General features: G+C 39.8%; 5 protein-coding genes and 1 long non-coding RNA gene across 8 annotated transcripts; 4 read left to right on the plus strand and 2 right to left on the minus strand.

Annotated features, from left to right (window-relative positions):
• The first annotated feature begins 1,672 nt into the window (after positions 1 to 1,672).
• On the plus strand, positions 1,673 to 22,764 carry LOC115434552 (zinc finger protein 436). Its single transcript, XM_030156589.1, has 5 exons — positions 1,673 to 1,796; positions 3,635 to 3,779; positions 16,537 to 17,172; positions 18,551 to 18,875; positions 19,748 to 22,764. The coding sequence occupies exons 1-5, from the start codon at positions 1,673 to 1,675 to the stop codon at positions 20,288 to 20,290; spliced, it is 1,773 nt and encodes a 590-aa protein (XP_030012449.1). The 3' UTR covers positions 20,291 to 22,764.
• Positions 22,765 to 26,814: 4,050 nt separating this feature from the next.
• prkn (parkin RBR E3 ubiquitin protein ligase) lies at positions 26,815 to 34,494 on the minus strand. Of its 3 annotated transcripts, none has more exons than XM_030156195.1 (12): positions 34,369 to 34,494; positions 33,179 to 33,342; positions 32,880 to 33,080; positions 32,792 to 32,849; positions 32,410 to 32,525; positions 32,189 to 32,272; positions 31,910 to 32,025; positions 30,601 to 30,737; positions 30,377 to 30,438; positions 29,721 to 29,951; positions 27,925 to 28,042; positions 26,815 to 27,024 (listed from the first exon to the last, which is right to left on the minus strand). In XM_030156195.1, exons 1-12 carry the CDS (start codon positions 34,373 to 34,375, stop codon positions 26,921 to 26,923), a joined length of 1,398 nt encoding a protein of 465 aa, XP_030012055.1. In that variant the 5' UTR covers positions 34,376 to 34,494; the 3' UTR covers positions 26,815 to 26,920. The 3 variants fall into 3 exon arrangements, with proteins under 3 accessions (XP_030012055.1, XP_030012056.1, XP_030012054.1); XM_030156196.1 differs by having other exon boundaries at positions 32,792 to 32,845; positions 32,876 to 33,080; XM_030156194.1 differs by having other exon boundaries at positions 32,792 to 33,080.
• On the plus strand, positions 33,392 to 38,084 carry LOC115434316 (uncharacterized). The gene is made up of 6 exons (XM_030156203.1): positions 33,392 to 33,410; positions 34,607 to 34,731; positions 35,502 to 35,652; positions 35,963 to 36,333; positions 36,454 to 36,682; positions 36,782 to 38,084. Exons 2-6 carry the CDS (start codon positions 34,684 to 34,686, stop codon positions 36,901 to 36,903), a joined length of 921 nt encoding a protein of 306 aa, XP_030012063.1. The 5' UTR covers positions 33,392 to 33,410; positions 34,607 to 34,683; the 3' UTR covers positions 36,904 to 38,084.
• Positions 38,085 to 44,695: 6,611 nt separating this feature from the next.
• On the plus strand, positions 44,696 to 59,492 carry qkib (QKI, KH domain containing, RNA binding b). The gene is given in 10 exon segments (XM_030156198.1): positions 44,696 to 45,184; positions 47,469 to 47,611; positions 47,695 to 47,811; positions 53,668 to 53,811; positions 55,964 to 56,051; positions 56,535 to 56,551; positions 56,553 to 56,708; positions 56,710 to 56,778; positions 56,780 to 56,897; positions 56,900 to 59,492. Coding segments are annotated over 10 exon segments (1,047 nt in total). The 5' UTR covers positions 44,696 to 45,042; the 3' UTR covers positions 56,953 to 59,492.
• Positions 59,493 to 65,988: 6,496 nt separating this feature from the next.
• Positions 65,989 to 100,652, plus strand: LOC115434305 (TBC1 domain family member 12-like). The gene is given in 14 exon segments (XM_030156183.1): positions 65,989 to 67,611; positions 67,614 to 67,635; positions 80,981 to 81,116; positions 90,779 to 90,900; positions 93,311 to 93,393; positions 93,511 to 93,628; positions 93,702 to 93,808; positions 95,376 to 95,459; positions 95,562 to 95,656; positions 95,958 to 96,029; positions 97,926 to 98,054; positions 98,155 to 98,264; positions 98,989 to 99,247; positions 100,556 to 100,652. Coding segments are annotated over 14 exon segments (2,274 nt in total). The 5' UTR covers positions 65,989 to 66,746; the 3' UTR covers positions 100,628 to 100,652.
• Positions 84,783 to 90,876, minus strand: LOC115434322 (uncharacterized). Its single transcript, XR_003937503.1, has 3 exons — positions 90,777 to 90,876; positions 85,522 to 85,537; positions 84,783 to 84,793 (listed from the first exon to the last, which is right to left on the minus strand). It is a non-coding gene; the product is annotated as an uncharacterized LOC115434322 (long non-coding RNA).
• Positions 100,653 to 144,179: the final 43,527 nt, after the last annotated feature.

Here is a 144,179-nt window from a genome sequence, read left to right on the forward strand (position 1 = left end):
ACAGTACAAAGAAATAAACAATAGATAAAAGAATAATTATGATACAGTCTACTCTCGTTAAACCGCCCGCCGTTATACCGCCATTTCCGCTTATCGCCATCCGCCAGCCCAGTTCCATGCACAAACAACACTTATACCATTGATTTCCCGACCGTTATACCGCCAGCTTCGCGGCGCGGCACCTCCGAGGTGCGGCTCCCAGTGTTGTCTTTTCCGTGGAAACCGGGTCGAAATGGCTCTTTGAGTGTTAAAGGTTGCTGATCCCTGCCTTACAACATAACAGAATCAAGATTTATTTAGAAACGCAATTAGAACGGGTTAACGGAGGCAGCATAGACATCATATAGTAAAGACATGCACATTATGGACGCAACCCGTTGTAACGCCATTTTCGCTATACCGCCAATTTGGCCGTGAACGGAAGTTGGCGGTATAACGAGAGTAGACTGTATATAGAAATGAAGATGTAAAATGGAGAGTAAAACTTATGGTGGGTAAGCTACTCTGAAAAGGTGAGTCTTGAGCCTGGATTCAAATTGGATTTGAAATGAGACTAATTCTCCGTAAACACTGATAAGAATGAACCTTTAAATGTCACTGGTGTCACAGAATCCAGATCCGTCCCAGACTGAATCCACATCAGCCTGGAACACTTGAACCTGGTTCCCATGATGCCCTGGTGGATCTGGTCTAAATCTAGGTCTAGGTCAGTGTTTTTCAACCTTGGGGTCAGGACCCCATGTGGGGTCGCCTGGAATTCAAATGGGGTCGACTGAAACTTCTAGTAATTGATAAGAATAAAAAACTTACTAATAAAAAAATTGATGTTGAACTGAGAGAGACAATCCCAATCCATAAAAGACATGACAAACTGAGTGTGAAACTGCAGCACTGTGGTTCTGTTTATCTGTCAAATGTTCATTGTGGTCAGTTTCAGATGCTGCAGCTCTTTCATAATTCATAGTTTGAGTTCTTGTTTGTTCAGTATTAATTGTCCTCCTTGTAAATCACAGCTGGACTGACTGGACAGATCCTGACCAAGGAAAATCACATTCTCCCTTTGTGCAGTAATCTAGAATAGAATAGTCTTTATTGTCATTGTAACATGAAACATGTACAACGAAATTAAAAAGTGTCCACCAGTCAGTGCATAATAAAAACAACTACAACAACACAGACACAAACATCACAATAGTAAATAAATAATTATAAAAATAAAAACAAACAAACACTCACAGCCATTCATTCAATCATCGAATCATTGCACGATCTCCATTACTGTATATATGTATCTACACCTGGATTTACTGCCTCTGTCCATAATAATATTCATTATATAGACTGAATGTCATCTAAAATTAACATTATTTGCAACATAGTATAGCAAACTCTTACATGATGAAAAACAAATACATTTTAGCAACAAAAAAAAAAAGTCTCCGTTTTGAATGTCTGGGGTCGCCAGAAATTTGTGATGTTAAAATGGGGTCACGAGCCAAAAAAGGTTGGGAACCACTGGTCTAGGTCCAGACTCTAAACCTGAATCAGATGTTGGGTCTAGAGCTGACTGCTCAGTTTTCAACACCTACTTTGTATTTTATTTTATTTATATTATTTTCAGATCCAGAACACTTTTTTATCCACTTTTTTAGGGGCTGTTCAGTTTGCAGACATGGGTCACAGCCAAAGGACAGAACATTGGACACATTCCACGTTTCACATAGATCGGTCAACGTACAGGACAAAACAGCAGCAGCTGAACGATCCAGTCATCCAGTGCAACAGTTTCACCATCAGTGACAAAGTGCAACAGTAGCAATAAATAGATCCAATAGATTTTAGAACCTAAAAAACAGCACATGTAAATGACCAGTGAACACCTCACACTAACCACTGTCACTGACAATTAAAAGCCTGATGACAAAAGGAATAAAAGGATGAGCATATCTGTATCTGTAGCATATATTTAACCTTCATTAAACCAGAAAAAGTCTAAAACTAAACTCTAGCAACATTCAGATGATAAATACCTGTGACCTTTGACCTGCAGGTCAGTTCACACAGCTGTGTTTGTGTGTTTACTTCAGGGTCTATAGGAAAACACAACATCTGGTCAGTGACTTCACTGTGTTTGGACAGTGGTGGTGACGTTTGATCCCTGGACTCACATCACCTCTGGGTTCTGCAACAACAACATGTCAGAGTTTTTATTTTAGTTTGATTTGTTTCATCGCATTTGTTCATTTATGGTACTTATTATTGATCAAAATGTCTGTTTATCTGAAAAATTCAATCATTTATGACAAACTTACATCAATAATCATCAATACATGTCATTCTTTCAGGAATCAGCACAAACTGTCAATTTTCTGTTCTGCAGAGAGACACACCGTCCTCTGCTGGACAAAAGGTGCAGCTTCAGCTCTGGGGTTGGATTTTAAGAAAATATGGACAAAATGAACAAATGACTCAAAACATTTTATTTTGCAGAATTTTTGATTGGTTTTATTAACGTCATAATAGGTTATTAAGGTAACTGAAGTGAAAATTAAAGTGTTGTTATTTATTTTCATAATAATGAACTAATAATTAAAAAAAAAAACAACAACAACAAAAAAAAGTAATTAATAATGGTTATGTGTAAATCTGGACCAGTCCCAGTATTTTATGGATACTTTAAAATAGGTTGAACCGAAATCTCATGAAGGTTTAGAGAAAAAAGACCAGTGGATTTAAGTTTTCACATCAGAATAAAATGAAAAAGATAAACAACAGTAAAATAAAAAAAGAAGCTAAAAACGGGGACATTTAATAAATAACAAATAAAAACGTTGAGACATTCAGAATAATTTTTAATCATTAAAGCAGACACTAATTTACAGCTTCTTAATGTCTTTCATGTTTTATTTCTAGTTTTGAGACTGATGCACATTAGGCCCATTATTACTGAGAAAAAACCCAGGGTTACTTCAACTTAATTTTATTCAGTGTTATTAATGTTTGTGTGTTTTAAGTGTCAATAACCTGATGAAGAAATATTGTACAAAATAAATGAAGTTCAAATGAAGAAAGAAGTGTAATTAATAGCATTAGTATTAAAATGGTCAAATAGGACTCACCTCTAATTTATTCTATATCACTATTTTTATGTAAAAGTCCTTTTTCTCAGTACATTCCACGCAGTGATTTAAAAACTCGACAAAATTTTTATCAAAATAATGAATAGAAAATTATTAACATATTATCCTAATTATTTCTCATTCATTTTAGTTATTTTTTTTTAAACAAAAACAAAACAAAAAAAAAAAACAAACATTTATTTATCTGTTAAAAGCCTAAAAGCCCCCCCCCCCCAAAAAAAAACAAACAAACAAAAAAAACAACAAAAAAAAAACCGTGTATTTGCGTTAATTTAAAGCTTCACGACACTTAACGGCAATTGACGGCACAGTTCTCCAGTTGTCAGTCCATCGTCCAATCAAATTCGATACGCCGAGCACGCTGCGCAGGCGCTCACCCAATCACACGGCGCACGGGTCTGTTGCCGCCGCCGCTGACGCCTACGTTCCGCTTCCTTCCCCATTCACTTTACTGGACATTCTGCCGCTCCTTCGCGCTTTTTCCGCTTGAACAGCAAAGGTCGCGGCAGGCGGCGTCGCGCTCCGACTGAACGTGACGGATCTGCGGCGGACACACACCGCGGACACACTCCAGGACCACGGCCCGGACCGGGACCAGAACCGGGACGTGCAAAAAGGCTCTCCGCCCCGGACTCTACCGTAAGTGTTCCCCGGGAACAGCGGGAAACCGTCAATTTGTCAGTTATTAAAAAAAGCTGTAACATCTCGCGGGGCGGCGGCGCGGCGCGGAGGCGTCGAACACGGTGTGAGTTGGAGACGTTAATGTCCGGTTGGACCGAGATCCAGATGAGCACAGAGGTCACGGACCGGGACTCAGACCGGAACACACACCTAGGCCAAGCCGGGACAGAACCGGTGCCGCCACAGAACCAGGTCTAACAGAGTCCGCGACGCTGCCGCGGACACAGAAGCCAAACTGCAGGCGGCGGCCGAACATTTACCGCCTCCTCCTGTTTGGATTGATCATTGATTATCGATCAGGGCTGCAGGTTCTTTAAAGACCTAATCATGAATAAATGTTGAGCGGTGATGGAAACACGTGGATTTGAGTCCGTTTGGGAAGATCCAGAACCTGCCCAGGTCCATCTGGTTATTGAACCTTTTCCTGCTTTAACAGACGGGTCACATCATTAATTTAGTCCTTAACTGAATTCAGATCTTATTTCGTTCACTTTATCCTTTTATTAAAAGAATTAAAATGTGAAATCATTTAATAAAAAAATAGGAATTTGTGTTCTATCAAATAAGTCTACGGCTGCTTTCGTGTCCCCTGGGAGTTTGGACAACTCCCTTCTCATTTAAAAAAAATGTATTTTCATAATATTACACAATCTAGTGCATTAGGGCCTAACTGCACATTCGTCTGTATGGATGTAAATCCTGCACACAATGTGTATGCAGTAAACATGTAAGTGTATGACAATGAGCTCGAATAAAAACATTTGAAAGAGATAATATTATACATTCTTTTATGCAGAATTCTACCTTTTTTCCACCTTCAAACGTTATTTATCCTCCTGACATTATTATGTGGATCCTTACAATCATCATCATTTGATTTTTAGTTAAAAACCAAATATTGATTATTGATTAATTATATCAATACAGTACAATGATAATAATATTAGTATTTATGATTAGTAATGATTTTACTATTATTATTTATTCAGCAGTTTCTCATTGGTCCAACTCGACATTTAAATATAATGACAGATGAACCTGACGAAGATGTCAGTTCTAGAGCTTCGTTAACACTGATCAGTGATGACAAATTACAGCTGTCAATCACATGTCTAGCCCCTCCCTGTCAGGAGCAGGTTCCTCCTGGACTTATTCTCCTCTAATCAGACGTGTCAGTGTCACACAAACCTTGTTCATTTTCCAACTGAACCTCTTGTCTCATTCAGAACATTTGGCTTCTCTTTGTTGACCCACTGATCTGGACTCATCTGTCCATTCGAAGTGCTCCAGTTGTTAAAGTATAATACCACTGACGGCCACTAGATGCTGCTCCCGTGGACACTCTCTGTAAAATATGGCATCAGTATTGTTTCTCCAGGGTTCATTCTATGTTTATAAGGACCTTCTAATACACAACCTGGTCTTTAAACGTTTCCTCCATCAATCTGGTCTCAGGTCCAATAGAACCTTTGACATCTGACAAGTTAGGGTTTGATTGACAGATGTGATTGACAGTTCACCACTGCCAAGTCAAACACGTTTTTGAACCAGCTCAGCTGTAGTTACTAATTTAGTTTTTTTCCAAGTAAGTAAATAAACATTCAGCATTAGTTCACCCATCACCCCTTATGCTCCTTTAGCCCCGCCCAATTTGTCCAAATATGGTCACTTTCAGCTCTAAAAAGCCAACATGGTGACATACAAGCTACAAACCTTTGGCTTAAAAAAACAAAAAAACAAAAAACAAAAACCCAATAGGACGTCACCATTGTGTCTGTGGTTTTAATCAGTCTGTGATTAAAATACTCACATCTCATAATAACAGCTGTGTCATTGATCATCTTCACATGTTAACATGTCCAACGTTTACAGCAGAAATAAAAATGTAAAGACTCGAATAAACCGTAATGGTCTCTAGAGTGAATTTCCCCTTTATTGACAACTGTACACAGTAAATTTAATGACAATTTTACCTCATTAGATCATTTTAAGACTCAATGAGTCAGTTTCTATAACCATATAAATCCAATAACTGTTATCTGATGCGTTTACAGGCGCTACACATTATATATATATATACATATACATATACATATACATATATGTATACATATATAGTAATGAACATAGTGATGGTACAATCAAACTTCCTGTTATTTTCTTCTACATCACTTTTTTTTCTCTATGATTTAATAATAATCTTATATTATATAAAGGAAGTGGACACTGTGTGTGCGTGTGTGTGTGCGTGTGTGTGTGTGTGTGTGTGTCTTGGGCATCACACTAAATCCGTACAGAGCTGACTGCTGCAGTTTGGCATACGCATGTAATTTTGGTCAAGGAACCAACTAGTGAAAATGGCACGTTGATAGCACCAATATTTTGGGAGATATTAGTAATTTTGAATACAATAGCCGTACAATCATGTTGCTGTGCCCAGAATTATGTGAACACTTTTGCGGTGACTGCTGGACAAATACAGTACAGCATGCTTGAATACACAACAGATATCCATGCCGGGGGACCGGGATGTTACCCGTCAGGGTTGGGATGCGGATTTTAAAAACACCCCCCCCTTTTCGCACCCCACCCTCAGTATTGACAATGATAAAGTCCAGGATCTAGAACCTGTGGTTCCCCACGGGTCAACGCACTAGTAACAATAGTAGTAGTAGTAATAATAATAATAATAATAATAATAATAATAATAAATTGTATTTATAAAGCCATTTTCATTCAGAAGAATCTCAAAGTGCTACAGTGAAAAGAGAGTCTTCAGAACATGATATCATGACTTGTGTGAATATACATGCCACTTTTAACTGGCGTTAATTGCCGTGTTATCTGTATACATTATAAGCTTTCCACGTGTATGTTCACACCGTGTCAAATACCACACACTGAGGCTTAGGGTTATGTGAACCAGAGATCTTGGCGTAAATTGACACGCAATCAAATGGCGTTGAATAACACACGAAAGGGTGAAAATGCATACGTATAGCACGCCAAGGTCTTCCATGGTTCAAAGTTTGGTTCTGGGTGGGAGAAGGAGGTTGGTGCTGTGGGGCTGGAGGACTCAGGTGGATGTATGTGGGGTGAGGAGGTCCTTGAGGTTGTTGGGGGTGTTTCCATGGATGCATTTGTAGGTGATGAGAGCCGTCGTATGAGACTGATCTCATGAAATGGCATTGTATGTCACACCAGTTCTTATGGCATTTGGCGTGCTATACGAACACAGTTTCGTCCTTTTGCGTGTTATACAACGCCATTTGATCGCGTGTCAATTAATGCCAAGATGTCCGGTTCACATATACCTAACCTCTAACCCTAACCCTCAGTGCGTGGTATTTGACGCTGCGTGAAATCTTATGATGCATACAGATAACACACCAATTATTGCCAATTAAAACTGTATATTTACACTAGTCATGATATCATGTTGGTCTTATAGTCAATTCTGAAAGTGATTGGGAGCAGGTGGAGGTTATGGAGGATTGGAATGTTGTGTTCCAGTTTATGGACTCTCATAAGGACTCTGGGAGCTCTGTTTTGGATGGATTGTAGTTTTTGGAGCCTTTTCCTGGGGATCTCATAGAGAAGGACGTTACAGTAGTCAAGTCTTAATAAGACAAAGGCGTGGACGAGTTTCTCTGCATCCGAGGCACTGAGGGAAGGATGGAGTTTGGAGATGATTTTAAGATCTACAAATCATGTTTTAAACAGATGTTTGATGTGTAATCAAACATCATAGTTTTGTTTAATAGTTTTTCTGTACATTCAGACATAATAGAACTAAATAAATCAGATTAACAGGTCTGTATACATGCATGAAGACATCGCAGTATTGGGGACAAGTCTAATTGTGTTAATCTGATTTCTCAATCAGATTACCGCTGTTATTTGATAAAACAGATCAGATTATATTGTTTACATGATCAATAATAATCTGATACTGATCAGAGTATTAGTGTGGATGGAAACCTGGTCAGTGTCATGTATCATTAAGGGTGTGGCCACTGTGATTGACAGGTGAGTTCAGTCAGAGGATTGTGTCTAGAAGTTTACTGTGGATTCATTCCAGTAATCAGAGGAATTTAGCTGAATTAGCTGATGTTAGCATTAACGCGTATTGACATGTATGGTCTGTCTGCTTGCAGCTAATCATGTAGCTCAGGTATCTGTTGTTAGTGTATTTGTACATTTACATTCATACATTTACATTTGTACGTTCATACTGGTATGAACACAGTTGTATGTGTTAACATTTATTAAGGATCTGAAATGACTTGATGGGGTTTAATATGACACTGGTAGTGGATATGGGCGGGGCTGATTGTGACACTGTTGGTGGATGTGGGCGGGGTTTGCTATGACACTGTTAGTGGGCGTGGTTTATCATGATGCTGTTAATGGTTGTGGGTGGGTTTTATTATGACCCTTGTAGAGGATGTGGGTGGGGTTTATTATGACACCATTAATAGTAGACGTGGGTGGGGTTTATTATGATGCTGATAGTTGATGTGGGCGGAAAAAAAAAAAGAATGAATTGTGAATAAAACATGTAAAAAGGAGATGTCTTTATTTGTGCTGTTGTCTCACAATTTAGGTATATTACCCACTAGTGTTCTTTTTTTTATATACAACTACTTCACTGGAAACTCTACGGAACAGAATTATGGTCATTTAAGGAGATGATTTCACACAATTTATCTCATAATTATGAGAAAATATTGTCTAATGAAATAATGATCACTTGTGCAAAAACAAGGACATTAATGGAAGAAGCACTGAAGTACAATGAAATGGGTTGTATCTTATTTAACCAATGTATTAAATGTGTCGAGCATTAATTACCCATGAACAATGTACATTTATGGTTATTATTCATTTAGTTTTTGTTATTTGGATGTAAGGTTTTCCAGGATATGCTATCATAATCTGATCATGTGTCATGTGACTCCAGATCCATAGACATATTATTACTACACTGGACAAATGAGACACAGGTCATTTTATTGTATAGTATAGTACAATTTAGTGCTTCTAATATATATTAAGATTTTTTTCTGTACACTCCTGATCAAAATTTTAAGACCAGTTGAAATATTTCATGAATTTACATTTTTCACTGTTGGATCTAAAGAAGTTTCTACGTAGAGTTTCAAAATGCAAAAAGAAGAAATAGGAGAGAGACAAAAAAATTTTTGAATAAGCAATTTATTCCAAAGAACTATCAAACTGAAATAGTCTGTTCATCAGCCATTCAAAAGTCCACAGCCTTTAAAAGCCCAGATCTGCACAAAAATGTGGATTCAATATCATTTTCTGTCAGGTATTCACACTGTCATGACCTCCTGTTGGCAAAGGCAAAAAAGCTTTGTCTCTTTGAACGTGGACAGATTGTTGAGCTGCATAAGCAAGGCCTCTGGCAACGCACCATCGCTGCTGGGGTTGGACGCAGTAAGACAGTCATGTTGAATTCCTTCGAAGATCCTGAAGGTTATGGAACAAAAAAGTCAAGTGATAGAACCAAAAAAATTTCACCGGTGCTGAGCTGCAGGATCCAATTAGCTGTCTGTCAAGACACAGGACGACCCCCAACCCAAATTAAGGCTGTGACCGGTGCCGACTGCAGCCCAAAAACCATCAGACAACATCTGCCAGAGAAGGGCTTTAAGAACAAAAAATGTCTTCAAAGGCCTTGAAAACCAAAAAACTGCCCGTTTGGTCTTCGCAAGAGAGCACCAAACATGGGACATCGAAAGGTGGAAGAAAGTTTTATTCTATGAAATTTTTTTTTTTACCTTGATGGTTCTGATGGTTTCCATGGTTACTGGTATGACAAGGCGATTCCACTGGAGATGTTTTCTAAGCGACACAGTGGAGGGGGCGTGGCCATCATGATCAAACAGCTAAGGCTGGTTCTGTGCAGATGTTGCAGGGGTCATGGGTCATGACTGAGGGCCATGGTCTGTGTGGGAATGACTGGGTTTAAAAAGAGGACAGCACTGCAGTCCACACTGTCCAATGTCTGACAGAGGACTGAGAATGAGGAAGTACACCGCTCTGTTGGACCATCCTGCATGTTCCCCTGATCTAAATCAAATTGAGAACATTTGGGGATAGATGGCAAGGGAAGTTTACAAAAATGGACATCAGTTCCAGAGAGTGGATTCAACATGACTGTCTTACTGTGTCCAACCTCAGCAGTGATGGTGCGTTGCCAGAGACCTTGCTTATGTAGCTCAACAATCTAACCATGTTCAAAGAGAGAAAGCTTTTTTGCCTTTGCCATCAGGAGGTCATGACAGTGTTAATTCCTGACACAAAATGACATTGAATTCACATTTTTGTGCAGATTTGGGCTTTTAAAGACTGTGGTCTTAAACTTTTGATGGGCTGATGAACAGCCTATTTCCGTTTAATTGTTGTTTCCAATAAATTGCTTACTTAAAATTTTTTTTGTCTCACTCCCATTTCTTCTTTGACATTTTGAAACTGTACTTAAAACCTTCTTAAGATCCAATTGTGCAAAATGTAAATTCTTGCAATTTTTCAACTAGTCTTAAAATTTTGATAAGGAGCATATTTATTTTTAATTATATAATTTTAATCAAATGAAATTTTATTTATATAGCGCCAAATCATAACTAAAGTTATCTCATGACACTTTTCATATCGAATTGGTCGAAACCAGACTCTAATCTCTGTGATTCCTTTTAGACTGAACCTCTGTTATATTCATGAGGATCAGGACGTTGTAAATATGACTTATTGGGTGTAATTTGTCTACTTAAATCTTTCTTTTCATTTCAGTTCAACACTTGTTTTTGTTTTATTTTGTAGACGTGGCCGTGGTTTCGTTTCTTTTATTTTGAAAGTCACGCCGTGCTTCCGGTTGTCTCTCCATTTAATCCTTTCCCAGAATGCTTTGTGTCCGCCTCCCCTGCTTCCTGTTTATTGTCACCGTCTCCGCCGGTAAATTTTAACGTTTTGGCCGCAGAGCCTCCGCTCAAAGCTCGGTGAGTAACATAATTCACAGAATACGGACAGTTTTACCGGATGAACGGGCCCGGTTCCGTCCAGCCGCCGTTAAACCGCAGGACGGAGCGGCTCCATCCACCGCTTCCTCATCAGCCGCCGGACTCCGCTCCGAAACCGGACAGTTGTACCGACCTCCGCTCCGGTGCGGACAGACGGAACCGGGAGATCGGTTTAATGGACGAAACCGAGCGGAAGGCGGTTCTGGAAGATTCGGCTTCAGAACAACGAAACAATTCAGTCGGAACCGTCCGTACGGTCCCGTCGGTGCTGATGTCCCGCCGAATTCCGATCAGAAACCGAACACTTCTACCGAAGCCCGCATCGGTCCGCAGAGGAACACAGTTTAACGTGTTTACAGACGGGAAATGAGCTACCGGAGGATTCGGCTGGAAAACAAACGGAGCTTTAACCGTGAAATCTGTGACATGTCACCGGACTGATGGATGTCCGACCGCCGCTTCCTCCTCAGCCCGCAGCCGCCGGAGCCCGTTCGGAAGGCGGACATTTGTACAAAGCACCGCTTCGCTCCCCACCGACACAAACACAAACACATTTCAGAACATTATATGAAAGTAAATAACCTTCTGGAAAATTCGGCTTGAAAACAGTAGGAAAATACAGACGCCTTCTGTCTCAGATGTCCTCTGTAATTATGGATGTCGTCCCGAACTCCGCTTATAAACCGGACACTATAACGGACTGCAGCTTCAGTCCGTTTTATCACCTAATCACCTACATTTTCATACATGTATTAAATGAGAATGCGTTTCTGGAAGGTTCTGTTCTAAAACGACCCGAAAACACGAAGGCAGTCCGTGTCGGATGTCAGGCAGAGGGATGATGCCCCGCCGCCCTCCGCGCCTGATTTTACTGGAAATAACCGGAGAAATCCTCAATAAACGCGTCCTTTCTGTTAATATTCGTCATTAATCCCAGTCTGTTTGTTTGACTCGACTCATCCCGGCCTTAAATGTCAGATATCCGCCGGATGAGCCGGTGCAGTCGGTGTGTGAGGCCCTGAAAGCCGGAACGACCGTAAAAAGCGGTGATTTTTCAACGGAGTTCGGTTCGACATGGTTTGGACCAAACAGAGCTGAATTAAACACACAAACAACAACTAACGAAGACTTAAATGAATATTTACTGATGTCACCGCCGGTCAGAGGTCATCAGGCTCCTCTGACCTTATATGGGTGTGTCGTTAATGATCGTGACGTCACACACGGTTTATGATCAATAATCAGTCACTGATTCACAGATGCCACAGTTTAGTGAGGTATAGACGTGTTTGACACTTTTAGTTTCATTTAGTCTGATTTCAACTCATCACTTGTATTGTGTTAATATGAATGATTATTGACTGATGATCAATAGATATGTTATTGATTATCTTATTGGTGCTTTAACATTCAGATTAGTCAGAATGAGGAAAGTTTTTATTGGAAAAGTAGCTTCTGGATTAAATCCTGATCAATAATCTTTCACTATGATGGACAGCTGCATCAGTCCATCGTGTTAATGTGTGTCATTGGTTCAGTTTAATTAATATGACTGATTATTGACTGATTATTGTTGCATTGTTGAATCCTGTTGGTCTGAGCAGGTTCAGTATTTGTTGAATCACATTCATCTGAAACATTTGATGTCGTTTGTAGTTTTAGTGAGTTTCTTATTGATCAGAATGGGTTCAGTTTTCCTCAGTTTCCATCAGATTGATTAATGTCATATCAGTCGTTAATTATCCCCATAAATGCCACATCATGAGTAAAAATTCAGAAAACCAGACAAATTGAAAAAAGGAGACACATAGTCTTGTTTTTTACTGATTTATTTTTTAATTTTTGGTGATCTGCTCGTGTGATTTTCAACATTTCATGAACATAAATGTTGAACATTCATAATGTCAGAATAAACCTGAACCTCAGGATGGTTTAGTATCTTATAGAAACCGTTCATCTCTTTTGTTTAACTGTCAGATTTAATCTTCAGGATAAAAACTGATTAATAATCAATCAGTTGAATTAAATTGATGCTGAATGAGTCGACATCGTCATAAAGAATCAGTGAACAGAGGCTGAAATGATCACCTTTTAGATTATTATTACCGTTTATCTGTGTTTTTCATCTAAGTGCTGATGTTCAGTTTTGGCTTTTTGAATGAGTATTTTACCATTTACAGATTAATTATTTTAACTCTGATCTGACAGAGCAGGTCTAATGACGTATATTAACTATTGATTATTTAAACATCACCATAAGGCCAGATCCAGCCAAAGTGAACATCAGTGTCAAAAATGAAAGTTTCTCCTATCATTTCTCAAATAGGCTCAAATTTTAGCAAAAGAACTATATTTTATGGAACTGTTTACAAAATTTCAATATCACTTGTAGAAAAAAAGATATAATCAATATAAAATTAAACCTAAAAAGGACTCATATATGTAAATGCACTATAAACTTTAATAATAATATTTGTTCAGACTCAAATATGTAAATGCAGTATTAACTTTAATAATAATATTTGCTCTTGTATCAGTGATATTTTCAGTCGGTGAATCTGTTGAACTAATTCTTCAACAGTACATGAATATACAAAGGTTCTGTCCAATCTAAGTATTAGTCAAATATGCTCTGCTATTATCTGTATACATCACTTCAGTTGTAATATGTCTGTTCAATAGAAGTTTAGGATCATATTTGTTGTGTTTTAGTTCCAGTCAGTCTTTTATTCTGATACTGAACAGAGGTCCACACTGCTGTCCCCATCTCACAACATATCTGTGTTCATAAAAACTGATCATTTAAACATTTTTATCCAATATTGATCACAATTGTAGTTTAACATCAGAGCTAAAGCACGATGTTTCATTTAGGATCTATTTATGATGGGAACAGCATGTTGGGTACATTTGAGTAAAGCGACAAAAAGGATGTTCATTTTGAGTCCCCGTATCACGCAGCAGTAATTTAAGTATTTTTACCCCAAAATTTTATTTCTGTAAATTGTAACGTGTCATGTTAGAGTACTTACTCAGACCTATTCATTCATGTATTAAATATGGAGATAAGTTATTTAGTTTAAACACAGAGACTACTGAACAGGAAATGTGTCACCGCTTGATCTGGCTCCATTATTTATCAAGAAACAGCTCAATAATCAATGACTCTATCTGGATTTATTATTTAGAGCGACAGAGGTGTAGTATCAAGATGTTCAGATAAAATACAATAATAGCAGTAATTAGGCATCAGATGAATGTGATTTAAATACTGACGGGTTTGTTTTTTGCGCCACCAGATAGATGGATAGATAGATAGGGGTCGAGTCATGTGGTTATGTAGGGAGTGCCCAACTACATTTTATACAGTAATTCAAAAAGTATTTAAGATAGAGACATGAATAATACATAATTTCAAAGGTATTAACTTGTACTTGAAGCTCATAAAAAGAAACAAAAGATGTAGTGTCATCTTTTGCCTAAAAAATTTGAAAAACTGCATGATTATATAGGGAGCAAAAATGAACATCTAACTTTGCCTTTTTTTCCTGAATGTTTTTAAAAGTGCAGTTGCAAGTGTCTCCTAACTATGACAATTTGCTGAGATGTTCTTTAAGGTGTCTATTTTGATAAACCATGGATGCATTTTTTTATTTTTTAAATATAACTATGACTTATGGCAAGAGTTTTGAAGAATGGAATGGTTATGTAGGGAATTAAGAATTTCGGTTATGTAGGGAAAGAAAAGACAGGTATACAGTTTCAATAGTTTATTCAAGCACTTGGTAACAAATGTATACATTTTTATACATATTTATGACTAGATATACAAATGATAGATAGATAGATAGATAGATAGATAGATAGATAGATAGATAGATAGATAGATAGATAGATAGATAGATAGATAGATAGATAGATCCCTAAGGAAATTCAAGTGGTGGTTTATTTCATTCTGTCCCTAATATTCACAGTTTATAATATTTAATTTGCTGATGTCATGAGTCATATTTTCGGCTACAGTTCAGAGTCGTTCACGTTCATAAAATTTTCTTATGTGCCTCTTGGGCCTGTGTTTCTTTTGGACCATATTCACAATGATCCAGTTCTGTGACTGTTGAAATGGTTGAACTCGTAGGTTTAGTCGTCATTTGTCAGTGTTTGTTTGTCGTGTTTCATCCTGTTCTGATTTATTATTCATCATCAGGTTTCACTGATCCGACTTTTTCAGTTCTGATACCGATACCAATCCAAGTACTAATCCGATACCAGTGTTTAGTTCATGATTCGCATCAAAAAGTCAGAAATAAATGTGTACATATAGATTTACTGAGTTATTTATTCTGAATTAATAATCAGACACCGTGAATCAAAGGATCAGAACCATGATCCAGATGTTTTGTTCAGTCTTTGATACCAATACTGTGTCGGATCAGTATGTCACTGGACCCGTTTACAGCCACACTAATACTATGACCAGTATCTGATTATTATTGATCATATAAACAGTATAATCTGATCTGTTTTTATCAGATAACAGCAGTAATCGGATTATGATAAATCAGATTAACACACTTGGATTTGTCCCCAGTACTCAGATGTCTTCATCCATGTACACAGGTTAATTTGATTTTATTTAGTTCTTTTACATCTGAACATGTGGGAAAAGTATTAAATCACAGAAAACAGAAGTAACGTAGAAGAAAAAAACAGAAAGTTAGATTCTACCGTCACTATGTACGTACAAACTCTGAAATAAATCCAATAATGGACTGAAATTTCTAAACCAGGGTTTATGGATTATCGTTTTTCTGAAGTGCATGTAAACGCATCATATCTGAATTAGGGCTGTATATTGGCAAGAATCTGGCGATGCGATACAAATCACAAAACTAGGACCACGATACGATATATCGCGATATATCATGGTACTGTTAACAAGGCAATATGTTTTTGTTTCTTCTTGTAGGAGAATATTTCCTGGAAAAATTTAATTATACCAGAAATATGCAGAGGATATGAACAGGATTTACTATTATATCACCAAGCTTTCCTCTGTAAAAATGATTTTTTTAAAATAAGTAATAATAAATAAATAAATAAATAAATAAACTTATGTTTGATAGACATTACAGTTTAAGATCCTGCTCAAATGTTCATATTCTATTAGTCGTGAAAAGAATGTAAAGTGCACAGTCCCTGAGTCGTCCAACATCAAACCATTATTCCCAACAAAGGAACTAACATCTGCCGCTCTGACAGTAAAAAGTGCTTTTAGAATGATTGAAATTACCATTATTTAACAAAACAGTGTTATCAGTTTTAAAAAAAACTACATGCATGGCCTGCAATATCACATTACTACTTTTTGAATATATAAACAAGAGCAAAATACCCATGTGAATGTAGAAATTAAAGAGCTCGCAGGATTCCCCAAAAAATGATAAAAAACAAAAAACAAGAACCTCTGCCATATCTCCATTTGAATAAATACCTAAAAATATTGATATAGTACTTTTTAATATTGATACAGTATCGTGAAATGAAATATCGCAATATATTGCAGAACCAATATTTTCTTACACCCCTAATGTGAATATTGGATGTTTATGGTCGTGGAAACAGACTCATTGACTGATGTGGTTGTAACTGATGGTCTCCTTCGTCCTCAGGGCTGTAGCTGCTCCTCTTCCCCCTTCACCAGTTCGCTTCATTTGGGCCCGGTCCAGGATGGAGGACTCGGAGGTGGAGCTGGCGGTGACGGAGCCGGACGCTCTGGGTGCAGACTTCATTACGGTGGAGTTGGACACGCAGCCCATCGAGTACGTGGTGAAGTGGGCCGAGGTGGGGTCGAAGTTCACCATCTCCTGTGTGAAGAAGGACTCGGACGACCCAGCGGACCTGACTGCCGAGCAACTGAAGATCGAGACCGACGAGGCGTTCTTCGCCCCCTACGAGGAGGTGTACCCCTGCGAGGTGACGGAGCAGAGCGTCGAGATCAAGACAGACTCCGATGAGGAGGACGAGGAGGAGCGCGACGACGAGCACGAGGTGCTGCTGGAGGCGGGTGGCGGACATCTGGAAGGAGACGCCGACTCAGACCAGAACGACGACTATGAGCCCGACGAGCGACAGTACCGCTGTAGCTACTGCGGGAAGTGCTACAGCCACGCCTCCAGCCTGTACCGCCACCAGCAGACGCACACCGGCAAAGGGGCGGCGCCACCCGCCAAACGGGCGCTGGAGCCTACGCACCAGGAGGCCCGCTACACCTGCCCACACTGTGGCATGAGCTTCAAGGGCAGCAGGTCAGTAGGGGGTCACAGGTCAGTAGGGGTCAAAGGTCAAAGACCACACAAACTAACCCTCACTTCATTAGCTCTTAATCTGTCAACTACTTCCACAACCAACCAGTCAAATTAGATTAGAAACAAAAAAATGGACAAACTGGAGATAAAAACAACGTCCAAACATACTCTGTTACAGAAGGAAATGGAAAAATAATATGAACCACATATCACTGATCATAGATGTTAAAGTGCATTTAGTCTGTTCACATTTTCTCCACATGACGTAATGTTTCCTCCTGAAAATAAGAGTGAAGGCCCATTGATGCTCACTGTCCGTTTGTGAATGGGTTTGTGTGGTCCAAACGGTGTCAGTGTCACTGCCCTTATTCTTCCATGTGTCCATTACATTGGAAGGAGTATCTGGCATCAGTCCACCAGAGGGCGCTGCTCTGAATTTACACATTGGACAAATACCACGAAGAAGAGCAGAGTTTTCTGAAAGAAGAAGAAAGTCAATAATAACCAACATGGTGATGGCAGGAACTTCATCTTTAAAACGCAGAGAACCTCACGTGTAAAACACCTGTAGAACACAGAAGCTCACCTGTAGATGCATCTCCATCCAGGTAGTGCTGTCTCTGCAGCTGGTGAATACACGATGAATATGTTTGTCTCTTTGGATGTTTCTTTATTTGATTTATGTTTGAGTGTATAAAGTCTTCTCTTATTGACTGTCTGCAGGATTTCAGAGTCTGAACTGTTAGAGTCGGATCCAATTAGACACTGAGTATGTTTACGTGACACTAAAAAACTGAGTTATTGTGTTAGTCTAAAACTGGATGGGAAAAGTCCATGTAAAGGTTTTAGTTTTCCTGCAAGTAAACAGACCAGTGGGACCGGAACTGAACCTGATGTTTTGACCCGGAATCCAACATCAGGCATCTGATCTGCACTAACAGTTGAGCAGACACAAAGTCCCATATGTTCAGATTTGAACCGTTGTCCATGATGGTTCCAGTTTAACCTCTGGGTTTGTGATTAACTCACTATTGACATTGTGTCGGTGATGGCGCACAAGCTGAAAGAGTGAATATCCCCACCTGTCATAGCAGAGGAGACAGGGTTTAACTGTAAACCCATTACATCTACATGTAGACTGGGACGAAGACAGCAGAACAGTTCAAGGGTTTAGTGGAGTTACGGTCATAGATCGTCTAATTGGCCTTTTGGTTAAAACATCTCAAATGGTAAAGTTGGTTTTGATGCTTATGTTTGAAACCTGAAAACAAACCAGACTATTTTATTTAATGGTGTTTGAGCTTCTCTGCACCAAATATGGTGATTCTGTTCTGGTTCTGGAGGGGGATGTTCTTCACTTTAACTGTTTGTTTGTTAGGATGCTGGGCAGTCACCTGAGGCTTCATGGGAAGAGGCGGATCCACCCCTGTAACATCTGTGGGAAGGAGTTCAACCACAGTTCCAGCCTGTCCCGCCACCGCCTTATCCACAAGAAGGGAAAAGGAATCCCCAAGGATGCTGCCCTCGGACCCAACATGGCCACCCTACGCCACTCACTGAAGACCAGCACCAAGAACAAGAAGACCAAGAGGCAGCAGACGACCACCATCGTCCAGACCCAGACCCACAGCGGGGACAAGTTCTACGCCTGTCCACAGTGTGACATGAGCTTCAGGACGTCCACGCAGCTGTCCAAACACCAGGTGAGACCACAGGATACCAGGTCCAGACCCCAGCTGAGGTGGAGCAGGTCCTGGTTAAGGGTCAGTGTTTCAGGACCACATATCTATAATGAGGTCATAAGTGGGTGGAGTGAAGATGGAAGCCCCTCCTCCTGGTCTATAGATGAACCTTCTAAAGCAGTGTTTTTCAACCTTGGGGTCGGGACCTCACATGGCGTCGCCTGGAATTCAAATGGGGTCGCCTGAAATTTCTAGTAATTGATAGAAATAAAAACTTACTAATAAAAAAATATGTAGTGAGTTGACAGAGACGATCACAATCCATAAAAGACATGACAAACCATGAAGCTGAAACTGAAGCACTGTGGTTCTGTTTATCTGTCAAATGTTCATTGTGGTCAGTTTCAGATGCTGCAGCTCTTTCATAATTCATAGTTTCAGTTCTTGTTTGTTCAGTATTAATTGTCCTCCTTGTAAATCACAGCTGGACTGACTGTACATATCCTGACCAAGGAAAATCCAATTCTCCTTTTGTGCAGTAATCTACACCTGGATTTATTGCCTCCGTCCAGAATAATACACATTATATAGACTAAATGTAGTCTAAAATTAATGTTTATTTAAAACATAGTATAGCAATCTATTACATGATCAAAAACAAATTAATTTTAGCAAAAAAAAAAAAGTCTCAGTTTTGAATGTATGGGCTCACAAGAAATTTGTGATGTTAAAATGGGGTCACGAGCTAAAAAAGGTTGGGAACCACTGTTCTAAAGGTCTTAAATGATGCTGAGGAAACACCTCATGTTGACTCTAGAAACAGGAGACTGTGAAGCTCTGAGTGAAATGCATGGTGGGAGTTGTAATCTAACGGTTGTGTGTATATCCATCAGGTGACCCATGTGAAGGAGCTGCTGGACAACTACACGCCAGGTAAAGAGAATCTGGGAGAGACGTCATCAGACCTGAAGATCCGCCTGAAGCTCTGCTCCAGAGACAAACCCAACTTCTACACCCTCTGTAAGAAGAACCGCCGCCGCCGTGCTGGCCGGGGCGCCAAGCGAGGCCCTGCCTCCTCGGAGGACGAGGAAGGGGGCGGGGCGGGAGGAGGGGCCGGTCGTCACGGCTGCGGCCAGTGCGGGAAGCGTTTCAGCCATGCCTCCAGCCTGGCACGGCACCAGCAGACCCACCGGGTGGATGGTGGGCGCATGAAGCTGCAGCAGCACCACCAGAAGACCGGACTCCAGGGCACCGCCAAGACCAAGACCTACACCTGCGCCGCCTGTAACAAGACCTTCATGCACTCGTCGAGCTTCTCTCGCCATAAGAAGGCGCACATGGAGGAGGAGCACCGCCGGGCCGCCACTGCCGCCGCCAAGCACTGCAAGAGACCGGTGTTAGATGAGACTGCGCCGTTGGAGTCCGATTCTGAGTGATGCTACCCAGACCGGCACCGGCTCAGACCGGATCTGGACCGGTCCTGGAGCTGCTCTGGGTTGGTTCTGAACCAGTGCCGACTGGTTCTGGACTGGTTTGGGACCAGTTCTCTCATAAGAGTTCTAATTGAAAAGGATCTGGAGTCGTTGGGGACAGATTCTGGATTTGTTGTCCCAGTTTGGGGAACTGGACTCTTCCTCTGGTGTAGATAGCAGCAGGACATCCATATGTGGTCGTATGGGGCGTGTCCACATACGGTCATATCCATATATGGTCATTACTGACCGTTAGCTCTTAAGGATGGGATTAGATTTAAAGTGTTAGACCCGCCCCTTGCCTCTGGCCCTGCCCCCTGTCTGTTTGCTTTCATTCTGCCCTCTCTACACTCCATTTCCCATCAGCCACCTGGGGAGGCCACTCCTGGCTGCCACTACAACTCCCATCAGCCCCGGGTCTTAGCATTCTGGGAAACTGAGTCTGACCATAAAACGAACTCATTCAGTTCAGGTTGAAGTTTATTAACGATAAAAATACATAAGATACGTTTGTTCAAGAGGAATCAGAGACGCACACATCTGATACAGACCATGTTTCTGTTTATTTGTTTTTGTTGTTATTTATTTCCCCCCTTTTGTTTTTTTGGAAACAAAGAAATAAGTCATTGTAAAAAAAAGAATAATAACTGAACTGTTTTAAAGTGTTTCATCACATGTTGTTTAAATGAGCACAAATTGGTTTCACAGCAGAGTAAAATAAGAGCTCAGAACCAGAAAGAATCACATTTTAATCTTTGGCGTGTCTGTGTTAGCCCCGCCCCTTCACCACACCCTCTTTCCGGTGTCTTTGTTTGATTCTTTGAACATTTGATCGAGTACCAGATAAGATGGTAAAAATACAGAAAACACAATAGTTTGAGCAGGAGTTAAAGATGCAGTGATGGTTTTTATATCTTAAATTCAATCACACATTAATGAACCAACGTGGATCAGATCAACAGGTGGAATTCATGTTCACGTCAGGTGAATATGTGATACGTGATATGTGGGTTGGGGTCAAAGGTCGATGTTTTAACTATTAGCTCCTGGATTCTGTGACATCACAATTGGCCTGATTATTAATGTGGTTACTGATCGTCCATAGGCATCTTTCTCCCCTTGTAGATTCGATTGGCTGCAGTTCTGAGGCCCAGCATTCTGATTGGTTCACTGTGTTTTCATATTTAATGTTCATTGTTTCTGTTTTTTTTTTTTTTTTTTTTTTCAAAGGTTAAAATGTGAAATCCCAGCAGACGAGCTGATTGGTCAGAGCCGTTTCCTCCACTCTTAACATTTGCATGAAGACTATAACTTGCAGCTCGTCAGCCATGTTTGTAGTTCTGTGGCATTTCCTGTTTCAGCGGCGGAGCGGCTGCGTCCCGGAGGTCAAAGGGCAAACTGCACTACTTATTTATGGATTTGGACAATGTTGTAATATATGGATATAAATGGTATTTAATGTGATTCACGAGAAAAAAAAAAACAACAAAAAACTAAGAGAGTGGCCTCGCTGCACTCGTTATTGTAGCACTACCACCGCCACCTTCATCATTTAGCACTATCATCATCAGATGCAAACAGGAAGAGAAGCAGATTTCACAGTAAAAGCCTCAGCGTATGAGAGGATTAATCAGCTGATGAACGACGATAAACATCTAAACCTAAAGAGTTGCTCTGATTGGCTGAAGCTAATGTCTGAGTCAGAGTTGAAATGACCACCAGATAACTCACAGCGATGCATCACAACTCAATAGAACATCCAGTAATAACCATAACATCCAATTATAACGAGTTATGACAAACATCGAACTCTCGCTGGGGACAAATTAGGTACAAACGGCAAACGTTACAGCTTTGCAGCAGAATCACTGACGTCTTCATCAGCCGATGGGGACACTTTTATCCACTAAAGTCTGACGTTTGTCCCACTCTGAAGTCTATTTTGGACCAGACTCGACTAAACACAAACTAAAGGGTCGTTCTGATTGGCTGATGTTAAAGTGGGCGTTTCCCCTCAGAGGTAGGAGGTGCCTCCAGCCGCCGCCGTTCTTCGGTTCACACGAGATTTTGTCCAAAGACCTGAGACTGAAACAGATGGATCGGATTTAGCCAATTCTGACCTGTGGACGTCGGCCACGCCTGCTCCTCCTCCTGCTCCTGCTCCTCCTGTTCTGTTGGGTTCTTTCTGTTTCAGCCCATTTCTGCTGCCATCTGCATTAGATCCTTGTGTTGCTCCTCCTCCTCGTCATGCTCCTCCCATTCTGTTGGGTTCTTTCAGTTTCAGCCCCTTTCTGCTGCCGTTTGCATTAGATCCTTGTTGTGTTGCTTTGTTTTCCAGCTGCAGGTAGAAGGTTGTACGTCATTGTATCGTGTTTGCCAATAGAATAAACCCAGTTGACATGTTTTGTCTTGCATTTTGTAATAAACCTTTGAAAGAAGTTGTGTTTTTCTGTGTTTTCAGTCAGTAAAAGATGGAATGAAAATGACATGAAGGTGTAAAAAAAACAAACAAAAAAAAAACAGATTCAGGTTTAATTTCAGAGCTGATGTATGTTCATTTTCACCAGATTTTCTTTATCTTTGTGGGTGTTCTTTACTCCAGGGTCTCGTGATCCTCTGAGTCTGTCTACTGCCATGAACCTCCTTCAGATTCACCAGAACCATCAGAGTCCAACAGGATCCGACAACAGGCCAGAACCACCAGAACCTTCAGACTCAGAGCTTCAGATTTAGCTGTTTTCAACTGGAATGATGCCCTCTGGTGGACAAGAGCAGCACGTACAGCCCATCCACCTACCTCTGAGTTTATCAGACTAAGGTTCACACTGAAGGTAAATCTGAACAAAACTGTTGTAAACTGATGTATGTGAACAATTACCACTAAAAGCATGAACATACAGGTCATGATTTGTGGTTTAATAACGTTCATGAAGTGAGAAGAGAAAAGGTTTTTTAGAAACGGTTGGAAATAAAAAGACCTGACAGTCGAACCCAGGGGTTTTCAGGGGCCACTTTCACTCCAATATGATCTGAAATGTAATAATAACAGTAAAAAAAGTCAAAGTACGTCAGGAAAATACTTAGATCTACAAACTATCCTTCAAAATCTGAATAACATGAACAACCTGAAATTTCACAATATTCAACCTCAGTTTATCATTTCCACAAATACATTCGACAGTTAGCTCAATATGATCTGAAATGGGCTGAATCAGTAAAATTATAACAGCGAAAAAAAAAAAAAACATTATGAAAATATTTACATCTACAAACTATCCTTTAAAAATGTGAATAACATGAACAAACTGAAATTTAATGAGAAAAACCAGTGTAATTTTACCAGTATTCTGCCTCAGTTTATCATTTACGCATGTACATTATAACGTACAGATCACAGTGGATCTACAAATACACAAAACATTTAATAACAGAATATTGGTAAAAAAAAAATAAAAAAATACACTTATTTCTCTCAAGACATTTCAGATCTTGTGATATTTGTTCATGTTATGCACATTTTTTGTGGAAAAATAGTAAATAGAAAGGAAAAGTTAACATTTTCGTGTAATTTACTTTTTTACACTAAAAAAAAAAAAAAATGAAAATTTGTGGTTTTTGAATTCATTTTTCATTATTTATGGGTTATTCTGATAATATTTTACTGGTTCTGACCAGCTTTAGATCATATTGGTCTGTAGGTGGAACCTGAACTAAAATAATTTGGATATCTTTGACTGTTTTGATCTTCATTGTAATTTTCATATTTCACAAATGTATCCAGTATTTTTTGACATCTGTGGTTTAACCTGTTCCTTCCACATAGTTACTGTTGATTTCCTCCTATTTATCAAGTCTGTTCTAACCCTTATGTGACTCATATCTGATTATTTACAACCAAATCAGACCCATGACACTTTCACATCTGCTCCTAATTATGATTCAGATCTGACGTTTGGCCAGTTTTTCTTAAAATTTATGGTAAATGAGCCAAAAATTAACAAAACTTTCTTAATTTATGACCATTCTGTTAATTTTTCTTCACTTTACTGATAATTTAGTTAATTTTTGGCTTTTTTTTTTTATACATACATATTACATGATGAGTGATATGGGGAAAAAATGAACAAAATCATCACAAATTTTACGAAAAAAATAGGGAAAAAAATTAACAATTTTCCTAATATATGGTATTTTGTTCATTTTTAGCTAGTTTATAAATACGAAATTTGAAAACTGAGCAAAATCTTCTGAAAATGCATAATTTTGTTAATTTTTTGCAAAATTTTTCTTACTTTTTGAGAATTTGGGACATTTTTGCTTGTTTTTGTAAATGTAGTTTCATCATTTTATCTGACTTTTACGTCATTGAAAATGTCATAGTTCTGTCCTGGAGGCGAGACCAGATCCATATTTCCTGTATAAACATAGTGCGAAGGTTGTGACGTCATTTCAGGACATGGATCGTTCATATGAGTCTGATGGCATCATGTTTACATTAGAATGTGAAAAAAAAAAAAAAAAAAAATCAGATTTTCAGCAAAACATCAGATTTGATCATTCAGACCTGCAGTGAACATGACCTCCTCAGTCTGTAGAATCTGTTCATTATCACCTGAAATCTGATGCTGCGTTTCTCTCCGTCACTATTTTTAAATCGCAGAATTATTTACAGATAATTAATGTAATTATTTATTCATGGTTGATTTCACCTTCATTTTTATTCATCTGTTGGCACTTAGAGGCTCTGCTAACATCCACAGACTGTTCATATTCTATCATTCATCATATACTAATACCAGTACGACTAATAATAATAATAGTAATAATAAACGTATAAGAGCTTTATGTGACTTTTCTGAAGGTGAGTAGTCTTTCATTTGGCTTTAATTAATTAAAGCTGTTTGACCTGAGGTGTGAAGACAGAACATCCATGAACATAAACAGGTTTTATGTCCAAGTGGAAAATGGAACATCTGGAGGTTATATAATTAATAAAATTAAATCAAGTAAGAGCGTGTATATAAAATAACATGGTTTATCATTTCAATTTTTTCTTCAGATTATTTTGGGAAATGTCACGTTGAAAATTCAGACTAAAAAACTCATTTCATTAACGTTTAAGCATCTGTTGTAAAAGTTGATCACATTTAATCTGAACAGAATGAAAGGGTTAAGAATCCAGATGGATCTACAGGAATCCAGATAGATCTATATGAATCCAGATAGATCTACAGGAATCCAGATAGATCCAGGCCCGATTGGAAAGTTGTCTGACTCGTTTCGAGGTCGTCTCACCTCCAACAGCAGATACAAGACTTGATATAAGAAAACAATTATGAATTCTTCCAGTTTTGGAATTTATTCATATTCAATCCAAGCCGGGGTCTTTTCGTAACCCTAACCACCACAACAAAACCACCGCTGGATCCTCCAATGTCAATGAAGTGAGTCCGTTCATAATAAACCCAACAGGACCTACTGTATGTTCATGACTAAACTGGATTCACTCTGAGACCGGGTCGGTTTGAGCCTGGTCTGATGTGGATGTAACAGAATCAGACACAACAAAACCTAAAATCTGTTTTTATTTACAGTTTACACCAGGGGTCTCAAACATGAGGCCTGGGGGCCAAAGGCGGCCCGCTAAAGGTTCCACTGCGGCCTGTGGGATGAACTGAATTGCAAAAATTCCACAGTCCAGGCTGTGGAACTCATTTTAGTTGCGGTTCCACATACAGACCGATCTGATCTACAGTCAAATAATAACAGCAGAAGAACCAACAAAAAAGAATGACTCCATATTTTCTTCTCTGTTTGATGTGAAAAAAATATCACATTATGCCTAAAAAAAAAGACAATTTCAAATTTTTGTCTTTGTTTTAATGAAAAAAATAACATTAAATTATGAAAATATTTACATTTACAAACTATCCTGTAACAATAAAATGTGAATAACCTGAACAAATATGAACAACCTGAAATGTCTAAAGAAAATTAAGAATAATTTTAACAGTTTTCTGCCTGTTCCTCAGTGTTTAGTGTCTTTGGAGTTTGGTTCCATAATGCACATGTAGAAATGAAAGTTGAGGCATAATATTATTAAAATTGCACTTATTTTTCTTAAGAAATTTCAGTTTTTTCAGGTTATTCACATCTATTTTGTTTGGATAGTTTATTAAAGTAAGTATTTTCATAATTTAATGTTTGGGGTTTTTTTGCACTAAAACAAAGGCAAAAATTTGAAGTTGTCATTATTTATAGATTATTATGTTATTATTTTACTGGTCCGGCCCACTGGAGATCAAATGGGGCTGAATGTGGAACCTGAAAGAAAATGAATTTGAGAGCCCTGATTTACAGCATCCCAGAGTTTTTGGAATTGGGGTTTAACAGTAAGTAAAGACATGTTATGTTTCTATGATTTAGCAGCTGATGAATAATGATGTGACTGTGAGATGATGAACATTTAAAGCACATCAGAGTCCATCCACCATTTAATGCCACATTTTATTGATAGTTGATTGATTGTATGATTCAGTGATATCCTGTAGGGACGCAGTGATAGGAGGGTTAAAGGTCACATGGATCCTGTGTTCATCCGAACCAGTGGTTTCCCATACAGTCCCTGTTCCAGGGGATTCCACAGAGCCAACACCACTGAGCCCTGCAGACCGGACAGTGCATGTGCATACAGCCGCCTGCAGGGGGAGACAGAGGCCAGTCAGCACAGGTAGGCATTAGGGGTCTGTATTGGCAAGAATCTGGTGATACCATACGAATCACAATACTAGGATCATGATACGATATATCATGATACTGTTAAAAAGGCAATTTTTTTGTTTGTTTCTTTTTTTGTAATGATTATTATTCTGAAGAATTTAATTACTCCAGAAATCTGCACAAATACTAAACATACTTTTATTTGATCAGAACAGGATCTAATGCTACATCACAAAATTTTCATGTGTTAAAACTTAAATTATGTTTTATGGACATTACAGTTTAAGATCCTGTTCACATGTTCATATTCTATTAATTCATAACTAACATCATAGCATTATTTTTGTGCAATCCCAACAAAGGAACTAACAGTATTTAATAAAAGAGTGTTAAATAATAATAAATAAAATATAAACAAAAAAGAAAAACAAAACTGAACCTCCACAATATCTGCATTTGAATAAATACCTGAAAAATATCGATACAGTACTTTTTAATATCGATACAGTATTGTGAAATGAAATATCACGACATATAGCAGAACCGATATTTTCTTACAGCCCTACTAATGACCAACATCAGCTTCACATGTGGATGTTATTTAGTTTCATAACGATTTTCTTTTGTAAAGTGAAGTTATTTTTATATTTTACTCCGGTTCGTCCTGTTGTGGTTGTTGCTGTACATGCTAACTCTGTCTATATTTATAGGAACTAACAACACAACATGTGAGTGTTTGGCTCTCGGTAGTAACTCGGTGGCGGCTGGTGAAAACCAGTGGGCGGAGTCTGTAACCAAGGCAGGTCCTGGATCTGTCGGACCTGCCCCGTGATCTGGACCTCAGTGGTTTTCACTGATCTAGAATCAGCTCCAGTTACCGTCTTTCTCCACAGGAGCCGAACACTGAGGGCAGCGTTTGGTGGAGTTCTGGATGAGGAGCAGGGAGGCGTGGTCCCACCTCCCCCTGAGCGACGCCCCCCGGTCCACCACGAACCCCTGGCAGACAGAGGACACCGATGTCAAACTCCGCAGTAACGACTCCCTTCGTCTGATTTAAGAGATGAACTTCAGGGTCAGAATCTACGGAAGTAAATCTGTCTCATCAGATTTTAAATTATCAAAGCCCATGAATTTCTAGCACTGATTTTTTTTTGCACTGAAATTAAGTATCTGAATTTTTTGTCTCTGAATTCAACTATGTTCATAAATTTAGAATAAAAAATTGTAAAAAATTCAGATGAAAAAAATTCAGATCACACATCCGGGACACCAAGGATAAATAATTGATTCTATCTCAAGTCGAACTGACAGCCAGCCAATCAAGTTATGTTAGGTTGGTCATGTGATGCCGATGCAGAAAGACGGTCAACACTGATGTGTGATCTGAATTTTTTGCATCTGAATTTTTTAAATTCTAAATTTATGAACATAGTTGAATTCAGAGACAAAAAGTTCAGAAACTTAATTTCAGTGCAAAAGTGATGATGATCTGATGAGACAGATTTACTTCCATAAGATTCACACTGATCATCTGGAACAATCACCACACAGATGACCTCTGACCCTGAATATGAAGCTTGTCGAGCGTCGTAATTCCATTCAGACAACGACCAGACACAAACACGTGAAACCACTTTAAGTCAGAAATCAGATTATAATCAGCTCCGAGGTCACAGAGATGAGGCATCACTTTAACGTTCACTGATGTTTCCTGTACGTCGCCAGAGAAACCAGAAAATTTGGACTTCATGGAACGTACCATGTCGTAACCACCACACGGGGGTCGTCATCTACCCACCAATTAAAAATGTTTGTTCTGTTTAACAGAATTTGAGAAATATTTTTTTAAAATTAAATTTTCCTGGGGGGGCAGTAGATAAAAGACAGCACAGAAACTGAACACAAAGCATCATGGGACAATGAGTCCGTTAACATCCACACTAATACTCTGATCGGCATCTGATTATTATTGATCATGTAAACAATTTAATCTGATCTGTTTTAACAGAAAACAGCAGTCATCTTATTATGACAAATCAGATTAACACACCTGGATTTATCCTCAATACTCTGATGTCTTCATACACGTAAACAGGTTAATCTGATTTATTTAGTTCTTTTACATCTGAACATGTGGGGAAAAAAGAAAACATAGAAAACAGAGGTGGCGTAGAGGAAAATAACAGGAAACTACATTCTGCAGTCACTATATATGTACGAACTCTGACAGAAATCCACTCATAGACTGAAATGTCTAAACCCGGGTTTACAACAGGGTAGAGCTGCAAATGATTAATCGATTAGGTGCTTGAAGCGAATGCAAAAATTCACAATTCGATTAATTGACTCAAATTGATTGAAGGGAAATATTCTATTGCAGTTTTCCTGAATCAAAGCTTCTTTGTGCGTCACAATAAGCGTCCGTGTGAAACACAACAGTGGAACCAATGTTTAACAGCAGAGAAATGAAGGAAACAAAGCTTTGATTCAGGAGAACTGTGGTTGAATGATTTTTTTGATCACTTTGAGTCGATTAATCGGTTGCAGGTCTACAACAGGGAAACAACGCTGGTACGGATCACATGACCTTACCATCAACAGTAACTATGTACACGAACAGACACACACCAAACAGCTGTTACCTGGTTTATTTTCTGATGCTCACAGTGCTCACCTGTGTAGTCCCACCTGTAGGTGGAGCCTGTATGGTGAGACACGCCCCCTCATGGTACTCCTCCCTACAGTCTCTGCAGAAGACAAATCCACAGCCCGCCTGTAGGTCGCACTCCACCCTCCTGTTGTCGTCAGGTGGTAGAAGCCCCGCCCCACAGCCAGGTGACGGACACATCACTCCTCCAATCATCAACAGACACTCCTCTGCGGCGTACTGCAAGTACCGCCCATACTGACATACAAACACAACAGCGTCCATAACAAATAAAAACATGTTCATTAAGTAAAAGACAGTATCATCAGCATAGAGTGGTTATAATCAACGGATGTAAATGAAGTTACGGCAGAGTTTACACATGTTTAGGAGTATTATTTCATTTTTTACTGTGGTTTTAACTAGTTTAGGTTAGTTGAGTTCACTAATGACTTTTATTTAGATGAGCTGAGTTTAATTTTAATGTTTTTATTATTCATGTTTTATAAGGTTTATGAAAGAATGAATGACATTAAACGAACAACCGTTACCTATGAAAGGTACATCTACTGCTACTACTATCACTACTACTACTACTACTACTACTACTACTATCACTACAACTACTGCTATGATCACTACTACTACTACTAATCAGGGTGTGAACATCAGAGTAAACTCACCTGTTCATCTCCCAGAATCCTAAAGTGATGGAGCTCCTTAATGAGCGAATCCTCACATCCAGCTGAGGACAGATGGACAGAGAGACGGACAGACAGATGGACAGAGAGACGGACAGACAGATGGACAGACAGACGGACAGACAGCGTTACATTGAACGTTCCCTGTCTGATCCAAGTGGGTAAACTTCAGATCACCTGTGGACAGGTAAGGGCTGAACATGTACCTGGACAGGGCAGAGAGTATCCGACCACGGCGTCATGGACAAACTGACGCTCGTTGAGTCGAGTCTGGCAGTAACGACGGAAACAGTCCAGACAGATCACATGACGCTCCGGACACTGGAACACTACGACCACGTCCCTGAGACACAGACACACAAAAACCTGCTTTTTCAGACTCTCTGCACTACATTACCCATGAGCCTCAGCTGCAGTTGCCATAGAGATGAAGAAAGAATCGAAAACTTCATACGCAGTGTAGCATCAGCTTCGTGAACATTCAGTAATGATCAACACTTTGAACTGGACTCCATGGAACCAGCAGCTGAGGCTCATGGGTAGGGATGGGAATCGATAAGAATTTAATGATTCTGATTCCATTATAGATTTTGCTTATCGATCCGATTCCCTATCGATTCTCATTGGGTGAAGGAATAAAAGAGTACAAACAGGTGTGTTTGCATTAACTGTCTTTTGTATTTCCATCTCTGCACAGAAAATAGAACATATACAAAATGTACAAATAAAGATGACGCCAGGCCCAGTTTGGGGCGGGGGGTGCAGTGAAAGTAAAACTAAAGACTCTTTACTAATTCCTCTATTTCTGCATTTCCACTACGTGGAACTGGTTCGACTCTGCCCGTCTCCCATTGTTGTGCACCTCATTTCCTTTCCCATACCTTCGGAAACTTGTATTTTAGGGGGTACGACGTTTGTTGCCCGCACCGGAACCGGAACTGGGCCCAGATGACGGCCTGGTGTTCACTCTGCCGCTAGATTCACAAGTGCCGCTAAGTAGCGAATCAAATGAATCCCATGCTGTGGACTAATGTTTGAGCAGATTGGAGGGATTCCACCCTTTAGAAGAAATGGAAGGTTTGACAGTGTTCAACTGGACCTGGTGTGGTCTGTTTGGACCTGGTGTGGTCTGTTTAGACCTGGTGTGGTCTGTTTAGACCATTTCTGCCTCAACACAATGTTGGCTACGTTCTGACCAAAATGATGTAGCGTACGTGTGACGTCATCACGCATGCACAACGAAGGCTGAATCGATAAGCAGAATCGTTCAGCAGGCAGACAAACGATTCCAAGGAATCGAGCTACTGGGATCCAGTTCTCAAAAAGAACCGGTTCTTGATTCCCATCCCTACTCATGGGTATTGTAGTATCTACTGTATGCAGACTGTTACTCCTGTGTATTGACTTGTGTTGTATCTTCAGTATGTTTTGTTTAAGTCTGTGTCAAATGTGACATCTCAGTCCACGTCATATTGTATGTGTGGTTGTGTGTCTGGTTTTGTGTCTTTGCGTTACATGACGTCGGTGCAGGCGATGCAGGGCACGTTTCTGGTGTTGGTCATAACGAGGTCGAGGGCCACAGAGAGGTCGTCATCTGCCGTTGGATGGGACGCACACTTCATGTAGAACTCCTGAAAAACACAACAAGTACACAATAAACACACACAGTACAACTGTTTTGTTTCTTTTAATCAAACGACATTTCTCCGGTACGTAGTTTTGCAGTTCTTCAGTTTATTATTGTGTAAAGTATTTTGTACTTTTCATTTCTCCAGTAACATCAGACAGACTTACCGCTTCGTTGCCATGACAACCATCGGACTGACATACACCATGGATACGACCTGGTAGAAGAACATCATCCCAACAGGACGGCCCCTGACAAAGACGCCACGGTTACCCATCATCGTTATCATCATCATCATCATCATCAGTGTGTACAGCCCTAACACTGTCCAAACAGCGCCCCCTGTGGCCTCAGGTGGTACTACAGGATGATAACAGTGTGTTCTTACCCTGCTGAGTGTGAGCGTCGTCTGTTTACAGCGTCTGCAGCGAACTCGCAGTTTACCAGCTCGAATTGACCTGCAGCTCTTACAGTACACGAAGAAACTACTGTGTGTCTGCTCACCTGTACAAGTACACACAGGTAAATACAAGTACACACAGGTAAACACGAGGTAATATGATGGCATTTGGGTAACTAAATACATTTTAGTTTAATACTTTTACATTTCAGAGGCTAGAGTACACTTTATATTTCTACTGTGAAAAATGAGCATTTCTACTTTTCCTGCATTTTCTACACACATAATTATATTTGTACTGCAATAAAAAAAAACTGTGATAAGGAAAATATAACATGAAATGTGAGGAGTGTTTAGTTTTTTCACTGACCTCTGTGACCTGAAGCCTGGGCCTGAAGCCTGGGTGTCGCCTCCTCTGTGGCTCCTCCCCCTCCCCCTCCCCCTCCCCCTCCCCCTCCTCCCTCCAGGATCACAGCCAGTCCAGATGAGGTGGACAGGAGGCGTGAGGAGCTGAGGTCTAGCCTGGTCAGACTACTCTGCTCCTGCTCGGCTCCTCGGTCCAGACGCTCCTGCAGGAGGAGGAGGCGAGACGAAGAGGAGGCGGAGTCTGATGAGGGGAGGACAACATGGACGGTGCTCTGCTCTGGGAGGTCACACCCCTGGGAGACAGATGAGGTCCGATCAGGGTCTTCATCATCAGAGACTCACCTGATTCATCTCCTAAACCGACAGGGGGTGTGGTCCTGTGACCTCTGACCTGCAGTGTGGCAGAGCTCTGCAGCTCCCTACCAGCGAACAGCACCCGGAGCTGGTCTGGTCGGACTCCCTGTTGACTCCCCACAACCTCCTTCAGCTCAGCAACGCTGGCCTCCTCCTGCAGCTCCACGGCAACACCGGGGCCAAGGTTGAACCGAACAAATACTGAGGAGGAGACACTTCATTGAGATTTAACACGGATTGACATCATTTACTCTACGTTCACACTGCAGGTTGTTGTGCCTAATTCTACTCCCTGCCAAAAACTGCTCCCCCTTCCTAAGTCAGCCATGAAGAGGACAATATTGCAGTTATGTTTTTTTCTGTTTAATATTAAAGAATGTGCCAACTGTAAGGTATATAAAACTTTCAAAAGTTTAATCTTAGGCACACAACACACAAAATATATAACAATAAAAACAGATACTAATGAAAACCATATCTTCCGCAGCTGGGGATGCAGTTTTTGGCAGGGAGCAGAATTTGGCACCGGGTACTGCCGAAAACTGCATCCTCCATCGGAATGAACTTGTGAAGTTAAAGGCGTGAAATGTCTTTAGTAGCTCACATTTGGAGCTATTCTGGTGTGGCAGGGTGAATTTGGTGCACATTGTCCTCTTCATGGCTGACTTGGGAAGGGGGAGCTGTTTTCGGCAGCTGCTGGCGGTGCAGTTTTTGGCAGGGAGTAGAATTCGGCACAACTCGGGTCTTCATGCTCAGTTCAGATGTTTTGCTGAAATCAAATTTTTCTCTTTTTTTTTTGGTGGTTCTAATGTAAATGTGATGCCATCAGACTCCTGTGTGAACACTCTACGTCCTGAAGTGACGTCACATGCATCACACACTTAAAGAACCCACATGGATGCACTAGTGACTGTTGGACCTGCTCAGTTTCCTGTTCACTGTACGAGTTAAATCTGTTTTGTTGACGTCAGTGTGCCTTTAGTTCTCAAACCACGGTGCTTCTGGGTTCTGCTGGGTGTTCGGGGTTAAAGGTCAACTGACAGATTGGAGACATGACCCGAGTCCGAGTTATAAAATGTCTGTTTATCTGTTCACCTTTTACTGATCAGCGGAAAAGCTCAACATGACACATTGTCCTGCGATTCAACATGTACTCAGTCAGACTCGAACACCCGGAAGAACCCCTTAGAACCGGGTCCGACCCGGTATGAGTCCAGTTACACCTACCGATCATCGCTCAGTCCGTCCTTCAAACTCCATCGTATGTTTATAGCGCTGCAGCCGCGGTGCACTCTGGGTACTGTGGTCCTTCTGCTGTCCAGCCCCGCACACACAAACAGCTTTGGTCTAGAGCGGAAGTGCAGCGGTGTTCTGGCGGAAGTGCGTCACCGGAAATAGCTGTGTTTTTGAATTTTAATAAAGTTATTTTACATTTTTCTTTGTGTTTTTCTCTGTGCGGCTGCAGCTCTGGTTTCGTCTCGGTTTCGTCCCGGTTTCAGCCCGGTTTCAACCCGGTTAAAGGCTCCAGGACTCCGGGTCCAGATGTCGGACGGTCCGCGGACTCCGGGATCCTCCAGCTGCTGCGGAGCGGTGAGACCCAGACCGGGACCCGGACCATGACCCAAACCGAGGCCCAGACCTAGGCCCGGATCCAGACCGAGACCTGAACCCAGACCCGGTTCAGATGGAACGGACTCAGACCTGTCCACATTTATAATCAGTGTCTCCATCATCATCCTCAGTCATGTAACAGTTTTACACCATGAATCCGATTTGGATTGATTATAAATCAGTGAAAACCATATTTACAGGTTAAAGGTTAGATATTTTCTGCCATGTTTTGATCAGAAACATTTTTTTTTACTACTGAAACTGTAAAAATGTAACAGAACTGTCACATATCGGCTATATAATGAAAATAATATTGAAACAGCATGAATGTACATGTAAAGACCTAATTTTTTTTTTATCAGATACTGGGGTTGAGGAGATGTATGATGTGAAAATACTGAGTTTAATGTTTGTCATATACAAATGACTTGAAATATAGTTGTTATTAATAACAGACTGACTGACAGTTAAGATCTGAGCATCCTCTGTTTGAAGGTTGGGTCATTCTGTTAATGTTCACAACCCAAGAAATTAGTTCATTTTCTCAAAAACAAAGAACAAAACCAGTTAAATCACTTCATATTTACATTTATAGATTTCAGTTTTTCCAGGATGTAGGTGTTCTTTCATACTTTTTTTTTCTTCTGTTATTTCTGTTGCTTGTAGCATTTAGTTGACAGACAGACATACTGTCTATCACGTGTCCGTTATCACCTGTATTCTTAAACTCTTCCCACTTCATCCTTCAGGCTGTGAAGGTGGAGTCAGGTCCAGGCGAGTCCCTGATGGTGTCTCAAATCGCAGAGCTTCACTTCCTGCGTTCACGTGTTCATGAGCTGGAGCGAGAAAAGGCGGAGCTAACAAATGAAAACCAGAGACTGAAGAACATGTTGGTCAGCGGTGAGTCCAGATGCGCATCCACATCCAGACCCACATCTTGATCTATATCCACATCCAGAACCTTACCCAGATACACCTGTACTCAGGTTTTCTTTCCTTGTATTATTGGATTATTCTTGTAATATTCCAATAATGTGATGTTCTTGTCATGTTTGACTTTTTTTGACCCATTAAAACTGTAGTGTTTACTGTTCCATGGACAGATGTTCAGTGTGTTAATGTGGTTCTGGTCTTGGTGGTTAAAAGGTTCAGATGTGAGTCAAACAGTCTGGCCTTCAGGCAGGGTATTAACCTTCACTACATTTCCCAGAAATCCCTGGGCTCCTCTCCACCATGTGGCAGACTCTGGGTCAGGGCAATGGTCACCAGTCTGCCTCCATGGCAACGAATGACAGTTACGCCCTGCACGTCCATCAACACCTGCCGACCCATCAAGACGTAGAGTTCAGCCCCCAAGGCCCTGCCCACCACCTGGGTCAGGACAAGGTATCAGAATTCTGCGTCCCACTGGAAGACCAAGAGGACCTAGGAGGACCAGACCTGATCCTGCAGGACCCAGGAGGACCGGACCTGGATCTTGGGAGTCACATGGGGCAGGAGGCGCCACACTGCAGCCAGACCGACATGGATGAGCTGAGGAGGAGCTGCTCCGAGAGCCAGTGCACCAGCGGCGGGGCCAAGGTGAGACCGTGGGGGTACGGGCAATGTAAGATCGGGACCAGGGTAGGTCCTGCTTTAGGGCATATGTCCTGCTTTAAATATGACGGTCTAGTCATGATTCTAGTTCTGGTTCTGGTCCAGGTGAGCCAGGTGGAGGTCTACCCAGGGTCTGGGGTTCTCTGTGACTTCCGCACATGGCACGCTGCCAATCAGGCACAGTCTCCCACAGCGATGGCGCGGACTCTGCTGCTGGGCGTTTTTGATATGAACACACTGATCAGCAGTAACCTGAGAGGGGGGCGGAGCCGGCGGCCGACCTTCCAGCCTCAACGGAATGCACTCGACCCACACAAGATCAACGCCATCTTCAGTGAGTATGATGCCCTGTAACGTTCACATGATCATGTGATTGGTTGAATCTCTGTGAGTCCTGGTTCTGGCTCCTTATTGGCTGTTCTCTCTTCGCCAGACGCCATCTTGGCTCGGTTTCCTCTCGCCAGGAAAGGCGTCATCGGCTCTGGGATCAACTCCAAACTGTCTGAGATGCGTTTCCGCTCTCGTAAAGCCAACCGCGACCCCAGGTTCCTCTGAGCGACCGCGACATTCGACGCTCATGTGACTGATGGCCACGACAACCAGTTTACCTCCATCAGATCAGCTGACTGCTGAGGCCCCGCCCACAGGGTCAGAACTGGTCGTTTGGGTACAGTATGGCCAGTCCACCACTAGAAGGACATTGTACTTATGCAGTTATGATGCATCAGACCAAGTCTACAACACGCCCTGCCTCAGTTTAAATGGTTAATGTGAATAATGATTTTGAGCATGTGTGTAGCTTCGTGTGTTTGGTCGTGTTTTGTAACTTGTCTTTCACGTGTATTTAGATCTGACAGTTAATGAATTTATTTCTGGATGAAGTTTTGATGGTGTTTAAGGTAGTTTGTGTCATGTAGTGTGCAGTATTTAGTCCATCCTCAAAGGCACAGGACTTTAATGACTAACTGTGGCTGTAATGTTAGCTATTAGCATTAGCCCCCTACCCCTGGAAGACCCTCCCTCAACCCTCAGGTCAGTCATTCCTCTGTCCTTCACCCCCCCCCCCCCCCCCAGGTCATGGATGTTTTATTAGGACTGAGCATGGTGCCTGATCTGGTGTCCACAGTGTGTAACTACTGGTCTGACCAGGTGATCTAGATGATCCAGGTGATCTAGATGATCCAGGTGATCCAAGTGTTTGGTGTCATAGTGTTAAATCCTTCTTATTGGATTTACAGTGGTACTCTAGAAACATCATTAAGACGCAGTGCCATGATGTGATGACTATGACAAAGCATTGGCTGTGATCAGTTGATCACATTCAGTAGAAGACGGAACTAATGAGTCTATTTTATTAGAACGTTCCAAGATGGAGAGACATAGAAGTGGGAGAAGAAACTGAAACATCAGATTGTGTTGGTGCTTTCGTGTGTCATGTCCAGACCCGTATCCACTGGATCCACTGGATCTGCTCGTTATTTTGCAGTTTACGGCTGGTTTCAGCCTAGAGGAGCATTAGCGCCCCCCCCAGTGGACCAGAGTCGCCACAGTCCGGTTCAGGCTCATTGGTTCCACCAGGGGGCCTCATAGACTCAGGGTCGATGGTCAGTTTCAGTTTCAGGCCTCGGTCTGTTTTACATTTGAACTGTTCATTGTGTCTATAAATGTGTCCGTTCTTCATCACAGTAAAAGACAGAAACTTGAAAGAGGCTTAAATAAAGGTTTCAATGAATGAATCAAACTCCTCTTTTTTATGTTCTTCATTTCCACACTGGGTTTTTATCCCACCAGCCCATAGGCCGTGAGCTGCTGTGAAGGCGTTGTGTCCGGCATCGTCTTCTTTGTTGTTGTCGTTGTCTTTGTTCGCAATTTCTTCAATCATCTTCTCCAACGAAAACTACTGGTCCGATTCATTTCAAATTTTATCTTTATCTTCTGCAACAATGTCTACAAAGTTTGTTCACAGTTTTGAGAAATTTTGATTTTTGAATTTTTGAAATGTTAAAAATGCGCCTTTCCTTATAATGGTCCATATTTTGATGGTTTTTAACACAGGTGTCAAACATGCGGCCCGGGGGCCAAATCCGGCCCGCCAAAGGGTCCAGTCCAGCCCTTGGGATGAATTTGTGAAATGCAAAAATTACACAAAGATATTAACAGTCCTTTTAGTTCAGGTTCCACTTTCAGACCAATTCAATCTCAAATGGGCAGGATTCAGTAAAATACTATTATAATAACATATAAATAATGACAACTCCAAATTTTTCTCTTTGTAAATATAAATATTTTCATGTATTTACACTAAAACAAAGTATAATTTTGCAAAACATGTGAATATGTGAATAACCTGAACAAATAGGAAACACCTGAAATGTCTTAAGAAAAATAAGTACAATTTTAATAATATTCTATCTGTTATTAAATGTTTTGTGTGTTTGTAGATCCACTGTGATCTGTAAGTTATAATGTACATGTGTAAATGATAAACTGAGGCAGAATATTGTTAAAATTACACTTATTTTTTCAGTTCATGTTATTCACATCTTTTGAAAGGATAGTTTGTAGAGGTAAACCTGTTCATAATGTAAATTAACTTTTTTCACCCTAAAACAGAAAAGTTAGGAGTTGACATTATTCATATATTATTATGTTATTGTTTTCCTAGTTCAGCCCACTTCAGATCAAATTTAGCTGAATGTGGAACTGAACTAAAATGAGTTTGACACCCCTGGTTTCTAACATGTAAATGGTTCCAGATATCAGTCTAGTTCCTATTGGTCACTGATAGAAGTCATATATGGACTGTGATTGGATGAGTTGAGGTCTCCTCCAGTGAAAGTCCCGCCCACTTCTATTGTTAGATTGATGTGCATCCAGACCACAGGACTGGAACATACAGACAGACCCTGACAACCTCAAACATTCAGCTGGGGACGGATTCACATGGAACAGGACGCTGACGTACAGGGACACTGGAACTATTTTTATATTGTTTCTGTGTTACTCTGTTGAACAGATGTTGTTGGAACTAGGATCATAGTTAGATTCACTTATAAATCTGTAGTTTCACTTGATCATTGAAGCGTTTTTACCTCATTTCGTAGTAAATTACATCGAAGATTTGAGACGCTGTGATCTACCAAACAGATTATTTGGATTTAATGCTCATTTTGTACATTTTTGATCATTTTCTAATTATTTTGTTGATTATGTTGCTCATATTTTGTTCATTTTTACAGATTTTGTGCATTGGTTTATTTTTGCTCAATGAGGTTATTTGGTCAAAATAAGGCCAATCTGACTTCTTTATTTGATCTGGTTCTCTAACGCTACGTTCACACTGCAGGTCTTCACGCTCAGTTCTGAGTTTTAGTTGAAATCTGTTGTTTTTTTTGTGTGATTGTTCATTGTAATGTAAATGTGATGCCACCTGACTCATTGCTTTGAATGCATCCTACCTCCCCTGTACCATTGAAATCAAAATAGGTTTGGGTTTTGGAATTGTATTTTGGTGGGTTGCTACTTCATTAACACGCAGCTGCCAGGACCAGAAGCCTCATCTCACTGTTTGGTCTGCTTTCTTAGAATAACTGTCTGCCTGATATAAGGCTGAAAATCATCCCCCAGAATGAGATAATATGGGTAAATTAGACATTTCCTGAATCCTTAGTCATGCCAGTATTGCAGTGTTTGTATTTTGTATCTCTGATGCTTCTTGATGCTACAGGGCTAAAAGAAATGAGGTGATTTAGGCCAAAATGGTAGGAAAATGTGTGTGATTAAAAGTTTGAAGAGCTCCAGTGTCTACTGTGCATGTCAAAGGTATTCACAAGTGTCCCCTTTAAAATGATACCAAACATTAATATAAAACATTGAAACATGTCCTTAATCGGGGCCAATACCAAGATATGCCAATACCAGTGTCAAAAATGCAGTTTTTCAGTGGGGGAGGGTGACTTTAACAGTTGATAACAGTAATTTAGCTGTGACTTCAGACAGGTTATCAGACCAAAATGTTGACTCCAGACATGTATCTTTTCAGAAAGTATAACCAACCTTTACCACCTTGACTGGTGCCAACATCTCATCTGGCCCATGGACTACATGGGAACAGTCTACGTCCTGACACGTCACATCCTTCACACTGTGATTATGAAGAAAATATGGACCTGGTTCTGGTTCCACCTCCTCCAGGACAGAACTATGATGTGTCACATTTCACTGATGTAAAAGTCAGATGAAATGTGTCTTTACTGTTCAGACTGAAGTCACATTAAAACATCAGATATGGATCAGATTTAGAACCAGATATGAAAAAGTGTCCTTGGACTGATTCTGTTCAGATTTATAAATGATCAGATCTGAGTCAAATATGGGTCCAAACCGTCATCTTTGGTCCAGTTTTCCCTTCAGTGTGGACGTACAGACAGTGTTCAGGAGGTTGGACCCCGTCAGTTGGTCTCCTCCAGGCTGGTGTGGTTTGTGCCGCAGTACCGTCCATGTCCACTGGGGCGCTGGAGTCCAGTCTTCAGCTCTGTGAGTGTTGGAATGTAAAGTTCACTGTTCATTCACAAACTACATTTGAATATGAATCAGCTGTCACCAGGCGGAAAACAGCCAGCACAAAGAGCAGGCTGCTCCTCCTCATCCTCCTGTTCCTCCTCCTTCTGCCCCCCCCCCCCCCCCCCTTCAAAGTTGAATGTTAAAGTTCTCCTCCTCCCCTTCTCCCCTCAAATTCCTCTTCTTCTTTCTCCTCCTCCCCTTCTGTTCCTCCTCCTGATGCTCTTCTTCCTCCCCCCATTCCCCCTCTTCTTCCTCCTCCCTCTTTTTCTCCCCCTCCTGTTCCTGCTCTTCGTCCTCCTCCTCTTTTTCCTCCTCCTCCCTATTCTCCCCCTCCTGTTCCTCTTCTTCTTCCTCCTCCTCTTTTTCCTCCTCTTCTTTTCCCCCTCCTCCTTCTCTTCTTCCTCCTCTTTTCCCTCCTCCTCTCTCTTCTTCTCCCCCTCCTGTTCCTCCTCTTCTTCCTCCTCCTCTTTTTCCTCCTCTTCTTTTCCCGCTCCTCCCTCACTTCTTCCTCCTCTTTTTCTCCTCCTCCCTCTTCTTTTCCCCTCCTGCTCCTCCTCTTCTTCCTCCTCCTCCTCCTCCTCACACTGTTCCTCCATCCTCCTCCTATTCTTCCTCCTCCCCCTCCTTCCTTCTCCTGCTCCTCCTCATACTGTTCTTTCTCCTCCTCTCCCTGCCCCTCCCTCTCTTCCTCCTCCCCTTCCTCTTCCTTCTCCTCTTCCTCCCCCCCCCCCCATCTCCTCCTCTTCTTCTTCCTCCTCCTCCTTAATAAAGACAATCTCCTTTTCTTTGGTTCTGAATGAATCTTAGGATGAGCTGAAGCTGCCAAGAACCGAGGTCTGGCCTCCCCATTCAACATAGAAGTCTGGACCGAACCCAGACCAGAACCAGGTCCAGATCTGCACAAATACTGGACCCGACTGTGGGAGAAACATTTCTCACACACACACACACACACACACACACACACCCCTTCCTCCTCCTCCTCTTCTCTGAGCCTTGGACACTTTTCATCCAAATGTAGAAGTTTAACCAGATTTTCAAACTCTAGACCTGGTTCTGATGTTCCCCGACCCAGATCCACAGTTCAGAACTTTAAAAAATAATTTTTATCACACTTGGAAAAGAACCGGAATCAAACCCAGAGGACTGTACAAACCAGAACATCCAAGGACAGAACCAGAACCCTGACCACCAGAGCAGAACCAGAACATTGACCTCCAGGACAGAACCGGGCCTGTGACCTCCAGAACAGAACTGGTCCAGACCCCTTGGAGAGTGTTGGTGGTTCTGTGGTTTGTGATCAGTGACTCTTTGTTTTGCTCAGACAGAACCATGTTTGTTCTTGACTATAATCGCCTCCTTTTGTTCTTTTGTTATGAAACAATGATCCAAACACCAGTGACCTCGTACCGGTTCTGTCCATCTCTAAGATCAACAGATTCTTATAGTTTCAGATCAGGAGGCATGGTTTTATTACACGGTTTCCTGTGAACATAGAAGACGTCAGATACACATGATGATGATGAAGATGTACTGTAAAAAAAAAAAAAAAGGAAAAAAAACTGTAATATTCTGGCAGTTGGGGTGCCAAAAAAATACTGTTAAATAACGGAAAATTACCGTCTCATAAAAATGCGGTAATTTCCATATAAAATACAGTTTTTTGCACTAACTTTACATGAGATTTTGCATATTTTTGACTTTTTAATGTTTAATAAAGAACATTTACATGTATTAAGACAATCAAATTATCTATAAATGTAGATAGAAATAATTTTCAGTCAGACTCAGTTGTCCAATCCACTGATAAAAACTGTATTTGGACAGTTTATCAGCGCTTATACATGTTATACATTGTCGTTCACAACATTCACAAAAATACATTTATTCAACATTTTTGTTGTGAAACCTCCTGTAATTACACAAGATATTTGTCAATTAACAAACAAGTCTGGTTCAACTGACAGAACAAATACTTCTTTAACGGTTAATTGTCAGAAATTTTATCTGATTTTAATATATATATTTTTTTTTACAGTATTAAACTTCAAATTAACAGTTTAATCTCATAAATAGAAAAGAAATATTTGTGAAATTATGATACATTTGCAAATGTATTTTAACTGTATTTTTCCATGAAAAAAGAAAAAAAAAAATTTAAAAATTGGAAATTTTATGGTTATTCGCAGTTACAGTTTTTTCATGTTATTTTATATTTGACATGTAAAATCAGAATCTATTTTTGTAATTTCATTGGTATTTTCCTGTATCTTAAAAATAAAGGAAAAATCTGTAAAATAAACAGTGAAAATTCTCTTAAATTACAGTTTGTTTTTTTTTTACAGTGTGATGATGATGAAGATGATGATGACAGAGTTTGGTCTGAACTGGATCAAACTGTTTCCTCCTCCTCCTCCTCCTCCTCCTCACATTCTTTCACTCGTTCTCCTTTTGCTCAGAGACTCCTTTTCAGCGTCTGACATCACAAACAGAAGCAGAAGAATGAATGCCTCCTCCTCCTCCTCCTCTTCATCCTCCTCCTCGCTCCGCTTCCTTTCCTCCTCTTTCAGGCCTTTTCTTCTGCTCTTTGGCTCCAGACGAAGCTCAGCTCGTTTCCATATGAAAGACACCAAACACATTAAACCAATTAAAGCATTTGTACCAAAACACATTCAGTCCGACGGGTTCATTCACAGCGAGGCCTGAGAACGGCGTGACGTCATCCAGGTGAGCGTTCACCGACCAATCAGAGGAAGCCTCAAGGTCACAGAGACCAAGTCCTGACACTTTAAGAAGAATCAGACTGAAATACGAAGCAAATTATCCTAAAATAAGGTCATAACATTCAGCTAAAAACTCACTATTCATTGTTTACAGTGTCTTAATAATGTGAAAAAAAAAAAAAAAAAAAAAAATTTACAAAGTGCTCAAAGTGAAACAGAGCAACTATAACATCCCAAAATGTAATTACATATTTTAAATACAACATTCGCAATTCAGAATTTGTTGTAAATTTGATCATTTTATTTGGAAAATTTCATAAAATAAATATACCAAAACACACCCAAATTTTAAAATCTTCCTAATGGAATTTGAAAAATACATTAAATCATTAGAATTTTTCCATAACAAAAAAAAAAAAGCTCTAGCACCCTGGCTATTTATAAACAATTCTTTAAATCAGACTGAACTCTCTGTTGCATTTATTTATTTATTTTTGTTAGATTTGTTATTTTAATTTTTTTTAATTAATTTTTTATACTATTATTTGTCTATTCTGCTTTGTGTATTTAAATGTATGCATTATTTTCTTAAACTTATTTGTTCAAATGCTTTTTCCTTTTTGACATCTTGTTGTTTGTTCAAAATTTATGGACTGTATACTCAAACATTTTCAATAAAGTTGGAAAAAAAAAGTGAAACAGAGCATTTATCACTGATTTCATCTGTTTGACTTTTGTTTTCTTGAGCTTTACAGAAAAGTGTTTTGACTAAGTCTGACTTTTTCTTCAGGGGCTGGACTGGATCCTTGGTGCTGGATCTCCTTTAACCATCCAGACCCAGATCCACCTGGTTCTGTTCAGGTTCTGCCACATGAGGCCTGAGTGGATCCACTTTATTCTGTGTTCAGGTTTTCATGTCCAGCTCCGGCTCTGATGAGCTTTTACTTCGAAGGCTGAGACAGAAGCTCTTTGTTCCTGTTGGTGAACTTGACCAAAACCCTGTTGGTCCGTCAGTCTGAGTCTGGGACCAGGAGGTGGAGGAGGTGGAGGAGCGGAGGGAGGCGCGTCTGACGGCGGCACACGGGCGCACAGAGCCGGGCACAGACAGGCGCACAGAGCCGGGACACGGAGGAGCAGAGACCCGGGACAGAACCCCTAAAACTGAGCCGCTGGGACCCCGCGGCTCCGGATGAGAGACCCGGCAGAGCAGAGACCCAGACCCGGGGCTGGACCCGTCCTCCTCTGATCCGGATCAGTTCGTCAGACCTCAGTGACTCGGTTCAACCCCTGGGATTAAACAGAACCGAGCTCCGAGACCGGGTCTGGATGAGGTCCATGTGGTCCTGCGACGTGATCCGGATCCTGTGACTGATCGATCGGTGTATTTATTGGGTATTGATTGAGGACCATGGTGGGGGACATGGAGGGAAAGGACCGACCCAGACCCAGTCCGGATTATCTGATGCAGCTCATGAACGACAAGAAGCTCATGAACAGTTTACCGAACTTCTGCGGGATTTTCCAACATCTGGAGCGGCTCCTGGACGAGGGTGAGACCCGGGTCACGAACCCCGGACTCCTTTAACCCCTTTACACCTGTTTAACCCTTTTAAACCCGTTTAACTCGTTTACACCTATTTAACCCGCTTACGCCCGGTTACACTTGTTTAACCCGTGTACTCCTGCTTAACCCTTTTCAACCCATTTTAACCATTTTCAACCATTTGCACCCGTTTAACCCGTTTGCACCTGTTTAACCCGTTTGCACCTGTTTAACCCGTTTGCACCTGTTTAACCCGTTTGCACCTGTTTAATCCGTTTGACCCGTTTGCACCCGTTTTAACCCCTTACTTGTATAGTGGACACTTCTAACCCCTGAAAGTTAAAACCCCAAATCCTAAAGTTGTTTTTATCTCTGGTTATTAAATAATTTCTCTCATTTTATTTAATTTTATTAAATTAAACGACATGAAACGGATTAAAACCTGATACTTATGAAGAGTGATCCATATGTTTGTCCTCAAAGCTGTTTTTTGGTTTTATTTTAATGTGTCGACTGTGTGTAGATTATATAACGTTTTGAGTATTTTTGTGAATCTTTATTTTCTAGTTCACGGAATCTCAGAGTAAATATTGAACCTTTACTCTGCAATATTCTTTAGTTCCTTTATCATTTAGACTTTTACATAAAACAGGATTTTACCTTTTGATTAATGCAGCCTATTTTATGATAAATTGAATTTCACGTCAATTCAAACAGATGATTTCCCTGATTCTGGTTCTGGCTCCAGCTGGTTTTGGGTAAATGTGAGGTATCTCTTAATATTTACAATCAAACTGACAAATGTGAAAAATAACAGTCCAATCCAGAATGAAAAGAATAATTCAATAAAAGTGACGATGCTTTAAAATCTGAGCAAACATGTAAACGCTAATGGAACAGAAGAGGAATCAGGAACATCTGGAACTGATAGGAGGAGGAGGAGGAGGAGGAGGAGGAGGAGGAGGCCACACACCCTGAACACATCTGGACAAACAGCAGGAGGAGTAACATGTCAGTCACAGGAAATAAAAACACACCGAGGATCATCAGATTCAGTTGCATTTAACAGGAAACAAACAAGAGCCATTTCAACGATACGTTAACTGTCCTCACGATGAGTTCACTGTCCTCATGATACGTTCACTGTCCTCACGATGCGTTCATTGTCCTCACATCGCGGTACACGTCCTTTCCTAACCGCCTCCACTTTGCTGTTGTTTTTCTTTCCTTTCTTTCTTTGGTTGTGTTTTATTCTTTTTTCTTACGTCAGTGTCTAATTCCAAACCCATAAACTGATTGTCTGGACCAGAATGAACCATCAAAACCTGATCCACGAAGCCCAGACCAGAATCAGAACCGACCACCATCATCTGTAAATGGTTTAGTTTTAGAATTCACCTTGAACCTCAGGTTTAAGTTCAGGTTTACCCTCAGTGATCATTAAACCCACTGTCCAGAACAGGACCCATACCTGGGTTTTGTGTTAACGGGTTGCCATGTTGCTGATTCTCATGTTGATGTGTTGCCTGTTCTGTGTTGACATGTTGCCTGTCTCCATCTTGACATGTTGCATATTGTTGTATGTTGTCCTTCTGTTGCAATGTTTTGTGTTTGTGTGTTGATGTGTTGCCTGTTCTGTGTTGACATCTTGCCTGTCTCGTGTTGACGTGTTGCCTGTCCCCATGTTGACGTATTGCCTGTCTCAGTGTTGATGTATTGCCTGTTTCTTGTGTTGACATGTTGCATGTTGCTCTGTGTTCAAGAGATCACATGTGTTGTTGTGTTGCCATGTTTTGTGTTTGTATGTTGACATGTTGCCTTTCCCTATGTTGACGCATTGCCTGTCCTCGTGTTGATGTGTTGCATGTTGCTGTGTGTTCCAGAGATCATGCGTGTCTTTGTGTTAACTTGTTTTGTGTTTGTATGTTGACATGTTGCCTGTCCTCGTGTTGATGTGTTGCCTGTCCTCGTGTTGATGTGTTGCCTATCCCTGTGTTGATGCATTGCCTGTCCCCATGTTGATGTGTTGCATGTTGCTGTGTGTTCCAGAGATCATGCGTGTCTTTGTGTTAACTTGTTTTGTGTTTGTATGTTGACATGCTGCCTGTCCTCATGTTGACGTGTTGCCTGTCCCTGTGTTGACGTGTTGTATGTTTCTGTTTGTTCCAGAGATCATGCGTGTCTTTGTGTTGTCTTATTTTGTGTTTGTAAGTTGACATGTTGCCTGCCCCTGTGTTGACATGAGTTGCCAGTCTTTGTGTTGATGTGTTGCCTGTTGGTGTGTGTTGCAGAGATCATGCGTGTCAGAAAGCACATGTACACTGACACCCTGAGCGGGTCTTCGGACCGCGGTGGCCCTGACCTTCCCGAAGGCGTGGGTCCAGTCGTCCAACTGCAGGACAAACTGTTCGTCCCCGTGAAGGAACATCCTGACGTAAGACGCCGCATCGCACGTAGACAGCGTCTGATTGGTCAGCTGGTCTCCATGGTAACCACCTCTCCATGTCTGTTGTTTAGTTTAACTTTGTAGGAAGGATTCTGGGACCTCGTGGTCTTACAGCGAAGCAGTTGGAGGCGGAGACAGGATGTAAGATCATGGTGAGGGGGCGGGGCTCCATGAGAGACAAGAAGAAGGTAACGCCCACATAGACACACACGAATACTGACTCTAACACTACAATACCCATGAGCCTCAGCTGCTGTTGCCATGGAGATGAGTGTCATGTATGTTTATGATACTTGAGGTGTCAAGGTGGGCGTGGTCATGTTTTCTTTAATCATGCTAATTCTTATCATAATGTACGACTTCTTTTGACTGAACGATTTTTCATTTGCATCCAGTTAGAACATTTCAGTCTTTTCATTTTAATGAATAAGAATCAGATTAAACTTAATCAAAACTTATACACAGCAGTGACGTCATCTTCATGCGACCTGATTCATGTTTCTATACAATTTTTTAAATCGTTTTTATGTTGTTTTTGTCTTGGTCCTTTACATTGTTTTCATTTTGTTCTGATTCAACCTTTATTGTAATAATTATCATTAATCATTAATGACTTAGCCTGGTTCTTGTCAATTAGCATATGCTGAATACATATTAATGCTGACATCAGCTAATGCAGCTAAGTTCCTCTGGTTATTTAGATGAATCTCCAGTAAACGTAATGACAGAATCCTCCAAAAATAAGTTTTATTCAATAAACCAGAGTCTGAATGTGTTGACAGATGAGCTACTGCCAGGTGTCAATCACAGAGACCACACCTCTTTTTAAAAAATAATATTAATCTGATCTATAGTGACTGAACCAAAAAAAAAAAAAAAAAAAAAACATATTTAACTCTGCTGTAAAGTTCATTTTTACATGTTGTTCAATAGGAACTCAAAAATAATATCATAATAACCTATAAATAATGACAACACCAATTTTTTCTCTTTGATTTAGTGCAAAAACATTAAATTATGAAAATATTTGCATTAAGAAACTATCCTTTTACAATAAAACATGAATAACCTGAACAAATATGAACAACCTGAAATATCTAAAGAAAATTAAGTGCGATTTTAACAATATGTAGTAGACTGAGTACAGAGGCAGAACCCAAAAGCAAGACCACAAATACCGAATAAGATTTAGTGTTTTTATTAAACACTTTTACAGAAGAAAAAACTCTACACAGAGAATATTTGTCTTCTGAGAGGCCTCCGGTTCCGGGGGTAAACGTCTGGGCTGCGGGTGGGATAGACAGACGGCCGACTCGGCCGAGTCGGGAAAACCCCCACGGAATCCCCACTAGGGACAGACAGAGGGTGGTCAATAGACAAGCCAGGTCATACACGGGAAAACAATCAATCGAGCAACGGTACATAGGGGACGAGCAAACTCACGGTAGTAATCCAGGCGGAGGTCGAAGCACAGGTTAACGTAGGAGGCTGAGGTAATAAAGGGAGCAGGCAGAGACGAAGTCGGGTACGAACCAGGTCGGGAACAGGCAGGCAGGAAGAGGTCAGGCTGAATCGAAGGTCGAGGGACGAAAACAGGTCAAACACGGCAGACGAACAAACAGGATCCAAGAAACGCTGGTAAGTGAATACAACGAGTTGCAGAGCACAAACTGGCAAAGGAACAGGGGAAGACACAGGGTTTAAATACACAAGAGGGCGGGAAGACAATGAGACACAGGTGGAGATAATCAGGGAGGAGCAAGGTAATCAGGTGAAAGGTGAACACAAAAGGAAGTAAAGACAACAGACAAGACACATGAGGGAAACTTAACAAAATAAAACAGGAAATGACAAACAAAACAGAAAAGACAGACAAAGTCCAGAAGCCGACATGACAGTATATTCTGGCTGTTACTAAATGTTTTGTGCCTTTGTAGATCTCATATGTACTGCACATGTATAAATGATAAGTCGAGGCATTATGTTGATAAAGCTGTACTTATATTTCTTAACAAATTTCATTTTTTTCAGGTTATTCACATCCTTTAGTTTGGATAGTTTGTAAATGTAAATATTGGCATAACTGAAGGTTATTTTTTGTGCTAAAACAATTTGGAGTTCTCATTATTTATTGGCTATCATGCTATTATTTTACTGGTCCGGCCCACTTCAGATTAAATTGGAGTGAATGTGCCCCCCCCCCCCCCCTCCCCTGTTCTAGTGGACTTTCATGGAACTGCAGATGTTGATGCTTCCACACTGGCTTCACATTTCAGCCCCAGAGGATGAACCACAGTTTGTCTTTAAAGGGGTCATATTTTGCAAAACCCACTTTTATTAGTCTTTGGTTCATTTATTTGTGTATTTGGACCCTAACGGTTCAAAAAGTTTGGATCTGAACCCTCCAGCTGTTGCAAAACTATCTTTTTATATTAATTTGGGCAAAAATCAAGTGGATTTCTACAACCTGTTTTAATTCCTGTGTAATTTGTTACATTTTATAACTCGTTACATCACAACATTTGCACATATAAGGTCAAGACTTCCAATGAACATTTCTCTGACAATGACATAATTTTTTTATCAGCAGCAGCGACTGTAGTAAAAACTGAAAATATGTCCAAACTTTGAGCCAGTTACCTAAAATGTTCAGTTGTTGGTTGTATATTACAGTTAATTTCTTGTGTATTTAATAAATCAATTTTAGATTTTATTTTTCTTTGCTAACTGTGGTTTCCTGTCAGTGGATAATTGTGGATGCGCTAACATTTACGTAAACCTCCTGTTGATATTGATCTCAGCGTCGACCTTCGCAATGTAAATACCTTTGGTTGTTTTATTTCAACCAGATCATGATATCACATCTGGATCAAGGTTATATAATAGTTTAGGATTTTTCATCATAGTTTAGTTTTGTTAAGTTTTGACTTTTTTTCTCTAATTCAGTTAGTTTTAATTTGTTTTTAGAGCAGGTTCGCTAGTTTTTATTAATTAAATTTTTTTCTCAATGCTTAGTTTTAGTTTAGTTTTAGTATTAATTTCAGTTTTGTCGTATCTTTTCTCTTCTTCAATCTTCGTATTCAAATAAATCCCAGACAGGACTCTGCTGCTTTCTCCCAACTTTAGTCTCCATGTTTCCAGGTAGAGTGGGGACCAGAAGACGACTGGAAACCACAAGTGATGAGAAGTGACGGACCGTCAAGTGTCGAATGGTGCTAGCAGCTAAAATTGCTCGAGGGAAATAAATCAATTTTGTATCAATCCGACATTGACAAAGACGAAAACTAAGGGAATTTTATCTATAATTTTTATATGCTTTAGTTAGTTTTGTAAACACACAATACAGTTTCAGTTAGTTATCTTTTTTTTTTCTATTAATTATAGTTTTTATTTATTTCAGTTAACGAAAATGTTTTTACAATTCTAGTTTTCATCATTTCGTTAGTTTTCATTAATGATAATAACCTTGAGCTGGATATTGATGGTTTTTAGGCCCAGACCTGTTGGATCCGACCTTCATTTATTACAAAAGTCCGTTAAAGTTGTGAATGGCGTTGGTACCAGCTGGACCGTGGCGTCTGCAGCTGATTGGTCGATGGGTGTGTGTTTGTCAGCTGGGCTTCGGTCCAGAGTCTGAACTCTCACATTTCTGTTTTTTCCATCTGGTTCTGCTCGGCGTCCTGCCGCCCTCTCCGTCTCATGTGTCTCTGTTAGCGTAGCAGGTGGCTAACCTTGTTAGCATCGCTCACACACAGAAACACAAACAGACGAGTGTTTTCGCAGCAGTTTGACCCAAAACTATTGAACCTTTTCCATCTTCAGTCCATTCACTTCAGTCTGACGTCAAATCGACAAATGGACAAAAACCTCTGATTGTGACATTTTCACCAAATGTCAGAACTCATGGTGTTTTATTCTGTCAGGTTTAATTCTTTTTTTTCTGGATTTGTTCTGTTTTATCGTATTGACTGTTCAGAGTCTTTGCATCAGTCAATGTGTGTTAAACCAGTTGAATCTGTATTTAACACAGTGGTTTATAACGTCCTCTGGTTGTAAACACAGAGGATGGATCTGCTTTGAGTTTCATTCTGTTGTGACGGTTCATAGATTATAAAACATGTTGACTTCATCATCATCATGTCCAGAGTGTGATGTTCACGGTACAAACAATCACCTTTGATCAGATTAACTGTCACACACTGAGTCCAGGTACACTTTATCAACAGTTCGTCACATTCACAAGTGTTTCATGTAACATAGTTGTTATAGTAGTTTTAAATCCTGACAAATTGGGAGGTAGCGCCCCCTTGTGGTGCAAGATATTTACAAACTACAAGTTAATTAATTTGAATAATAATGTTATTTTTGTAAATATTTATGATTGCTCTTTTAATTAGTTGTTACCTGGCATTGCTTTAGTCATAGTGCTGTGTTTTGTTTGGTCCTCCACCCTCTTCTTCGTTGGTTTATGTCTGGTCTTCTTTGTTTATCTCCAGGGGTACCCCAGTATAAAGTCGGGTTCCTCCCCTTCCTCTTCCTCTTCCCTGTTTGAATGTCTCATAATGTCATTGTGTATTATTAAGTGATTTTATGTCCCTTTTTGGCATCTAATTTAATCTATATTGTTATTTACATAGTAATCGAGTAGATTGAGTATCGATACTAATTGATTGTACATATGTTTGACGGGTAAACTAAGCGCGTGTTTGAGAGCATGCTAACCAGTGTCTTTTTCATTATAGTTTGGGGCTGGACCACAGTCAGGACTAATTGTATTTTAATTTGCATATTGCCAGAATAAACAAAGTGGGAGTACTATTTCCTCCTCCATTCACAACATTGTGTCCTGCGGGTCCATTCTACATCACACCAGTAAGAAACACAACGCAGAGACGATACCACCGGTCACATATGCACAGAGTAAATCAGAACTAAAAATAAAAATAAATCCTGGTCTGAAACAGTTCAGATTAATGCTGTAAAAAAAGAATAAATGGGTTAAAGCACTAATGTTAGGGGTTAAATATGTGATTGACAGCTGTAATAGCCAATCACTGATCATATTCAGTCAGCTGTGACTCTACTGTGATGTCATAGATAGACTGGGGTCAGAGGTCGGGGTGCACCAGGATCGTTGGTCCAGTCTGAGGGGGGTCATCTGTTGTGAGCAGTTGGTGTGGATGGTGTTTGGACCAAGGTCAAGGGACGGGGATCAGGGGTCAGGGTGGACCGGGGTCGGGGTCGGGGTCGGGGTCGGGGTCGGGGTCGGGGTCGGGGTCGGGGTCGTGGTCGGGGTCGATGTCAGGCAAGGTTATTATCGTTAACGAAAACTAACGAAATGACGAAAACTAGAATTGTAAAAACATTTTCGTTAACTGAAATAAATAAAAACTATTTTTTATGGATAAATTCTGGATAAAATTCCCTTAGTTTTCATCTTTGTCAACGTTGGATCGATATGAAATCGATTTATTTCCCTCAAGCAATTTTATCTGCTGGCACCATATGATATTTAACAGTCCGTCACTTCTCGTCACTTGTGGTTTCCAGTCGTCTTCTGGTCCCCACTCTACCTGGAAACATGGAGACTGAAGTTGGGAGAAAGCAGCAGAGTCCTGTCTGGGATTTATTTGAATACGACGACAGAGAAGAAGAGAAAAGATATAAAGAAACTAAAACTAAACTAAAACTAAGCATTTAGAAAATAACAAAAACTAATAAAAACTAGCAAACCTGCTCTAAAAACAGATTAAAACTAACTGAATTAGAGAAAAAAAAAGTCAAAACTAAATAAAACTAAACTATAATGAAAAATCCAAAACTATTAGAACCTTGATGTAAGGGTCGGGGTCTTTCCAGTGGTCTGTTGTGAGCGGATGGTGTTTGGACCAGGTTTACAGGTTCCGTCTGTCAGGGGTATGGGTGGACCAGGGTTGGGGTTCAAGGTGGACCAGGGTCAAGGTTGGTCCAGTCTGAGGGGGGTGGTCTGTTGTGAGTGGTTGGTGCAGGGTTGCTGGGTTTAACGGTTCCGTCTGTTCCTTCAGGAGGAGCAGAACCGAGGGAAACCCAACTGGGAGCATCTGAACGAGGACCTCCACGTCCTCATCACGGTGGAAGACGCTCAGAACCGAGCGGAGATCAAACTGAAACGAGCCGCAGACGAGGTCAACAAGCTGCTGGTTCCCGCTGTGAGTATGCACCCTCTGACCTCTGACCTCTGACCCATTTATGCAGGTGTGCGTTGGACGTGTTTGACGGAGGTGGATGGAGACGCTGAAGGTGGACGCTCAGTCACAGGAAACATTCTGATTCTGCTGACCTTCACTTCCTCTACTTTCACTTCCTTCATTTCATCCGACCAATCAGAAGTCAGGAAGATGTCGCTGTGCAGAAACAAAAGAGGAAGTAGACGATCTGATGTCAGTGTGTAACAGGAAGTGAAGCTGGTTTCATGTTGGAGAGGTTTTAGGTCGTTCTTCAGAGTGGGTTTTAGCTCTGACTTTTATTATTATATTACCATCATAGTATTTTCTTATTTTTCTCATTGTATTATTTTTTCTTTTCAAGCTCAGGAACACTTCTGTCCTCGGGGGGGTGGGGTGGGGTGTGTTTATGTTTTTATGTGATCTGCATTTATTTATGTTTTTATTGATTGTTGATGTGGTATGACTGTTTTTGTGGAGTGGTGACCGCATTTTGTATTTTGAATTTAATAAAGTAAATCTATCTATCTATCTATCTATCTATCTATCTATCTATCTATCTATCTATCTATCTATCTATCTATCTATCTATCTATCTATCTATCTATCTATCTATCTATCTATCTGTCTGTCTGTCTGTCTGTCTGTCTGTCTGTCTGTCTGTCTGTCTGTCCATCCATCATCTTATAATAATCTATCTTTTCTTTTCATTCATTTTGCTACTTATTTATGTTTATTTTTGTCCATTTTCTTGCTTGTTTTGCTCAGGTTTTATTAATTTTGTCTCATTTTGTTATTTTTCACTCATTTTGGTGCTCTTTTTGTCTTCACTCATTTTAATATTCATGTTTTTCTATCTATCTATCTATCTATCTATCTATCTATCTATCTATCTATCTATCTATCTATCTATCTATCTATCTATCTATCTATCTATCTATCTATCTATCTATCTATCTATCTATCTATCTATCTATCTATCTATCTATCTATCTATCTATCTCATTTTTTATTTTAAGTGGGTTTGTTTGTGAGTTCAGATTGTTTTAGGTCGTCCTTCTTCATTTTTACCAACATCTGACATTAGATTCATTCACTCCATTAGTTTTTCTTTAATAGTTGTTTGATTATTTAATTATTTATCGGTTTCCTTTTTTTCTAGAAAAGTTGGTACATTTTCTAAAAAGATGAAACTAAAGCAACAACCTGTTAATTGATTTGATTTAGACCATGTGTTTTGCTGACACTTGACAGTTGCTGTATCTACTCATTTACCTCCTGTTTGTTTAATGCGACACCATTGTTTCCACAGTTTAGATTCATTTCTTAGTTCATGGTTGTTTTTTTTCCTGTTGTCTCTTAATGTTTGGGTCGAATAAAGCTGAGTCTTAGACATTCTTCAGCGTGACAGGAAGTCTCCGTCTGCAGATAAATATAAACCCTTCTGTTTCCTGTTGGATCTCATTGTTCTGTCATTCATGGTGATGTTGAATGGAGGAACATGAACATGGAAACAGAACCAAACCAGCAAACAGATGGAAACCAACTGTTTTTAATTCACAGTTCAAAAAGTTGACTTTCATTTCTGGATCATCTTCAGATCACCTTCTCTGTTTTTACCAAGGTTATAATAGTTTAGGATTTTTCGTTATAGTTTAGTTTTATTTAGTTTTGACGTTTTTTTTTCTCTAATTCAGTTAGTTTTAATTAGTTTTTAGAGCAGGTTTGTTAGTTTTTATTAGTTTTCATTGTCGTGTTAGTTGCCGTTATTAGTGGCAGTGCCATATGGGGCTGCCAGCTAACATTGCTCGAGCAAAATAAATCGATTTCATATCAATCCGACATTGAAAAAGACAAAAACTCAGGGAATTTTATCCATAATTTTGTATGTTTTAGTTAGTTTTGTAAGCACATAATACAGTTTCAGTTAGTTATGTTTTTTTCTTTTAATTATAGCTTTTATTTATTTCAGTTAACGAAAATGTTTTTTCAATTCTAATTTTCGTCATTTCGTTAGCTTTCATTAACGATAATAACCTTAGCTTTTACACGATGTGAAGTGTGTGAAACCGAATGCAAACTCTCAACATTACTTCCCATTCAGTCTGATTCAGTGTCGTTCCCTGTTCGGTTTCAGGCGGAGGGCGAGGACAGTCTGAAGAAGATGCAGCTGATGGAGTTGGCGATCCTGAACGGGACGTACAGAGACGCCAACATCAAGACCTGTAAGACCCACCAATCAGCAACCGCTCTCTGAAGAAGAGGCGGGTCTTGGGGCGGGGCTTATTGTTTCCTGATTTTCACCAATGGATTCGATGTCTTTTCTGTCACTGTCCATGACCATAGAAATCCAATAACTAATTATCAGATAATTGTAATAATCAGATCTGACACGTTTACATTCACTTCAGAAATACAATAATCGATAAACCCTGGTTATGACATTTCAGTCGAGATACATATATATATATATATATATTTATATTTATATTATATACACACAACATACATACACATATATATGTACATATATATAGTATATAATATGTCTTGTATACCCAAATATTTTCAATAAAGTTAAAAAAAAAAAAAAAATACAGACGTACTAGGAACTCATCCCTGTCATCTCTCCTCCTCCTCCTCCTTTCCTCCTACTCTTCCCTCCTTTTCCTCTCCTTCCTCCTCCTCCTCTTCCTCCTCCTCTTCAGCCTCCCTCGCCTTCTCTCCTTGCAGCCTCTACACAGACTCCTCGAATCCTCTCTGGCTCTGCCCCTGTACTGGCTCCACCCACAGCTCTGCGTGGCCCCGCCCCTACCGGCCCCACCCTTGTGCCTCTGATTCGTCAGATCCAGACGGTCTTGCCCAATGGGACACCTCACCCCTGCTGCCTTGATGCCGCCGCCGGCCGAGTCCGGTCTGATCTACGCCCCGTACGACTACCCGTATGCGCTGGGCTGCGCCCGCCTCCATACTGGAGTATCCGCTGGAGACGGTGGGCGGAGTTTTAGGTAAGCCAGCACCCGGCCCCGCCCCCTGCTCCTGCGACTGCTCCCCTACACCTCACCATCACCACACCATGGCCAGTGGAGCCCCGCCCCCACGCTGCTGCTCAGGCACGCCTCCTGAAACAACTCAAACTGACCCCGCCCCTCTCAAAAACAAAATAAACTCCTCCCAGTAGCATTGTAGTCAGAACAGCTAAACCAGGACCAAGTCGAGACCCGACGTGGTTTAGGATCAAAAAATATAAAAGCTTTTTATCGTAACATAAGTAAATTAAAAGCATTTAATGTAAACTGCATGAATATTGTAGTAGATATTTAGCAGATGCACCACCCAGAATCTGTAGAGACTAAACTCCCCTGAATCCTGAACCCAATGGTGTGATCTGAACAGCTCCGCCTCCAACAGGTGGAAACAAACGACTGAAGTTACAGGTTAAAGGTTTACATCAAATGACGGTAAAGACATTGAATAAACAGTTTAATGTTTGGTCTGAAATAAAAACTGAACTGAACCCGAGTAAAAGAACAGTCAGTTCTGACCTTTGGGGCGTGGCTTGGGGATGGACACTGCCTCCCAGTGACTTAACCCCGCCCCCTTTGTGGTCCCGATGTATGCATGACGGATGCAGCTTTTCACAATAAAGCATCTGTCAACATAACTACTGATTTCTAAAGTTATAACGTCTAAAACACTAAAAGGATGATTCATTTAAATAAATAAATAATAAATAGCAGCAGTTTGTCCACAGGGGGGCGCTGCTCTGACAAACACACTGGTTCATAAGATCCAGGGAGGGCGTGTTAGTGGAGTGTTGCCTGACTGGCTGCTGGTGTTTGTCCCACAGTAGTGTTTCTGTTCCTTTACTGTGCGACCATGTGGACAGGTTACACCTGCCTTACCCAGAATCCACCTCACCTCCAGGGGCAGCTGAAAACCTGAAGTTTATCGTGAACCAGAACTTGATGTTTCAGTCCAGACCAGTGCCAGCGCTGCGATGTTCTGGACCAGAGATCATCGACGAATCAGACGCAGATCAATAAATATCAATATCAATATTAATAAATTAAATTAAATTAAATGTTAACAATTAATCCTGGTGTTTAGAATCAACAGCATTTTTACCAAAAATAAATGAAATAGAAGTAATTAGCAATGATTTACCAGCAGAAAATTTGTTTGATCTGCAGTTTCTAAAGATTATAAATCATCGCCTCTCAGATTATTATTAGAGACCATTGAACACAACACACTGTGATGTTTCCTCCAATCAGGACTCTGTACCATAATGTCATAAAAAGGTACCTTTTACTGATATTTCCTACCAATCGACTGCTTTCTGAATTTATATTTGTGGAATTATTTTTATGTATTATGTACAGAAATTCAGTTGAATAAAATTCTATCAAATTGTTTATACAAACTCCATATTATTCTTGTACAACATCCCCGGAATTATTTTAATTACAAACTAAATTCACATGCAGACATTTTTGTTGTTAAATAAAGCTCAAATAGAGTTTTGGACATTGATACACTTTCTGACAGTACAATATCTACAGTTTGTCCTTAGGCCCCGCCCCTCTATCCCTACCCCTCCAACAACCCTCTGGAGGACAGAAAATGAATGAATCAATGAATGAAAAACTCATTCATCAGTAAAACATGATCAAAAATGAGTAACTGATCAGTAATGACTGTCAGGACATACTGCTCCTATTTGTATATTAATAAAACCACAGGTGGATTCTGGGAAATGCAGTCCAGATATGTGATGGTGATGTGAACCATGTGAGACATTAACATAATCCTCTTCTGTTGATTGGATGACTTTATGGATCCACCACAAAGCCAATGAAAGACAACAGAAAAAACTACTATTATGTAAAAAATACTAAAATCTATTTTAACTGCAAATAAGTAGAAAAAGAAGAATTTGTATTTACATTGTATGTTTAAAAAAATATTAATTATCTGTGTTCATCTGATTTTTCAAACACTTTTCATGTAATTTAATGCAAATACTGTGAACAGGGAAAACCACCAGCCTCTGTCCACGTTAGCATCGACATTTTACAAAAAATTATCTGAAATATTTGAACTCCAAACAGTAAAATCCATAAACCTGTGTCTCACTGTACGCCGATGACATACTGCTTTAGAGTTTAACATGTCGAAGTGTCTGATGATCATAGATGAAGTTTAGAAGGTTAAGTTAAAGTTAGTGTGAGCAGATTGCAGACATTTCCCATCAACCCCTGGGCTTTAGGTAAGCTATGCTTAAAGTGTCGACTCTGAAACGTCAGAAACAACGTTACAGGAAATGATGAATTGTTGGGTGTTATTGAGCGTTTCATGTAAGTTGGTTCGGGTCGGTACGGTCAGTTCGGAATGGTACGGCCTGGACTGGAGTGTTTCCACTACCACATTTATCCTCACTTGGTAGGCGGGGCTAAGGACAAATTCGGTGGCACTGTGATGTCATACTGGTGTGACGACAACAAATGCAACAGAACTAACAACAACAATGGACGACGTCCAGCAGGAAGGAGTGACTTGTTTGTGAGCCAATTATTGGACTTTACTGGGTGTACGTTGGTGTAGCTCCGCCCACTATTGGTTCCGTACCATTTTCATATGGGTCTCCAACAGAACAGTACCAAGAAATGGGTCAGTTGTTTGGGCTCCTTTTATAATGGAAACACACAAAATACTGAACCAAACCGACCCAAACCACTCAGTAGAACCACGCTAACAGATTTATTACGTTCTTACAGCTAATGACATGTTAGCTAACTGTTTGTTAGCGAGTTGACGCAAACCTGTTTTACTTTTCATCATGAATTCATTTTAATTTGGAATCAAATCATCACCGTTTTTTCAATGAGGATCTGATGTTTCTGCTGATGAACCATGCTTCTAGTGTGTATCTGTAAAAGATGAAATCCTTAATCTAGACCCGATGTTATTGATGTTCTGGGCTGTCGTGTGTTCAGATCCAAGTGTCGATGATGCTTTTATAACATCCAGGACTTTGACGTAAGACACTGTGGTTCTGGATCCTGCAGGTTTAAGATCATGGTTTAGTTTAGTAATTTTTATCATATATTTTAACTAAACTTGGTGGGTCTTTCTCTAAACCAGGGGTGTCAAACATACGGCCCGTGGGCCAAAACCACCCACCAAAGGGCCCATCCGGGATGAATTTGTGAAACACAAAAATTACGCTGAATAGATTAACAATCAATGGTGTCAGACTCATTTCACAAAGATTTTTGAAGGATAGTTTGTAGATATAAACATTCCATAATGTAATTTTACTTTGTCACTCTAAAACAGAGACAATTTCAGAGTTTATATTATTTATAGGTTATTATTTTAGTGGTCATGTTGGTCTGAATGTGGAACCTGAACGTTCTTGATCTAAACTGAAGCGGATGCAGTTGGAGTCACAATTGCACTATGAAAATTCATTAAATGTGCCGTCAATGTCATGGTCGGGATCTTAAGAGAACCTGCATGATAGTTTGTTTTTAACCATTTTTAGGCCATAACCAAGTGAATAAATCATCATTATTTATTCTACACAGTGAAGGTGAAAGGTCAAAAAACGGCCAAATACCTAGTTTTACTCCACTTTGATGAACTCGTACGGGAAAACATCTACATTTCTTCTTATTAAATTATAAAACTGTGAACTGAAACTGTCCAATGAAATGGGTTGAACAGCATCAGAACATCAGCAGAAACATCATTTTCTCTCTTTTCCACATTATGAAAAGTATTTATCACACAAGGGGTTTACTAAAAGATAAAACTATGATATGTATTGATCTAGTAATCAATAGCCAACACTGACAGTTTAATCAAACAAATCTGATGTGAAGTTGCACAACGCCTGATCGGAACGTGTTGCTGTCATATTGGATGGCGTGGCGCGTTGCGTTCAGGCGTAATCAGTGAACCTGTGCGTTTGCTGTGGTCTGACGGTGCTGGCGGTGGAGGACATCTTCCATCACATCAAACAAAATCCATCTGAGGTCAAATATATTCAACTGTATTGAGCGATGCTGATGATGCACTGGTTTATGTTTACATGGTGTTTTCCTGGTGGATGCTGAAGTTAAAGTCAGCTGACTCTGATGTGGGTTTTTCCTACACGGACCATCTCAGGACAGTCCACGTGGACTGATACCGAACCCGATCCAGCAGTTAATGAATGTGAATGAAGCCTCAGTGATTCCATGAACGTCCACAGTCTGGTTTTTACCATGAACACGAAGCTCCTCCTCCGTCAACACAACAGACTTTAAAACCTCTGAAAACCTCAACAGACCAACCTGGACCTGAGCAGGTCCACCTCATTCACAAGAATCTGAGGGAATCCACTCCACTGGAGATGTTCTTTATGTTCTACTGTAAGCCTCGTTTATTTTCTTATTTTTTGTTGAGAACAGTATTTACATGTTGTTAAAGATATATAAATATATATGAAAGTATGAAGCAGGAATGTTTCTGAGATGTAAGATTAGACGTTTAGTTTCCAGATGAACACAGTGTGTCTTTAGTGTTCTGTAGAGTTTTGTGTCTATTTGTGAATTTATTTTATCTTTATATGAGACATTGGACCTTCCACTGTTTATATATGAGACTGTTGATGCACATGTATGTTCATATGTGCAGATGTGATGTGATGTAGTTTATTTAAAGGCATTAGTGAGTTGTGTAGTGTTTTGCTTTTATCGATAAAGTTTGTTGTAAATAGAAAATATTCTTTTGGAAAAGCAATAAAAGTTCATTTGAGTTAAAAAAAAAAAAAAACTTTCTGTGAATGACTATGTGTGATATTTTGTTATTTTTTAAAATTAATTTGATTCATCAACTCACAACTTTAACATTTACTATTAATATTAACACTAACATGTTGCTATTTTTCACTCATTTTCTTTGTTACTTTCATGTTTTTACCTTTTACTTTAATAGTGTCTATAAGTCTGTTCTTTTTAAGCTCAAGTAATGAAATCATTTAACATATTTACTTTTATTTTAACTTTATTAAACTAAATAATAAACTGTACCTGTAGAAGGAACTGCCATCATGCTATTGGTGGATAACCTCATGATGTCATCAGACTAACCTCCTCTATCTTCTTCTTCTTCTGTTTTCTGTTTCCTAACCTCATCCAGTCACCGGCCACTAACCCTTTGACCTCTGACCTCTGACCTCCTCTGAACCTGCTGCACTGAATGAAACCGCCCTCCTGGCCAGGTAACAACCAATCACAGCTCAGTTTGGGTCCGGTCTAATTCATGAACATCACACGTGTACACACCTCTGCCAGGTTTGAGGTGACCTCTGACCTCTAACCTGGGCTCACATCAACTGGACATCCTCTGGAGACAATGGACCAATCAGAATCCAGCAGGTAAACATCTGTTTCCCCGTCATTTTCACATGAAGTCAACGACAGAAACAGTACCACAAAACTACAGCTCCCATGATGCCTGTGGCCTTTGTCTGACATTAAATATGTAAAATGTTCGATTGGTATTTTTCTGCTTTTTATGTGAATGAACAAAATAAAACGAACAAACAACGTTTACTAAAATACAAAAAAAAAAAAAAAAAAAAAAAAAACTGGTCAAGTCTTGTTTATTATAATTGTCTATGTAAATAAATATTTATTTTTATAGGCTATGTTTTGTTTTTTTTTTTTTTTTTACTTAGTTTTAATAATTGATAGAATCACTGACTCATCAGGATGATCAATAATCAACACTGAATTTAACCAAGATCCCTTTAATATTGATTATTTTGGATATTTATTGATCATCACTGCAGTTTGTATGTGTTTTATCAAAGAACAAACTTTTTTCTTTTTTTTAATGGATAAGTTCATCTTTATGAGCAGTTTCATGAGTCGTTCACATCTCTTTATGTTACATTTTTAATTAGTCAACCTTCGTAACAGAATGTACAGAAGAGGATGACGCGGAGGAAGAGGAAGAGGAAGAGGAAGAGGAGGACGAGGGGGAGGACGAGGAGGAGGTCGATCAGCAGCCAGAGTCTATAGTATCAGATCGATGTGGATTCAGACTAACAGACTCCTACCCCCTCCTCCTCCTCCTCCTCCTCCTCCTCCTCCTCCTCCTCCTCCATCCTTCATCATTTCAGTGAGGAGGTTAATGAGGAACTGAACAAGATTAAACTTTGGCAGAAAAAATGAAAGAAGATCCGACAGGAGGCCAATAATGACACCTGAGGGATGCCAGGTTCCGCCCCCTCCCACCCTCACCTCCTCCCCCTCCCCCTCAGTGTCAGCGTCTGTCAGTCTCGTTGGTTGTGAACCTCCTCTTCTTCAGACTTTCAGACCAGGAGTTTACACATGACCGCTGACAGCAAAAACAAAAAAAGTTCTAAACAATGTGAAAATGACCTGCTGATGTCAATAAACCAATCAGACGCAGCCACAGAGACAATGACACGATAAACAGTTAAGCCTTCTGTAGATGATTTGTGACTGAAGATGGAATAAACAGGCAGTGAGTGAGCAGCACCCTCTGGTGGTCAGGATGAGTAACTGCACTAAATCAACTGAACTCACACTCATTCACACTTTAATAACTGTATTTATTAATATTTATGACTCTATATAAACTGACAGTGAGTCTGGTCTGACCAGTTCTCATCTCTACTCAAATTATTATTATGTCTTTAGTTACATTTGTTTTCACTTATATATAATAAATATAATAAAAATATGTGATAAAATAGTTTCAATCTTTTTTTTAATTTATCTTTTAAAATCTGGTTTGGACACATTACATTTTTTATTTTATTTTTTAAAATAATATATTAATTGAGATTTTAAAGACTATGTATACCAAATATAAACATATAAACAATCAAACAAACAAACAAACAAACAAACAAACAAACAAACAAAAGGCACATTTAAATCATTGCTTGAATCCATGAGAGTCCTTCCAGATGAGTAGTATTGTCAGAATACAGCATATGATTGTGTATCTGTACAGGGAATAATTTTAATGTCCCAGGTAACCATAACAGATAGACTCATTACATTTAATTAAATTTGACATAAAACTTTAGAAGCATAAACGCATAGTTTCTAAACTGTAAAATATTAACGAGTAAATGAATGACAGTTGAACAGTGAGTGAAATAACTCCTGCTGGTGTCCACTAGAGGACGCTGCTTGTTCACTTTAATTTAATTCATTCATTTATTTCCTAATTAAATCTCAGAATAAAATCAGCCACAACTATTAAACACTAACCTCACCATTTATTCTGTATTCAGAGTAAATCTATAAAATCAATAGAATCAATAGAAAACCCAATGTTATAACTTAGGCGAAGTTGGTCCCCCACCCATATTAAGTTTAAGAACAAGTCTTTATATATTCAGAAATGGGTTGATAAAAACATTTTACTTGTTAGTCAGTTGCTTAATGACAATGGTCAATTATTATCCTATGAAGAGTTTCTGTCTGTTTATGATTTCCCTGTCACTCCAAAAGAATATGCCGTATTTGATGCAATACCAGATGGAGTTAGAAGGTTATTGGTGTCTGCTCCTAAAGGTAGAAGTTGTATTATCCCAGAACTAAATCCTGTTAACATATCTATTGGTAACATCTGTCCTTTATTGAGTGATAATGCCACTAATCAATGTATTAGACAAATTATTCAAAGAGATATTGTTTCCAAACCTGCAGCTGTTTTTTATTGGAAAAATATTTACAATGACATAGACTGGAAAAACACTTGGATCCTGTCAAAGAAATTATTATTACTAATAAGGTATGAGAAGTTACTTTTAAAATGATCCATAGATGTTATCGGTAAAGACCTAACTGGTAAAATATAAGAAAAATATTGATACTCTTTGTTCTTTTTGTAGCAATGCAGAGGAAACAATATTTTATTTATTTTGGGATTGCACCTACGCACACATATTTGGATTGATTTACATAATTTTATAAACACCAAAACTGACCCTTCATGTAACTGAACTTTCAACATATTTTATTTGGCCTTTCACAAATTGATAAAATAAATCCAGATTAATCCAGAAAAGATATATTATCAACCTTTTAGTTATTTTTGCCAAATTTCACATTCATTGCACCAAATTTGCACACCAACGTCCAAACATTATTGTTTAAAGCCCTGTTTTCCAATTATTTAGACAATTTAAAAGAACATCATAAATTCTAACGCAAATAAACCCCCAAAAAACTATATCAGTGTATAATCTTATTTAATTTGTAATAATTTCTATTTATACCTCGAGCATTTTTAAAATATATTTTCCTTACATGTGTTTCTATATATTTGAAATGTAAAATATCTTTTGAATTGTGAAATTTTCTATCCTTTTTTGGTGCATACTATTATGTATATATACTGTTCAAATGTTCATTGTTCAAATTAACCCTTTCATGCATAGTGGTCACTACAGTGGACAGCTATTCTCCAGCTGTTCTCTTGTATATTCATGGATTTTGTTGTTTTAGTTTCATATCAGCCAACACATTGGACGCTTATGCATCATCCCATACAGTGATAACATTACTGTAACTTTGCTGTTCCAGATAAACCTGATCTAACATGTTTGAGTGTAGTTATTGTTATCAGACTGTAATTAACAACAAGAAGGTTCTTTTTTTTTGTTTTTTTTTTTTTAGCATATTATCTCCATGAAGTGAGTAATGACTGGTATTAGAGTATGATAAAATGTGAGAAAAGATCAGATTAGCAGCATTAGAATGCTTTTTATTTCATAGTTTTTCACACAGAATACCAGTAATGTACAGGTTTCTTTGCTTCAAAAATTAAACGCATGGTGTTCAGCTTAGTGGACATTTTTGCAACTCCATGAAAATAGCTTCATAGAAAAATTCAATTGCGTTGTTTTTTAATGCCTAAAAAGAGAAATAAAAACAATCAGGAAAAAATATTGACTAAGGTCCTCATAACTCATGCATGAAAGGGTTAAAAAAAAAAAGAAAAAAAGTTGGCCCCCCCACCCAACGAAAATCGCCGAGGGCGGAAGTCCCCGGTGCAGTTCCACGGTGTGACCGCTAGGGGTCACTAGCGCGGATCAAAACACAAGCGACGGGCGCATGACGTCATTGTTGGGGTATTTCAAGATGGCGCTGGACTGTGGCCCAGGATGCCGCTGCCGTGGACACAAACACGGCCAAGGATTTAAGTAATCTTCTGCGGGGCGACAACAAACAGGTGCAACGCGGAAAACATATCCTCCGTCTTAACATGAAACGGTGCCATGGTTGACCCGGTGAGTGTCCGGTAAGGCCGAAGTCCTCCGTGGCTAAAATGGTAGCCCCTTCCTCCAAGAACAACAGAAGCTGCTGCCGCCGCGGAGCTCGGCTGACCGGACAGAACGACGCGTTACCGGGTTTTGCTAACGGGACCGAGGCTCGTTCGGCGGACTGAGAGGCGATGGAAGCAACGAAGGAAAACGGGGGCTCATTTAGCGTCGACTTGAACGAGAATGAGGAGGAATTAGAGGGAGGAGGGGGGAGAGCGGGTCAAAAAGCTGGTGTCGCACTCAAAGCCGGTGTCAGCGGGGGTCCGGAAGCCGGGAAGGGTCATACTTATGTGACCGGTAACGGGAGGAATGTAAACACAGACGCCCCGGTACAGCCGCCCCCGCACGACACGGAGCCAGTGTTGGGTTCAGTGGAGGTGGAGAAGTTCCTCCCAGGCCGGTTGACGGACAGCTGTGTGGTTTCGGGAGTCTGCGGTGAGCACGGCGGCCTGAACGGGTTCAGCGGGTCCGTGGCCGGGAGGAGCCCGTCACGGTCGGCCTGGGAGGAGGAGCAGCTGCCGTCCGCGGTCGGATTTCAGTGGAGACTGGCGGACAGATGCGGCAGGAACCAGCGGGGGGCTCCGCGGCGGACACCCCGGACTCCGGCCACTGCTCTGCGGGGGGAGAAGCGGCTCCCGGCGGCTGTGTCCGGACCTCCGTGTCCGCTCAGCCGCCATGGACGGTGAAGCACCAGCGGAACCGTGGGGCTCTCCCGTGTCCGGATGTAAACATGCCCAACGGGGACATAACCAGTCCTGGATCTACTGCGGTCCACTTTAAACAGACTGGACCCTGTTCTGGCCCGATTCGGGACCACAGACTCGGTTTTTGTGACGTGGACGTGGAGGTCAAAGTGGCCAACGGTGGTTTACATATTGGAAAACCAGCCACGGGTGACCGGGACCACCCAGACCACACCGATGGCCGGTCGGACCTGGGGCCAACCCACGAACCTGTTTTTCCACAGATGGACCCGGGGCTCAGAGGGCGGGGGTCGGCCTCTCAGTGCCCGGCAGAGGATGTGCCCCCTCCGCCCTGCCCCCCCCCTGCTTGTGACTCTCCCACCGCGGGATCAAGTGCCAAACTCCCCCCACCTTGTACGCCCCCCGACCCCGACCTGAACGGCGACTTCCCGGGCTATGACCCGGACCTCGGGGACTCGGATGAGGACGTGGCGGACCTCCGGTGTCCCGTCCGGCCGCAGACTCTGAGGACTAACCCCACCCTGTCCGTGTCCCTGAGCTGCGACGCCACCCCGCTGTCCCCGGACGAAGATGGGGGCTTTTATTTTGGAGACGGGGTCTACGAGGAGGACCTCCGGACCGTGTTGGACGCGGGTCGCAGGCAGAGCGCCCCGGACAAACTGCAGGAGGTGGTCGGACAGACGGACGGCTCGGACCCCAGACTGATGCCAAAGAGGTTCGCATCGCAGATTTCTTCACCAGGTGAGAAATTTAAGTCAAATAATGGGAGGAAGAAGGAGGCCCAGAGCCACTGAACCTGCACCACAAACCAAACACTTTTTTATGCCTCTGGATTAACTTTTTTCCACTGGCGTTTTCCCACTCGTGTCAATTCCACTTCCCCTTTTTCCAAACACATTCCTTGCATTAGTGACTAGTTTTAGACTCTGTGAACCAGACTGTGGACTTCTGCCAAGGTTTGATACAAAATGCTTCAGTCACCACTTCTTTAACCACAGTAAATTTCAACACATTCGGACACTTTCTTCAAAACTGATGATTTCAGTGGAAAACTGAGCAGAATGTAGATGGAACTAGAAAAGCACTCAGAGAGGGCAGACCTCCGCCAAGGCAGCTCAGTCTCCCATGCTGTAATCTACTAAAAATAATACCTGGACTTTGGACTTAGACCCTTAGCATTGATATTATCGTCTTTTTTATTGTGTTTTCTTGTATTTCATGTGTTTTGCCAAGATATAAAAATAACAAATATATTAGTTCAACTATACAATTTATGCAATTTATTAACAACTGATATATATGGATTTAGTAGAAGAGCACATTAGTACATGACACACAGGCAACATCTTCCCCCAAAAAAATATCCCTATCTCCCAATGATAAAGAATTCTTTCCTGAATCCAGACATTCCCAAAATCTAATCATTTGTTAATCATCCCATTTTGGACATTGCCTGAAAATTTCATCAAAATCCGTCCATAACTTTTTCAGTTATGTTGCTAACAAACAAACAAACCCTGGCAAAAACATGACCTCCTTGGCAGAGGTAAATATGACAAACACATGAGACAGGTTATTCTGATTTTAACAGAATTATGTGTTCTGTGTGTTTGTTCCCAGCTTTGTTCCCATTAGAACAGTGGTCGTATTTGTTTCCGTTGGTCCAGTTCTGGTCCAGTTCTGGTCCAGTTGGGCTGTTAAATCAGTTGACCTGATGTTTTAAATATCACTGGTTTCAGCACAGTTTGGCTCCAGTAATGACTGATGGCTAATATCAGGCGTCTCCAGTGGAATTGCTGGCTTTGAGGGAAAATAATTAGTAATAGCTCCTGAAGTATGAGCTGCACCTAGAATCTACCAGATTTTGTAGGTGGTTAGTTTGATGTTCAGTGATCCAGTTCACAGTGATCCAATTTATAACAGAATTTAAAACAGGTCATTTCCTACAGTGGTGCAAAAGTGATAAACTGCATGTGATATTGATCAGTTATTCAGCCATTTTCCATTAGAACCTGTTATTATTACATTACTGTAGTTACTATAATACTATTATTACTATTATTGTTGACTTGTCACCTTGAAAACCCACTGTGGGTCAACCACTAACAGGTAAAATGTAGATGTAGTTGTCTGTAGTTCCTACACTTTTACTTCCTGCTGTATGTGTAAATCACAATAGAGCTGCAACCGATTAATCGGCTCAAAGTGATCCAAAAAAATAATTCATCCACAATTCTCCTGAATCAAGCTTTGCTTCCTTCATTTCTCTGCTGTTAAACATTGGTTCCACTGTTGTGTTTCACACGGACACTTATTGTGACGCACAAAGAAGCTTAAATTCAGGAAAACTGCAATGGAATATCTCCCTTCAATCAATTCGAGTCGATTACTCAGATCAGGAATTTTGCATTTGCTTCAAGCAACCTGATCGATTAATCCGGTGCAGCTCTAAAAAAATCACAGGCTATTGGTGATCCAGGATGTAGAAATGCTGACTCTCATTTAATCCAGTCACAGGAGAAATGACCGATCAAAAAGGATCATGATACTGCTTGGTTTTCATTGTAGGAGTGGATGCAGTAAAATATGCTTCAGAGTTTTTTTAAAACCCAAGAGAAATGTTGCAGTAAATGTGAAATTGAGGTTAAAAAAACTACAAAACACTGACCCAAACCCAGCGTAACCCACTAGAGTTTCAGTGTGTTGTTGTTTCTCCTCCTGTACTGAAGGTGAAGCATGTGCACAATTTTTCTTGTATTTTAATACATCACACAACCTTCAACACAGAGCTGTGATGAAATAAGGTGAAAACATGTGGACCACCTATCAACAAATATCACACAACAGTTGTAGCTTCTGATGTCACGGTTTAATTGCTTATTTTCTTTTGCTTTCACATTAAAGTAAACAAAATGATTGGAAGTTCTATTTCAGCAGGATGAAAACACTGAAACATTTGTAGGTGCTGAAGCTGAGAATGTGAACCAAATAAACCTTAAAGATGAAAAGAAGTATAAATCTGTACTATACATGCAGTGCAACGTAGTCCCACCTGTAGACCATGTTGACAGTAAATGACTGTGTGCCATTAGTTTCACTGATGGTGGCTGTGATCTCACCCTGATGGGAACACTTCAACCAGATCAGAGCTCAGCCTTAATGTCGACCACTATGTTTACAGTCAGACAGCATCAGCAGCTGCAAAATAAGCTCCCTCCATCTGACAGCTGTGAGATGAACAGATGAATCCTTAATAATAATAATATAATATAATAATAATATAATAATAATATAACAATAATAATAGTTGTTTTAAATTAGTTTCTCAGGTTTGATCAATTCTGCAATTCGTTAGAAACTGATCAGGAGACCCAGTTAAAGACATTGCCATCGGGTGAACATCAAACCCACATTATTGTTATTATTATTATTAAGTATTGTCAGACAGAAAAGGGCAGCGTTCTGTCATTCAAGTCACTTGTTTGTGTTATTCACAAATACTCCAACTGGGAAGCATTTCTGTTTATTTCTATGAACCGCCTCCGTACCACAGATAAACAGACTGGTAAACAATCGTTTGGATATGGCTGAGCCCAGAGGCTTCACCTCTGACCCATGCAACACCTTTTGGATGCACTAGAATGTTGACGAGGAGTCTGACCTCATCAAGCAGCTTTTATGGCTGAATTGGAACTAATCGGTAGATGTTTGGTATTTGTCATGTCAACTCAGGCCCTGTCTACAATAATACAATTTTGCTTCAAAATGCAGAAGTTCAGTTGAATTGAACTCCAAGCGTCCACACTCCTCCAGCGTTTGAACCTGTCAGAATAATAACTATGTTTTGGTGTAATGTCAGTAGACAAAGACATCTGTCTCTTGCCATATGAAAGTTTTTTTTGTCTGACTTTGAAGATGAAGATGCATACTCTAACCTCATCTCCCTGCACTACTTGAGTTCTGGTCCTTTGAGTCATGTACTTTGTTCATGTATTTTCCTCTAAACTCTAACACTCTCATCCATCCAGCCATCATTCACCTGTAAAATGATATTTGCAGTATATTCACATATCACCTTCCATGTCATCAGTCTGGTTTGTTCAGAGGGTCAGGAGTTTGGTCAGGATTAGCACCTTTTCCAGCAGGTTAAAAATACAGTGGTACTTTTACACCATGTACTGTTAAAGTCCTATTGCCTGTTTAGTCAGATTGTAGCCCAGAACTTAATGATATTAAATAACATATAAAAAGCGATAAGAGGCAGATTGTGTCCATTAGATGTTATGTGAATCATGGTGGGTTAATGGATACCTCTGACTGTCGTGCCTCCATTTCGTCCTCCCAGAGCTGTTGGCTTTTGATGAGATGTGAACTGATGTGGTTGAGTTGTTTTTGTGCTTTGTAAAATATGGAGGCAGACTTTAACAAGCACAGGGGGTTTCCTATTTGATTTATGAGCAGCCGTGATGTAAAAGGGGAGCCCAGAGAGACGGAAATCCAGTCAGATCCACTACTGTTGATGTGCTGTTTGATCATTTCCTTCATAATGCTGCACATGAAATGAAGACTGAAGGGTCAGGGTGCAACAGGAAAACAGAGGCAGCAGGAGGTAGGAGAAGTGATTTCAGATCTAAATTAGTTATCAGAAATCTTGTGGATGTCCGCTCCACATCATGAGATCAGGTATACTCATGACAGCAGGTTATGATTGTGTTGTGAGTACCATCTCTGCTTCACAGTAAGAGGGTTGAGGGTTCGATTCTCAGTCGACTGGGGGCTTTCTGTGTTGAATTGACCTCTTTTCTTCGTGCCATGGGGGTTTCTTGCAGTTACAAACAGGGGCGTATGCGTTAATTCACCTGTCATTGCCCAAATCCAACGTACTGATGAGGTCTGGAGTTAGAGCTCACTGACACTAATATGTGTGCTATGAGCTAATGCTAATGCTAATGTTAGGTACTGTGTGTGTTATGGGTAAAATGTAGAGACCAGAATTTTCCTATGGGGATTATAAAGCGAGTTAACCTTTAACCTTTACTGTGTACTGGTGCTCTGCATTCCCTGTAATAATCAATTAACATGAACAGGATGAAAACTGGCTTCCATAGTCCGAAGGAGAGACATGACCAGGGGTGTAAGAAAATATTTGTATTGCAGTATATCATGATATTTCCCTTCATGATACTGTATCAATATTAAAAAGTACTATATCGATATTTTTTAGGTATTTATTCTAATGCAGACATGGCTGAGGTTCTTTTTTGTTTTTCAAACTCTATTATTTGATATTCACATGGGTATTTTGTTCTGTTGTTTGTTTACTACAAAAGTACTCCTGTGATACCTCAGGTCATAAATGTAGTTTTTTTTTTTAATTGATAATGCTGTTTTGTTGAATAATGGATAATTCAAGCATCCTAAAAGCACTTTTACTGTCTGAAAGAGGCAATGGTTTGTTTTTTTATTGTGAAAGCACAAAAATAATGTTCTGATGTTGGATGATGTAGGGACTGAACACTATGTATTCTTTCGCAATAGAATACGAACATTTAAGCAGAATCTTAAACTGTAATGTTTGTAAAATATTATTTATTTATTTATTTGAGTGGTTTTTTTGTACTGGTAAAGCCACATGTTAAAATTTTATTTATCCAAATGCTGCACTATAAATTTTTCCAGGAAATAATCTTTTTAAAAAAGAAATAAAAAAACAAAAAAATATCGCTTTGTTAACAGTATCGTGATATACTGCAGTATATCGTATTGTGATCCTAGTATTGTTATTTGTATTGCATCGCCAGATTCTTACCGATACACGGCCCTAGATGCGACCTGGTTCATAATGGAGACAGCAGAGAGTTCTCCATGTGTCTGGGTTTGTCACATTGCACATGTGATTTACATCTGACTGCTCAGCTGATGTAGCTGCTTTACTACACCCAAGCAGAGAAAAGAAGCATTCTAGAATCTGTGCATCTCCAAGGCTGTTTTACACTCAAAGGCTTTACTTCTCTTTCAGGTTTTGATGTGAGAGTAAAGGTTCCTTAAACAGGGAACTAGAGTTGGAGCAATGATGATGCGTCAGTTGGAATCCAATTTTGTTTATCAACAATTGTACTCCTAATGAAGAAGAGCAGTCAGTATTTAATGACGCTGAACAGCAGAACGCAAATAAAAATGACAATTCTATTTGCCTTTTAGGCTTTACAAACAAACATTTTACAGGGTTGATGTGGCATAAAAAGTTTAAATACACAAAGCTTATTGCAAATGTATACACAAAAATGCCAGGCAGAAGTGAAGTGAAAGATTATGTCATTAAAAGAGCGCTGTTAATTGCGGCTATAATCGCGGCTATAATCGCTATTATGCTCAATAACTGTTTTTAGCACAAATATTGCCATAAGTCGATTATGTGATAACAGTAACAGGCAGAGTAGAGTTTCAGCAGCTCAGACCAGTTCAGCAAGCCCTTAGTTACATTTATCTCCTCAGAGCTGTAAGTCTTTACACTGCTACATTACACATGACAGAAACAGACTGAGGAAGATGGCTTTGTTTTAATGTTTGGTTAAGTGTAGGACTTCCCAGAAGACCCAAAATATGAAGTTTGTGTCTTCCAAGGACTCTTAATTGGTCAATAGAATAAATACATTCGCTTTGCTGGAATGTTACAGCTAGTCTGTTTAAGTGCACACCAATACTCCAATAACACCAATACTGACCAATAACATTTACCACCGACAGCAGGACGCTGCCTCCAGCTGTAGACCATGACAGAATGCATGGATGTTTAAGAGTCAGTTTAGTAATGTTTCCATGTTAATCACAGGTATTTGAGCTGACCACATTTATTCTGTAGTGATGATGGTCTATATTGATCTGTGTAAAATGCAGAAATTAACTTATGAGATAACTCAGTTCATTGTGAATCAGTGTGGGCAAAGCCTAAATACACATGTAAGGTTTCAGGTTGAAGACATGAATACACCAGTGCTTGTGGTCGGGTCATGTCTGTTTAAAGGTGCAGTATGAAGGAATTATGTTCGAAGTAATTATACAATGGCCCTGACTTTCACCAGACATTAAAGAATCATATTCATTTCAAATCCTGATCTCACTGACAGTAGTTGTCCAGCCAGACTATTTGCATTTGAAAAGCTCAGTGTCAGCCCCGAAATGATATTTCTGTTGTCATTGTGTGTTTTGGTCTGATGCTTCACCCATCACCTGTCTTCCAATCACAGAGTCAGCAGCATTGGTTCATCCAGGTTGGCAGTTCCACTGAGCTGCAGCTGGAACTTTTCTGATCAGAAATGTCTGACGTTAATAAACCTAAAAGGACTCTGATTATTCCCAAATACATCGTGACAAAGTGAGAAACAAACCAAGGATATGTATAGGAGATGATTTAGAAACATGGAGATGGATGAAAGCAGAGAAGACTTTGAAGACCGTTGCCGCCTCTGCCTTAGTCTGACCACTTGTAAGAACCACTGAGAGCCGAGGCCGCCGTCTCTGCACCCGGTCCCAGACCGTCGGTGTCTTCTCCTGGGGTCAGGCTGTGGTCTCTTCTCCTGGCCCTGGTGAAGAGACTGCCGGACCGGACTGGTGAAGAGACCGCGTACCGGTGTAGGACTTGTCTCTTGCCATGGTAGCTCCTTGTAGTTCAGTGTTTTCTGTGGAAGTGAACTCTTCATGTAGCGGTGTGTAATCCAAAAGGGAAAGGGGGGGTTCAGTAGTCCGGCGTCTGTGGTTCGGTCAGGGGGGTAGTGCACCTTGTACTTCACGGAAGTAAAAGTGAAACTTGAGGCTCATTTCCCTTTTCCTTATCTCCTGAATCTGTGCAAACTTTCATTTGAGTGGGCAGGATGTTTGTCCTGTTCTATTATATATGATACTTATGTAGAATAAGTCTGGTGATGATTCTTTTGTGTGAAATTTATGGTGTGGTGGTAAGGATTAGTGGAAACGCTAGTTGTAGACGCTCATGCTGGATCTGGCAACCTGTAGTCTGGGGGGAGGAGGATAGGATACAATGCTCTACAGAATTTTGAATGTGATTGCAGAACCAGTTTTGGCCACAATCCTACATACGGCACCTTTAATCCCTGTTTCCGAATGGTCAGATGTTAATGTGCTAGATATATGTGGAGTGTGTTAGATATCAGACTGTGTAATGGATTAAGGATGGCTGTAGGAGGGGCACTGACCTGTTGGCCTGTATCTGTGTGTGTGTGTGTGTGTGTGTGGGGGGGGGGGAATCTGTGGACAGACTCTGGTCCTGTAACTCATGTTAATCACACCCCGCTGGTGTGTGTGTGTGTGTGTGTGTGTGTGTTCAGTAAGTGATACAGCAGGACTCGGTGAGCTTTGGCTGGGTGCAGCCGTTGGGTCCTCAGTGATTAGCCCCCCACCCCCCCCCACCCCCCCACCCCCCCCCCACACACACACACACACACACCCCTGCACTCGTCTGCTTTCTTTTCCTTTGTCTGTCAATGCACAGCGTCACTCTCACTTCCTGAAAAAATGAGGCTAAAATGTCACTTCTACAAGATGACAGCTTTTCACATGGTTTTATTTTCTGGCCCAGTTTGAGTCTCAGACACAGGAGTCCATGATAGAAAAGGACCACTGCATCAGAACACCAGTTGAACCTTTTAGGGTTGAGCAACTATTCTACTTTGTTTAAGGCGGTGGTTCTCAATCTTTTTCTGTGGGCCCCCCCTTTAGAGGATGAAAAATCTCCAGTCCCCCCTCAACCCCAACAACACTGGAACAGTGGTGCAATTATACTTTTATTGGAAGAAACATCAATATTGTAACATACTTTTTGCTTTACCTGGACTAATTTGTATGCAAATTAAAAATAACTTAATTTTTGCGTGAACAATACAAATAAACTCAACCAGACTGCTCCCTGAGACAGTATTTTTTCCAAATAAAAATAGGAAATGCAAAATTGCCTTACAACTATGACAATGAAGTTACTTTTTTTAGAACAACAAACAAATTTTTCTAACAAGACGAACATGTGACCAATATCAGTGGGTCAATGAGCCCGTTTCCATTGAACATCTCAGAACATTAAAGTCCAAACTGTCCAAACTGCAAAAACAGAAACACTGCACAGCTTTGTTTTCCAGTCCAATCTTTGTCCATTGTCCAAACTTAAACTCTTTGTCCAGTGACAGATCATCATGGCAGTAGATTGGTTTGGTGTACGTCCCTAAAATGAGTCCAGGGTGCTCCAACACTAAAACATTAGTTCCACCTGCTACATGTTCTAACCTGAGGAAAAAAAACACCCAACATCCCATGACCCCCCTGGCAAGCCTTCATGCATCCCCTAGGGGGCCCACCCCACAGTTTGACTAACACTGGTCTAAGGACACAGGCTGTACATTTAACAACATATTTTGACAATTATTGAAGCACTTCGTTGATCTCTGTAGAAAAAAATGTAAAAAAAAAACAAAAACAAAAAAAAAAAACTGCTTATGAATGTTTACATTTTCAACTGGGATATTGTTTATGCACCTTACACTCAATAATTGCACATATATTATAACCATTTATCTCTGACATTTTGCACAATTACCTACACATTGCCATTTATGTAAATATATATTTACTTAGTAATAGTAGTTTATATTTTTATGTTCATTCTCTTTTGCATGCCATTCTTGAATGCCACTTTTTGTTGTTTTATTTTCCTAGTTAAATTATTCTATTTCTTTTAATACATTATAAATTCTCTTGGCATTCAGTGTGGAACAGCAAAGTAAGATTATATTGTACTGTACTGTACACATGACAAAAATGATTTGAATGTTTCAGTGATTTTTTAATTTATTTTTTTACTTTGACCATTCTTGATTACTACTACAGCCATAGAGTGTGTTTACATGGAGTATCACAGTTCTGAGGACATCTCGCAGATTTGTTCATGAGGTTGTACTTGAATCAAGAAAATCTAGAATCAAGTGAAGTTCCTGATATCCCTTTTAATCATGATAAATCCTGCAGTATCTAGGTTGGGTGAAACAGGAGGATGTACTCTTTGACAGTAATCTGTTTATCAATACTCATGCAGTTGTTGTGATCTTGTGTGATTTCATGATCTCCTGAATCCAGCATGTTCACGAGTAGTGCTAGGCCTTCTGATCTTAGATCGTAGTCTTAATTTGTCTTAATCTGTCACAGGGATCACACAGATTGGGTCATTTAGTACATTTACATGCACATCTTAGTTGAGCTACAACCGCACCACGACTAAATATTGGACATGCTCCAGAGTGTAGGCCCTAACTGATTTATTTTGAAATCACGTCGCCGTTAACCTATGCTGTTACAGACACAACAGTAAGGCAAGGCAAGTTTATTTGTATAGCACATTTCAGCAACAAGGCAATTCAAGGTGCTTCACACAGGACATTGAAATAAAGAAACAAAAGAAACACATTTAAAACATTATAAAAGAAACATATAAAAGGTGATCAGTAGTCAATAGCAAGTTACTAATCATCACACTGGTAAACTGGAACCACAATGGGCAACGGTGATCATTTGTACATAGTGTACTTTCTATCTGCTCTACTTTTTGTGTAGATGAGATTCATGATGTTCAACTTCTAGGCCAGAATGTGGTTCAGAGCTCAATGCATGAATAGAACACCTGGCTCTGTACAGGTCCAATCCACTTTCAATTGCATTATCGAAGTGTGTTATTATTCACCATTAGAACTTTGATTTCAGTCAAGCTAACATGTTTACGTGCACTTTTAAAGTCCAGTTTTAGTCAGGCTAACGCAATAATTCTTTTTTTCAGTGTCAAATAGTTGTATTGGAGTGTAGAGCAGCAAATAATAGTCAACTAATAGTTGATGACAAAATTAGTCGACGACTAATTTAGTTGTTCATGGGTCGTTATTGACATCATCATGTGCATCCCCACAGCAGTAATCCTATACTAAACAATGTTTAAACCGTAGTCAGTTGAAGTCAGCTCAGAGTGAGACATCTAACTTTTCCCAAATCTTGATCACTGACAGCACATGTGCACTGATGACTGGGAACTGAAAGGGCAGAGGTAGAAGCCGCTGAAGCGAGGCTACGAGAAACAAACGGTCCAAAGTTTGGGAACATTTCATATGTGACACAACCAAGGAAACATATCACATGTCAGATCTGTAGCTGAGCCTGGTACCATGGAACCATTTCAGCTATGAATGAACATTTACAGAGGAAATACGTTTAGGAAGATTTAGACACACCGCATTAGATAATTAGCTCCTATGCTAGTAGTGAGTCTATTATTGTGGTGTGTGTGTGTGTGTGTGTAGTGAGTCTGTTATTGTGTGTGTGTGTGTGGTGTGTGTGTGAGGGTGATGAAAGTTTAAAAAGCATGAAGTCCCACCCCCCTACAAGGAGGTGTATTTTCACCTCAAGAATTTTATGGGGGCAGCGCTGTTGATGGGTGTCTCCACGGCAGGAACCACCCCCATAGATCAAATTTACAGGAACCTTTACAGGGTCTAACCTGCTTTGGGGTAGGTAGACAACTCCTGGGTGGAGCTTAAAGGTTTACTTGATGCTGATTGGGTAGACCCAGACTAGGATAGGAAACAAGCGGCATTTTTAAAGCTCTGCATAACACGAGTAGGAAGTAATAGATTCCAGGAGAATCAACAGATTTTGCAATGGATAGAATAATATATGATAGAGGACTGACGCAGATGTGCAGCCACTTACACTCCACGGCCAAATCAGTCGCTCAACGATGACATATGATCATGTCACTGTTGGGTCCGACTGCAGTGGAGACACAGCAGCTGAGAGGGACAGGTGACAGCACCACCTGTAAATATGTGTTTTGTGTATGTGCGTGTGTGTGTGTACTCATCCTTCCTCCAGTTTGTCTTTTTCTAACGTCTTTCCAGTTTCTCTTCCCAGTTTCAGCCTCTTCTACTGAACTCGTAAAACTGTCGATGTGCACTTTTTTTCTCCAGCGTCACTGGAGCGTTTGTAAAACTGCTGCAGCTGCACAGCTGTGGTCAGACTGACGGGAGGATTAATTTCCTGCATTACATCTTCACTATTTATAACTGCACTTCTTTCCCTCATTTGTTTTTGCATGAAGTGGGACCTTCAAGGGAGGGAGGAGGAAAATGTTTTAATTCAGAGCAAATGGAAAGCATGTGTCCATAAGGTAAAGCTGCAGTATGAGTAGTTGTTAGAGTCCATTTACATCTTAACACCTTATGGTTCAAACATAAAAACTGTGCCTGTTTGTCATTCTTACCAGACTTGTATAACACAACACCTTTATGGCACTGAACAAAATGGTTGAAAAATGTCTGGTATTATTTGATCCAGATTTAAACCAAATGCCAATATCCACGCCTTCATCACTACTCAGCTGGACTATTGGAATGCTTTGTATTTGGGGATTAGTGGGTCTTCCATCGCTTGTCTTCAAAGAGTGCAAAATGCCTCTGCACGTCTTTTAACTGGCACTCGTAAATATGAGCACATTTCTCCAGTTTTAGTGTCGCTCCATTGGCTGCCTGTCCATTTTAGAATCCATTTTAAAATACTTTTATTTGGCCCTCCATGGTCTTGCACCGCCCTACCTCTCTGAACTCCCTCATACATACACTCCCTCTCGCTCTCTCAGATCAGCTGATCAGCTGCTTTTGATGGTGCCCAGAACAACGTGCAAGCTACGAGGAGATGGGGCCTTTGCTGGTTCTGGTCCCAGACTGTGGAACAACCTGCCTCTGTATATCAGATAGGCTTCCTCTTTGCCCGTTTTTAAATCTCTTCTTAAAACCCACCTGTTCTCCATGGCCTTTTAACACTTGTGCAATGTTGACATTTTGTTTCTGTTTTTATATTTTAACTCATTTTATTTTAATGTTTTTAATGCTTTTATTAATTTTGTATTGTGCTTTTATTCTTCTGTACAGCACTTTGGTCCACTATGGTTGTTTTAAAGTGCTTTATAAATAAAGTTGGATTGGTTTGGATTTGATCTACAGAGTAAATGTCATCACAGTATATTAAACATACACAAAGTGCTTTTATGTCACCAAACAACTTGAAGATGATGTAATAGGTCTATTTTTATGTTTTCCAGTCCAGAAAAAATGCAAAGGAGATGAAAATATAAGCCTTGTACGATAGAAGTTTGTAATTACCCCCCCGCCCCCCGAAGGGGAGGCAAGGGGGTTTGTTTTTGGCTTGGTTTGTTATTTGTTGACACTCTAGCAGCAAAACTATTGGTTGAATTCATACCAAAGTTGGTTTATAGATTGGCCAGTGACCCAGAAATAGATGTCATTACACTTTGGAAAAAATAGATCAAAGTTGCAATTTTTAAGAATTTTTTTAAGTCCCCCCCCCCCCCCCCCATTTACTTGTAATGAGCAAAAATTCACGTCTGTAGCAGAAAAACTATTGTTGCAATATGCTTTATAACTGCATCTTTTTTTTTTTTTCTATTAACGTGTCTTGTCCAGCATCATAACAGCGAATGTTAGTCTGGCTGCCTTTTGGTGCTGAACAAAATTGCTTTGCCAAGGGAAACTTCATAAAGTATATGAAGCGTTAAGATTGCATCTAATGAATAAGAGGAGCCATTTTTGACATACAGATTACAGTCCATTTGAACCAACTGAAGTCCAGCTCCTGAGAGTTAGGGGCGGTCCTACCATCCTACCAGTCTGAAAACACTGGTGACTGGTTAAAATTTGTGCATCATGGGTAAGTTCCTGCTGCTAAAAACAGAAAGGAGAATGTGCAGAAGTTTCATGTCCTTTCAGACTTCTTGAATTGCAGTATGCTGAAAGATTCATATGAATTGTTTTGCCCAGTGACACTAAAAACCATGAATCATTGCAGCTTTAAGAGACTATGTCACTGTCCTTCTCAGTTTGCAGGCAGAGGTTAGCCGGTCCTGCAGCAGAAGTTGTCGGTTAACACGTTTGTTAAATACCCAGGTCTATCTTTACATTAAAGGCTGAATGTGTTATATAAGAGCACATAAACACAGAGTTATTTTCTGTTGTGTCTCCCTCAGGAGCCTGTTTTCTAGGAAGCCCAAAGAGCCCAAGGTGCCGTCCCATAATGCAACAGGCTGGCGACTGTTCGGCAAGGCAGCAAACAAGAGAGAGCGACGCGACTAAAAGACACGTCGGACACATCAGAAACAGCAGGTCGGCTTTTTAAAACACACATTATCACCATCATCATCCTCACATCCTCTACAGTCACAGACCAGCAGAGTGGTCCATGTGACATGAAAACTGGAAGAAGAGGCAAAAATGGGTTTAACTGAGTGCATTTGGTTACTTGGCAACGTCTGCACACTGCCTGCAGCTAAGGATTCAGACGATAAATCCACACAGCCGCCGTCTGCCTCTGAAGCTGCTCAGTCTACATGTAAATACCACAAAGTCAGTAGAGCAACATCTGGACCACAGCCTCTCACTTCTGCTGACAACCTCAACATGATGTCAGCTGGTTTTTATTCATTCTGGACCTTTGGGCTGTTGTCTGCTCACAGATCGGTTGAGTCTTTGTCAGTGTTTTTGTAGTTCAACTGCAAAATAATGTTTACATATCAATATAGTTTTATGTCCATAGAGCTGGTAATATTGCAAAAAAAAAAAAGCTTAGTCAGTATTAGTAATTATAACAGCAAAGGTCAAATCATTATATCTGTCACATCTCAACTTGATATTTGGTCCTGAATAAACCAGTCAGGTCTTCTAAAAAAAAATTTAAAAGATGAAAACAAAAATAAAACAAGATATAAACGAGATAAAAAAAAACAACTAAGGCTATGTTCAAACAGCAGGTCTTAATGCATAATTTGGATTTTTTTGTGAAATCCTATTTTTTGTGCGCTCATTCATATTACAATTAAATGCGACTTTTATCAGTTCTCAGTATGAACTGAATACGACCCTGAAGCAACCCGCATTTGCAAAAGAGGTCCTGACTGAATATGTGACCACGCAGACACACGCTGTGTTTATGCAAGTAAATATGGAGCATCTGATATCGGCGTGCGTGTGGCACTGATAAAGTTTCGCTACAACCGAAGTCAGCACCATTACAGTCAAATAATTTAAGTAGAAGATTAAAAAGAGCAGAGCCAGGTTTTTTGCTCTGGCCTTTTGTGGTGCAGGCTGCTACGTCTGTACAACAGAGTATTTGGATGTGGAGTCGAACTCAGGAGTGGTGGGATAGTGATGTAGCGGCTTCACTCACCACTTCATTTATAATTTTCGAATGACAAGAAGAACGTTTAAATATCTGTGACCGCCTCTCCGTAACACTGTCACGACAAGACACTCATCTCCGGCGACCTATATCTGTTTGCAAGCGTGTTGCAGTTGGGGTGTACTGGCATTTCAATGACAGAAAGGTTGGATAAATGCGACCTGGCCGTTCAGGCTGACGTCACATTGCAAATATCCGATATGTATCGAATTTAGGACCACATATGAAAGTGGCCTGGGTCCGATTTGAAAAAATTGGATTTGTGCCGTTCAAACTCTCTTTAACAGGTCAGATAGCGACAAAAATTGGATTTGGGCCACATTTGGCTGCAGTCTGAACGTGGCCTTAGATGATTGTTAGACAAAACGACATAAAAATTATAGCAGACAAAACTGACAAAAAAGCAAGAACAGAACGATGCAAAAGAAAAAACAAGATGAAAACAACTTACAATGTGATAAGGCAGACAGTATAAAAGACAAAAAATGACATTGTACAGCAAAACAAGACATTCAAGATATTCAAGATAAAACTAAGTCCTGTCGGGCCAGACTTTAGATGCATATTTTGTTCATTTTCTATATTCTAACTTAATAGCTATTTCAGAAGGTCTCATATAATACTAGTGGTTCTGTCAGGTAACGTGCGTCATAGTCTGTTGTCAAGTATGTGCAAGTACTAAATCACTGCTCACTCTGTCATGAGCAACGTGTGTCCCTCCTTTACTATGTCCACCACCGGTACTGACCCAGACTTGTTGTTTTGGTCCCATACCTCAGCTGAGATGGGCTGGTCACTGATGGAGTGGTCCCATGCAGCAGACACCAGTCTAAGATGACACATGATCGGCCAGTGCTGGGTCCTGTCTCTAGGACAATGGTGGAGTGCAAAGCTTACGGCTGCACAAACAATAAGCCCAACACGTGCTTTCCACTCAGACTCCCTCCTGACTGCAGCTTGTTTACTCACACTCCATCACCCGGAATCATGAGGGCACTTCACTTACGGCAGGGGTGTCAAACTCATTTTAGTTCAGGAGCCCCCCCCCCCCCCCCCCCCCCCCTAATATGATCTGAAATGGGCCGTACCAGTAAAACAATAACATAATAATATGAAAAAATAATGTCAACTCCAAGTAAAAGTTAAGAGTAAAGTAAAATTACATTACAAAACATTTACATTTATAAACTATAATTTAAAAAAATGTGAATAGCTAAGTCAATTTTCAGTGCAATTTTAACAATATTATGCCTAAGTTTCTCATTTACACATGTGCATTACAGTTTAGAGATCACAGTGGATCTACAAATACACAAAACATTTAGTAACAGGCAGAATATTGACAACATTACACTTAGTTTTCTTTCAACATTTCAGGTTGTTCATATTTGTTCATGTTATTCACATTTTTTGTCAGTAGACAGTTTGTAAAGGTAAACATGTTCATATAATTTTCCATTTTTTTTAATACTAAAACAAAGGGAAGAATATGGACTTGTCATTCTTTATAGGTTATTATGATAGTATTTTACTGGTCGGACTCATTTCAGATCAAACTGGGCTGAATGTGGAACCTGAGCTGAAATGACTGTCAGTATCTTCAGTGTAGTTTTTGCATTTCATAAATTCATCCTATGGGCCAGAATAGACCCTTTGGTGGGCTGTTTTTGGCCCACGGCCGTATGTTTGACACCTTTGACTTACGGCTGGCAGTGGCTGCTCCCCATAGGTTCTGCTCATGTTCATAGTTCATGGCACAATTAATGTCACAAGCATGACCAGTACAGGTTCACTTTATTGTTGTCGAAACCTAGACATTTTCAGGTAGGAAGACACAACTTTGGAAGAGGTCCACTCAGAACTGCAAAAAAAAAACCCTCATTCTTGGGATCAATCCTCCAAAGTTGCATGAAATGAGGCAGTGATCAACACAACACCTACATGTATGTGACTGATGTGAGCTACTTTGCACAAACTCTTCGGAAAAGCAGAAAAACCTCCTTTACCACAGCTAGGCCTACATTCTTCTCCTCCTCTTCCTTTTCTTTGGATTTTTTTTTTCCATAAACACAAATACCACTTTTGCAGAGGCTCCATTCTTGCATAGTTTCATTGTTTACCACTGTGGTGGTGCAGATGGACGACACATGTGGAGAATGGTTTATACTTGTTTATGGCCTTGTGTTGGAGTCTGTGATTCAGTCGGTGCTATGGTACAGTCTGTTTACGTCACCATGGACCTGAATTTAATAGATTCAGGAGGCAATAAATTGACAAGTCAGAAGAAATGACAGGAAAAAAATGGTTGAGCAGCTTTTTTTCTTATTGTTTCAGTGGGATTTCATGATCATATGCCATAAACTGTGTCCCACAGCAGAGCACTGATCCACCTTCAGTCTTGGCAGACGGCCGTATTGGCCAACTTTCATCCTCCAGACTCCAAAGGCTGCTGTTGCTGTGACCTCTGCCCTCTCTTGTGCAGTGTGAATTCAGAGCAAAGCGGGCGGGGATATGTGTGAAAGTCAGCAGTCTCTGCTCACATGGGAAGGGAATGGAAAGGAAAGGAACAGATGTGGTTTGGCTGCAGCACTGCTGACATGTCAGACTGAGGAGGAGGAAGAAGAGGTGGTGGAGGAGGAGGAGTGTAGCAGTATAGTGATTAGCGTTGCGATTGTCATTCTAAAGCTGTGTGTTTCAGTGTAACGTTTGCAGGTCTGGACTCTTGACTCCTGCAGATCCTGTGACAGTTTTTCAGGCTTTACTGTTTGGAACATTCCTACTTGACATTATTAAGCTTAGTTTTGCCCATGCAGCTGTGAAAAAAATCTGTCCAAACCTCACTAGAACCACAGATATTCAGTCACATGGTCTTATTAGAGCGGAGATGAGAAAACCTCATGCAGAATGTGTTCAACCTGAAAAGACCTAGAAATTATTGTTTGAACTAGAGATCTTTTTTGTTTTGTTTTGTTTTTCAGGCCCAATACTGATTATTAATCAACTAAATAATGGAGGAGATTTCAGAAAAAAACAGTGTCTATGTAACTATTCAGAAATTGGCAACCAAAACCACATGAACAAAACATGAATAAATAAATATCATACAATAGTTTACAACACCTGAGTTCAAATAACATACTGTATAGTAGCCTACAGTCACTTCTGTTCAAGGAGCATCTGCCAAAAAAAAAGCCAATAGCAATCACAGTAAAACTACTGCCCATCAGGTCCTGCTATGGGCTCCATCTGACATTTAGTTATTCCTCCAATGATAGTTGAATTCCAAGAGGATTGCACACATTTTGTTGGTTTTCCACTGACAGCTTAACTCACCTCGACTCAGTACAGCCTTTATTTTCCATTAGGTACTAACACATACTGTTTTATTACAGTCTTCACTGAGGTACCAAGTGAGCTAAAGTGATACTAAATATGATGTAAAACCATACAGATCTCATCATATGCATCGATGCTCATGGCCAGACTACTGGGAAATCTATGAAACCATCAGCACCAGTGTTCACATGAGCTCTAACTTGAGGGGTAGATCACAGGTTTGAGTCTAAACAACTACATTCTCACCTGAAAAAATGCTAAAACTACATTTTGTTGCTTTTATGTGAGGTTGTGATTGTATCAGGTGGTGCACGCCCCTGTTCTGTTTTGTTGTATTATTGTTTCAACTGAAATTAATGGTCCATAAAAAGAAATTCTAGAAGGGCAATATGGATATAATCATTGAAACCTTCTGTATCCATCCTATTGTATTTTCTTGAATGATTAAGGCTGTAATTAATGTATGTGATGGACATTTGCCTTTCCAATAAAAAGATAATTAAAAAAAAAAACAACTACATTTTGTGACCCAACAAAAGAAGTATTGAGAATATTACAACACAGAATTCAGGACACCATTCCATGTCATTCATAGCTCCAGTTGCACTGAAGACATCTCAGTATGTTTATGCTGCGTTGCTATGACAACCAGCCCCTTCAAGCAAGTAACTAACCCTAACCCTACACGTGCAGTGGAAATGCAACATGCTGGTACCAAAACCAAGTTGAATAACGTCTAGATGAGTTGAGCTGATACTGTCAGTGGTAGAGCAGTATTAGACTCTAGAAGCAGAACCAGAACATTGGAAGCAGAACGCTACAGTGATCCTGCCCAACCTGTTGGTTGAGCTTTGTGTCTTTCCTGTTTCCATAATGATATGATGCCTCGCTGAAATGCTCAACCTTACTGTAAGGAAACACACAGCCTTTTGTGCCTTGACACGTCTGGGAAGTTGTCAGAAGGAAGGGAAACTTGGATTATCAACTTAGCAAACAGCAACAGCAGTAGCAAAACATTGATTACTGGAGACACTATCAGTCAAGTATGACCACAAGGGCCAGACCATGGAACTGATTTCAGGTCTGTTATTTGCAGGAGCTTCTCCTGTGAGGAATCACGTGATCTGACAGTCTCTGCATTTTCCACATGGTTCCTAGCATTAGTGTTAGCATATAGCACATAGGGATGTAATGATTACCGGTATAACGACAAACAGTAGTAAAATTCCCGACGGTTAGTATTACTGTTTAAATTCTAATTATGATGATAACCGTGTTTGATTACTGCACTTTGAAAACTCACAGTACTGCTCATTTCCTGGAGAAGCAGCAGCATTCCAGGCATGCATGCCAGTTTGCAATTTTTGGAATGAAGGCACCTGCATGGACAGCACTCCAGAGATTCGGGTTTGGGGATGGTGTGCTCCCACATGGACCTGGTCTGATTGCACCTCTCTCTCTCTCTCTCTCTCTCTCTCTCTCTCTCTCTCTCTCTCTCTCTCTCTCTCTCTCTCTCTAACCCTAACCCTCTCTCTCTCTCTCTCTCTCTCTCTAACCCTAATCCTAACCCTCTCTCTCTCTCTCTCTCTCTCTCTCTCTCTCTCTCTCTCTCGCTCTCTCTCTCTAAAACAACTCAAACTAAATATGGAAAATGGTCAAACAATGGCCATAAGCTGTCATCTTTAGTGCACATTTGTATGTTTGATGCTTACATGTTAATTTTTGAATGTTTCTGCCAACCGAAAGTACATTGTGCCTATTATTTTGTTTGTTTGTTTTTCAAATACACCTTGGTTAAATATTTCAGTGTGTGTACAAGTACTTGTGAACATTTTGAGAACAATTTAAACAGTACCGCGTTAATAATGATAACCGTGATAATTTTGGTCACAATAACCATGATATGGAATTTTCATATCGTTACTTCCCTAATAGCACACATTATTACCAGTGAGCTGCAATTGAAGGTACTTGGGTTAGGGTTAGGGCACGAACAGGAGACTTAACCTAGATCTAGCTGTTTTTTTATGTTGAAGTTTTGGGGTTTTGTTGAAAATTTAATAGTTAAAAAGTAATAAATAACAGCTTGAGTTCCAGAAATATATAATACACACCACTCAATAAACAAATTGTGACATTTTTAATGTTACTGTGTGGGACTTGTTTCCCATCAGCCCCTGCTCCTTCTTCCTAATGGGTACAGATATGGTATTGTGTTATAGATTTGTCCCCCTTTAGAGGCTTTACATTAATCACAAATAATCACTGTGGCAGGTTCTAATGAGAAAGAACAGCCTCATGTGGTGGTTTACAGGGAAATGACTGGAAATGTCATATGATTTCACGCACATGACTTTCACTACATGAGAGGCACACAGGCCCTCTGTCTCCCCCTGCTGGTCACAGTCAGAACTCAGACCATAAAGACGACTTGTCCTATTGACCCACAGCTGTCCTGCCCCTCAATGGACTGTTTATTGTGCGCACACACACAAATACACTCACTCTTTTCATGGCTCAGACGTTAGAAAACTGCACATGGAGGCGTCTGTGAGGCGTTAGACACTGTCGCCTTAGATCTCATATGCAGGTGTTCACCTACTTCATGTGACTTGAAGGCTGTTTCCAAAAAGATCATTGAACCGTTATCATTGGTTTTTGAACCATTCATTAGAGGGTAAGCCTCAGTTCAGTTCAGATCAGGGCTCTCAAACTCATTTTCTTTCAGGGGCCACATTCAGCCTGATTTGATCTGCAGTGGGCTGGACCAGTAAAATAATAATAATAATAACCTATAAATAATGACAACTCCAAATTTTTGTCCTTTTATTTAGTGCAAAAAAAACCCCATTAAATGATGAAAATACTTACTTTTCTAAACTATACAAACAAAAAAGATGCGAATAACCTGAAAAAACTGAAATTTCATCGGAAAAATCAGTGCAATTTGAACAATATTCTGCCTCAACGTATCATTTCTACGTGTGCATTATGGATCAGATCTACAAAGACACTGAACACTTAGTAACAGGCAGAAAATAGTTAAAATTGTGCTTAATTTTCTTCAGACATTTCAGGTTGTTCATATTTGTTCAGGGTATTCACATTTTATTGTTACAGGGTAGTTTGTAAATGTAAATATTTTCATAATTTCATGTTATTGTTTTGCATTAAAACAAAGACAAAAATTTGAAGTTGTCATTATTTATAGCCATAATGTAATATTATTTCCACATCAAACCGAGAAGAAAATCTGGGGTCATTACTTTTTGTAGGTTATTATGTTATTATTTTACTTGAGATCATATTGGTCTGTATGTGGAACCTGAACTAACATGAGTTCGACAGCCTTGACTGTGGAATTCTTGCACTTTGCAAATTCATCCCTTGGGCTGGATTGGAACCTTTGGTGGGACGCATTTGGCCCCCGGGCCGCATGTTTGAGACCCCTGGTTTAGATTAATGTAGGGCTGCTCAATTAATGAATCATAGTTGTAATCACAGTATCAACCCTAATTCCAAATTATTTGGGAAGTAGTGTGAAATATAAACAGGAACAGAATGTAACGATTTTACAAATTTGAGGGCAGGAGCCCATCTCCAGATATTTGGGACGGGGTCGTATTTACCACAGTAAAACTGACTCTTTTCTTCAAATCAGTCTGTCAGTGTCTGAGAACTGAAGATGCCTGGTGGAGTTTAGGAACAGGTATGTCGTCCCATTCCTGTCTGATATAGGATTCTCACCGCTCATCAGTCATGGGTCTTCGTTTGAATGGACAGACCAGTTCAGCACCTGGGTCTTCTACTCTGAAGCCACATGTGGTGGAGTGTTGTATGCAGGGCCTTCCCTGAAAAAGCCAGTGTCTGGATGGGAGCGTATGCTGCTCCTAGACCTGTGTAAACCTTTCAGCTCTAACAGTGCCTTCCCACATGTGCAGGCTGCCCAAACCATCAGAGATGCAGGCTTTGAACTGCATTCTGATAACAGCTGGACACCCCCCACCCCTTTTTAACCTGGAGGATGTGGTGTTTATGGTCTCCACAAAGAATTTTAAATGTTGATTGTTCTGACCACAGAACTGTGTCCACTTTGCTCCCTTACCAGAGAGGACGGTGGATGTTCACATATGGCTTCTTCTTGGCATAAAATAGCTTTAACCTGCATTTGTGGATAGATCAACAAACAGTGTTCACAAATAAAGCAGTGATTTCTGTAGAATCATACCTGGTTTTAAGCTTGAGCTCATGTGAACAGTTAAAAATCTATTAAAATTGTAAACTGTAATGCTTTAAAAAATAATGACATTCAGTTTTCAGGGGCTTATCACCCAGTCCTATTTGGAGGACAAAAATGGCTTTAATCATGGTCAAAAGAAAATGAAAATGACCTAAATCACCTAAATTTCAGTTAAGATATATTCAGTTTATAAGTTTCAGTTTATTGAGAATACCTCTCAATCTTTTCTAAATAGAGGCCTCTTCAACTGTTTTTTTTTTTTTTTTTTAATATAAGTAGTTCATGAGCACATTTCACTGATGGAGGAAGGATGTTCCATAATGTTGGTACTTTATTTATTTGTTTATTTATTTTATTGGTACATTAATTCACATTACCGTAAATGCACCAGAGTTAGCCAAACGGCTCTTTTTCATCGTCAGTCACTGGACCCGTGTTAAATTGTCACACTAAAAGGTAGTACAAGGTTATAAACATACAAATTTTACAGCATAAATTTAAAATACCTGAACACAGACGAGTACAATACAAATTTTGAAATACAAAATTTACAATTAATAACACATCAGACAACGTAAGTAAAAAAAACATTAAAGTGCACAATTATTAATGTACCAGTTTTTTAGATGCATTTTGAAGTCATTATAAGATGATTGCATTGAGTGTTGATGAAGTATAACTCTATCGCCCTCCGTGTTCTGTTGAGTTATATTCAATGTCTCAGGATGAATTCTGAAAATGTAATGCCTCGTGTATGAATTGAAATATGTGAACATTATAAATTGAAAGAGGTACAGACTATTAGTTTGTTTTCTAGAATAAAGCCTTAAAATTCATATTTAAAAAAACATAAAAGAAAACACATTCACTTATGTAATAACCGGAAGAAGGAATATCTGCTGTTAGAAATTAGTTTTATGGTGGCTTACATCCTATGCATTTCAAATACCCACTGCTTTGTCATGGATTTAGTAGAATAGCTCAGTCCATGTGATTGTTCTTTGTGATCCACAGGAAGAGCAGATGAGGGACATACTGTCCTCGTGTCCTCAATGTCCTCCATCTGCAGGGAGGAGGAAGAACCTGGAGTTTGAGCCTCTGTCCACCACAGCGCTCATCCTGGAGGACCGGCCGGCGTAAGTACCGCTCCACTGGTTGGCCTCAGCCTGGGGTCATTCAGGTTTTAAATAGAACACACCCCCAGATCATGTTCTTATTATCATTCCCTTGATGTGTCATGTCCTCAGTAGTCTTGTTTCCCCCTCAGATTTGACAAATGTGCACCTGCAACTCAGTCCTCACACCTACTAAAACGTACCTGAATCTGTTCCATCGGTGGTGTTAGACGCTCTCAGTATTCACTTTACCTTCTACTCAAATATCTGCTTTAATTTAAAAAATCACCAACTTGTTGATTAGACCCCATGCTAACTGTTTTGATTAAGACCTCTGTTTCCTCACACACATAATTCTCTCTTCTTCTACCACTGGAATTGTTCCCTCACCTCTCCAAACAGCTGCTGTTACTCCCTTTGGCGGGGTACACACCTAAGGATTTTCTAAATCTGAAGTGATTTTTTTATCTGGTACAGACCCCACATATGAAGATAAAAAAATCAGGCATTGAACAGTTTTGATCGTATTGTGTGTGGTGTGCTCAGATAATCTCAGCACAGCACACACATAATGATTCTGTCCCACCACCAATCTAGAATCTAGTCCTCCAAGCCAGAAATCTTTTGTGATCTATCGTGATCCAACAAAAACGAAGAAGAAGAAACATAGTATGACTCAGGAGCAGAGTCTTGAATTGGGTAACACCCCCCCAATGAGGGGAAAAAAAAAAAAGATAAGTATTTTCACGGGTACAAGCCCAGTTAAAATTAAACGAAATGCAGGTGGGTAGGGGAAAAGGAAGTGAAAAAATAAACATTTGTGGATGAAAATAATTTGCAGGATTTTTAATGATGATCATCATCTAATTTGACTGTGGTTGATCCACATTCTGTTTTATTTTGAAGTGAGCTTCACGTCTGTTTACATCCAGCCACAGATGTCATTCAGCAGCGCATATTAGAGATTTAATGATGACGTGCGTTTTAGTTAAAAAAAAAAAAAAAAAGCCCTTAAAGTGAGTTATGTGTAGAAAATGGGTTTAATAACGGGTTGGGTCAGGTTGCGGGTCTAATGTACATGGGTACGGGCAGGTGTGGGTTTGGAAAAGTGGACCTGTGCGGGAATCTGCTCAGGAGTTGTCGGCTTTCACCACACACGAAGATTTTTCGTCATAAATATTGAACAAATTTAATATTCACAATTGTCAGCCCCAACCTGTTTTGGAGCCGATTATTGGGAAAATTCACTTTTAACACACCTCAGACCACAGGATAATCCAATAGGACAATCTTATAAAACATAAAATAATCTGGGGTTTGCCGTCCTTGGTCAGGAAGGGGGAAAATTGGGACAAAACCAGCCCCGTTGTCTTTAAGTTTGTACCCTGCTTTACTTAATAATCTTCATCCTATTTCCAGTCCACCATTCCTCTTCAACATCCTTGAAAAAAACGGTTGCTTCTCAGCTGCTTGCCCATCTGTCAGGCAATAATCTTAAGCATTTCTAGTCTGGTGTTTGTCCACTCCTCTCCACTGAAACAGCCTTACTCAAAATCACTAATGATCTCCTCCTGGAGTCTGAGTCTGGTCTTCTTTCCATTCTGATCCTGCTCAATTTGAATTTGTCCTTTGACATCATTTCATTCACCCTCCTCCCGGACAGACTTCATGCTTTTGGTATTGCACATACACTTCTTGACTGGTTTATATCATACCCTTCTGGTTGTGCTCAGTTTATCCAGTTAGTCTTCACATCGCACCCTCTCCCACTTACCACTGGTGTGCTTCAGGGTCCTGTCCTGGGGCTCCTATTATTAATCATCTGCACTCTACCCCTTGGTCGCATCTGCCATAAACAAGTCATTCATTTTCATTAACCTTTTTTTAACATAACATATTCTTTAACCTCTAACATAACCCAGTTGGCCCGATTATTATTATTGTATAAAAAGTAAAAACCATCAAAATAAAAACCACTGAAAAGCTTAAAACAAAACCTAAATATGTCCAGTCACCATTCATTCAGCAACGTCTTTAGATAGTTTTGATGTTCTCTGCACAGACTTCACATTATTTTGAACTATGTGGTCCCCCAAATGGCCTGGGTACCTTGTCACCTTACTTAGACTGCTAGAAAACCCTGGATACTGTTTTAGGGGAAATGTTTACTGCGTATACATTATTTGTTGTTACCCTCAAGAAATTAATTCAACCCAAATACAGTATTGTGTGTGTGTATGTTTGGCCTCAGGTTATATGTATCTGTTCTTTAATGACAAAACCTTCTAATTACTATCCTCAAGTCTGTCATCTCGATCTAGAAACAGGTTGTCAGCCGTTGCTTAGCAACATCCAGCATCTGCCGAGAGATGAAGACCAGTGACACTTCATAAAAACAGAAGAAACAGCTTTGTGTGTTTGTGTTTTTCAGGAACCTGCCAGCAAAATCTATGGAGGAAACTCAGAGACACAAACTGGAGTATGAGGAGATGGTGGCTGGAGCCAAGAGGAGAGGTAGCACGAACCGATCAGAACACCTGTTCAACCACCTGTTCAGTCATATGATATTTCTGTGGATGCAATTATACATCAGCAGAATCATTGTGACTTCTTCTTCTTCTTGTTTGTCAGAGCTGAAGGAGGCGCAGAAGAAGAAGCGTCAGATGAAGGAGAGGCACCGACAGGAGGACATCATCTCCAATGCCATGGTCATCTGGAACAATGAGATCCTGCCACACTGGGACACCATGTACGTCAGCGCCCACATCCATTTGTGTCTTGTGGCCAATCGGCACCTTAATACGGTCATTATGTGTCAACAGGAAGGGGACGAGGCGTGTCCGGGAGCTGTGGTGGGCGGGCCTTCCTCCGAGCGTCCGTGGAAGAGTTTGGAGCCTCGCCATCGGCAACGAGCTCAACATCACAGCAGGTACGCGCACACACCGTCCTTTAACAAACTGAGGCTTTAGATTCACCTGATTTCAGCATGAACGAAAACTGCCATCATCAGTGGAGCGCAGAGTACAAATACTTACTGTACATTAGAAGAGTTTTCAGATATTTGAACTTTATTTATTTTTTTGATGACTTTTGTACTTTTACTGCCAAAATGTACACACTGTCAACAGTATTTGGTCCTCACACTCCTCACAGTATCATTAGGTTTTTTTTATTTTACATTGGAGAGGAATCAGTGATAACTTTAATAGCGCATCATTACATGTTTTCCCAGTATCAAGAGTGATTTTAACATATACAAATAGAACAGTAACACATGGAAAAGAGATGGAGACTAGACCACAGAGACCAGGAGAACTAATGCTGACACGGGAGATGTGAGGTTCAGTGGCTTTACACAGAAACATCCTGTAGAAATGTAAAAATAGTTTTTACTTTTACTTTTTCATACATTTCAGTGCTTGCACTTGTGTACTTCTTGCAGTTGTGTGCTTTTAACTTGAGTAAAGAGGCTGAAACAGTATATTTACTTTTGACAGATTATTTTTACACAACTACTTTATCCGTACTTGAAATTGAGTACCTTTGCTGCGTGTGCTCTTGTACTTACTGGTATAACCAAACAACTCGTATCACAGTTTATGTGTCAGTTTATGACAGTGTGACAGTTTGTGGCAGTTTCATGGTATATTATGTTAGTTTTTCATGACTGGCCTGTTATTCAGGCTTATTCTTCTGTCACAGGGACTAAAACATGTGCATGTCATCAACTCTTGACAAGTGTGGTTAATGTAAGGTTTGCTGAGCTAAACAAAGGAATACAATATATGAAGGAATATGCATGAAGCAGCTGCAGGATGTAAACTGTGACGTAATCAAAAATCTTAAACACTGGGCAATATGGTTGATATGATGCCAAACTAACTACACCAGTCCATGCATGCCAACAACCATGTATATACATATATATATATATATATATATATATATATATATATATATATATATATATATATGTATATATATATATATATATATGTATATGTGTGTGTGTATATATGTATATATATGTATGTATATATATATATGTATGTATCAGGTATTCAGTCTGTCTGAGGTTTTTGTCCAACCCTTTTCCTTTTCTTGAAAACTGTTCAGCCAATGCTTTTCCAATTTGACACACAACTTCTTTACTTGTGCTTTTCTCTCAATTTTTGCATTTTTTTTAAATTTTGAAAAGATTGGAAGTAAAGACTCAAAATGAATCCCTGTGTAGGCAGGGTATCAGTGAACAGGAGGGGCAAAGTAATGTTTGATTGGTAGGGGATATGAGTAAACTCCACCTACTGTTTCACCTGTTTGTTTTGTATTCACATGAATCTCCACAATGTGATCTCAATGGGATGGAAATTGAAATTGGTCTTAAACTGCATTGTCTGTCTTTAAAGTTTCTCACAAAGTTTGTTGAGCTGAAAACCCAGAGTTTCCACAAACTCTGAGATTTGCATTGATGTGTGTGATGTGTTGTGTTTGTACAGAGCTGTATGAGATCTTCCTGTCACGAGCCAAAGAGAAGTGGAGGAGTTACAGCGAAACCAGTTCAGTGAACGACAGTGAGAGCGGTACGACATGAATGAGCACAACATTACACTGCTCTGGTAGTTCTGTTATAAACAAAAGCTGACAAGCAGCTGAAGTGACCTTTATGGGTTTTTTCCTGTCAGATGGAGGAGCGTCTCTGGCCGACAGAGAGTCCAGTTTAGACCTTATCAAACTGGACATTTCCAGAACCTTCCCCTCTCTGTTCATCTTCCAGAAGGTGAGGCTGTGTGAGAGTTAACTCATGGTTGTAGAACATCAGACTGCTGAGTGTCATCCTACATATGTGACCTGATATATGACATTGGCCAGTGCTGTAGAGGTCCATTGTGCTCTGAAGAGAATTAAAAACATGTTAGTGAGCCTTATGGTTCCACTGGTTTCATCTTTAGGAAACTGAGGAGAACACTACTTATTAACGTGGCTGCTCCGGTGTCAGATCAGGACACTCGGCTCTCCTCTGCCTTCAGTCTGAATCTCTGTGGTTTTCCCTCACCATACGTTGGTCTTTTCTTCTGCAGGGCGGCCCCTACCACGACCTCCTCCACAGCGTACTGGGAGCCTACACCTGTTACAGACCTGACATCGGATATGTGGGTTTCACTCTTCATTTGTCACTTCATATTCAGACAAAAACATTTGACTTTCGCTGACCTCTTTACTAAGTTGCATTGAGTTTTGTCGCATTTTTGTTTCAAATTACTGAATATTAATGAATTTCTTCCATAGTAGTTCTGTTTTTTTTTGTTTTCTACTAAGACTGTTTGTAAAACCATCGTATGGGAATTATGGTAAATACTAGTTGCGAACTCAAAAATTGCACATGAATGCCCCCTCATGTCGTATTTTCCACTGGAGAACTGGGAAAACATTTAAATACACAACCTGCCAAGCTGAAAGGAACCTTATAACATGACAACATGGCAGAGAGCAACAAGGGATTCATCACTGATGGTAACCAGTGCTTTTATTAATGTTCTGCTGATGATGATTCTGCACATTTATAGCACACACAATTTGCAAAAAAAAAAAAAAGTAAAAGGTGCTGTAGTGGATTAACGCGCTACAACACTTTTTAACACGTCCAAAACTGTTTTACCAGGTCATGATAAATTGTGTTAGCCATTTTTCATTTCACTATGACAACAAAAGCACTTGAACACAACGCACTCATAATTTCAAATTCACAAGTGGAAAGGATCGTCTTCCCAATAGAACATGAAGGCAGCATTAGTCCAGTTCAGACTAAATATTTGCATCTAGACTCGGCTGTTAAAGGTCTTCGTGGTGTGAACTGACCTGTTTCAACCTGACTCAAACCAGCCATGGTTTTAAAAGGTGTTTTTCTGAGTATATATGAGCTGGAGCTCACAGTGTTATTACCAGCTTCTCCTCTGGTAAATCCTGCCTCTATACTCTGTTTTCTCCTCTTATTAGATATGACATCAACTCCTATAAACAACACAATTACCTCAAGAGTCACTTTGTCACTTCAACACACAGCACAAGTGCAGCTGTAGTAAATACCTGACTATCACCGTCCTCAGTCCCATTTCTACATATTATATCCAGCCACAAAAAACACTGAACAGCTGGCAGTGAAACTGAAAGTACAGCGTGAACAAAGACACGTTTATTGAAATAATACACCGCCTCATCTCAGCACATTGGCCAAAACCGGATAATTGTAGACCACAGTGCACATTGTAGCACGTCACATTGGATCTGATGATTCACCATTTTGGTATCTTTAAGTCTTTAGGAAAAATGGCTCCATTAGATAATATACATACATTATATTGCCAAAAGTATTGGGACAGAATAAAATAAAAAATAAAATGAATGATCTGGACGTGCAGACTGATTCTACAAACATAAGTTTAAGAATGGGTTGACTCTCAGAAGTTCAGTGTATTTAACCGTGTTACTGTAATAGGACACCACCTGAGAAATAAGGCCATACCAAGACGTCATGTGTCCTTCAGATTAGCTCCAGAACAGTCAGTCAGAGCTTCATGGAATGGGTTTTCATGTGTGAGCAGCTGCATCCAGGCCTTCCATCACCGAGGTCAATGCAAAGTATGGGATGCAGCGGCGTAAAGCAGCCACTACTGGACTCTAGAGCAGTGGACACTCCTCTGGACAGACCAGTCACACCTCTGTCTGCCAGTCCCATGGACCAGTCTGGGTTTGGTGGTTAAGAATGGGATGGCATTAAAGTTCATGTGCGTGTTAAGGTAGACGTCCCAACAGTTTTGGCGATATAGTGTAATAACCACTTACTTGTACAAATCAGAAAGTACAGCTTCAGAGCTGATTAAAATGTTCATGACAAACACATCTTACATTAAAATCTGAACTGAATATATGATGTAAAAGTGTGTGGTCTTACAGACCCTCTGACAATCATGCCAGTGGTTTTAGAAGTCAAAGGTCAAACAAACACACAGTGATATAATGATGTGGAATCTGTGTTGTTGCTGTTGTAGGTCCAGGGTATGTCATTCATCGCTGCTGTGCTGATCCTGAACCTGGAGGAGGCTGAAGCCTTCATCACCTTTGCCAACCTGCTCAACAAACCCTGTCAGATGGCCTTCTTCAGAGTCGACCATGAACTGGTAAATACACACTACAGCTATTATCCATGTGTCTTTATTCAACTAATTCAGTTTGGTCTGACGGGGTTTATTGTGTCTTTTCTTCCTCTTCTTCCATCAGATGTTAAAGTATTTTTCCGCCTTTGAAGTTTTCTTCGAGGAGAATTTGCCTCACCTCTTCAACCACTTCCAGACCAACAGCCTGACCCCTGACCTCTATCTGATCGACTGGTGAGTCTGAAAAAGAAATCCTTCAACATGGACAAAAAGATATGCACAGTTTAGGCAGTGTGTCAATGAAGAACATCTAGGCTTTCTACTTTACATTTTACACACATTTTTTCAGGATCAGTGGTTTCTTATATCTAAGATAAAATAAAATAAAAAATCACTGACCAACAGGCCAAAAACCAATTTCACTGAAGACAAAAAAAGACTTAAAATGAAACAAAGTGGCACAGTTGAGAAGCAAATGTGTGTCACTTTTACAGACAAATCACTAAATGTATTTATGGGTTAATATACGGGTCAGGAGTAAACAGATGGGTGGAGACAACACCTGGAAAACACCTGAGCTGTGAAAGTCTTTAAAGGGAGCCACACAGCAGCATCTGCCACATAAAGTGAAGTAGTTGACATGGCTTTGACTGTAGAGCTGAAACGATTAATCGACTGAAAGTGACCCCAAAAAAATAATTCAACCACAATTCTCCTGAATCAAAGCTTTGTTTCCTTAATTTCTCTGCTGTTAAACATTGGTTCCACTGTTGTGTTTCACACAGACGGTTATTGTGATGCGCAAAGAAGCTTCAATTCAGGAAAACTGCAATAGAATTTCCTTTCAATCAATTTGAGTCGATTAATCGAATCGTGAATTTTTGCATTCACTTCAAGCACCTAATCAAATAATCATTTCAGCTCTATTTGATTGTGATGCTTGGTGCCACCCCTGCAGGATCTTCACCCTGTACAGTAAGTCCCTCCCCCTGGACGTGGCGTGCCGGGTGTGGGATGTGTTCTGTCGGGACGGGGAGGAGAGTCTGTTCCGGACGGGGCTGGGCATCCTGCGTCTGTATGAGGACGTCCTGCTGCAGATGGACTTCATCCACATCGCTCAGTTCCTCAGCCGGCTGCCTGAAGACCTGCAGTCGCACACGCTGTTCAACGCCATGGCCAACACCCACATGGTCAGCAGGAACCGCCGCTGGGCTCAGGTCAGTGCATAAACACAGGCAGTATTCATGATCCAGCTGAGGTGGGAAATGTGGAGGAGCGTCCCAACCAAGGTTCTAATAGTTTTGGATTTTTCATAATAGTTTAGTTTTATTTAGTTTTGACTTTTTTTTCTCTAATTCAATTAGTTTTAATTCATTTTTACAGCAGGTTTGCTAGTTTTTATTAGTTCTCATTTTTTTCTAAATGCTTAGTTTTAGTTTAGTTTTAGTTTTTTTTATATCTTTTATCTTCTTCACCATCGTATTCAAATAAATCCCAGACAGGACTCTGCTGCTTTCTCCCAACTTTAGTCTCCATGTTTCCAGGTAGAGTGGGGACCAGAAGACGACTGGAAACCACAAGTGAACACAAGTGACAGACCGTGAAGTGTCATATGGTGCCGCTGGCTAAAATTGCTCGAGCGAAATAAATCGATTTCGTATCAGTCCGACATTGACAAAGACAAAAACGAAGGGAATTTTAGCCGTAATTTTTATATGGTTTGGTTAGTTTTGTAAGGACACAATACAGTTTCAGTTAGTTATCGTTTTTTCTTTTAATTATAGTTTTTATTTATTTCAGTTAATGAAAATGTTTTTTTCAATTCTAGTTTTCGTCATTTCGTTAGTTTTCGTTAAGGACAATAACCTTGGTCCCAACAGCAATAAATGAAGCTCCACAGGACACTTTATTCAGCTCCTGATGTATGTGATTCACAGATAATATATACAACGAGGATCGAAGCTGTTTTTACACATTTTAAATGAATCCCCAACTATGCAATTGTTACCATATTTGAAATTCCGGTACCTCAGAAAGCACAGATTTTTGCAAAATAAAGTAGTTAATAGTGACTGAATCACAGGTAAACTGACTTCTTAAATGAGTATTAAGCGGTGTTACTAGTCAGACATGTACGTATTGCCTGAAACTGTATGTGCGCCTGTCAGGCTTACTGCAGAATCACTGTATTATTATTAATTATTGTCTGAAAGGTTGTATTTCATCACTATTTCTACATCGTTTTCAGCTATTTGACCTTTTACTGCTGCTATTTTAATGTCCTTATCTCATTGCAGGTTGCTTCATTAGTTATAACGGTGTCTGAATATTGTTAGACTTATGCTGTAATTTAATTTAATACTTTAAATCCATTATTGTAAAAATGAGAATAATTCACTCCTCTCAGTTCCTGCCAATATAAGAGATTTGTGAATTTTGCATCCCTAAAAGTTTAGGCACTTGTATGTAAAACAAGGTTTCAAGGAGCTTTTTCTTGAAACCTTCTCCTTTCTATTTGCCTTCAGGTGTTTTCTGCCTTGATGAAGGATGGAAATAAAGAGACAGACAAAAACAGCAGCCCAGCTTTGAGAAGCTAACGCTGGCTAATGTCACGTTGACTCACATGAACGCCGGCGGCCGAGCCACGGCGCTCCTGAACACGACTGCAGCTTGAAGCTACGTAGCGTGAAGATGAGCCGCAGTTTAGCTGCGAAGTTTGAAGCAAAGAGGATAAAGGAGGTGAGCTGAGGCAGGCTGAGGAAGAAGAGGAAGCTCCAGTGTGTCGGGACCAAAGCGTTTGTGTAATGGCGTCCTCCAGTCTGTGTTTCAGCAAACGGACATTTGGAGACTGGCCGCTAAAGCTGACTCTCAGAGGCGGAGGAGGGAGGCCATCCTTTCACCTACAGCTCCATCCTCAGTCTCTGCTGTTCAAACACCAGTTTGTGCAGATATTTGGGAGGTGTGGCGTCCACACAGCCTGTGGTCATCTGACACTGAGCATCATGCCCTGTGTAATTCTAGAAGACTCCACTTCTAATTTGCGGTGCTAATTCTTATCTGTGGATTAATCGGTCTCTCACGTAGGTCCTGGTGGTTTGGAGTCGCACTCTTTATCATTTGCTTCATTTTGTAGCTGGGAGCGGCGATGGGGATCTGCAGCAGCACTTTGAACCTGTACAAACACACAAACACATGAATATGGTCGTGGAGCTCAGAAACCACACCCATGGAATTTTGTACAATGTTCTAATCATCACCTCTGCCTCTAATCAGAGCTCTAATTAAGTACAGACTGTGATTAAATACTAATCAGTAATTTTAATTGAGTGTTTTTACAGGATATGAACGCTTCTATGGTCTTTTCTACATATTTCAAAGCCAAACTCTAACTTAATCAGTGGTGGTGGATTTAAGTCAAAGTCACTGACAGTGTTTAAACAGACTCTAATGTTTTAGAACTAGTGCATCAGATGAACTGTTTTTGCAGCTACAGGCAGTTTAACAGGAAGTAAAACATGGATTTTTGACTAGTAGCAAAACAGCAGCTCTTGTTTGTTATTGGGATTAGAATGTAAGCGTCTGCTGATGTTCAGAGGTTTTCATCAATGTTCTTTGGACTTTCCTTGACTTTACGTGCAGTGCTCAAGTTCTATGAGCAGAAGTGTAAACCTAAACTAACAGGGCATTAGGCCAATCTGCAAACCTAGAGGAGCAAACCAAACTACACAAAACTGAGGATTATATCGCTTTGATGGCCTGTAGCTAAAGAGCAAACCTTTTTAGTATTTTTTTTATTTTTGCTTGTTGCATCGTCTGGAAACACAGGTGGAAAGTTAAACTCTAAAAAACACATGCACATGTTGACGCCACCCCATTAATAAGCATGAAAATCTTAATTATACTCTTTATATTTCTAAATTTGAACAGCATTGGTTGCGTAAGTGAGTTTGTAACAGGAGCGTTCTAAGTGTGTCCACCAGGAGGCAGAAGAAACATGTAGTTTGTTCCTGTAGACCAGTGGTTCTCATTTAAGGAACTGACGATGTCTTTTGATAAAACTGAATTACTATATTAACAAACTCAAGTGTGTGATTTTATAAAAAGTCATACATTTTTTAGCAAAACCATTTCAGTCCAGGGCGAGAGTGGTAGTATTACAAATAAATAAATGTATGAATTCTACAGACCCACTCCTAGCCGCCTGCCACTTATATTCCTTTGGTTTGTTTGATTCATCCCGTCCAGTCGAATGGTGTCATTGAGCCGGTTTCCATGACCATAAACATCTGATAACTAATATAAACAGATAATTGTAATAATCACATCTGACACGTTTACATGCACTTAAGGAATGCGATAATCGTAAACCCTGGTTTAGACTCTCCAGTGCGTTATCGGATTTCTTTTGGAGTTCGCACATACATAGTGATGATAGACTCAAACTTCCTGTTGTTGTCTTCCACATGTTTGACTACGTAACTTCTGTTTACTACAGTTTTAACTTTTTTCACAAATGCACAGACGTACCAGAACTAAATAAATCAGATTAACATGTATACATGCAGGAAAACATTGGAATATTGGGGACAAATCCAGGTGTGTTAATCTGATTTATTGTAATCAGATTACTGCTCTTACCTGATCAAACAGATCAGATTATACTGTTTATATTCACACTAATACTCTGGTCAGTATCTGATTGGTGTTGTCTTCAGATTATTACTGATCATGTAAACAGGCTCACTGGGTGTTTGAAAGGCCAACCCGTGCGTGCGGACGCCACTGCTGCTTTCACAACAACACGAAAATTTTTTTACTTGAACCTTGAAACAACCAGAAAACATCCAAAGTTCACGTCTCAATGCTCCAACTTCGCTCCTGTTTGTTGTTCCCGTTAAAGTGGGACTTCACACGTGTACGAACACTCCTTTGACTTGTATTTTTACTCTGTACGTGGGAAGTTTCAGCTCCATTCCATCTCTACCTCTGAGGAACACACACTACTGACCACACGTGGACCAAAGACACAAAGAAACAGCAGTCCAGTTCATTCACCACATCAACCATTCAGTCCCTCCAGAAAAATGTGGGCGAAAATCCTTGATTATGCGATGGAATAATGCAGGGGTTTATGAGGGGAAACTATGGGAATTTGCAAAAAATGCGTGAAGTTGCAAAAATATGTGTGAACTGGAAAAACAAGCCTTTCAATGGAAAAAAAAACAACAAAAAAACAAACGGATTCTTCTCCCGCCCCCTGGTCTAATGAGGCTACTACTAAATGAAACATGTCTAATTCCATCCCATAATAATCAAACATACAGAAGTAAACATCCACTCCATCCCAGGAAGGACTGGTTCTGTTGGAGTTCTTCTGTATTTTTAGGTGAACAAATAGTATTTGAACTGTATTGTCCTGTACTGAGGAAAGTTGTTTTTTTTTTTTAACTCTTAAATCAATCCTCAGTCCGTCTGCAGATGAATGGACGATGAAAAACCTTCTCTGACCGATATCCTGCAGTATCAGTGTTACAGATGGAGGAGGAGCTGCTGTTGTCCATTAAATGAAACAAAAAACAAACTAATTTCCACTAGAAGATTTTTGATGTATTTATTTGGAAAAGATGAGTTTTCAAACTCGAAGTCAAGAGCACTTAAGACAAAGACACAACATTTAGCTTTTTTTCCAACTTTACACTTGAGGGAAACATGCACTTTGAATGTTTCTTTGCCTTTAACTGTGAAACTCCATCATTAAATGCTTCAGGCGTAAATGAAACCTAGAGTTAGTTCATCATAACTGGTCGGTGCTGAAACTAAAACCCAACACACTGCAGAAAAAGGCAAGTTAACGCGTGCTATCTGGGTTTTTACGACGTCTCCTGTAAAAGCTTAAATTAATTAAGATGCTAGATTCAAACTCAGTAAACTCCATTTATTTGCTCAGCGAGGACTTGTTTTTACAATATTATGTGCCAAAAAAAAAAAGCTAATTTAAATTTAAAAACAAGAAGTGAGCAGCTGTTATTTTCCCCCAGTTGAATAGTGCAATGTCAGGGTTTCCAAACCACATCCAGGGGGAACACCTTCAACAGAAAACACTTGAAACAAACCATTTCATTGTATTTTGACTCAGTAGAAACAGAACTATTTCATCACTAATTAAACTTTTTAATGTTCGGAAACATTTAATCCTGACACAAACTGGAAAAAAACACTTTATGCATCTTAATTTTCGACCCATTTCAGTTTTTGTATAATGATTCTATTACAGACAAATTACGAATGATTACAGACTTGTGCAAACTATCAGAAGCTCATTCACAAAATAATCCCAGAAATATTTCCACTTTATTCAGTAAATTAAAGATACAGGGTTTTCATGTTTAAATACTCTACTAATATGAATGAGCATTAGGGCCACAGAGATGGGAAATTTTAAGAATACATTTATATTTATTAAAACAAAGTCACAGTTTTACCATAAATCATCTCGGACAGGGGTGTCACACTCATTTTAGTTCAGGGGCCACATCCTCCCAATAAGATCTGAAGTGGGCCGGACCAGTGAATTCAGAACATAGTAGTATATCAATAATGCTAACTCCAAACATTTCAATGTGTTTTATAGCGAAAAAAGTCAAATTACATTATGGAAACGTTTACATCTATAAACTGTCCTTTTAAAAATGTGAATAACATGAACAACTGAAAAAAATGGACATTTATTAAGAAAAATAAGTGTAATTTTAACCATATTTTGCCTCTGCTTATCATTTGTAAATGTGCATTCCAACTTACAGATCACAACAGATCTGCAAATTTACAAAATATTTGAGTAACTGGCAGAATATTAGTAGAATTACACTTACTTCTCTTAACACATTTCTTGTTTTTCATATTTTTTGTGAAAGGCTAGTTTGTAAATTTACACATTTTCATGTAATTTCACTTTTTTTTTTTTTTTTTACACAAACGGCGGAAAAATTTGGAATTGTCATTATTTATGGGTTTTTATGGTAGTATTTTACTGATCTGACCCACTTGAGACTAAAGTAGTGCTTTTTATGGCCCCTAAAGTAAAACCATTGACTTAATATCTTGAGTGTAATTTTTGCATTTTACAAATTCATCCTACAGGCCGGATTGGACCCTTTGGCGGGCCAGTTTTGGCCCCTGAGCCGCATGTTTGACACCTGTGATCTAGGACTTCATTGTTGCCGGGAGATAAAGTCATGAATAAAGTAAATAAAGTCATATTATGAGAATAAGTTCTGACTTTATTCTCATAATACGATCTTATTCTTTCAATATAACTTTGCTTGTAATATTCTAAGTTATTTTTAATTATTGTGTCTCTATTCTTTATTTACAGTATTCCAACTTTATCTCATAATAAAGCTGTGATTTTGCTTTCGATTCTTTTAATAGAACTTTTATCCTGGAATATTCAAACCTTTTTGTTAATCATAATGTTACATCTTTTTTTTTCTCTCAGAATATTTCATCATTTTATCTTCATCCTCCAAATGTTTTCACTTTATTGTCACATTTTTACATCTTTTTTCCTTGTGATCTAACTCTTATTTCCTTGTTTCGTTTTTTTTTTTCTTTATTCCCTTTCTTCCCTGTGGCCCTAATATTCAGTCACTTTAAAAATGCAGTCCATTTCTACCAGGATCCAAACGTAAATCTCCTGTTTTGTGTGTTTTTTTTGTGTGTGTTTTTGACCAATGGGACGGTGGCGTTGGCTCCAGTATTTCCTCCGTAAATGCGACGTCACAGTTTCCGGATCAGATCGGAGTGTCGAAGGTCAGGGTCGTACCTGCGTTTATTCACAGATTTCCTCTAAAGTGCAATAAATGTGAACAGGAGATGCAGTGACAGCGTGATTACCCACAATCCTCCGCTCACTCCACGTTAATACTTCAGTTCATCAGCGCTCACTGTTGTGTTTTAGAGTTCATGTACATTCTTTCAGCTTTTTGTTTTCTGTGTTTTGTCACATTTCAGTGTACAGTTTGGTTTCATAATGCCTTACAGGTCGTGTAAATAAACTGTAATTTTTTCCTCTTTTCATATAATGGCCACTAGTTCAATGTGTAAATAAATATCAGTAAACAGAGCGGTGTTTGTCATCTGTCCTGTGGAGAAAACAACTGGTTTTCCTTTTCTGTTCCTTTTTCCTTTTTTCTTCTTGGTAGTTCTTGGTTCAACTGGACTGGTTTAGCTCTGCTTTTCTTTTCCTTTCCTTTTCCTCCTTTTCCTTTCATTTTTCTCCTATATTGTCCTGTCCTTCTTTCCTTTTCCTCCTATCATTTCCTTCTCCTCTTTTCCTATCATTTTCATCCCATCTTTCCTCCTGTCTTCTATCTTTTCCTTTTCCTCTTTTCCTTTCATTTTCCTTCTATCTTTTTCTTTCCTTTTCCTCCTATCCTTTCCTCCTGTCTTTTCCTTTTCCTCCTTTCATTTTCCTATTTTTCTTTCCTTTTCCTCCTATCTTTTCCTTTCCTTTTCCTCCTGTCTTTCCTTTTTCTCCTTTCCTTTCCTTTTCCTCCTATCCTTTCCTTTCTTCCTGTCTTTTCCTTTCCTTGCCTTGCCTTTCCTCCTATCTTTTCCTCCTTTCCTTTAATTTTCCTTCTATATTTTTCTTTCCTTCTTTCCATTTCCTCCTGTCTACTTTTCCTTCTGTTTTTTCCTTTCCTCCTATCCTATCCTTTCATTTTCCTTCTATATTATTCTTTCCTTCTTCTCCTGTCTTTTTCCTTCCTGTCCCCCTTTCCTTTTCCTTTCTTTCCTTTAACCTCTTCTGCACACTGCACTAATTGTTCAAATATTCATAGTTGAATGTGTAAAGTAAACTGAAGCCGGTTTGCTTTGATGCTTTAGTTTTTTTTTTTTGTTTTTTTTTTTACCAGTGTTCCATGTGTTTGTGGAGCTGATGCTGTGCCCAGTTCAGACCAGCAGGTGGAGACTGAAGACCACCTTTAACTCCCCCTTAAACTCCCCCTTAAACCACTCAGAGCCTGTTTGGCTGTAAAACCTGCTGGTATGAAAGTAAATGTATGTGATGGTTTTAGGTTCAGGATGAAGTGTTTACTGATAATTACATCATCTACAGAAGATCAGAACAGATGCAGATGAACCTTAATGATCCTTGGGTTGAAATCCCTTTTTTTTCTTCATCAGCTCAATAAAATTCAAGTAGGATGGACGTGGATGTTCTCCACTTCCCAACATCACATGGACAAAAGTATTGGGACACACTGAGGTCCGCTGGACTACAAAATCACAAATGCTGTAAAGTAACTTTATCTTGCAGTAAATATTATTTTATTGAAAGTTTATTTTCATCTGTAGGGTTAATTTTGTTTGGAGTTTTCTATGCTTGTTAAATACATTTTCTTTTCTTTTTTTCTTTTCTTTTTTTTTTTTTTAAATCTTTCTACTGTAATTATACAATCACAATTACACAACTCTCATCCATAACAAAAAATCAGCTTAGAAACTTAGAAGAAATATTGATCATGATAATTGATAATGATAATTATTGAGAACGTAAATATTTTCGTCATGATAATATTTGATATGACTGTGAATGTGAATCCATATAGTGTATCAGACATGCAGCACACGATGTAAAAAAAAAAAAAAATCTGTAATTTAACAGATTTTTCACTGTTTATTTTACAGATTTTTCCTGTATTTTTAAGATACAGGAAAATATCAATGAAATTACAAAAATAGACTGATTTTACATGTCAAATGTAAAATCACATGAAAAAACTGTAACTGTGAATAACCAGAAAATTTCCATTTTTAAAAAAGATTTTTTTTCTTTTTTCACAGAAATATACAGTTAAAATACATTTGCAAATATATCATAATTTCACAAATATTTCTTTTCTATTAATGAGATTAAACTGTTAATTTAAAGTTTAGTACTGTAAAAAAAAAAAGCATAATAATAATAATAAAACGAGATAAAATTACTGACAATTAACTGTAAAAGAAGTATTTGTTCTGTCAGTTTAACCAAACTTGTTTGTTAATTGACAAATATCTTGTGTAATTACAGTAGGTTTCACAACAAAAATGTTGAATAAATGTATTTTTGTGAATGTATAACATGTATAAGCACTGATAAACTGTCCAAATACAGTTTTTATCAGTGGATTGGACAACTGAGTCTCACTGAAAATTATTTTTATATATATAAATATAAATGTATATATATATATATATATATATATATATATAGGTAATTTGATTGTTTTAATACATGTAAATATTCTTTGTTAAACATTAAAAGAAAAAAAAAAAAAAAAAAAGGAAAATCTCATGTAAATTTAGGGCAAAAAACTATATTTTAATAATGGAAAATTACTGTATTTTTATGAGATGGTTATTTTCTGTTATTTAACAGTATTTTTTTGGCACCCCAGCTGCCAGAATAATACTGGTTTTTTACGTTTTTGTTTTTTTTTTTTTTACAGTGCAGGGATTCATTATTTCAGGTGATTATAAAGCACTTAATACTCATTAATTAAGCCTGTGGTGTGAGCTCATGTAAAGTGTGCACTGTCTATGCCATCTAAAGCATTTACAAATGAGATTTTCTGAATCTGATTCTGAATCCATAATTTATAAAGTATGAAAATACAATCATTAAGCACATTATAGATGAGCTTATTAATGATGAGTAAAACCTTTATAACTGTGCTTATAAACCATTTACTAGTAAGTATTCATGTCAGAGATATGCTTTATAAATGATGAACTCAGTATGTGATAATGCTTCACTAATGCTTCATGGTGTGCACTTATACAGTGTTACCGCAGACGCTGATGATCACAGCCTTGTTCATGGTTTCAGGTATTTCTGAGGCCTTTGGTGAACGTGAGGCCAACGACGCCATGAGGGGAACAGTCAGTGGAGGTATTTGGTCTGGGGGCTTTCCTGTGGAGGTGGGGCCGGAGGGGATGAAGGAGCCCGGTGCCCCAGGGCCCCCGGGGCAGGAGGAGGCTGAACGCCGGAGATGGGAGGAGCTGCAGACACGCAGATAAGACACCAAAGTAAAGGTCGATTTATCAGATGTGGAGTCAAAGAACAGCATGAAGGAAGAATGAAAATATAACCTGTACAAGTGGAAATACTGCACAAACTGGCAATGAGGGATGGAACCATATGAAAATTTCATATCACGGTTATTGTGACCAAAATTACCACGGTTATCGTTATTATCACGGTATTGTTGAAATCGTGCTCAAAATGTTCAAAAAGTACTGATACACACACTGAAATAATTTAACCAAGTTGTATTTTGAAAAAAACAAAAAATGAATAAAATAATTGGCACAATGCACTTCCTGTTGCAGAAACATTCAAACATTAACCCTTAGTGGTCTGAGCCCATTTTGTCCATTTTTCAGTCCTTTTTGATTTTGCCTTTATATACTATATAAACAAATGTTTACTATACCCATGTTTGGGATCTTTTTTTTTTCAGCACAACTTCATTTATATCAGGTATCCTATTGTTTTTTCACTTTAACCTACTATAAAAACACAAAAGGACAAAAAACACACAAAAAATATCAAATCTGATTTGAAAAATGTATATAATTTATTGCATAAATAACACACAGATGCTTAACAAACCTTTTCAAAGACTTTAAAAGTGAATATTGGTTCCAAATATTAGGTATAGAAAATTAAAATTGTAATACATTAAAACTATACTCAAATATTTGACATAAAACCAAAGCTTTACATGGGGTTTTTTCCCCTAAAAGTGTGGTAATCAAACACAGTTATCATGATAATTAGAATTACAATTACATTACGGTCACAGACTTGACTTTTACTGATCCAAGGGATTTATAAAAATCCTAAGATGATCCTTAAGATCACTTTGGTCTGTATGTGGAACCTGAACTAAAACCAGTTTGACACCATTGACTCTTCATATCTTCAGTATAATTGTTGCACTTTGAAAATTTATCCCGTGGGCCGGTTTGGAACCTTTGGTGGTCCGGTTTTGGTCCACGGGCCGCATGTTTGACATCCCCGGTTTAGACTGACGTTGAACACAGACGTTCCTTCCAAATACAGTGACTTTTTTTTTTCCAACCTTTGTTTATTTGGCGTTTTATAGAAGTTGGGCGATACAAACATTGTGTCATATGTGACATCATACCTCCGCCAAGGAGGTTCTGTTTTTGCCAGCGCTGGTTTGTCTGTCTGTCTGTCCGTGTGCAAGATAACTCAAAAAGTTATGGATGGATTTGGATGCACATTTCAGGAAAAGTTGATACTGGCACAAGGAACAAATGATTAAATTTTGGTGGAGATGGGGGGGGGGGGGGGGGGGGGGGGGGGGGGGCACTGATCTGCCTTGGCGGAGGTCTGCACTCTCCGAGTGCTTTTCTAGTTTCATGATGTGATGATAGTCGATGAGAGTAACATCAGAACGTATTTCTTTTCCTTTCTATTTTCTAATTGCTTGCATTAATGCCATTAAATTCTATATGGTTTTGATTTAATTAGCCTAATGCTAAATGACACTGTAGTATTAACGTTATTCGTTTGTGCAACAATTCACGTAACTTCAAATGTGTCGTCAACATTAAAAGGCAACAAGACCTCCTGACTTTTGACACTGACCTGTGCATGAGCTGTGAGTCCAAACTGACTTCACACAGTGGTCCGGGAATGCCTCCACTTCCTACGGATCCTTAAAAGAAACAACCTCTGCAAGAGACTGCTGGTGACTTTGTGTCGGTGTGCTGTTGAAAACATCTGAACTTACTGTATGACAGCAGGGTGTGCAGGCTGCTCTGTAGCAGACAAAACAGCACCACAGAGGATTGGCTGCCCTCTTCCCCCACTTCAGGACATCGCAAATTCCCGTTACCACACAAGAGCCAGAAACATCAGCGCAGACACTTCCCACCCCGGTCATCTACACTTCACTCTTCTGCCTTCAGGGAAACGATACAGGTCAACCAGAACACATACCACCAGATTCATTAACAGTTTTTTCCCAAAAGCCATCCACTATCTAAACCACCAACACACACCACAGACACCAGCACTTCAAAAATCCAAGCAAGAGGACTTTTATATGGATGCACTTTTTATAAAGTACTTTAATTAATTATATAGTTGCACGTTTATACAGAAATATTTTAATACTGATGTGTTTGTTGTGCTTGAAGAATGTATGTATGTGTGGGAAGAGGGTAGTTTGAATGTTATTTGTGTTTCTTTTATATGGGAGGCACGTGCAATTTTGTTGTATTCACTATGTGATGACAATAAAGCTTCTATCTATCTATCTATCTATCTATCTATCTATCTATCTATCTATCTATCTATCTATCTATCTACAGTGCACACAAGTGCTTTTCTAGTATGAAAATAATAAATTGGTGAACAATTTCCTCTTTTTTTTTTTTTTTTTTTTTCCCCATAAAAACGAACCCAAGAACAAGTACACCAACCTTCTCCATTGACAAAAACAAACAAACAAACAAACAAAACAAAACAAAAAGTAGAAAAGCACTCAGACAGCACAGACCTCTGCCAACGCAGATCAGCCCCCCCCGCCCCCCCCATCACCTCCAAAATTTAATCATTTGTTCCTTGTGCCAGTATCAACATTTCCTGAAATTTTCATCCAAATCCGTCCATAACTTTTTGAGTTATCTTGCACACAGACAGACAGACAGACAGACAAGCCAACGCTGGCAAAAACAGAACCTCCTTGGCGGAGGTAAAAAGCCAAAACAAACAAAAAAGGGGCTTGAAAGGTTCACATTTAAAATATCGATGTGTTATGTGTTACTGTTACACAAGGTGCATTACTGAACGGAAAAAACAGAAAAGAGGACCAGGTGGAAAAAGAACCATAAAGGTCATTCTGGAACAAAGGGGACATTTGTTTTCCTGACTAGTTCAAACAAAGGATTCCAGATTTGTGAGAATGTATCAGCAGAGGCATAAAGTGTCATTCTAATTTACAAATACAAATACAGTGACATTTATATTTACATGACTTTTCTTGGGTTTCGTCCCTCACCCAGTGTAACCTCTCACAGCGAAAACAAAACAATGACAGATGACGGAAACTTCAGCATCAAGATGGACAGTTGTAATGATGAGCTTTATGTTGTGGGTTTGTCATGTGTGATTAAAGCAGCATAAACATCCACTTCCTGCTCAGTAATCCTATCTAATGTCACTTCATCCCTTCAGAAACGCACAACAGGAAAACACTGGACCGGGGCTTTTATCATGAAAGGAAAAGGTTTTGCATGAATAACACAAAGCTGGGATCGGCAGCTCCTTCATGTGAGCCACACCTTCCCTGTTTTCCATCATACGTGTCCTGGTAGAAAAACACACCAGGCTGACGTTGGTTTGAGGCCGATCCGCATGGAAAGGCCACATCTGACGTCTGCTGATGGTCACGTCACAGTGTTTGAAGGTCACATGTTCTTCAGACCTCCAGAACTGAACACATACTGTCTGCCCTGGACATCAGATCCACAGTGAACACCACATCCACCGGGTTCACTGGAAATGTTCACCTTTAACCTGAACACGACCTTTATTTGAACACTGGAAACATTCACCTTTAACCTGAACACGACCTTTATTTGAACACTGGAAACATTCACCTTTAACCTGAACACGACCTTTATTTGAACACTGGAAACATTCACCTTTAACCTGAACACGACCTTTATTTGAACACTGGAAACATTCACCTTTAACCTGAACACAACCTTTATTTGAACATATGAACCGTCACACGGCACCTGCTGTCTGGTGTTCAGTATTTCTGTAGGATCAGGTATCTGATACCATCTGATGCAGGACTACAGTCATTTCATCCAGTTCATTTAAAGACAGAATGTTCCTAAAAAATTATAATAGTCTCAAAATGTGATTTATTATTTTTTTACTCTGTAACTCAAACAAAACCTGTAGCATTTTTAGTCTTATTTAAAAAAAACTTAAAATGGAGATATTTTAGGCTTCCTAATCACTGTTGGTCACTACTGATCACTACTGGTCACTGTTGGTGGCTGCTGGTCACTATTGGTCACTATATGATCACTGTTGGTCACTATTGGTCACTGTTGGTCACCACTGGTCACTGTTGATTGCTTTTGGTCACTGTTGGTCACTATGGTCACTGTTGGTCACTACTGGTTGCTTTTGGTCACTGTTAGTGGCTTCTGGTCACTATTGGTCACTATAGATCACTGTTGGTCACTATTGGTCACTGTTGGTCGCTGTTGTCACTATTGGTCACTGTTGGTCACTATGGTCACTGTTGGTCACTGTTAGTTGCTTTTGGTCACTGTATGTCACTGTTAGTTGCTGTTGGTCACTGTTAGTTGCTTCTGGTCCCTGTCGGTCACTGTTGGTTGCTGCTGGTCAATGTTGGTCGCTGTTGGTTGCTTCTGGTCACTGTCAGTCACTGTTAGTTGCTGTTGGTCAATGTTGGTCACTGTTGGTCGCTGTTGGTTGCTGTTGGTCACTGTTGGTTGCTTCTGGTCACTGTCGGTCACTGTTGGTTGCTGCTGGTCACTGTTGGTTGCTTTTAGTCACTGTTGGTCACTGTTGGTCACTATCGGACACTAAATACATCACTTATAAAACAACAGTGATGTCACAACTACGTCGAATTTTAACATATTTCCTGGAAAACTGTAGATTTAAGGAAATGCTTTGTGAGGTGTAAATGTTCATCTGAATTGCACAGGATTGTTTGGTAAATTTCAGAACCCCCTGGTGGGGCTGGTTGGGGGTGTGTTGGGTGGTCCCACCTGTGGAAGGCTGGTGCTGGTTGGGGGTGTGTTGGGTGGTCCCACCTGCGTCGGGTGGTCCCACCTGCGTCGGGTGGTCCCACCTGCGTCGGGTGGTCCCATCTGCGTCAGGCGGTCCCATCTGCGTCGGGTGGTCCCACCTGCGTCGGGCGGTCCCACCTGCGTCGGGCGGTCCCATCTGCGTCGGGCGGTCCCACCTGTGGAAGGCCTGGCTCGTCTCAGCTGTGTTCCCAGTCGGTGGGCGCTGGCCCCCACAGGCCGTTCTCTTTAGCTCCCCTTTCACTCCTCACTCACCAAACGCCGTCAGCTAGGGTGGAGGGGAAGCCAGTAGGCGCCGAGTTGCAATTAGACGCCCCATTATATAAAGGCATATTCAGATAACAGGGGCACCAATGAGGTCAGTACGTGCCTTTTGTTGTGGGATTAATGAGATTTTTAATAAAACAAAAAAATGCCCCCTTCCTTATTGTAATGACCTAATGAGTGTGCCGGTGGCGCCGGGCCATGTTGGTGGGAAAGTCTCGCGGTTGTGCCTGTCTCTCCCGGTGACCCCCCCATCCTTTCCCTGCACCTGCATCTCCCCCCAGTGCTGCCCCGTGCTTTCCGGACCCCCCCACCAGTGTTTGTATTCAAAGCAAGGAAACAAAACGAGGGTTTAATTACCATAAAATGCAATCGGCATTTCGCCCCCTGACACAAAGAATGGCAACATAGAGCTCATTGAGGTTATCAACAAGGGACCACTGGTCAATTGGGTCATTGATTTGGATTGTTTGACAGACCCGGAGCCAAGGCCGCAGGAGCAAGCAAAGTTCAAAAATCCCCCTCAGTTGAATTGAGAAGTTTGTCACAGAATCTGTTGGAAGGGGCTGTCAGGAGCGATTAGGGGGCATGAAAGGGCTCAGCGATCAAACGGGGCCTGTCCCAACGCTGCACATTTAATTAGAATTTGCATGTCTTTGTTCCTGACCCTTCAGCAGGCATGATCTGATTACAAGGGTGAACAGTTAGCACCGGGGGAAAAGGGGAGCTCGCAAACGCACAACGGCGCTTGTTTATCTAACAAAACATACACGTAAAAAAAAAAAAAGTTCAGCTGAATTCTCGGCCTCGTTTTAGGCGTCGGCATTTTGCTCAAGGTCAAAACCAAACCAACAGCTGCAGCAGCGTTCAGGTTGAAGCGATGTTCACAAGACCCCCCCCCCCCCCACCTCTCTTCAGATTCATTTCTCTGTCTCCCACTGAATTGTGGGAGTTTGGGGAGTGGGGGGCGGAGGCGCTGGCTGGCTCATTAATTGGGAGGCACAGCGCCCTTTGACCTCGGTGATGCAGGGTGACAGGGCAAACGAGGAGAGGCGATTGGCTCGCAGCTTCAGCGGTTGAACGTGCCACCAGTGGTGTTTCAGAGTGGAAAAGGGCAGCGTGGAACAAAACACAGCGCTCAGCTTCAGCTCTCCGCTTTGTTCTCCTCCATCTCCCGTCCTCTTGTTCATCTTCTGTTCTTCTTCTTCTTCTTCTATTAATATTCTTTTTTAGTTTATTTGCTTTTTTTCATCCAACCCTAACACTATGAGAGGACATGAAACAGACAACATCAACATCAGTTTCAACTAAGGTTATTATTATTAACATAAACTAACGCAATGACAAAAACTAGAATTGTAAAAACATTTTCATTAACTGAAATAAATTAAAACTATGATTCAAAAAAGCAAAACCAAATGATAACTAACTGAAACTGTATTGTGTGCTTACAAAAGTAACTAAAACTGATAAAAATTATGGATAAAATTCCCTTCGTTTTCATCTTTGTCAGTGTCAGATTGATGCGAAATCAATTTATTTCCCTCGAGCAATTTTAGCTGCTGGCATCATATGATATTTAAGGGTCCGTCACTTGTGGTTTCCAGTCGTCTTCTGGTCCCCACTCGACCTGGAAACATGGAGACTAAAGTTGGGAGAAAGCAGCAGAGTCCTGTCTGGGATTTATTTGAATACGACGACAGAGAAGAAGAGAAAAGAAATAAAAAAAACCCTAAAACTAAACTAAAACTAAGCATTTAGAAAATAATGAAAACTAAAAAAAACTAGCAAATCTGCTCTAAAAACTAATTAAAATGAACTGAATTAGAGAAAAAAAAGTCAAAACTAAATAGAACTAACCTATAAAAATCCAAAACTATTTGAACCTTGGTTCCAACAAAACCCTAAACCTTCATGAAGCTTTTTCTGTCAATAAACAGATCTACCTGTTTTATATTTTTTCATTTGATACAGAATAATGGTTGAACGGAGCTGATCCAGGTGCTGCACACATTAACCCAAACAAATGGATAGTTGAATTAATGCATCATTTGAAGTTTCACACTGTATCTTCAATTATTCTCATATTATTTGAACATTAAACCACTGTTAATAATATAAATGACACTGTTTGCATCCTGGTAAAGTCTCACTGTATCATGGGAATAAATACTGTCTTTTGTCGTTTATTTGGACAATTATTACACCATTTTCAAAATAAACTTATATTAATTTTTTTTTTTTTTTATCCAAAACATTTTACAGTAACAGTTACATCTACTTATGTTAGTCACTGCGGAAGCGTATTGCATTCACACAAAAAATAAAATTCACACAAAAAATAAAATTCAGAAAAACAGACCTGAATTAAATTTTTTTTCAGAAAACAGTATCTCGTTAATTCAGAAAAACAGAGCCGAATTTTTTTTTTTTTTTTACTTATTTTTTCTAGTAATTACGAGATAATTATCTCGTTAAGTCGCGTTAAAACAGAGCCGGATTAATTTTTTGTGTGTGAATGCAATATGCTTCCGTAAGTCACTGCAATAATAGGCATTAACTTAAAACTAAAAAGTGTGTTTAGTAATCATCATCTAATGATAAACTTTTATTTTTTTTCAATTGTCAAACCTGCATTACAAAGTGTTTTACAACAAGAGTGAAAAACAAAGTATAAAATTATATAAAAAGAAAGTATAAAATTATATTAACACAAAGTATAAAATTATATAAAAACAAGCAGACAAAGAGAATAAAAGAATAATAAGGGCTGCACAAATAAAAATAAAAACTATGAATCAAATGCTAATGGTAAATCAATTAAAACAGACAAAACGTGTTAAGAATAAGTAAAAGAATAGGGAAAATAAAAAGTGTTTAAAAATTACTTTTATTTTTAAAAGACTTTCAATGAAAATAAGTCTTCAGTAGTATTTAAAATAGTATCCATTTCCTAATGCTGTTATTTAGACATTAACCAATAATAATAACATCAGTTAATGCTAGACAATTGATTAGCAAATTAATTAATAACCAATTAATTAAATACTTTTTACTCCATAAATACATACTTTTTACCCCGGTTTGTATCATTTCACTGTTTCAACTGATTGAATCTCCTGAGACATAATAATAATAATAATAATAATAATAATAATAATAATAATAATAATAATAATAAAATAAAAAATCATAATAATTACATAGGTTTTAGCGATGGTTAAAAAGGGGTCTCTTTTGGATTGGACTTGGTTTTCTGAGCGGTCTGTTTAGTTTGAGCTTTTCTATGATTTTGTTTCATGACTTTCGAAGTCTGTGGGAGTAAATAAAGTGTGATCTGATGTGATGTGAAAGCTCCATGCGTTTGGGAAGAAGCCCTTGTGTAACTGTGGGTCGTGTTGTTGTGGAGCCGAGGTCATTAGTGTGTTGTGTTTGCATGTCGTCTGCTTCGCTGTCTTTGTGTAGGTGTCTCCACAGTGTCTGGGTTGGAGACACGCACCCCGTCCTCCACCGACGCCTCCACTGCCTGGACCCTAACCCACCCAGTCCTCCACCGTCTGGACCCTAACCCACCCAGTCCTCCACCGCCTGGACCCTAACCCACCACTGACGCCTCCACTGCCTGGACCCTAACCCACCCAGTCCTCCACCGCCTGGACCCTAACCCACCCAGTCCTCCACCGCCTGGACCCTAACCCACCACTGACGCCTCCACTGCCTGGACCCTAACCCACCCAGTCCTCCACCGCCTGGACCCTAACCCGCCCTGTCCTCCGCCGCCTGGACCCTAACCCACCCAGTCCTCCACCGCCTGGACCCTAACCCACCCTGTCCTCCACCGCCTGGACCCTAACCCACCCAGTCCTCCACCGCCTGGACCCTAACCCACCCTGTCTTCCACCGCCTGGACCCTAACCCACCACTGACGCCTCCACTGCCTGGACCCTAACCCACCACTGACGCCTCCACTGCCTGGACCCTAACCCACCCAGTCCTCCACCGTCTGGACCCTAACCCACCCAGTCCTCCACCGTCTGGACCCTAACCCACCCTGTCCTCCACCGCCTGGACCCTAACCCACCCTGTCCTCCACCGCCTGGACCCTAACCCACCCAGTCCTCCACCGCCTGGACCCTAACCCACCCTGTCCTCCACCGCCTGGACCCTAACCCACCCAGTCCTCCACCGCCTGGACCCTAACCCACCCAGTCCTCCACCGTCTGGACCCTAACCCACCACTGACGCCTCCACTGCCTGGACCCTAACCCACCCAGTCCTCCACCGTCTGGACCCTAACCCACCACCGACGCCTCCACTGCCTGGACCCTAACCCACCCAGTCCTCCACCGTCTGGACCCTAACCCACCACTGACGCCTCCACTGCCTGGACCCTAACCCACCCTGTCCTCCGCCGCCTGGACCCTAACCCACCCAGTCCTCCGCCGCCTGGACCCTAACCCACCCTGTCCTCCACTGCCTGGACCCTAACCCACCCAGTCCTCCACCGCCTGGACCCTAACCCACCCTGTCCTCCACTGCCTGGACCCTAACCCACCCTGTCCTCCGCCGCCTGGACCCTAACCCACCCAGTCCTCCGCCGCCTGGACCCTAACCCACCCTGTCCTCCACCGCCTGGACCCTAACCCACCCAGTCCTCCGCCGCCTGGACCCTAACCCACCCAGTCCTCCGCCGCCTGGACCCTAACCCACCCTGTCCTCCACTGCCTGGACCCTAACCCACCCAGTCCTCCACCGACGCCTCCACATCCCAAACCCTACCCCACCTCGTCCTCCGGTCCTGGACATGTCACCAGTTCATTGCAGGATGCTGAGTATGTATTTTCTGAACATTCATATGTTTTTGTGGTTTTATTCAGTAAATATTATTGTTGTTCTTTAGATCAGTGGTCCCCAGCCTTTTTTGTACTACAGACCGGTTTCATGCATGAATATTTTCTGCGGACCGGGCAGAGGTGCAGGGGTTCCAATAACAAAAACTCAGTTTAGAGCATGTGATCTGGAACACTTACACTGTTCATCAGGCAATTCCACTGATTCCACACTAGAATATCAACTCACTCTAATGCAGAACCAGTGGAACCCTGGACTTCTGGGGCTGATGGGAGACACACAGTCCAGTTGTGTTCTATAGATCCAGTCTACTCATCACAGAAAACCCAGACACACAAAGATACGAGGTTGGACACAGAAGAAGGACTTTCAGGGCTTTTGTGGCCATATCTGCATATTCTGCTTTGACTTGAATCCAGAATGCACAGAGGTTTGAAGTTGTCTCAAACATGGATGGATGTGTCGGAGCAGTTTGGAGGCGCTTGTGTGTCACCTGTTGTGATGAACCTGGAACTTCAGCAGGAATCCTCATATTTCCTTCTAAATGCAGCTTCTGTTTGCAGGCAGTCTGTGACCCTTCTGCAGACTCATCGTTTCCTCGTGTCTTCCTGAAAAAGTTCTCCAGTGAATTTAGTTTTGGGCTCATTTCTTTAGTTTGTGTTTCTACTGATTCATGAAATGGCACCAGAGTCAAGAGCGGTTGTGAGGCGAGGGAGGAAACAGTCGCTTTTCAAAATAAAATCTCTGCAAGACTAACGGAAAAAATTGCTTTAATATTAACCACATTTTTTTTTTATTTGCGGCCCAGTACCAATGATCCCTGGACCAGTACCGGGGGTTGGAGACCACTGCTATAGATGATGTAAGTGGTTCAGCTGTGGCTGTAGTGAAAGCAGACCTGATGAGTTGTGTTCATTGGTTTCTTACTTCAGTAATGACACTCATTCTCTTCATCAGATACATGTCTGTAATGCGGCACCATGTTTTTTTCTTATTTTTTGTGCAGTACTGATGGTATACGATTGATATTAAAAAGGGGAATTAATTGAGGTTGAACCCCATTGAAGGCCTCGGGGTGGGCTACCCTAGACCCCTAAGTGGTAGATAAGAAGCAGAGGACAAGCCTAAAAGCATATGAACTAATGGGCTGCAGAATGTCCTTCAAAATTCCATTCCAGTTTGGGTGGTGTACATAACACATGTGCATGGTACATGATTTCATCCAGGTTCTGAAATAGAAACCAGGTACTAACGGCATTCCCACTGGTTCCAACAGCAGGAAGAGGAGGCAGAGTCTGGAAGCTTCTGTTTAGAGCCAAGCTGGCTGGTTGGCTGCTTCAGTGAGCTGCGATCACTGATCTGTTACGGATGGAACTAGGACGTCACAGTCTACGCTCAGATGAACAGTTATTCGCAAAGAAACTGGATAAAACAAAAAAGGTGACGCACATGTTTACGCTTTGGCCTTACATCACCGCAAACACCTGGCAGCACTGTCCTGTTTACTTTTGTAGGATTTCACATCAAAAAGCTCCAAGAATCACTTTATTGTGGCTCATTTTCCAAATGACAAAAGCTGACGTTAGAATGACCAAAGTTGAAATGATATGATTTCGCACACTGAGCCCAGTGCGTCGATGCGAAAAACATTCTCCTTGTGCTTGGCTGCGGTTTCTGTACTCCCTGAACCCTGAAATAATGACCCTTCCTTGTTCATTAGTGTCTACTCGGTCAATCATGACACATCAGAAATGAGTTTAGCATTCAGGGGCAGGACAATTGACCTTGTGTGTGCCCTTCCTCACCAGCGAGCTGTCACAGGGCTTCATCCAAATTGAGGCAATTAGCTGCAATGTGTCTCCCCCATTAAGCTGAGTGTCTCCACTGTGTCCTAATGACAACGGTAGGACATGGCCTAATCAGTCCCGGCGTTTCCCCAAAGTTCACATCCACTCCTACTATGGTTGGCACACCCACTGTCAGAAAAGGCCCAGGGGCAGCGGCCAAAAAACCATCTGCTGAACTCACAGCACAAAAGCCTAAAGATTATGTATGTGTGAAGGGAACTCTGCCCAAAATGCATTAATGGCTGTCAGTAGGACACATGATGCCAAGGCTATCCATATCATGATTACTATGGTATTTGGAAAAGTCCATCATTTGGCCAAGGAATTCTATAATTCAGCAACGTTGTTTTGAAGAGTTAGCGAAACAGTACTCAGGTTTGCATCCAAATATGTGACCAGGACTTAGATTAACAAGTTCCTGCCTTTCCATGTTTGGTTCATAATGACCTTATTGGGATATAAAATAAACTTACTGAGACATTAAGTAAAGTGGATTGTCAAAATTTGCCAGTAGGATGTAATACTTCATACTCATACCGGTCTTGTCATAGTGTTGTCCGTTTTTGCCAAAGTTCTGAAGCTGGTTTTACTTCTGCTCTCTTGAAGGGAGGAACTGAAGTAGACACATATTATTCAGATAAATGTAGATCAGGGGTGTCCAATCCTGGTCCTCGAGGGCCGGTATCCTGCATGTTTCAGATGTTTCCCTCGTCCACTCCACCTGATGGTCGTTATCAGTCTTCTCCAGAGCTTGATGATCGGCTTAACATTTGAATCAGGTGTGTTTGAAGAGGGACACATCTAAAACATGCAGGATACCGGCCCTCGAGGACCAGGATCGGACAGCCCTGATGCAGATCATTAGGATCCAAACTAGGGATGTAACGATTACCTTTATAACAATAAACTGCGGTAAAATTACAGACGGTTAGTGTTACTGTTTAAATTCTAATTCTCATGATAACTGTGTTTGATTACCGCACTTTTCCAGAGAAAACGCCTATGTGAAGATCTGCTTTTATGTCAAATATTTGAGTATAGTTTTAATTTATTACAATTTTAATTTTCTATACCTAATATTTGGAACCAATATTCACTTTTAAAGTCTGTGAAAAGGTTCGTTAAACATCTGTGTGTTATTTATGCAATAAATTATCTACATTTTTCAAATCAGATTTTATAAATTTTTTGTGTTTTTTGTCCTTTTATGTTTTTATAGTAGGTTAAAGTGAAAAAAATAATAGACAGATGATATAGATGAAGTTGTACTGAAAAAAAAAGATACCAAACATGGGTATAGTAAACATTTGCTTATATAGTATATAAAGGCAAAATCAGAAGGACTGAAAAACGGACAAAATAGTCTCAGACCACTAAGGGTTAATATTTGAATGTTTCTGCAACAGAAGGGACATTGTGCCAATTATTTTATTTATTTATTTTATTTTAATACAAGTTGGTTAAATTATTTCAGTGTGTATCAGTACTTTTTGAACATTTTGAGCACAATTTCAACAATACCGCGATAATAATGATAACCATGATCATTTTGGTCACAATAACCATGATATGAAATTTTCATATCGTTACATCCCTAATCCAAACAGTCGTACCTGCTGTCCGCTCACCAGCAATTTACAGGTGTCTGCCTAATGTATTAACCAGATAAACATGGTTAACAGTTACCTACAGCAGGTGTGTCAAACTCATTTTAGTTCAGGGGTCACAGTCAGCCTGATATGATCTAAAGTGGGCTGGACCAGTAAATAATATAAATAATAGGATAAGAACTTTTGAGTAAAAAAAGTAAATTCTGTAATGAAAATGTTTACATCTATGAACTGTACTTGAACATAGCATGAACAAATACAAACAACTTGAAAATTCTTTAGTAAAATAAGTGCAATGTTAACAATATTACGCCTTAGTTTATCATTTATACATGTGAATCATAACTTAGAGATCACAGTGGATCTACAAATACATGAAACATTAAAGGTGCTGGAGACTTTTGTGACCAATTTTTCATCAAATCTGCCAAACCTCAGTCATATCCTGAGTATCATGAATCTGTAAGTCTGTCTGTCATTACTCACCTGATTCTCTTGGTTCCATCCACCATAAACAAACCATATGTTTACATCCAGAGCCGGGAGGGAACTCGGGCATCTTCGGAATTTTGTCGCGACGTGCATTGTGGGAAAGGGAGGTTCGCACAGCTGCCTGACAGCAGCAGCAGCAGCGCCACCATATGATATTATATGGATGAAACAAACACAACGCAAAAGCGTCTGAAACGTGGAAACAGCTGGAGGAATATGCATAGAGGGAAGGGAGCTCCTGCCGTTTCCACATCATGTCTTTAGCAGCTGCCGCTGTCAGGTGGCTGCGCGAACCTCCGTTTCCCACAATGCACTGATCCATGATCCCCTTTAGACTGAAATAACCTAAAATGACTTTAACATCTTTGATTGTTAATATCTTCAGTGTAATTTTTGCATTTCACAAAATCATCCCAGGGGCCGGACTGAACTGTTTGGGGGGCCGGATTTGACCCCCTGGGCCGCATGTTTGACACCTGTGATCTACATCAACCATATGAATACAGAGTTAACTAATGTACCAGCGCATACCTGTAGATGAAGCAGCTCGATCAGACTGCATTTATTTCACTTCACATAAACAGATCAGTGGTTGTCAACAGGGGGCGTGGCCCACTAGGGGGACACAGAGAGCAGCTGGGGGGGGTCCTAAAGATGGCTGCCAGTGTTTCTAAGAAAAATACAGAAAAATACTCAAATGAAAAAATAACGAGAGAAACAACTTTTTAGCTAAACAGAGTCGATCTGTAGGGCTTTGTTTGATACAAGTAGTGAAGTTCTAATGAATGACTTAACTCTGATGCAGCAAAGACTTTAAAACAAGATCACGTACATTTATTTCCCTTTGGGGTTTGTACACATAGTCAGTGGCAGCAGAAAGGCTGAGAACCACTGCTTTAATCATTTGAACCTGATCTGCATTAACTATTGGTCCTTTTATCAGTTACAGGGGATTCTGAAAAACCTTGTTTCCGTCAAAATCACCCAGAGAAAAATTTCCCCTTGACTCCAAACTTTCCATTAAAAAGTACATAGTAGGGCTTTTTTCAAGGTTCAAGGTTCACTTTATTGTCATTACATGGAGTATATACATGAACAAAATCAGCTCTCAGAACCAGCAATGTAAATGGTAAAAGTCCCATAAAATGAGTCCTATATTAAAAATAATAACAATAAAATCTGATAATAACAGTAAAACCTAAGAATAAATAATGAATAAATATGCATAAATACTAGAGTGCAAGATTAAAAATGAGTAGCATGTTAAAACAGGATAAAAACAGCAGTGTTTTTTTTTTTCCCCCAAATTTACCGGAATTCTTGGGGGCGGGGCTGTGTGCTGAAGGACACTGATTGGTTGAACTCATTTGCTGTGTTCCACACTTACATTCACTTACATTTAAACCAGTATCCAGCTCTTAAGAAGTTTATTCCATTTCTACAAGTTTCACTTTGTTTTTTGATCATTTGGAAAACAGTGAAGCGATGGGTTAAATGCAACAGTATCAGTGTGTGTTGGACGTCTGCATGTAAACCATATACAAATAAGTAAAGACTGTGTTTCAGGTCCATTTTAAGGAACATTGTTTTTTAAACATGTCAGTAATTTTCTTGTGCATTTGCAGGTAAATCGGTGGTCCTCAGCCCATCTTTACGCCAGATTCTGTATTTGTGTCAAACTATAAGTATAAATACCTGCTGGCATACCGTCATTATTTAAAGTTCTTACCTCATTCCAGCCTTATCTGCTGTTGGGTTCAAGGTTCTAATAGTTTTGGATTTTTCATTATAGGTTAGTTTTATTTAGTTTTGTCTTTTTTTCTCTAATTCAGTTAGTTTTAATTTGTTTTTAGAGCAGGTTTACTAGTTTTTATTAGTTTTTGATTTTCTCTAAATGCTTAGTTTTAGTTTAGTTTTAGTTTTTTTTTTATATCTTTCCTCTTCTTCGTCGTCATATTCAAATAATTCCCAGACAGGACTCTGCTGCTTTAGTCTCCATGTTTCCAGGTAGAGTGTGGACAAGAGGGCGACTGGAAACCACAAGTGACGAGAAGTGATCATATGGTGCCAGCAGATAAAATTGCTTGAGGGAAATAAATCAATTTCATATCAATCCGACGTTGACAAAGATGAAAACGAAGGGAATTTTATCCATAATTTTTATATGTTTTAGTTAGTGTTGTAAGCACACAATACAGTTTCAGTTAGTTATCGTTTTTTGTCTTTTAATTATAGTTTTTATTTATTTTAGTTAACAAAAATGTTTTTTAAATTCTAGTTTTTTTCATTTTGTTAGTTTTCGTTAACGATAATAACCTTGGTGGGGTTGTAGACACATGTAAACTTTCTGATCACATGTTTGAATGAACACAGATGCTGTGTATGGACTGTTTCTAGCAGTGAGGGGGCTGTAATCTCAAGGCCACTGCCTGAGTGAACAAATAGGATCTTCACTGATGAGATTCCTGTCCAGTTGACCTCCCCTTGTCCTCTTTCTGTTCTGTTGAAACATCCCATAATGCATCTCATTTGGCCCCGACCTCACATGGTCCGGGGTTGCTGGGTTATGTAAGCTCGCTGGGCTGAATTTACACGCACAGATTCTGATACAGACTTACTTAGCAAGACACTGCCAGACCACATACCTCAGCCAAGGCCCCATTCTGTTCATTCTACTTTACCAAGGTAGGAAGAAGAAATGGCACAGGGTGTAGGAGCTCCATACTTTTATGGAACTGCTTCAGAACTGAATGGGATCCTCGTCCCTGTCCTTCAAGAAAGTTTCCGTAGCCATATTAATTTAAATTGATTCATATAAACTCAAAACACATAGTAACTGATACAAATACATCATTATGAATATTAAATTATTTAACTCATTGTGTCTGCCTCCGCCGCTACCGCCACCACATTAATACTAGCAAATTAGGCTTCTGGTATTATTATTATTATTATATACTTTTGTATTATTACAACAATTCTTATTTTCCCCCTCACTCCCCTCTCTCTTTCTCACTTTCATTCACACCCCCCTCTTCTCCTTTTCCCTATCGTCCCTAACCAAGCTATATTGTTTAGTTGCTATTTACATTTATGATCTTTTCATTGTAATATAATGTTGTCGTTTTTGTCAATACTCTGTTGTTTTTGGTTTGTTTGTTTATTTGTTTGATTTTCCCTTTGTTTATGTGTTGTTTTTCTGTCCACATTGTCTTGTTAACTATCACTACAAAAAAAAAAAAAAAAGTTAGAGTTGTGGGCTTTGTGTAATCCCACTGACAGTCAACAAACTGCAACAAAAATCATGATCTCTATAACCTTCGTGTAGGTTTAAACCTTCGTTTTAGATATGGTTTAAATGAAGAGCTAATATACAGATGTTGCAAGTTTATGCTGTTATGATAACATATTTCTATGTGATATGTGTACAAACTGCAAAAAAGCCTTCCATTTTTTATCTCTCAATAATAAGAGGAATTAAACCATAACAAACACACACATTACAAATGAATGATGTAAGATCTGTGTTTAGTTTGTGTGTTTTATCTCCTATAGAGAATGTAACATCCATGTCATGTTTTTGTGATGGAATGGCTGACCTCTATTTACCTCTAACAAACTATGAGCAATAAATAACAGGTTGGCATGTAATGACTTGGAAAACAACTGGATTATAGACCCTCTGCAGGGCTTTGGTGCTTCCACATAATTTTGGATTATTATTATTAAAGCAGTGTATGACTTTCATCACAAATGTGTCCAACCCCAGTCACATTCTAATTATCACCTGAATCACTTCCCTCACGGTGTACAACTTGGTAGATGACTCCATCATAAACACAGTCCACTTGTTAACAGAACAAACCCAAACGTCACTTGGGCCTTTTCGGAAATTTTGTCGTGAAGTGTATTTTGGGAATGGGAATTCCACGCAGTAGCAATTTCACTGTCTCCTCATGAGTGTTGAACTCAAATGTCACCGTTACCTCCATCCACCGACTATGCTCACACTTTAAACTGTATAATTACCTCCACAAGGAGGCATTGTGATCACTTTGCTTTGTGTGTTTGCGTGCGTGCGTGTTTGTTTGTTAGCAAGATAACTCAAAAAGTTATGGAGGGATTTTCACGAAATTTTCAGGAAATGTGGGCACAAGGAAGAAATGATTAAATTTTGGTGGCGATCGGGCCTAGTTTTGGATTTTTCATTAGTTTAGATTTATTTAGTTTTGACTTTTTTCTGTAATTCAGTTAGTTTTAATTAGTTTTTAGAGCAAGTTTGCTAGTTTTTATTAGTTTTCGTTATTTTCTAAATGCTTAGTTTTAGGTTGTTTTTTTTTATATCTTTTCTCTTCTTCTCTGTCGTCGTATTCAAATAAATCCCAGACAGGACTCTGCTGCTTTCTCCCAACTTTAGTCTCCATGTTTCCAGGTAGAGTGGGGACCAGAAGACGACTGGAAACCACAAGTGACGAGAAGTGACGGACCGTTAAATATCATATGGTGCCAGCAGCTAAAATTGCTTGAGCGAAATAAATCAATTTCATATCAATCAAATTTGACAAAGACGAAAACGAAGGGAATTTTATCCATAATTTTTAGCCGTTTTAGTTAGTTTTGTAAACACAGAATGCAGTTTCAGTTACTTATTGTTTTTTTTCATTAATAATAGTTTTTATTTATTTTAGTTAATGAAAATGTTTTTACAATTCTAGTTTTCGTCATTTCATTACTTTTTGTTAACGATAATAACCTTGGTGGCTAACAAACATTGGAACAAACTCACTCCTTTATAGGTTTATTATGTGAATCGTGAATGTGTTATGAAAAGTTTGTGTTGCCTTGGGTTTTGTACCAGGAGGTGTTTGTCTCTTGCTGTTACCTAATTACATTTCTAAGCTAACATTATAATAAGTTTTCAAAACTCCGCTTTTTTCTATTTTGTAAAATTTTAGTAATATAAAAATGGAAAAGAAAGAGTAGTAAACTGGAGTGTATACAGATTATACAAGCATTGAGTTTGTATGTGCTAAGGTAACAACTCTGTCAGTTACACACATCCATGATAATAATTTACCTGTTGTTCAGGTTGTTGTTTTTTTTAGGTAAAATCCCTTAGAGTTCTTCAAAGCCTCTGCTCTTCAACAGCAGTAACAATGGCCAACGCTAGCAACCGTTAGCCAAGAGATGGAGTTTGCTAACATTTACAAATGAAATCCTAGCACAGTACAAGCTTTTTCATTACTCCTTCTTTGTCATTTTTTTCAACTTTTGAAACAAACAACATAAAAGTTCTACAACAAAGAAAATTTAAAAGGCTTCCGTTCTTATTAATACATTAGCAGCAGCAGTAGTCTGCAGAATTTATAGGACGAAAGAGCCCAAAGCTTAGATAATATGACATGTAAGTACTGATAAAAGACAAAGAAAAACAACAGAGCGGGTTCCACAGCCTGTTGGTGGTCATGCATTCGTGCCTGCCTGGTTGGTGTGTGTGTGCGCGTCTCTTTCTGTGAATGAAATAAAAGCTTGTTTTGTTTAGCGGGCCACTAACAGTGAAAAAGGCTAATAGGGCTGACCTGCTGCTCACCCCGAGCAGCAGAAACAGAATGAGAAAGAAAAACAGAGGGATGAGGAGCCAGTATTCTTCTTGTGCACGAACGAGAAGGATGAACGAGGGAACGGAGCAGCGGCGGCGGTAGATTAGTGCAGGTTGTGCCTCAGTGAAGAATGAAGGGATGGAGGGAGGGAGGAGAAGATGAAGGGACGGGAGGCTCCTGTCAATGGAGCCGCTGATGAGGACGGTCACAGGGACAAAGGGGACACAAGAGACGCAGGAACGATCTGCACGTGCTCCAGTGTGTTGTCCATAATAACAAATGGTATGAAACTAAATATGAAACAGCCTTATACCCAAAAGGCTTTGTGTCCTTCCTGTCCCTACCTGGGATGGATGGATGGATGGATGGATGGATGGATGGATGGATGGATGGATGGATGGATGGATGGATAGATAGATAGATAGATAGATAGATAGATAGATAGATAGATAGATAGATAGATAGATAGATAGATAGATAGATAGATAGATAGATTTTTCAAACTTGCCATTTTCAGTTAAAGCTACAGCTTCCAAAGGGATAATGCACAGATAGAAGTAAGAAAGATGACAGTTCTGCAATTGTGCCAACATTCCCCCATATTATGAGTAAACTCTTTTCAATCTTGTCTTTTAAATGCACTTTTTTTCATTTTAATGTCTTGCTTTACTTTGTCTTAATTTTAATGTTAATTTTAATGTATGATTTTAATATAATTATCTTTCTTTTATTCTGCGAATACATTTTAAAACCACATTCTATCTCTGATGATTTTAATGTCTTTTTTCCCCTTTTTTGTTTTTAATGTAATTTTAATTTCTGGCTTTTCTTTTGTCGTGATTTTTTTTTTTTTTTTTTTTATGGCTTTTTTAAGCACTTTGAGTAACCCTGTGTCTGAATAGTGCTATATAAATAAACTTGCCTTGCCTATTCTGTACCAGTGAAGACCTCCAGACTAGTTCAGTTTTGTGGACTTAGGAGACCAAGGTTCATGTTGTTTTCATGTTTTCCGTCCTTTCTTCTTATTTTAGCCCTTTCTCTGACCCATTATTCCAAACCCTAACCCTGACCTTTCTGAAACCCCACCCACATTCCTTTTAAGCCTAAACCATAATCAGAATTGGACTGTAGTCTTATCTAGACCTACCCCAGGCACTGAAAAATGATGTGCTGTGGGATGCAATCTTTCTAAATACAATATTCTGGCAAAGTATCAGGTTGGAAGTGTTTTAGGGGCACATAATGTTGTTCAGCTTAGACCAGACCAACTGAACCAGCCCTAGATCTGCCCCCATAGGCTTGGACTGTAGACACTAGGCATGATGGGTAATCATACATTGGCCTTTTCTAAATATATGTTCTTGTCTGTTCTTCCGTTCTCGTGAAACATCATCAGTTGCGGCCCAAGTACTGTTCCAATTGCAAGTGTAACCCAGTTAAAAACATCATAATTAATACATTGTGATATAAATACAATTAAAATCATTTAAATATGGTTTAGTTTAAATAAGATTAAAAAAAATGTTTAAAAAGCATGTAATGTGTTTTTGTTTGTTTAAAAAGTGTAGTGTTTAATTCATAATACAGCACTATTAGTTCATTAAGAGTAAGAGGTTTGTTTCGTTTTTATTTTTTTGTGTAAGATGCCATATGTTACTGGAACATACTGTCAGAACTAGCATTTATGGGGTTAATTTTAACAGTCTGCAGAGTAACGTGCAGGTGTTTCCGCACGGACAATTAAGAGTACGGACCGATCAATGGCGGAAGCGGGTGAACGTGATGCACCGATTGTCTGTGTTGTTTTATAAGTTTGCAGAGCACTAACCAGTGTGTAGAGTGTATCCTGTTATTATAAGCACGACAGTCAGTGTCGGAAGTGAAAGCTGCGCCTGGGAGAAAATGGCTGAATATCTACGAGTAGTTCAGAGACTGTGCTAATGCTAAAGCTAATGCTAAAGCTAATGGAGTCTGGAGTCAGTACATGAACTGATGGGATTTCTGGATAAGATTTAACTTCACCAGTTCAACTGTTGATATAAAAAAGTCTGTTGTTTTCACCAAGAAGACACGAGAGAACGATCGAGTTTAAGCTTAAAGTAACTTTTTTTTTCTACTTCGGCCACGTGGGAGGAGCAGACATTGACTGTGCTGAGAAACACTGTTCTGGACCAAACCGGCACCCGTCACTGACTGATGGAGTCACCAGAAACATGAAGGTAACACAAGTGGTCTTTTAATTCTTCGAGGAGTAAAATTAAACATCGTGGGGTTGGATTACAACGTACTCTAGCTACAAACCAGGCCTGCAACGTTTTATTATTTTACATTAGTTTTGCCGGCTTTAGGGGACTGCTGTGTGTGTGTGTGTGTGTGTGTGTGTGTGTGTGTGTGTGTGTGTATATAGGCCCACGAATTACTGTTGAATGTGATCTTGAAGAATTAATATTTTTAATATTTCTGTATTTTGCCTAATCCTACTAGAAAAAGGACATTATTTGGTATTTATGCCATAGAGCTATTGTGTAATTTTACATTTTCCTGAAAGAAGAGGGGAATTTCAATTTAAGGATTTAAAGAGAGCATTTCTATGTTTTATTTGTATTGTATGTTGCACTAATCATTTGCACTGATTCATTCACTAAATAATTGAGAATTATTTTTCTAAATCCTGTAGTTTGTATAAATTTATTACTCTATTTTATATTAGATAGAGGGTACAATTGGTTAAAATCTTTAAAAGGTAAAAAAGGTTGATTTCATAACATTGTGGATTTAAAATACATAAGTGTTTTCTTTTAAAAGGGATCCAAGATAATATTAAAACTGAGTTAATCAGGGTTAAAATAAATTAGATATTAAAAGAACCCAAAAGCCCCTCGTTGATAAGGTTACTGCGGGGAGCGCTACACAAGTTCGCATAAACCAAGAACACATGGAATACCTGGATGTTCTTATCAGCTAGCTTAAACCAAGGATGCACTGGTTGGTGACTTGTGTAGACTTGGCTGGCAAATAATTCTCAAGATGCAGTTTGTGCTGGCTCGGCTGAGAGGTGGGAGCTGGGCAGTTGTTAGCCCCCCAACTTGACCGGGACCCAGGAGGCTGTGCCCGGCTGAACCAACACCATGTATAACAGTTTTGAAAAATATACAAAATGTGTAAATGACATGTAAATAGTTGTACAAATGTATTAAAATCAAATCAGTGACATTGTGGTGATTTGAGGGAAATACATTATGGAGCAGATGGCAGAAATACATCAGAGACAGGGTTAAACTTCAGAAGTACACAGCCGTTCCAATTTCAGATAGACCTGCGTTCTTAGGAAGTACGTTGTCTGAGACCGTTATTACAGAGACCGTACTTGACGAGTTCGCAAGACTGTACTCTGCATTCTTGGTATTGACAAACGGCTATTGTGTCTGGTGGCAGAGAGTGCATGTGTTTTTGAGTTAGTGATGTTAGAGCAAGGTTCTAATAGTTTTGGATTTTTCATTATAGTTTAGTTTTATTTAGTTTTGACTTTTTTTTCCTCTAATTCAGTTAGTTTTAGTTCGTTTTTAGAGCAAGTTTGCTAGTTTTTATTACTTTCTGTTTTTTTTTAAATGTTTCGTTTTAGTTTCGTTTTAGTTTAGTCGTCTCTTTTCTCTTTTTCTCCATCATATTCAAATAAATCCCAGACAGGACTCTGCTGCTTTCTCCCAACTTTAGTCTCCGTGTTTCCAGGTAGAGTGGGGACCAGAAGACGACTGGAAACCACAAGTGACAAACCGCTAAATATCATATGGTGCCAGCGGCTAAAATTGCTTGAAGGAAATAAATTGATTTCATATCAATCCGACATTGACAAAGACAAAAACTAAGGGAATTTTATCCATAATTTTTATACATTTTAGTTAGTTTTGTAAACACACAGTACAGTTTCAGTTAGTTATTGTTTTTTTCTTTCAATTATAGTTTTTTATTTATTTCAGTTAATGCAATTTTTTTTTTCAATTCTAGTTTTCATCATTTTGTTAGTATTCGCTAACGATAACGACCTTGTGTCAGAGAGATGCCGAGGGGAAAGATGGGGTCTCTTGTTTGGCTATTTTCAAAATTGCTTTTCCAAACATCATCCACTACATCTGTTTTTCCCAGTATATACTGAAAATGTGTCAGTAGAAGTGCTCAGAGGTGAAGGTGAGGAGATGCTGCCGGTTTCCTTCCTAACCCTTCGCTGGCCCCTCCTCTTTAAAGTACTGCTCGCCGTGGGGATGCCAAACAAGGAAGTGTCACCTTATAATAATCACTGTTGTTGTGTTGTGGAAACAAACTGCAGCACTTAATGACGGCCTCTGCCGCTTTCTGCCACTGCTGTTGTCACGCCAACCACATTACTGTTTTCAACAGCTCTGCAGTGGGGAGAGTGAGGGTCTGGAGGGTACTGACAGAGCAGGATGGACTGGTGTGGAGGTGAGGTGAGGGATGGTTAGTGTGTGTGGTCAGTGAAATCCACCCTGAACACACACACACACACACACACACACACACACACACACACACACACACACACACACTTCAGAAACAGCTGGTTGTACCTAAAGGGTTCATGTTTCAACAAGACAAACACAGATCAGTGATCAGCCCTAAAACATAACTGATGTCAGTATTTAGTGAAAACAATGCAACAGACACAATCTGATACTGAATTGTACAGTTCAGACTTATGATCTGATGAATGAAGCAGAATTTAAAAAAAAAACAAAACATATTTGCTACTTTAAAGGACAACAAGTGAGATTTTATTTTATATTTTGTTGGTTAGTCCTGATTATGAAGACAGCAGTTGTGATCAATGCACAAGAGAAGAATAAGATCATCCAGAACAATGTGAATGAGAGGCAGGATTAAACAATAGAACACTACTTCTTCGCGTCTTCTCTCTGCAGAATTTTGAGATTCTGCCAAATGAAAAGTGCTTTATAAATACAATTTATTATTATTTCATTTCATTTATTTATTTGTATCAGACATGTAAATAGTTACAGTCCATACAGTATAATGAGCATTTAAAAAATAATAAACTAGAAGCACTCGGAGAGCGTAGACCTCCGCCAAGGCAGATCAGTGGGCCCCCATGGCCCCCCCACCCCCGATCACCACCAAAATTTAATCATTTGTTCCTTGTGCCAGTATCAACATTTCCTGAAATTTTCAACCAAATCCATCCATAACTTTTTGAGTTATCATGCACACACACAGACAGACAGACAAACCAACGCCGGCAAAAACATAACCTCATTGGTGGAGGTAAAAAGGGTTAGAAATGTAAATGCACGCATGCATTTAACGGACTGTTAAATATCATATGGTGCCACCGGCTAAAATTGCTTGAGGGAAATAAATCAATTTCGTATTGATCTGACGTTGACAAAGATGAAAACGAAGAGAGTTTTATCCATAATTTTTATACGTTTTAGTTAGTTTTGTAAGCACACAATACAGTTTGTTAGTTATCTGTTTTTTTTTTTCTTTTAATTCTAGTTTTTATTTATTTCAGTTAACAAAAAACTTTTTCCAATTCTAGTTTTCGTCCTTTCGTTAGTTTTTTTTGTTAACGATAATAACCTTGACCTGGTCCTTCAGTGTATTCAGGTTCCGCTGACTTCATTCTTCGGGTTCATAATGTTGAATGTAGACCTGACCAACTGAGCCAACGCCAGATCAGACCACTGCCCCCACAGGCTGGTACAGTAGGCACTAGGCATGATGGGTAATCATCTCATCTGCCTCTCTCCTTACGTTGATGCACCCATCCCTCTGGAACAGGATCATTCTGGACTCATCAGACCACATGACCTTCTTCCATTGCTCCACAGTCCAATCTTTATGCTCCCGAGTAAATTTAAGCCTTTTTTTCCAGTTAGCCTCACTGATTAGTGGTTTTCCTAAGGCTACACAGCTGTTCAGGCCCAACCTCTGGAATTCCCTTTGCATTGTTTGTGTGGAAATGCTCTTACTTTCACTATTAAACACAGCCCTGAGTTCTACTGTTGTTTTTCTTCCATTTGATTTCACCAAACATTTGAGTGATCGCCAGTCACAATCAGGATTTTTTTTCCGACCACATTTCTTCCTTGAAGACGATAGTTCCCCACTATCCTTCCAGTTTTCAGTAAAGCGTTGGACAGTTCTTTACCCAACTGTAGTAGTTTCTGCATTCTCCTTAGATGTTTTCTCTGCACGATGCTAATAATTTGACCCTTCGCAAACTGGGGCTTGTTTCTGCACTAGCTTGTTAAATCGTTAAGCCCAGCACAACACAAAATGCCTCCATTTAATAGAGATCGACCAATTATCGGCCGGGCTGATTATCAGCGCCGATATTCAGAAATTTGACATATATCAGTATCGACCTTTTTTTAATCTGACGGGCCGATATTAAGAAATCAATTTAAAACTGGGTTATTTCAGCTCAGATGCAGCCCCCCCCCCCCCCCCCCCCCCCCCCCCTCTCTCTCTCTCTCTCTCTCTCTCTCTCTCCTGCACTATCCACCCCGCGCCCTCTGATTGGTTGACGTGGAAGCTGTCCTCACACACACTGACTTGGGATGAGACTGTGTTCTACATACATTTTCTCCATTACTAATACATAGTGTGCAGAGCGTTTAGAGCCAGACTGATGAACTAATGTCCTGGTAAAAGCTCATCAGACTCCACCTCAGCGTGCTTCCCTAAAACAAGTGAACAGAGTTTTTTACGCTCTCTCTTAATCCCACACACATGCTTTTCTATCACAGACTGTTTCCATCTCCATATTATCAGCAGTCTAATTCACACACATGTCAGGAGGTACTATGTGTTAGCAGAGCTGCCGCTAATGTTTACTCTGCTCTGACGTTCTTCTGAAACATTAGTAGGAGTTGTGAGATGTAGAGCACAGGGATGTTTAGTACAGTTTCAGAAGAGTTTTCTGCCTTTACCTTTGACACATGTGTTTTCTCTCCGGAGCTTCTCACACGAGAAAACTTCGCTTCTCTGCGGTGTGTACTCCTTCTGCGTTGAAATCCGACGCGGAAGGGGTACCCTCTGCGTCAAATAGTGCCGCTGTGGGGCTCTGACCATATGCGTCAATTTCTGACTATTTGGGGTGAGACTGTGTTGGTATGTAATGTAACAGTGTGTGTTTGCGTTAAAGTCACATGAAAAACTCTACAACTCACAACTACTAATGTTGCTGTGAGCTTTCTAGTCCTTTGATCTGAAAATTAAAGTGAAGATGAGACAGAGTCAAATTCAGAAGTGATTTATCTGAACATGGTGGAACATTTTAAATCCTGTGTGCTCATTAAAGCCCTAAAGGCTGTTTGTGTTCTATCAGGAGTTTAACTGCACTCAGAGCAACTATTATACTTTTTATATAGCTTTTGTTATATTAATCATTAATAATGTAGCAACATGGTTTTGAATGACAGGGTCCCTGCTATCGCATGGTAAAATATAAAATTTAATAATGAAATCAACTAAAGGCGTCCCAAATGCTGTAATAAATGAAGCATGATGAGTTGAGCATATGTCAGCATGTGGCCCAAGAGTTTACAAGAGTCTCCCTGTATTTTTGTTGTGTTTGAACTTAAAACAAAGATAATAATTATATTTCAATTTTACTTTATTTACTGTGGAAAAATTTCAGGGAGCTATTTATTTAAGCTTCTTTCAATGTTATAAGAGATGCTTCTGAGTCTAGGAAATCCATGCACTTCTGGAGCTATTATTTTCTATTTGTTTGATTAAATAAACATGTTTTAGGCATTTAAACGAAGTTTAGTGTTTGCGTTAATCAAAATTTTTCACACCGATTTTTACACTTTTACTGCAAATGAATATCGGCTCCAAATATCGGTTATCGGCCTCCTCTAACTACTAATAATCGGTATTGGTATCGGCCCTGAAAAACCCATATCGGTCGATCTCTACCATTTAACGCATTTTGCACTATCCCATTTCTGGGCTCGCTCTTTGTTCGTTAACAACCAACGCAACGCAAAATCCATTCGCGCGTTACTTCCTTAACCCCAACGCAACGCAAAATGTGCTATCCCGTTTCTGGGCTAGTTGGTTAAAAGTGAGCGCTCGCCTGGTTCCTCGTTCCAGGGCTGATTTTAATGCGGACTTCAGAGGTCCACGTTAGAATGAGGATATATTCTTGTAGCTTCATTTCACTTCACTTCTATCATGTATTTCCTTTGAAATATTATTTACGTTTGAAAAAGAAGATGTTTAATACAAGTTTGACAATATCTTTAATGATATCAGATTTTTCCCATGGACATTTTGCACTGATAAAAACGAATTTACCGAGTGAGGACTGATCCGCTCACTGAATTTTATTCTCTATCAATTTATGGACAAATATAGATTAGTTCAGGACAAAGTGTGTGTGGCTTTGAGAGATGAATGAATGAATGAGAACTGTATGGGGGTGGAGCCAGTGACCTGATGCCACACACACCAGTGTGTGTGGGTGTGTGTGTGTGTGTGTGTGTGTGCGTGCATAATGACATATGAGTGCGTGGATGAGAGGAACGGTACAGAGTTCCATTTTTCTGTACAAACTGTTTGTCCTGTTGTTGCCGTGGTTACATCCAATAGTTACCATTTAGTGTTGTGTCAGTCACAGTGCAGAATAACCGGGATCGTCCTTAGACATCCAGCTGGATGCATGATATATATGTGTAAATAATTCAGTTCAGTAAGGGGGGGCACATGCAGACAGCTGAGGGGGTCCATCTATAGTCAGATGAGGATGAGGAGGTCCATCCAGACAGGTGAGGGTAAGGGAGGAGGTCCGGGCTCACAGATATCCTATAATACTTCTTCATTCTAACCATAATGCTGTCAGATGACTGGAAACAGCGGGAGTGGAGGCGTTGTTCTGGGTTAAATAGTGAACGCACCTGTTTAGCGCACCCTTCCATGCAAATAGTGAGCTAACGATGGTTTAGCGAACGCTACGAGCGCAAGGGCATGCACACAGATGCGTTCACTATTTAACCCAGAAACGAGCCCCAGACTAACATCTTTTCCACAATCATGGGATGTGTCTTTGAAATGGTTGTTTAAGAAATGAGAAGCTCCTCATTGCATCAGTTGGGGTTAAATAACTTGTTGCCAGCTGAAAGATAATCGCCCATGCAATAATTATCCAACAGGAGGCTCGTACCTGTTTGCTTAGTTAAATCCAAATGGCCCTTTTTTTTTTTTTTTTTTTTTTTTGGCTTGGCCCTGTATAAACATCTGTTCACACCTGGTGCTAGAATGCATCGCCAAGTGTCTTGAGTGATCAGTACTGATTGCATAGAACCTTCCAGCGTAATATGCAAATAAAGAAGCTCATCTGTAGCCTGAAAGATAGCGGCACATTCATTTCAAGTCGAACAGGCTGGATGTGGAATGTTTCCTGTGCTGCTCAAAGGCGACTGGCAGCAGTTTCTAAGATTTATGGCTTTCTGCTTATTACTCATGGTTTGAAGTAATGCACTGAATCAATCAATACACATTAAATATCCATTTGACTTATTTGTTTTATTGGTTCTCTTGCATGACATCTGCTTTAACCTCCTCAGACCCAGCTATGGGTTTTCTGTCCACATTTGTGGATAAGAGTTTCACAATTTCATACAAAATGAAATAAAAGAAAACTGTCCACCACAAAGGACATTCCATAAAAACTTTAAAAACTGCATCTGAAAAAACTGTTGCATCATGATGTTTCCAATATAGGCACTTATTTAATAAAAAACAAAAAAAGGTTGTACTTTGCTGACATTTCCTGGGTCTCAGGAGGTTAATGGTATCTGAATCTTTGAGTGATTACAACATATTTAATCAGCTTCTACGGGATTGTGTGACTTGCGGATGTTGTATCACAAAGAAGAAAACATGATCACTTCACCAATCATAATTCATCTTTGTGGGCTTCTTCTGAAATTTCCCATCTGTAAAGTGCTTTAATCCAATACTCCTGGATGTTGAGAGTGAGGGATGCATCTGTAAATGAAGAGATCACGTTAGAAAAGTAAAAATGGTGAATGAAATGTTATTTATTCACTATTATACAATATCCTACATTCTTTTTACCCACCATTCCTGTCTATCAGTACTTCATCTATCCAGCAAAGGCACAAAAACCCAAAAATAAATCTAAAAGAAAAAGTAAAAAGGAACAATGTTTCATAAAAATGACAAAAATTTGGTTCAATCAAAAGTGTGGCTTATCCTCAAAATTGCAAAATGACTGATGAATATATGTAGAGTATGTACTGGCAGTTACAGCTTCTGTGTGAACTGGTGGTTACCAGGCAGGGTTACTGGTGCGGAACAGAGGACCAGTAAGGAGGTCCACAGCATTGACAGGCCCAGTGTCTGATGGGGAGTGGGGGGTTGACAGGGGGTTTCAGTGGTGCTGCTGGTGGTTTTCTTATTAGGCAGCGCTGCGTGGGCTTTGACCTCTCGCACACTTCATGAGTTCATTTAATGAAGGCCTAAACCTCAGACGCTTCACTCCAAAACCTCAACAAGGTCTGTTCAAAGAAAATAAGAGCCATAAGTTCAATGAGACGCAGTTCTCCCAGTTACAATCAATGTACAATCAGTGATAGGGATGGGAATTGATAAGAATTTAACAATGCTGATTCCATTATCAATTTTGCTTATCGATGCAATTCCATTATCGATTCTCTTATAGATTCTCATTGGGTGAGGCAATAAAAGAGTACAAACGGGTGTGTTTGCATTAATGGTCTTTTATATTGCCATCTCTGCACATGAAATATAACATATACAGTATGAACAAATAATAATAACAGATCACGCCGGGCCTGGTTTGGGGCGGGGGGTACAGTGAAAGTGAAACTAAAGACTCTTTACTGATTCCTCTATTGCTGCATTTCCGCTACGTGGAACCGGTTCAACTCTGCCCATCTCCCGTTGTTGTGCACCTCATTTCCTTTCCCCTACCTTTGGAAACTTGTATTTGAGGGGGTACAGCGTTTGTTGCTCGCACCGGAACTGGAACTGGGCCCGGATGACGTCCTGGTGTTCACTCTGCCGCTAGATTCACAAGCGCCGCTAAGTAGAGAATCAAATGAATCACATGCTGTGGACAAATGTTTGAGCAGATTGGAGGGATTCCACCCTTTAAAAGAAATGGAAGCTTTGACAGTGTTCAACTGGACCTGGTGTGGTCTGTTTAGACCTGGTGTGGTCTGTTTAGACCTGGTGTGGTCTGTTTAGACCTGGTGTGGTCTGTTTAGACCATTTCTCCCTCAATGCCATGTTGGCTACATTCTGACCAAAACAATGCAGCGTACGCGCATGTGCAACAAAGGCAGAATCGATAAGCAGAATTGTTAAGCAGGCAGGCAAACGATTCCGAGGAATCAAGCTACTGGGATCCAGTTCTCAAAAAGAACCGGTTCTCGATTCCCATCCCTAATCAGTGACACCAATTTCAATAAAGGACCATGAATCACAGCCGTAGCCAAAGATGGAATATGTGAGGGCATATTGACCTTGACCTTTGACCCCAGAAGTCTTTCCTAAACTGAATGTATTCAGTCCAGTTCCTGAGATGTCATTACATTTTCAACAGAATGTGAACAATGGACCAACAGATGGACAGATGGAAGGACAGACCACCCTTCCTTTTAACAAAAGGAGCCAAAACTCTCAACCATTTGCAAAGTTCCAATCTGCACAACTCTAAAAGCTGACAGTTTTCAAGACCAACAACAGTACTATGTTACAGCAGCTGTGCACAATTTTACATTTAGCCTTGCATGTAATTAAACACATAAACAGTGTATGACAGTGGTTTCCAACCTTTTTTGGCTTGTGACCCCATTTTAACATCTCAAATTTCTGGCGACCCCACACATTCAAAACAGAGACCTTTTTTTGCAAAAATGATTTTGTTGTTGATCATGTAATAGTTTGCTATACTACATTGCAAATGAAAGTTTATTTTAGACAACATTTAGTCTATATAATGTATATTATTATGGACGGAGGCAGAAAAGCCAGGTGTAGATTACTGCACAAAGGGAGAATTTGATTTTCCTTAGTCAGGATATGTCCAGTCAGTCCAGCTGTGATTTACAAGGAAGACAATTAATACTGAACAAACAAGAACTGAAACTATGAATTAGGAAAGAGCTGCAGCATCTGAAACTGACCACAATGAACATTTGACACATAAACAGAGCCACAGTGCTGCAGTTTCACACTCAGTTTTTCATGTCTTTTATGGATTGCGATTGTCTCTATCAACTCACCATGTATTTCTATTATAAGTTTTTTGTTTGTTTGTTTTCAGTTACTAGAAATTTCAGGTGACCCCATTTGAATTCCAGCGACCCCACATGGGGTCCCGACCCCAAGGTTGAAAAACACTGGTGTATAATGTTATAATGTAAGAAGAAATACAGAAAAGCAAAGCTTTTACCCAGGCTAATTTAGACACAGGCTAACAGTTCTACTGTTCGACAGAAAAAGCTCATAATGCACTGTTAAACTGTTACTAAGAAAATATCTGTTCAATGAAAAATAAATTCTAAATGTAAAGCCCTGTCGTGAGTTGAAGTCCTGCCTTTTCCATTTTTGCCCCATGGGTGCCCCCCGGTTTGTCAGTGCAGGCTATTGTATTATGTCCAACAGTAGGGTACTGGGACTCTGTGTTTTAATAGATGCTTCACTGCTCTTTGTCATTGTTGTTATTTTGCTCTACATGATGAACCTTTATGTTGTTATTTGGTATTAGCCATAACTATTTTTAGCTAAGACAGTTTTGAATAAGGTATAGCACAGCATTAAATCAAAGAACTTAGCTGAAACAATATTTCACTTAGCTGGGAATTAATCCACAGTATTTCTAATGAAAGTGACGTCCCTGCGGAAACCGAGCAGGGAAAGTCTTTTCAACATTGACCATTGGATTTTACACATGACCTTACAAGAGAATTTACAGGTAACTGGTGCAACATATCACAGCTCTCTAAAAAGTGTGGAAAACCAATATTTTCGGACATACTTTTTAGGGTAATTTTAAATAATCTCTTAAATAGACTCATAACTTAAGCTGCTGCGTATTTTCCCCCCTCTCTATCTTTTGGCTCACTCGCTGTCAGGTATGGTCAGCTTAACATTCAGTATGTTGTGCATTAAAAAGGACTTAGGAACATGCCAAGTAATGCAGTCTGCAGAACCATGGACACCAACCCCCCCACCACTGTTCTGCACATACATTTTTTTTTTTTTAATTCTTTGTTTATTTGGAAAAGCAATTAATACAGAACTTCCCTTACGGGTACAATTCAACTTTCACATGTCAAATGGAAAGAAGATGCTAATCCAAGATTTCTAGTCAAATATAGAACAAATAAAATAAAGAACACATAAAATAAAAAAGAAAGAAATGTGGGCTGGAGGAGAGGGCTTACTCCACTACTTCATCAACAAGATAAAATACATTAAGGTGTATATGTTTACATTAACCTAAACAGAAATGTATATCATATAAATCAGGGGTGTCAAACTCCTTTTAGTTCATGGGCCACATTCAGGCCAATATGATCTCAAATGGTCGGACCAGAAACATATTAAGTGAAAAAAGTAAAATTACATTATGAAAATGTTTACATCTACAAAGTTTCACGAACAACAATAACACGAACAACCTGAAATGTTTTAAGAAAAAGTGCAATTTTAACAATATTATACCTCAGTTTATCATTTACACATGTGCATTACAAGTTACATTACAATTTAAAAAATACACAAAACATTTAGTAACAGGCAGAATATTGGCAAAATTACACTCACTTTTCTGAAGACATTTCAGTTTGTTCGTATTTGTTCAGGTTCACATTTTTTGTAAAAGTATAGTTTGTAAATGTGAATATTTTCATGTAATTTTACCCAAAAAGAAAGAGAAAATTTGCAGTTTTCATTATTTCGAGGTTATTATGATAGTATTATTTATGATGGTATTATTTACTACTTGAGATCATATTGGTCTGAATGTGGAACCTGAACTACAATGATTAACATCTTCAGTGGAATTTGTGCATTTCACAGATTCATCCCGTGGGCCGGATTGGACCCTGTGGTGGGCCAGTTTTGGCCCATGGGCCGCATGTTTGACACCTGTGATATAAATGTTTTCACATCACCGATATATTAATTTCACATCCATTATAAATCCAACATAGTTTGTCCATTTTGACCAAATAGTGAAAAAAGATTCCTTTTGACCCTTAAAACAAAATGTCAGCTTCTCCAGAATGTAAACGTCCTGTACGATGTCCATCCATTCTTCCATTGTGAGTGCTTCAGGTTTTAACCATTTTCTAGTGATAGTCTTTTTACTTGCTTGTTCTGCATATACATTTATGGAAATCAGCAGTAACCTAACGCTATTATCAGTCGTTCTTATGTGTAAATCTAAGAGCAGGAATAATCCAGGATCAGGGTGAAAGTATTGGTTTGTATAGTCTGAGGGATTGATCTGTAAATTGTCATGACATGACTGGAATGTCTGAGCAAAGCCAAGTGTGATTTTATTTGCTGGAGGGGAGGGGTGGGGGTTCGATGGGTGCTGCAGATGACTGAAAAACAAAATATCTGTAGAATGCTGCATTGCACAACAGCTGATTTATTTGAAAGCACAAAAAACCTCAAGATGAATAAACCGACAGAACTGTAGATGAGTCATGGTGGCTTGAAATATATCCCATGATGGGAATTAAAAAATACTTGTGGACTGTGCAGAGAAAAATAAATCATAATCAAACTGTTATGACACCTGTGCAAACACTAGAAACTTGGAAAGTCAGTTAAAGTCAGAATGATCCCATTATGTCCAGTAGAAGAGGCTGTAGTGATGCTCCTTAATGCCCTGTCCACACCAGTGCACATACTTTTCTACGTTAAAACACGACAAATGCTCTGACAAACTGTTGTTTCTGGGGGACCCTTGACACCTAACAAATAATACAGTATGTTGCATTAATCTGTCATGAAGTTGAGCACCAATGACAGGTCACGTTATAGATTTGAATTAAAAGTGTTTGGGTTTTTGAAGTGTATTCTTTACATTCTATACATTTCAACACATCACCAGTACGTGTACCTCAGTCACAGTTCTATATCCACATGATCGATATTTTATATTTTTGGCAAAGTCAACAGAAGGCATCAGGCTGTGATGCCAATACTTCATTATTTGTTTTCTCTGTGCACATTCATACATACAAACATACAAGTCCAGGGTTGTAAAAATCCTCATTTTGGAAAGCATTTTAAAAATCCTTCAACAGTCTTAATGTCCAGATGAGGAGTCCAAAATATAGAGACATAGGCTGATTTTGTAAAATATCCTCACTATTGTGGAAAGTAATACATGTATATGAATGAATGAATGAATGATTTTTTACCTTCGCCAAGGAGGTTATGTTTTTGCCGGCGTTGGTTTGTCTGTCTGTCCCTCTGTCCGTGTGCAAGATAACTCAAAAAGTTATGGACGGATTTGGATGAAAATTTCAGGAAATGTTGTTACTG

The sequence above is a fragment of the Sphaeramia orbicularis genome, chromosome 15, assembly GCF_902148855.1.
Source record: "Sphaeramia orbicularis chromosome 15, fSphaOr1.1, whole genome shotgun sequence".
Classification (NCBI taxonomy): domain Eukaryota; kingdom Metazoa; phylum Chordata; class Actinopteri; order Kurtiformes; family Apogonidae; genus Sphaeramia; species Sphaeramia orbicularis.

Bases quoted from the DNA above. Each gene is read 5' to 3' on its own strand.
- LOC115434552 (XM_030156589.1), top strand. From the start codon at position 1,673: ATGGGTCACAGCCAAAGGACAGAACATTGGACACATTCCACGTTTCAC. The intron at 3,780-16,536 runs GTAAGTGTTCCC...CTTCGTCCTCAG, and splicing joins TCTCCGCCCCGGACTCTACC to GGCTGTAGCTGCTCCTCTTC. The intron at 17,173-18,550 runs GTCAGTAGGGGG...TTTGTTTGTTAG, and splicing joins ATGAGCTTCAAGGGCAGCAG to GATGCTGGGCAGTCACCTGA.
- prkn (XM_030156194.1), bottom strand. The intron at 32,526-32,791 runs GTCAGTGAAAAA...GTACTTGTACAG, and splicing joins CCAGGCTTCAGGTCACAGAG to GTGAGCAGACACACAGTAGT. The intron at 29,952-30,376 runs GTGAGTTTACTC...TTTGTATGTCAG, and splicing joins GGATTCTGGGAGATGAACAG to TATGGGCGGTACTTGCAGTA.
- LOC115434316 (XM_030156203.1), top strand. From the start codon at position 34,684: ATGTCGGACGGTCCGCGGACTCCGGGATCCTCCAGCTGCTGCGGAGCG. The intron at 34,732-35,501 runs GTGAGACCCAGA...TTCATCCTTCAG, and splicing joins CCTCCAGCTGCTGCGGAGCG to GCTGTGAAGGTGGAGTCAGG. The intron at 36,683-36,781 runs GTGAGTATGATG...TCTCTTCGCCAG, and splicing joins CAAGATCAACGCCATCTTCA to ACGCCATCTTGGCTCGGTTT.